This window comes from Myotis lucifugus, unplaced genomic scaffold (assembly GCF_000147115.1).
Source record: "Myotis lucifugus unplaced genomic scaffold, Myoluc2.0 scaffold_0, whole genome shotgun sequence".
Taxonomy (NCBI): Eukaryota; Metazoa; Chordata; class Mammalia; order Chiroptera; family Vespertilionidae; genus Myotis; species Myotis lucifugus.
The window spans coordinates 22,707,482-22,808,783 of record NW_005871048.1 but is presented as its reverse complement, the minus strand read 5'-3'; the positions used below and the strand labels follow the sequence as shown (position 1 = coordinate 22,808,783).

Genomic DNA, 101,302 nt, shown 5'->3' with positions numbered 1-101,302 from the left:
CCCATAAGCTCGGGTTGGCAGGGCTCCTTCGAAAGGCTAAAGACGTTCCTCCGAAACCGAGAGCAATGAAACGCCACGTTCCTATCGGGTTTCTAGGAGTTAAGCACCGAGTTGGAGACGTGAAGGATCTTCTGGACAATAGAAAAAACCCGACCTCGGCACCAACGCGCGATACACTACGGAGCGGATCCAACAATCAATTCATTATCGAAGCACCAACGGCGAGGGCAGCAAGAGGGACAAGTAACCAGCCGTCGTCGTCGTCGCCGCGGCCGCGCGCGCTCCCGCTCCCGCCGCTTATCGGCTCTCAGAAGCCGCCATGACGCCGAGAGAGCGAGAGCGCAACCGTCTCGGTCGTAGCCGTCTCCGCCGCCACTGCCACCGAGGTCGCCGTCGCCTCCGCCTCCCGCGCGACGTAAGCTCCGCGGCTCACTCCCCTTCCTCACTCAGCGCGAGGCAAGCTGGCGGGCGAGCGGGCCCGAGCACGTCGAACCCTCCGAGCGGCGCGCGGGCGGTGGGAGGGGCTACGTTGTGGAGTCGTAGGGCGTAGGAAGCAAGCGATTGGCCCCGAGTCCGGGCGGCGTGCGAGTACGCGCACGCGCGCGGGTGGGAGCGCGCACGCCGACTACGCGGAGGCCGCCGGACTCTGACCACGGCCGTGGGCCGCGGATCTTGGACTGGGCGCCCTCCCCTTAGCGGCCTTGAGTTGAGTTCCGGGAAGTGGGAGCCGCAGGCTCGCTCCGTGCGGGTATGGACGCTATTCGGGACCGTTGCGCCAGGATGTCGAGGCTGAGAGACTGAGAAGGAAAGAGGAAGCGGAGGGGTGGGGAGGTACAGAAGACTATGATGGGGTTTGGGTAGCCGCGAAAGGTTCGCGCTGGGTTAGTCAAGGGTCTGGGTCGAGCGTGGGGTCCGGTCGCCCGGGCCTCGGCCGGGGCTGAGCGCCTGTCGGGAGGCATGGGGCCGGGGCCGCTGCGTCACACCAGGCAGCCTGGGAACGCAACTGGGGCCCCCTCCCGCCGCCCCTGCGCCTAGGCGACCTGCCGCTGGGGCTCCCCCGGGGGCCTAGCGCTCCGCGTGGGCGGGGCCGCACCTGGGATGACGGAGGGAACATAGAGACCGAGTTGTTGACATCCGGTGCCGCTTCTTGATTTCATTTTTGGGGCAGTCGAGCCCGGCTCAGGAAAAAACAAAAAAAGAGGACAACTTTTACAGCCTTTCTAGGTTCCTTCCCTGGAAGGCGGGGTGGAGGGTGCGGTTCAGAATCGCAACAAAAAAAGCAATTTGTAGGACGTTAGTAACTGTCTCAGCTGAAGGTGCTGCAATTTAGTTGACGGTTTCTTTCATAACTGTAACCGCGGGCCTCGGATACAATCCTTTAGGTGAGTCGTAGGGAACTTTGCAAGCATGGCGGTGTCCTGATTCACTCTTAGAAAAAAAAATATTTTTAAATAAAAAATAGTTTACACTTCATTAGTTTTCTGCTCCACATCGATCTTGAATCACTCGGAAGTTAATTTTTGAAACTTTCCAATCCCATTCTTCAGTTATTTGATTTGATGTAAAGGCCCACCTTCCATGAGTTTGAATGTGATGACTGCATTTCCAAAGTAATTCGTTGTGTGGGACATAGTCAACTTTTATAAACAGTTTGGTTCAAAGCCTTCAGAAAGATCTCAAAACCTAACGCCAAATATGTGTTCTGTGTATGGAAGGGTACCTTCATCTTCACCCTTGGGGCGCAGGGAAAGGCAAAAAGGTACACATGGTCTTCTCGAAAAAATGTATGTCTGATCAATAAATAGTGAAACAAAGTGAAACACTACTGTACTTTGTAAAATTATCTGCATTCAGCCTCTTGTTTTATTCCTTCCCCCCTAGTTATCAAATAGCTATAATGCTGGGTTGTGAGGAATAACTCCATCTCTCAAGTAGCTGAGTGCTAATTTTTAATATTATGTTTTTAAAATGTGATAAAGGTGACTTAATGATAGGAACTTTCTGTGCTTCCTACTGATTTCTTTCTTGGATTACTAGAGTGGTAAGTAAAAAAAAAACAAAAGGCCCCCAAAAGCAGTAACCATGGCTGATAACGAATTTTGTAATCAGAAGTATTAATCAGATAAAGTCTCTAAACATAACTTAGTAGTATACTACACTTCTATCATTACTGTATAGGCATAATCTGTATGTTTTCTGAAAGCACATCAAATCTTTTTAAACTGATTTGCCATTTGGATTTGATATGCTGCATATATACATATGTGATGCTTGGAGATTTATATAACTGGCAAAGTCCTAATATACTTATGACTCCACAGAAGTTTATTTTTTTTTCTTTTTAACTTTTTTCTTTTTACTGAATTTATTGGGGTGACACTGGTACAGAATTTTCTGATGACTCTTGACAATGTGGATAAATACAAGGTAAGTGAAAAACTATAACAATTTTTTTCTTAACCGTTTGTTATCTGCACAGTTAAATTCTCAGTTTCACTTTGTTTGAATAAAGTGTCTCAACCTGTTGGTACTGAAAACAATTAAAAAACTGTTGATAATCTCAATGCATCACTTTTAAAAAAAATCCCTGAAAATTAACATCAATCAGGAGGTCTTTATTACTATCTGATTTTCCATTTGATAAATTTTTTATTCTTTAAAAAGATTACTTTTACAGAATCGAGGACAGCATTTTGTGGGTCTTTAATTCTGGGATGCTTTACTAGGACTAGTTACCAGTGAGTAGGTACCTTTAGGTGGAGGTTGATTGAGAACCGCTTATCCATAACTGTGAGACAATAACTCTGCTTTTCTGTTAATGTTAGGATGCCAAGATAGGATTTTAATTCCATAATTATGTTCTTGTGGCCTAGAGATTTTTGCATATGAGAAACACCTAAAACAATCAGTATTAAAATACCCTAGATTAGAATCTCAACCTATGACATCATCCCCCAGGTCCTTGACAAACAGGAAGAGCCTTCCAAATGATACTTTAGGTGATACTTCCAAATGATGCTTTAATTTACCAAGGCCTCTATAAATAGAACCCATAAAATTCCAAATCACCGTATAGTGAAAATTTATTGTACTTTTTTTAAAATTATAAAGTTTATAGCAGCTCTGGTTCTCAGTGTTGGGCAGGGGGCAGGAGTCAGTCATCTAGGAAATGTTTTCCTAACTACACATGCCTGTCACTCCCACTCCTCCCTTCTTCTGATATGCAGAATTCCTAGGTTCTGGGTAGTGTTTGGAAAATTTTCCAGCAACAGCTCATCTACCTTGTTTATGGCCAGTGTACTTGTGGGTTTTTATTAATGAATCACCATTAAGTTAAATTTCAAATGGAAAGTTATTACAGATGATACTGAGAGGCAACTATTTATAAAATCTAATAGGCATTTAAATGGATACAAAGATTCTACTTTCTCTACTTACAAAATTAACTGTGCACACAGACTAAGAAAAAAGTTAAGTAGCTAACCTCAAAATAACAAATTGGTGCATCCATGCTATATTATTCCTTCTTCAGATCCTTTATTTACTGTCCATTTTACTTCATCTATGTTGTCTTCAGCTTTTATTCTTAATCCCCCACTACTTTATTTAGGCCTTATTTTCTCTACATCTTTCCCTCCAGCTCACCCAGTAGACTTCCTTCAGACTTGAAATCTTCTGAAATCACTTCCCTGTTTTGAATTCATGTATTTAATTAAATATAACAGATAGCCCTGACTGGTGTGGATCACTTGGTTGGGCATCATCCTCTGCACCAAAAGGTTTCTGGTCCCATTCCCAGTCAGAGCACATGCCCAGGTTTCAGGCTCAATCCCCCATAGAGGGCATGCAGGAGGCAGCTGATTGGTGTTTCTGTCCCTTTCTCTCTCTTTAAAAATAAATAATAGGGGTTCTTAATGGGATAGGGGGGAGATTTTGCCCCACAGGGAACACTTGACAAAATCTGGATCAATTTTGGTTGTCACAATGAAGGCGGGGGCGGGCGGGGGTGGGCGGGGTGGAGGGTGCTGCTTATATACAGGAGGTGAAGGTCAGGGATACTGCTAAAGATCCTACAATGCACTGGACAATCCCCCACAACAAAGGATTATCTATCCCAAAATGACAGTTGTGCCATTGTTGAGAAATCCTACTATCAAGGTAGGCAAGCTAGGTAGTATTTTTTTTTTAAAATATATTTTATTGATTTTTTACAGAGAGGAAGGGAGAGGGATAGAGAGTTAGAAACATCGATGAGAGAGAAACATCGATCAGCTGCCTCCTGCACACCCCCTACTGGGGATGTGCCCGCAACCCAGGTACATGCCCTTGACTGGAATCGAACCCGGGACCCTTGAGTCCGCCGGCTGACGCTCTATCCACTGAGCCAAACCGGTTCGGCAAGGTAGGTAGTATTTTTTAGTGAAAGATTAATGGGTAGGGGTTTCTGTTTGGCAAGAGTGCTAATGAGTGAGGATCTACTCTACCTGTAAACTACTTAACCTAAACTCAGCCTTGCTTAAAACCAGCAACAAAGGAGCCAATATATTTGCAGAACTAAGAAATGTGACTATCACAATGGACTATATTATTTTCCTTGTTTGTTAATTGTAGTGCAGCTGAAACTTATTGCTGGTAGGGGTGTAGATTGGTTATAGGAGCTTTGGAAAATTAATAGGCAGTATCATCCATTATAGCTGAATTTATGCCTATCTGATAATTCAGCAGTTTCTCTCTTGAGTGTTTATCTAAGAGAAATGAATACAAGTGCCTACTAAGTCTTATATATGAATGTTCATAGCAGTTTGATGCATTATGGCTTTAAACTGGAAAAAGTGAAGTATATTCATACAATGGAACACTACCCAACAATGAAAAAGAATAAACTGCTACACACAATGACATGGGTGACTCTCATAGGCATTGTGTTGAGTGAAATAGACACAAATTTATATTGTATAATCCCATTTATATGAAATTCAAGAATAAAACTAATACATGATGATAGAAGTCAGCATAATAGTTAACCTTTCTGAGCATGGGTATTGACGTAGAAGGGTGTAAGAGAGCCTTAAGAAATGTTGGAAATGTTCTATATCATGATCTGGGTGGCTCCTATATTAGTGTATGCATAAGAAAAAATCGAGCTGAACATTTAAATTTTGTGAACTTTACTGTAAACATGCCTTGCCCCTCCCCTTTTTTTTAATTAAAAATTAGGAGTAAAGGCCAGAAAACCTAATTTTGAACTACTTGGAGTCTATCTCAAGTGCTACTCAGTATGTTTTCAATAAATATGAACAACTCTAATGCATTGTTTAAAGTAGAATGAACAACTAGATACTATCTGTCCTGAGAATTTAAATTGGTATTGAGCAAGTTTATCAGATAGTGATCTGTTCTGAGGTACACGTTTAGCCAGGGCTGCTTTGTCTAGGAGAAGCATGTGGAGAACCAAAGTTATGTTGCAGAACAAAAATCATTTCATATTACTTTGTCACTTGGTATTATAACTCTCTGAGGTTGGTACTGTTATCCCTAATTTACAGGTAAGGAAACTGAGAAGCTTGACAAACGTGAATAAGTGTAAAGTTAAAATAAAATCCAAGCAGTTTTAACTCCAGAGTCTGTGCTGGTGTGTCAAACAGAAATAATAGCTGCCTGGATTACTGACAGATTTCCAGGTCCTGATCTCTGGCCCTTAACATGGTTGAGTCTGCTCTCTATTTTTGAATTGTTTATCATAATTTATTATTATGCTAAAACTAGAGGCCCAATGCACGAAGTTTGTGTAAGAGTAGGCCTTCCTTTTCTCGGCTACCAGCACCAGGACCCAGGCTTCCCTTTGGCCGCTGGCATCCGGGACCCAGGCTTCCCTCGCACACCCACTGTAGCCCGCCGGTTGGTGGCCTGGGCCTCCCTCTTTGGGGCGATCGTGGAGCCCCCCCCCCCCCGCATTGATTTGCCCCACAGGCCGGTGGCTTGGGCCTCCCTCTGTGGGGCAATCATGGGGTGATGGCCGGGCCCCCAACCGATTGCATCGCACCTGCCTTGGCTGGCCTGTCACCAGTGGGTGTCATAGTGTGGTCCCGGATAGTTGTTACGCCATTCTGCCGTTCCGTTGATTTGTATATTATGCTTTTATTACAGTAGGTCTTCGGGTTTCGTCAGAGATCCATTCCTACGGTGCGACGTAACACGATTTTCTCCATAAGTCAGAACCCACCTACATAAGCACCTACGTCACTCACATGGAGCACATACACAGCAGTAATGAAGTGAAACATTAAAAAAAGTTTAAAAGAAAAAGACATGTACTACTATCTAATACTTTAAACAATAAAATAAAATTTAAAATTAAAAAAGTTTAAAAAGAAGATAACAATTCCTGACCTTTACTTGTGGTAAGTAAATAATAAAAAACATAAAGCACATATGTACATATGTCAAAATGATGGAACTTTTTTTTTTAATAAATAAATGGGAGATGGCAATGTAACCACGAAACAACATACGTCAAGTCCGACGTAACCTGAGGACTGCCTGTATATAGGATTACATGTCTTTGTGTAAGCTGACTTAAGTGGATTTCAGCCTATTATAACAGGAAGAACCCTGCTCCAGTTTAACTGAATGGGATTGCAAATAACAAACCTCAGAGGTGGGGTAGCAGGTAATAAAGAACTACTACCCTAAGATGAGAACTTGTTACATTGTGTTTTGCAATAGCGATGTTTTTACTCAGGATTTCCCCAGTAGTGTCTTAGAAATCAGACTTTAGTCACTGAGGTAGGATATTAGAGAACTTGTTAGCTAAATATTAAAAATGTCAAGTGCATTGGTTTACTATATGTCAGTGATGGCGAACCTATGACACATTTCAGAGGTGACACGCGAACTCATTTTTTTGGTTGATTTTTCTTTGTTAAATGGCATTTAAATATAGAAAATAAATATCAAAAATATAAGTCTTTGTTTTACTATGGTTGCAAATATCAAAAAATTTCTGTATGTGACACGGCACCAGAGTTAGGATTTTTCAAAATGCTGGCACGCCGAGCTCAAAAGGTTCGCCATATAGTATATGTGGAGTTTTGAAAAGTACATTAGGAAAGAGGACTTCGTAATAAGGTTCCCAGATGAAAGTAGATTGGAACAAATTTGGCAATTTGTGCCAAATTTATCATATTTAACATGATTGCAATACAATTTGCCTTTGGTTCAATATATAAGAAGTCAAGAAATTACTCAAGACTCATTGAATTACAACAATTAAATTTTTTTTTGCCACCTTGTTTCTAATGACTTTTTACATTGAATACCAGAAAGTGAAATTATAGGTATAGGACTCTCAAGGAGGAGTAAGTGATATAAATGAACTGTCTGTCAGTAGCCACGGGGATTGGAATGCACTGTGTGTCTGGGAATATTACTAAGTGGCAAACTGCAAGCTGCCATGCCCACTTTCTTTATTGTTTGCTTTGAGGCTAAAGCAGAGAACAATGAAGATGGGTAGAGTCCCAGCTGTTGCTAAGAAACAAAGTCCAGAAGAATTGACAACGTAAGGAGAAACCTGACCCACTAGGGTCTTTAGCATTAGCTAAACACACACAAAAAAAAATCTCCCTAAAAGAAAATTGGCAGGCAATCCTCCGTGTAGAGCAGTTGCATACCATAAAACCCCAAAGTAGACTCATACCGCAGGCTATCTCAACTCCTCAAGCACTTCCCGTTTTTGAGTACAAAAAAATCTGCACCAGCCAGAAGAGGTTATGCTTGTCCCAAATGAAGAACTTTAGTGTCCCTTGTCAGGAGTGGCACTGGAGGACTAAAAGAGAATCCAAATTGGGTGCAACCAGATAACTGATTAGGAAGTGGGTCAATTAACTCACGCCTTATAAGATTTCCAGGGCTTTTTATTTACTATCCCACTCCTGCTGTATACAATGTATACTTTAGTTGAGCTAGTTAAGTTTATATTTAGTCCACATTGCAGTATTAATCAAAGTATTTTTTTTAGATGTTCTTTATATGCCTATCAGACTAGGTACATGAAAAACTGTTAAGATGGGTAAGGGTTATTCTCACTTGGAGTTGACAGTCTAGTTTGGTGGAGGGAAGAGAAGAGAGATACAAATTAGGATGTGTTCTGTAAAGGAAAGCTAAGGTAATGTCGAACAGCAGAAAGAAAGCGCAATAAAAGGAAAGGGCAGAAGGGTGGTCACAGAAAGCTTGGAGCTGTAACTAGAAAAATAAAGCAAAGCCTATTGTAGGGGAGAACGGAAAGGAAAACAAGTGCAAAGACCCTAAGTTAAGAAAGGGTTTGTTACATGTGATTAGCTGGAGGCAAGTATAGCTGAAGCATAGTGAGAAGTTGAGCTAGATTAAAAAGACAGTTAAAACTCCTTTGATCCTGAGTTGTGTGCTATGGAAAGCATTTTGGGTTTAACTCCAAACACGAAAGGATGCCATTGAAAGTTTTGACACCGAAGAGTAGCATAATCTGATTTACAGGATTGTTCTAGCTGCTCTGTAGAAAATGGATAGTGGTAGCAAGGGTGAAAGTGACTCTCCACTCTCTAGCTCTCCATTTAGGTATTCTAGTATATAATGGCTATTAGGATTAGAGGAGTAGCTTTGGAGATGTAGAGAAGTTGGAATCAAAATAAATTTGGAATATAAAGGTAACATTTACATTGAGGTCCTCATTTACCACACAGTATCTAAATATGTTAATAAATAACAAGCATATTTGGAAATGAGATAAAAATCAAAGAGCTAGAAATGTTGGAAATGAAGAGATATTTTTTAATAAACATTCAATATAACTTATAAAAACTATGTAATATGTGTAATGTGTGTATAAGCTTTGCTGTGAAAAGATTAGAGAGGTATGTGGTTTAGGTGGAGGGAGTCAAGGATTTTTTTTTTAAAGTAGAAAATATTTATGTTGGTGGACTGGCATGACTAATAAGCAGAGAATGAAAATTTGATGATATATAGTGGACAAATGGTATAACTGAAGAAGCAAAATAGAAGAAGAGAAAATATAGGTGTCAATAGTCAGAATTTTCTGTAATAGGAAGAATGATGCTTTTAATTTTATAGAAAAGAAGGCTGAGAAGGTGAGTACAGATGCAGAAGGGGTTTAATATTTGTTGGAATAAAAATGAAGTAAGTTATCTCTGATGGTTTCTGTATTCACAGTGGCTTACAGAATAATATCACCTGCTGAAAATGGGTAGAGTGAAGGAGTTTGAGATAATGGGAGAAAAATAGGGTATTTTTACCTCAGAGGATGTAAAGATGAACTTCCTAGGGAAGCATAGTAGGATAGTCAGGTGGGCTTGACTGCTCATTTGCAGTCTGTGGTCATGAATTTAAAAAGAAATCAGTCACCTAATTTCATTGTTTCTTAAGTTGCTTGAGTCGTTGCCCAAAGAACAAAATAACTTTGTTCTAGCACATGCATGTCAAACTCAAAGGCTAACACGGGCCAAATAAACAAGGTTTAAGTTTATGTGGGCCGCAAAAAAAAGCTTCAATTTTCATAGAAACGTAGGTTTATTTCGATAGAGATATGCTGAATACAAAGGGCTGAAATAAATGAGTAATTGCTAACATAAAATAATAGAACATTTTAATAAAAAATAATATTTTTTCTTGGACATTAACTTAGCAGACACTGAATAACTGCACAAATTAATAAGCATAATGCAAATAAACCTATTTTTCTTGTTCTCTGAAAGCGAAATATTTCCTGTTGTGCACACCAGGCAAGTCAGTCCAAGACTTATTGACATGGCAATCGGCTGCTAAAATATTTGTTGCTGGTATTAGTGGAAAGAAATGGTGTGCCTGCATGTAAGGTGCATAGGGGAAATTAATGCAACACGATTATAATAATCAGTCATTAGCGAACGTTGTAGTTCGTTAATAGTTATGTATAACAGGATATTGTAAAAAATTAAGTTACCAAATTTTTATTAAAATGTTTCTTACATACTGTTATGTTGGCTGGGCCGCAAAAATACTCATTGTGGGCTCCATGGGCCGCGAGTTTGACATGCTTGTTCTAGCAGGTTTGGGATTTTTGTTGTAATTAAAAATTGGGGTGCTCAATAGGCTGACCAGAGGTCTCTGAGAGGCTGAAAACTTATTTCCAAGCTAAAGTGAGCTGGATGGATAGGAGGTGGTGGACTGAGTAGGATGTTCAAAATTGATATTTTACAGGTAGTACCATTATCAGTCTTACATGGCCTGTTAGTCCAGGGTGTGAAATGAGGTTGAATCTTTGGAGGTAATGAAGTTAATAAAGTTTTTTCCAATTCCATATGTAAGGAGCTTGGAAGTCATCACTCAGTAGTGAGACTAAAAATTCAGTGGGTCTTCTTGGATCTGTAAGAGAGGGGAGGACACAGGACAAACATCTGCCTTCAAGATTGAAGAGAAGAGCCGTAGCTGGGGCTCAGTGGTTAGAGCATCAGTCTGCAAACCCAAGGGTCGTGGGTTCAATTCCCGGTCAAGGGCACATACTGGGTTTAAGACTTGATCCCTGGTCAGGTCGAGGTATGCGGGAGGCAACCAATCCATGTATCTCTCTCACATTGATATTTATCTCTCTCTTTTCCCTCCTCTCTCCCTTCCATTCTCTCTTTAGAAAAAAGGAAAAAAGATTGTAGAGAAAAACATATACAGGGAGTCACGTTTACGTGAATGGAAACCAGCAGAAACCACTGTGTGAGCCAGTCCGGGATAGAAAATCTGAACTGGAAATGAATTGCTGGAGGCTCAGTGCAGAGAACTCTGAGAATTAAAAACTTCAGGAGACCCAGTCAAAGGGTTTACCTCCAGGAGCTCAGCTGGTTCCCACAGTAAATATCTGACCAAAGAATCCCTTCTGCTTCTAGCAGGAGTGGAAATGCAACTATCTGAAATATTTCAGAGCATTCTGCCATAAACAAGACCTGCCATCAGGGCAATTTAGTTAACCAAAGCCTAACCTGCTGGGATATTATCAGATCCTAACTGACCTAGGGGAAGGGAAATAACCCACTCCATCCTGCTCTAGCCATACTGCCCCACCTAAGGGAGCAGAAAAAAACTGAGAGGCACATATAACACCCAGAAGCACAGGTTCACTAAATGGCTGAAACCTAATCATAGGACTAGAATGCTTACCTCTTTCCACACCTCATAGCCACTTCACTAAAGGCCTATATACAGCAGTTCCTTTTACACAGTACAACATACCAAGCTATCAAGAAAAACATGACTAGGCATACCATAAAGCAAAAGAAAAACCCCACAAAAAACAAGAAAATCCCACAATTTGAAGAGACAGCAAGTATCAGAACTAGACATGGCAGGAATGTTGTAATTATCAAGTCAGGAGTTTAAAACAACAATGGTTAATATACCAACAGCTCTAATGGATAAAGTAGGAACCATGTAAGAACAGATGGGTCACGTAAGCAGAGATGGAAATCCTAAGAACAACAACAAAAATGCTAGAGATACAAAAACAAACAAAAAACCACTAACAAAAGAATAAAGAGACTGCTATTAAATGGGTCATCTCCATATATTTTGAAAGTCACTGACAATAACTATGTATAGTCTTGAAAAGGAAAAATATGGTAGTAAACCAGGAGCTAATGTTGGCAATAAATAAGAGAGAGACTAGAAATGAATAGAGGACTGGCCAGTGGTCAAGCTGATGATGGAACTTATGATCTTGGAGACAAGGAGGACATAGACCCCAGATCCTGACCCTAAGATTCATAATATAGGAGCAAAGAAAGTCTTCACTTGAAAAGAATATGGTTAAATCATTATCAGTTAAAAACATCATAGACTCAGTTAATGCTAAGAATATAGGTTCTTAATTTGATGACAAATTTTATTTAACAACTATTTTGAACATCATTGTATCATGCCATCTGTTTTAGGGTTTTTGAGATACTGTAATCAACAACAAAATAATCCCTGCATTTTTTAGAACTTCTGAGGGAGGCCAGAAAATAATCATGTTATATCTGCTAGTGGTAAGTGCTATGTAGAAAAGATATATATACTGAGAGGGATAGAGTGTAATGGGAATGGTATTTTAAACAGAGAGCTTCTCTGATAAGGTAATAGACATGTGAGCCTACAACTGCATAAAGTGAAGAAAAGAGACTTGCAAATATTTGGCAGGGGCAAGGACATTCCTGTAGAAGGAAGAGCAAGGATGAAAGCCTTAAGGCCAGAGTATGCTTATTATGTTTTTGGAACAGCAGGAAATCTAATGGAACTTCAGTAGAATGAGTATTCACCAGTATTTATTTACTTACTTATACTAATTTTTGTATTGAAGTAAAAATGTTCATTTCGTTAGAAGCTTTTCTATCTCATTTCATATTTTAAATTCTCCATAGATCTTGATTTTTAAACCTGAAATTTGAAGTATTTGGATACTTGGAATAAACAGTTATAATAAGGCATAAATGCTTTATTTCTAAGAATTTTGTAATCAATTTGATTTTATGATATATTAATATTATTTGCTATTGTGGATCACCTATTTTTTCCTCTGACTAGTTTAAATTTTAAATAGATATAAGTAAAAGTTAATGTGAAACTGTCTCATAAATATCACTAACAAAACTTCCAGTGGAAATGGTAGATGAGCCTACATGATTCATCTGAAATAATTAGCCAAGACAAATAGACATGTTAGGATGAAAAGGAAAATAAGTGCAAGTACTTTAAGTTTGATGTCCTATGGCTCTTCATCATTAAGTTAACATCTAGTTTTAAATGATGATACATTAATAAATAAAGCTGATTAGACATTTTCAAAACTTTTTAAACTTATGTAAAAAAATACTACATAGGACAGAAAGTGTAGTCTAGTAGAATTGCTACAAGGAAAACAGTAGCAACAGTATTCTGTTTTTTATTCTTTCATTCTGTCCTATTCCCCCATCCCCAAATCCACTCTCAACATACAACCAGAGGGGGGTTTTATCTAAATTTTGTTGTTGTTATTCCTCATCTGAGGATATTTTTCCCATTGATTTTTTGAGAGAGTGGAAGAAGGGGTGTAGAGAAACACATTGACTGGTTGCCTCCTGCACATGCCTCCACCCGGCCCAGGATGGAACCTGCAACCCAGGTACATGGGTTGAACCCATGACCCACTGGTATGAGGGCCAAGGCTCTATCCACTGAGCAGTACCAGCCAGGGACCAGAGGGGTCTTTAAAAACATAAAACAAATCATAATTGCTCTGCTGTTTAACACCCTTTCATGGAAAATTTAACCTCTTTTCCATGGTCTTTTGGGAGCCTGCATAATCCCACTTTAGTCTAGTACGTGGTCGGCAAACTGCGGCTCGCGAGCCACATGCGGCTCTTTGGCCCCTTGAGTGTGGCTCTTCCTAAGCCTTAGGAGTACCCTAATTAAGTTAATAACAATGTACCTACCTATGTAGTTTAAGTTTAAAAAATTTGGTTCTCAAAAGAAATTTCAATCGTTGTACTGTTGATACTTGGCTCTGTTGACTAATGAGTTTGCCGACCACTGGTCTAGCTCTTCAAAGTCTTACCCTCATCTTCTTCCCCCCCTCTCATTGTGTTTCACACTTGGCCTCCTTTCTGTCCTCAAGCTAGCCAAATTCTTTTCCACTTGCAGGCTTTTGCTCTGGTGGTTTCTAGGCCTGGAATGCTTCTCTCAGCTCTTCTCATACAGCTTATTTGTCATCCTTCAGGTCTCAGACCATATGTCACTTCCTCAGAGAGGCCTTCTAAACAACGTTGTCTAAGGAGGCCTTCCTCAGTTACTTTTTCTAGTTTCCTTGTTTATTCTCTTCACAGTTGTGATCATGATTTGCAGTTACCTCATTTCACTTATGTTACTTGTCTATTGTCTTCTCTTACTAGAAATCTATAATAATAAAAGCATAATATGCAAATTGACCTAACGGCCAAACAGCAGAACGACTGTCCGGACCACCTTTCAGATGAAGCCGGGCTGTGAGGGCCGAGGCAGCAGGGACTGCGAAGGCCTACTCTTGCACAAATTTCTTGCATCGGGCCTCTAATAAAAAAAAGCTCCCTCTTAAATCTTTGTTCTCCTCTGGATGTTGGATGTGTCTTTGTGAAACTAGGAACTGTTGCAGCTCATTCGCCCCCACAGGAGAAGCAGTCTAAGGTGGGGGCCATTACGCAAGGGAGAAGAGAACTGAGGGAACGACAGAGAAATGAATCTAGGGCCACTGAATGAAGCTGACCAGGTTCATCATCAGCTCTGGCTTCCAATTGTGGAAATGATTGCATTTCTACCATGTAGTAATCCCAGCTGAGATTGGAATTACTAGAAGTTGAGGTATCCTGACAAAACCCTACTCTTTCTTAACAAAATCAGATATTCTCTAAGCTATTACTATATATTATTTAGAAAAATGAAACTTGCTTGTATAACAGCTTTATTTTATTTTATTTTTAATATATTTTTATTTCAGAGAGGAAGGAAGAGGGGGAGAGACATAGAAACATCAATAATGAGAGAGATTCATTGATCAGCTGCCTCCATACCCCCCATTAAGGGTCGAGCCCACAAACCGGGCATATGCCCTGAGCCGGAATTGAACTGTGACCTCCTGGTTCATAGGTCAACACTCAATTTCAGAGGGAAATAACAAACAGCTTTAATAGCTGAGAAGTGTTTGCCTCTAGGAAATAAGACCAGAGATGGAGAGAAGAGAGATGAGGCACAGGCTATTCTTTTTAATTGTTAGCCTTTCAAAACTATTTGATTTCTTAACAATGTATTTTAATTATTTAGACTTTTCAAAATAACCTAATGAAATTAATTTTAAATCCAGTCCATTTTTTAAATATTTCTTTAATTACTATTTTAATACAAGCAATTAAAAAATTGAAATATTTGATGTTCTAGACGTAGAAAATGGTAGTCAAGGACTGGGGTACACGGAGTAGACATAGAAGGCAAGGCAGGGTCTTACAGGATAAGAAGTTTGGAAGATTTTGTGGATTTTTTTTAAATGCCTAATGGCTAATATTTTTAAATGTATCTAGTTATACTACAGAAGTTTTGAACCAAAAAAATACTGAATGCTGTTTCTTAAAATGAAATGAATATTTTATACATATAGTGTTCATAGTCTGTTTCTGAGTGGTAAGAATAAGTTTTTCCTAGATTGATATTGATAGTATGGTGTGTCTAAGTAATATTATGACCCTATGTTTCACTTGTAGAATACTTCCCTGTTTCAATGTGAAGCAAATTTATTACTCCCTGCCCAGGCAGTGTGGTTCAGTGGTTGAGCATCAACCCATGAACCAGGAGGTCACTGGGTTTCAGGCTCAATCCCCAGTAGGGGATGTGCAGGAGCCAGCCGATTGATAAGTCTCATCTTTGATGTTACTATCTCTTTCTCCCTCTCCCTTCCTCTCTGAAAAAAAAAATATTAAAAATAAAAACATTTAAAACAATTTATTACTCCCCAACATACTTTCATGGTGTCCTCATGTCTATTATGCATAAAATTCCAGATAATATGTTTGATACTCTCCTCTTCTTATTACAGATTTACTTTGCAGGTTTTCTCATCCAGATTTCAAACGTCATCAGATATATATTTTATAGAGTGTTTCAGTATTTTTCACAACCACTTAATTTTTATTCAGGATAAATGATTGGAGACATGTTCAGTAATTTCTTCATTACACAAAAACGCCCAGGTGAGGGGAAAGTGATAGTTGAAATCCAGCCTGTGTCCACTCACTGTGTAGTCTGGAATTTGCTACCAGGAAGAAAGAACACATTTTGTAATTCATATGAAGTTTTTATATGCAGTATTAGAGTATATTAGTGGTAACTAAGGTTCTAGAGGGAAATAAAAACAGAAATAGGAAAGGTTCATAGAATATATAGTTAATTTCAACTAAGATTTTTGGAGCACCCACTGAGGGCTAGGCACTGAGATCACAGAAATGAGGACATCAGTGGGTCCATATGAGTAGGGTGACCATGGGCCTGTTTGCATAGGACTACCCCAGTTTGTATCTGTTTTCCCATTGTCCCATCTGGTTAGTGTTCCCTTTCACTCTCAAATGTGTACCAGGTTGGGCAGTAAATTATGTTGTCACCCCAAAAAGAAGAAAAAAATTAATTCTAGACCAAGTTGCAAAATCACGGGTAAGTGAAAAAGCATGATCTCCTCTGGTTTGGCCTGGCAGGAGGGTTGTTGGGGGGAAATGGCATGAAATGGAAATATGACTGATATGATAGGGTGTCTGAGCTGGTGAAAGGCCTTATACACTACTTTTAAGGAGTTTTTATTTGTAATTAAGGTATTGGGGGATACACATGACGGTTAGCAGAGACACCAAGATGGTGGCGTAGGTAAATGCCAGTACTTGCCGCCTCCCACAACCACATCAAAATTACAACTAAAGTACAGAACAACCATCATTCAGAACTGTGTGAAATTTTGCTGAATGTTAGTACTACAACTAGAAAAGTAAAGAAGAAAGCACATAGAGACTACCAGGAGGGGTGAAAGCGCTGAACAGGCTGGTCCAACACCCATGTGTGGCATGTTTTTTAATCGGGAGGAGTATCTAGGCTGTGGAGACCTCCTGAGAGGAGCAAGGGGTCCCAGCCCCACACCAGACCCCTCAGGCCAGGCTTCCAGAGCTGAGAAGAGAAGCTCCTGTAACTTTGAGCAGTAAAAACCAGCAGAGACTGTGGCTGAGTGACACAGAGGCTGCTAGAGTCCCAGTAGCTCCTCTTAAAGGACCGGCTCCTTAAGGGTAGTTGGTTCAGCTCCTCTTAATTGTTCCCTCTGAGCTCCAGCACTGGGGCAGCGGCTTAGGGGGATCCAGGGACATACTGAGAGGAACTGGGTTGTCTGACACCTCTCAGACAAAAGTGCTCACAGAGGTCATTGTTCCTATCTGAGACCTCCCCCCACCCTTGTCACAGAGGTGTCTGGTAGGCACCATATCTATTTCCATCAGCCTGGTGCATACTGTTCCCTCCACCTTGGTGATTTCCTGAGATTCCACCCCACCCAATTTGCAGTCCCATCCAAGCTGTTTGCAGCAGCTTTTCCATATGAATGGCCTGTCCTGGCTCAGGCTTCACACTTTCCTAAAATCTCTCAAACAAGCAGCAGCTAGTGTCAGCATGCCCCATTCCTCTCAAGAAGAGGCCCCAGACCTGGCACTAGCAGCAATCTCCTTTGTTTCACAGCTTGGCCTCTCCTGGGCACTGCCAAGCCCAACACAAATACCAGCCATCTGCAGATTGCTCTGTATTTCCTGATGGGTGGCCCCAGGCAGGACACAGGCAGTGGTTGACTTTGCACCTCCAGGGGGGTTAGGGTGGGTCCCAGAGCCGGTGCACTCGATGGACCGCTTCAGATCATGCCAAATTACAACCTTTCCATATCCACAAGTGACACTCCCTTACCTGGTGAAAGAAATTGACTTATAGACAAAGAGAGAATCTTAAAAGCAGAAAGAGGAGAGCAATTAGTTATGCCCATAAAACTGTCAGCTGATTTCTCAACAGATACTTTGTAGGCCAAAGGGAGTGGCAAGAAATATTCAAAGTGATGAATAGCAAAGACTTAACAACCAAGATTACTCTACCCAGCAAAACTAGCATTTAGAATTGAAGGTCATATAAAGAGCTTCACAGACAAGAAAAAGCTAAAGGAGTTCAACACTACCAAACCAGTATTACTAGTACATGAAATGTTGAAGGGTATTCTTTAAGAAGAAGAAGCAATAAAAAATATGAACAATAAAATGGCAATAAATACATAGCTATCAACAATTGAATATAAAAATGAAAATAAATGAACAAGGAATATAATGAACAAAATAAACTGATGAATAGCCCTAGCCGGTTTGGCTCAGTGGATAGAGCATTGGCCCATGGACTGAAGGGTCCGGGGTTCAATTCTGGTCAAGGGCACATAACTTGGTTGCAGGCTCGATCCCCGGCCCTGGTCGAGGCATGTGCAGGAAGCAACTAATCAATGTATCTCACATCAATGTTTCTCTCTCTCTGTCCCTCCCATTCCCACTCTATCTAAAAAAACAATGGGAAAAAAATATTCTTGGGTGAGGAGTAACAAACACAAACACACACACACACACACACACACACGCACACACACGCAAACTGATGAAATAAAAATAGAACCAGCGGCATAGAAACATGCACTAGCCTGACAAATCCTCAGCGGGAAGGGGGAGGGGGGAGGCGGCAGGAAGAGATTAACCAAAGAACATATGCATATATGCATTACCTATGGACACCAATAGGGTGATGAAGGTCTAGGGCAGAGCGGGAACTGGGTGGAGGGGGATAATGGGGGAGGGCGGAAGGGGGACATCTGTAATATAACAATAAAGATTTAAAAAAGATGTTAGCATGAAATTAAAATATATATATAGAGATATATATTGATATATTGGGGACCGATGGTGGTTTGGTGTCAAGCAAACGATATGATCAAATCTGTTAAAAAGAGCAAAAGTACATTTCCCCACCTCTCTCACCCCCATATATACATATGGGGCTAGGGAGGAGAGCATCATGTCCTTTGTGAACACACTTATAACTGAGCTCCACTTAATCTTAAATCCACAGTAACCCTTGGAATGAATAGCCTACTCCATTCCATGTGTAAAACACACTGCTGTCATTGGCATGCTGAGTCGCTAAATGCTTACAGGTGGTAAGCTACTCTAGGACAACCTACATTTCTGCTCCTATAATTTGAAATGTATATTTTAAAAATTACGTGTTCTTAAATCTGTTAATGCTATTTGTACTTGTTATTGCCATTATGTAATTGAAAAAAATGTAAACTGATGAACTAAGAAAGCAAACAGTTGTTTCTATGAAAATGTTGTGAAATGCTGAAAAACTGAAAGGCAACTGGCTAAAAATATTCAGATCATGAGGTGTGGGTGAGACAACTATAAAAATGAGAGAGAAAGAAAAATAGCATAAACATCCAGAAGGTTCTGTGCTCAGTTTACCATATACTAGGTAGCTGAAGCCACATTAATATGCTGTGGTAAAGAGACAGGTCAAGTCTGGCATCTGCAATTAGGACTACTATTTGGTTAGGCTTGCAGTAGTCTATGGTCATTCAGGTTTTGCAGAGGGCAGACAGGTACATTAAATGGTGATATGATAGGGACCATGTATTAGGGTTCTCCAAAAATTGAACCAATAGGATATGTATTAAAGAAATTTTATTTATTTATTTAGATTAAAAATGGCAGCAGAGTAAGTTGATGCTGCATGGACATGCTCCCAGGAACAAACTGGTATTACAACTAAAATACAGAAAAAATTCCTGAATAATCAATGGAAAACTCACAGGAGAGAACCCTGATACCTGAGGACTGAAAGTGGAGACCACATAGAGACTGGTAGGAGGAGCGGAGGCAGGAAAGGGCTGGCCAGGCACCCACAGATAGCAACTGAAGTCCCAGAGAGATATCTCAGCTGTGGGGGGTTGCCACTGAGAATACTGGGATATAATCCCCAAGCTGGGCCCCCCAGCAGAGAGCAGTAAAACTGAGGAGGGTACCCACATGACATCTGGCTGTGAAAAGCAGTGGGGGGCTGTTTGCCAGGGAGTAACAGCTGAAAACTCAGGCACCCCCTTAAAGGGACAACACACAAAATTCCCTGTGGAGCCACCCACCTTGTGCTCTGGCAGAGGGAGGATGAAGTGGACTGGAGCTGTGAGAGCAGAAGCCAGGACTGGGGACTTGGGGGATAGATCTCAGAAGGCAGACTCCGCAAGTTTCCTGGGCTGAGTCACTCCCTCACACAAGCCAGGACATCTTTCCCACATAGACATCTGCCTTGCCTGGGGGGAAAACAGTCCATACACCCTATTGGAAAACACCTTGCCCTGAGGCCACTTAAGAGATTAAAAATAACAATTAGCCTCCAGCCAGAAGCTACTGCCCCACCCTGTTGGAAAATAAAAACAACCCTCACCATACCTAAGGACAATTGCCTGGGGGACAATTCAAGTCAGAATCCTATCAGTCTGTAGGCAGAGGCGGTCTCTGGAAGCTTTGAGTCTATGCCTGATCTAATTAGTCAGAAACAGCCTTTAACACTGTCCTGCACTAGAGATGTAGAGAGGTGTAGAGGATCTACCTAATACATAGTCACAAATCCAAAAAGAAAGCCAAAATGAGGAGACAACCCCCAAATGAAAGAACTAGAGAATTCTCCAGAAGAAGAGATAAATGAAGCAGAGATAAGAATTTATTTATTTATTTAAATTTATATTTATTGTTGAAAGTAGTACAACAAATGCTCCTTATTCCCTGCCCCGCATTGACCCCCTCTATTCCACACCCCCCCCCAGGCCTACTGCACTATTGTCTGTGTCCATGGGTTATGCATAAAAGTTTTTTGGTTAATTTCTTCCCACCCTCTCCTCTCCCCGTCTCTCTGAGATTTCTTTGGCTAATTCAGTTATAGAGACTAAGAAGTCTTAAGATCTGTAGTTGGCAAGCTAGAGACCAAGGAGAGCCAATGGTATAGTTCCATCCTAGTCCAAAGACCTGAGAACCAAGAGAGCTGATGGTTTAATTTTCAGTCAAATCTTGAGTCTGAAGCCAGGAGAAAAACGGATGTCTCACCTGGAAGATAGGCAGAGAGGGCAAATTCTCCCTTATTTTTCGTTATATCCATACCTTCAACAGAAGCCCACCCACAATGGGGAGGACAACCTGCTCAGTTTACCATTCAAATGCTAGCCTCATATGGAAACACCCTCTCAGACACACCCAGAATGTTTAAGCAAATATCTGGGCACCCTGTGAATCAGTCGAGTTGGCACATAAAACTAACCATCACAGACCACTACCCAGGCATCCTTGTGATCCTTAAAAGTGTCAATAATCTCCACCATTGCCACCCAAAATATGATATATTGCTTTTGGTTTATTTTGTCTGAAGGGGGCTTGGAATCAGTTACCAAGACTCCTATTTGGACTTCCCCACCACAGCAGCTCCTATTTCATGGGCTAAAACCCAATGTGGGGATTACTCCAACTCCCAAGTATGTCAATCTTAATTGTAACCTTCAGGAACTGAGGAAATGACCCCTAGTTGTTTCCATGAACCCAGTGTAGCCGAGCCAGGATTTGGCCAGGACTACTAGTATGTATGCTCCTATTCTTAACTGGGGAGGCCAAGATGATACTCTGAGTCTCCACATATCAACATCAACTCAGACCCTGTGCCTAATTTTCCCTGAAATGTCTGGATATTCTCCTGTTCTCAGTGCACAGTTAACTCAGAAATTGGCCTGAGTTCCTTATATACTTGTCATAGTGTTGTGGGGTCCTTTCCTCCAGGACCTGGCTACCTCTATAGTCAACAGGTTCTGAGCCTGAAAAATTGACTCAGAACTGGAAATAGGTAAAAGGGATCATGACATTTTTCACTTTAGTGACCACCCTCAGTCTCGTCATCCACTCCTGCTTTCCTTCATTACATACATTAAGCAGTACCCTTACCCATCTATTCTCCCACTAGGGACACTGGATTCCATAAATATCTCCACACTTTCCAGGTTGAGCTCCCTTGGCTGTCACTCTGATTTGCAAGTTATGATCATTGTGACTCCCCAAGCTCTGCATCCTGGATCTGTGCTTCTGGGCTCCATCATTCCCGCTGCTGTTAATAAGCCCAGCTCTGTAATATCTACCTGAGCCCCCCTCAGAGGTGAGCTGTTACTGAACTTCTTAGCGAGCCTGATGTCTCTCTCACCTCAGCATTCCTGATGACCTGGTGCATGGTGTATGTCTGGCTTCTCCTATGGAACGTAATGCTCCCTGTGGGCTTCTGGCATTACAGAATATATGTACTCTAGTCTGTGCAACTCCCTGAACTTTTTTTCTTATTACTGATTTTTAACAGAGAGGAAGGGAGAGGGATAGAGAGTTAGAAACATCAATGAGAGAGAAACATCGATCAGCTGCCTCCTGCACACCTCCCACCAGGGATGTGCCTGCAACCAAGGTACATGCCCTTGACCGGAATCGAACCTGGGACCTTTCAGTCCACAGGCTGATGCTCTATCCACTGAGCCAAACCGGTTAGGGCTCCCTGAACTTTTTAATCCACTATCTGTCATGGCAGTTCAGGTATTTCAGCATCTCAGCATGGGCCATTACTTTCTCTAGGAACCATTCAAAGAGGAAGTTGGCAACATGCTCTAGGATTCAGCTGTTCTTAACCTGTGGGTCGCGACCCCTTTGGGTGTCGAACGACCCTTTCGCAGGGGTCGCCTAAGACCATCCTGCATATCATATTTACATTACAATTCATAACAGTAGCAAAATTACAGTTATGAAGTAGCAACGAAAATAATGTTATGGTTGGGGGTCACAACATGAGGAACTGTATTTAAAGGGCCAGAAGGTAGAGAACCACTGCTCTAGGTGTTAAATCTCGTATCCTAAGAATGCTTCCAGGTCAATAAATTCACCCTTATCCAGTCTTATGGTCAGCTGTCTTGATCAATCACTAGGGAGGGATGCAGAGGGTCTTCCACTCAGCTACTCTTCCATCATCCCAGAAGTTCTGCAGGCTCCTCCAAGAATCCTGGGTCCCTGAGAAATACAGTTGGGAAACTGTTACAGAGAAACAAGGTAAGAATCTGAAAGCTTTGCTCCAACTTTGTGACCTTGAACTGGCCATTAATTCTCTCTGATCTTTGGTTCCTTGATCTGTACAGTGGAGATATAAGATATAGATTATCTCTAAGGTAGCTCTAAAATTCGATGATCTCCAGTTCTACCTGGTGATAAGCCATTCCACATCTGTCCAACCAATACCAGAAATTTAAGTTTATGAGCAAGCCAGGCTATGCCAAAGGGGAAACAATTCTTTTTTTTTAAAAAAATATATTTTATTGATTTTTTACAGAGAGGAAGGGAGAGAGATAGAGAGTTGGAAACATCGATGAGAGAGAAACATTGATCAGCCGCCCCCTGCACATCTCCTACTGGGGATGTGCCCGCAACCAAGGCACACGCCCCTGACCGGAATCAAATCCGGGACCCTTCAGTCCGCAGGCTGACGCTCCATCCACTGAGCCAAACCGGTTTCGGCGGAAACAATTCTTGACTCTGCACTCTGCATTGTTTTGAACTCTGGAAGCGTATGTCATGTACCACACTGGCTAACTTCATTTCTGGTCAAGAATTATCCCAACATGAACTGGTTTATCTGGCATAGAAAGGAATGTTCATGTTGTAATTTGAATATTCTGATTTCTGGTACATGAATATCAAATGGAACAGAAACATGGCACATAGTAAGCACTCAATAAATATTTGTCCCTTGTGATTATGCTAAATACCACTGAATTGTACACTTGTAAAGGGTGAATTTTATGGTATACTAGAGGCCCGATGCATGAAATTCATGCAAGGGGCTCAGCCCTCGCAGCCCTGACTTCGTCTGGAAGGTTGATCGGACGGTTGTCTGGAATGTCGTCTGGATGGTCCTTCTGCTGTTCTGTCTAATTAGCATATTAGCTCTTTGTTATATAGGATGAGTTATTTCTCAATTTTAAAAGAAATTGAATAAATGAACATAGAAGTAAGGAAATTCATGTTGCAATTTTGAAATTCTGATTTATGATGCTCAGAATAAAACAACCAAAAAAAAAAGTAATGGAAATTTAAATCAAATACCTAATAACACCATTAGTTGTCAGGAGACATATTTGGGATACATTCTTGAACTTTGAGATTTTGGCAAATTATATATATATATTTGAAGTTCCCTTGCTACTTTTTCAGAGGAAAAAGAGTGATTAGATACCTCTGCTCCTTCAAGGCATTTAAAAATGTTTTTTATATTTTGTAAGTATAACACTTACATTTAATGACATGAATTCATGGTGCCTAATATGTTGCATATTATTTCCTTGGGTAAGCTTCTTACTGCAGTGATAGCCATGGTCATTCTTGTAAAAATGTACAATGTTTGATCAAACTCACATGAATATAGTATTTTAATGTAGTTCCTCCTTTGTAAGTAAATGAATATAATATTTATTGAGAGGAGAGGTAGGAATCTTAGGTTAGTTTAAAATAAAAATGCTTTGTATTGGGTTTATTTCTTATCTTCACCATATAATTAACAGGAGAGGGCAGTCATAGACTACTTTCAAGAATTCTATAGCTTACATATATTTCAGTGGCAAAGTCTTATAATTCTGCTTTAAAAGCACTTCCTTCAGTAATGTGCTACATGCTATTTGAAATCATTGCTGATGAATCATTTATACCTCTGATGTATCCATTACAGTATGAAGGGTCCTTAGTAAATGTCTAACTCCTCATTTTATAGGTCAAAAAATAAAAACCTAAGGAGCTTATGTGATGTACCCAAGATTACCTAGCCACTTGATGGCAGAGTTCGTTTAATTTTGTCTTTACTGTGCCCCACCACCACCACCACCACACACACCACTACCAAATGAACCGTGTCTTTAATATGTGTCCATGAAATGGAAACTGGTTATGAACTTTGTAGTAGATTCAGAAGAATCTGAAGAAATTCAGGCTTGAATAAGGTCAGGTTTACCCCCTCAGAATTACTTAATAATGATTACTTATTAAAAAAATTATCTGAATTTTTTACAAAGAGGATGACCTAGAAACACATTTTAAAAAAACATAACAATTTTAGGTTTGTTTTGTACTATATGGTATTAAGGTTGGATGATCTCTAAAAATCATTACTTATAGCACATTATCACAACATCTATATGTCTATTAAAATTATCCTTAGCAAGAACTTTGATAGGTGTTTAAATTTGCTGGCAAAAGTTGTATTTGTTATTGTTTAGATCTAAATAACAATGTAGCACCCATGATAACACTGCAATATGAGGAAATTGTAGAGATCAAAAGCGTAGGAGAGACATTTTTACTGACTGTTTCTCTCGGACTCCCTCAACCTTGGATTTCCCATCCAGGTCTATGTTGTTTGTGCCTATGGGATCTGAGTTGGAAAATTGTTCTTACTAGTGGATTCAGCAATAGCAGCAGGTGCAGTCAGTTTACCAACTTATTTCTTATATCACCAGAATACTTCTGTCATCACTAATCAATTTTTATAATGCACTTACTGACAAATCAGAGAATCACCAAACACCACACACACACACACACACACACACACACACACACACAGATGTGAACCTGTGGTGGATGCTATGACATGTAGATTCCAACTCTTAAAGAACTGTGACACTCATGCTACATCTGCCTACAGTGTTGGTTACTAACTGCTCATAACTATACTCTTTTCTGGAAATTGATTTTGACCTAAAGAAGCTACTGCATCACCCTCTCTGTCAATGTGAGGATACAAAGACTTGGCCCCCTTGCTGTAATTCAGAACTTCTCCAGAAAGCTTCAGGGCTCTAATAGGTCCACAAAGGCCTCTATTACAACTTCATTTCCCTCTGTCTAATCCTACCTCTCACAAATCTTGTTCCCAAGAGTAACTACCCCCCCAGCATGCCTCTTACATGTAGATCTCAGAATCTCAGAGTCTGTTTCCCAGGATTCCAACCTGCAACAGTAAGCATATATGTGTACATTAAAATAAGGGAAGAGAAAGAAATAAATTTGAATGAGCTGATTAATTTTGGCTATCACATGTGGCGTAATGATGGGGGAAAGGACAAGAAAACAAGGCCTGTATATCAAATTCATTTTCTTAAGTACCACTGGTCCTATTTTATCTATAGTCCTTTTACTGCATTATCTTCTCCCATTTACCCCTTAATTTTAGATTACCTCATCCTTCCATCCTTCACTCTCTTTTCTTTGTATGATGCCTTTGCATTCAAATTAGGCCTTTGAAATTAATTAGCACTTACACACAAATGGATTCCTAAATCTTTTAACTCTATTCTAACCTCCTTTCTGAGATCTAGATGAGTATTTCCAAAGGCCTTTTTAATTTCTCAATTTGAATTTTCTACAGACACTTCAAAGTCATTGTGCTCAAACTAACTTCTTATAAAGGTAATGAGTCTATGGGGTAACAACTGTTCCCCCATGGAGTCTCCATCTCTTCTTAATACAATCACTGTCTTCCCAGTTCCCCAAAGTAAATTACCTTTTTTTTTTTTTATATTTTATTGATTTTTCACAGAGAGGAAGGGAGATAGAGAGTTAGAAACATCGATTAGAGAGAAACATCGATCAGCTGCCTCCTGCACATCCCCCACTGGGGAGGTGCCCGCAACCCAGGTACATGCCCTTGACCGGAATCGAACCTGGGACCCTTCAGTCCGCAGGCCGATGCTCTATCCACTGAGCCAAACCAGTTTCGGCAAAGTAAATTACCTTAATCATTGTTATTCTTCCTCCATACCATACTAACAAGTAGTCACCAAGTCTTGAAAATTCTTATCAGAAATATGTCTAAAATAAATTTTTTCTCTGCTTTATTCAGGCCCTTGCTTTTTTTTTTTTTTTAAAGATTTATAACCTACCTATATATCTAATTTTATTTCTTTAACCATCCTCCTCTTTTCTCTTTCAACCCTCTACTTCTTAATCAGTCTAACTCACCCTGTGCCACTTACCTGTATGCCTGTAAAAGAAACTACCCAATGGTATTTACAGAAATAGTTCTAGGCTGACTTGTTATACATTCCCTGAGTCCTCATTCCATCTTTTCTACTTCCTAAACTTAGCAATTATGTCTAAGTCTGGCTCTGAAATCTTGAATCTTGGGATTCTGACTTGGCTTTCTCTTTTCTGGGCCTCTGCTGGTAATGTAGTCACCATCATCAGTCACATGCCCAATAGTCTACAGCCCAGGCAGCTAAACACCCAATCACTATGTGGAGATAATGGACTTTTGCTGCTAACTGTTGATTCTAGAAGTGTACTTTTCTTAAAGATACATGCAAAAATACACTTAAAATTTGATTTTAGAGAGAGGAAGTGGGGGGAGAGAAACATCGATTTGTTGTTTCACTTATTTATGCATTTATTGGTTGATTCCTGTAAGTGCCATGACCAGGGATCCAACCCACAACCTTGGGGTATCAGAACGACGCTCAGCTACCTGGCCAGGGCTCAAAAATACACTTTAAATCAGCAATTTTTTTTCAACAAATACTTTTTAAGTGTACATTATACGTTAGATGCTGTTCTGGCTACTAATGATATGACAGTCAACAAAAGTTCTTACACTCTAGAGCAGTGGTTCTCAACCTTCCTAATGCGGCGACCCTTTAATACAGTTCCTCATGTTGTGGTGACCCCCAATTTCATTGTTACAAATTGAACATAATTAAAGTATAGTGATTAATCACAAAACAATATGTAATTATATATGTGTTTTCTGATGGTCTTAGGGGACCCCTGTGAAAGGGTCGTTCGACCCCCAAAGGGGTCTCGACCCACAGGTTGAGAACCGCTGCTCTAGAGCGATAAGTGCATCTGTTAAAGCCCAGAGATGAGGGAGGGGAATGTTGACCACAGTACTTATACATAAACACCTGGCTGAACTAGTGTGTTGAAAAGAAACTGCTTGTCCTGCAAGTGCCAGCATTTCCTCCCAGAGCTGTCCAAGGGATCTGCAAGCCATCACTGTATCCTCTTCTCAAATACATCCTGGGGTCAATAAGAAAAACTGCCTTTCTTGCTTAACTAACTGTAAATTCATATGGAAGCCCAAGATTCATAATTGGCATGATTGATAGGGTGACATTTTACAATATTTTACTGATACAACTTAGTGCTTCTTCGCAGTCTTTTTTCTCCTGGGTTTGAGGCTTATTACACAAAAGGAGCCAAAGGCTATACTGCACAAAAGAAGCTACACCAGAAAAGGGCATTGATGAGCTTTAGACTCAAAAGCTGACTTTCCTGACCTCTCTAAGACGGTAATTGTCTTGCAAAACCTAGGGAGTGAAAAGGTATTCTCAAACTCCTTTAACTTGCATTTAACATATCAAAAGCTAAGCCAACTAGCCAGGCTTTCAAAGCACCAGTAACCACAATAGGAAATATGTGTTATGACCCAGTTCACATGTGTGTGTAATATTCAGTATATAGGTTATAGCTGAAACAAGTCTCACATAAAAAAACCTTACTCTTACTACTTGCAATGGATTTTTATATGCTCTGTCCACTAGAATTTCATTTATTTTTAATGTACTATTTACAACACTGAATTGTGATCAATGTTAAGGAAAACTAGCTTAGGGTTTTTCAAGAGAGGCTTCAATGAAACAGAAAAAGAAGAGAAGTTAAGTCATTTTCTGGAGAGGTTGGGCAGGGCTTGAAGGCAGTGCTTAGGGAGAATTTGAAGGATCAGAGTGTTAAAATTTTTGGTGTTGAGTAGAATGGGTCAGGGGGGAAATGTATTTTTTGGAGAGTGAAATTGTATTAATGTAGGTTACAAAAGTAGAATATATCAAGCCACTGAATTCAGGTCACCAAGACACTGAAAAGTAGATAAGGATGAGGCAAGTGCAGAATGTTTACATTCTTATGACGATAACCATAGGATGAACTAAAACCACAATTGGAGTTTAACCAAAAGAAGGACAGGCTATACACTGTAGAGCAAGCATTCAAACTCAAAGGCTAACATGGGCCAAATAAATAAGGTTTAAGTTTATGTGGGCCACAAAAAAACAAAAGCTTCAATTTTCATAGAAACGTAGGTTTATTTCAATAGAGACATGCTGACTACAAAGGGCTAAAATAAATGAGTAATCATTAACATAAAATAATAGAACATTTTAATAAAAATTAATATTTTTTCTTGAACATTAACTTAGCAGACACTGAATAACTGCACAAATTAATAAGCGTAACGCAAATAAACCTATTTTTCTTTTCTCTGAAAGTGAAATATTTCCTGTTGCACACACCAAACAAGTCAGTACAAGACATAACATGGCTATCGGCTGCTAAAATATTCGCTGCTAGTATTAGTGGAGAGAAATGGTGCGCCTGCGCCTAAGGCACGTAAGGGAAATTAATGCAACACGGATATAGTAACCAGTCATTAGCAAACGTTGAAGTTCGTTATTAATAATTATGTATAACAATATTGTAAAAATTAAGTTATGAAATTTTTATTAAAATGTTTCTTAGCCCTAGCCACTTTGGCTCAGTGGATAGAGCGTTAGCCTGCAGACCGAAGGGTCCCGGGTTCAATTCCGGTCAAGGGTACATGCTCAGGTTTTGGGCTCGATCCCCAGTGGGGGGCATGCAGGAGGCAGCCAATCAATGATTCTCTCTCATCATTGATGTTTCTATCTCTCCCTCTCCCTCTGAAATCAATAAAAAAATATTTTTTAAAAAAAACACACGTTTCTTACATACAATTATATTGGCTGGGCCGTGGGCCGTGAGTTTGACATGCTTGCTGTAGAGGCCCCACTCTTGATGGCCTGGACAATGGATAATGATATTTTAAAGAAAAGAAAATGAAGTAATTCTTAGACAGTGGTAGAGTACCAGGGATCTAGTTAGCATTACTTTGAGGAAAAACTCAGTAGCAATTGTAGGGGTGAGGGAGAAGGAAGTTGTGTAAGAAAGATGAGAACATAAAAATGCTATGCCTAACACTTGGGGGCCTCAGGCCTGTTATAATTAACTGACAAGGTTGTGTTCACTATAGACATTGCCTTGTGAGTGTGTCCTATCCTACAGCTTTGAGCAACAAATGGATTAGGCTGAGGTTTTCCTAGGTTGGATTACATTTAGATTCTTTTCTTTCTTGCTTCCCAAAAGGATAGGGGCTCACCAGAAAAATTGGATAGGTTATAGAAAGTGAAAAGACCTCATTGTCATTATAATCTGATCATAGTGAGTAATATGTGACCCTATCCTTTTGAGCTTTGCTTAGATGCCACCTTTTAGCAGGCCTCTCCTGACTCTGTTTATAACTGTACCCCAACTAATCCTTATTCTTCTATTCTGCTTTATTTTTCTACATAGCATTTATCACAAATGAATAATTGTGTCTGAGTGTGTATGAATGGTATATAAACCCCCATGTTCCAAAACTAAGCTTCAATAATTATCAAGATTTTACCAATCTTATTTAACTTGTACTGCCACTACTTTTATTTTTGGTACATTTTAAAGCAATTTTCAGACATTATGGCATTTCCTTCCATACTGTATATTTTACTTATTTTGTTTAATGTCTTACCTTATTAGAATGGGAGCTGGATGAGGGCAACAATTTCTATCTGCTGTATCCAAGAAACATCCCCAGCACCTTAAAAAAAATCCTGGCACATTCATATATTTTTTTGAATGAATGAATGTAGAATCTAAAAAGTGACATAGTCTCCTGCTAATTAAGCAGAGATATAGGCATGATTTTATTTAGATAACCTGCAGTTTCCCATTGGGGGATTATATGTGAGTTTCTGGCCATGACTGTGCTTGAAGTGTCCAACCTCTCCTAACAGAACAATTTGCACATCTCTCTTGAAGAGTGGGAAAGCAGAATTTAGGTTTGTGTAGCAGCACTTATAGCTTAGATCAGGAGGACCTCAGGAGAGCACTGACTGGGAAGCTGGCCCAAACTATGAGTCCATGATTTGGCCACAGTTAGCAATAACTGAGACAATTAGGCAGAAACAACAAGTGGAGATTATGCATTTTAGTGACTGGTAGTGAGCCAGACATAGCCCTAGTCAAGTCCTAAACTAGACAAAAACACCTTGACCCATGATTCAGAGGAGGAAATACAAACATGAGCTTAATTGTATCCTTATGCTCATGTCGCTTTAGAAATTTCATATGTTCCCTTTTCCAACACAATGCCCTATGCTATATAGCTCCACCCAGTCATCTTCTTTGGATTAGGAAATCCTGTAGAACTTTCTTCATTTACCCCAAACCTTTACCCCCTTTGAAAAATCATCACCGTGGATTTCATGAAATACTTGCATCTCTTCAAAGATCACATCACATCCTTGATAAATGCACTCACCAAAATGGCAGACTTTATTCTCTTCACTGAACCTCCAATTACCCTAGTCATTGTCATATGATTTAGTAAAAAAAGAAAAAATGCCTAATACTGATAACCTACCATTTGAGCCCTTTTTCCTCATGCTTCCAGCAGTCACTGCTCAAAGTACTCCATCTCCATATCCACTTGGCCATCACCCACCACCTTTGTTCTAGAAGATTATTTTCATGCTACATACTTTACAGTCCCAATTTACAGTCCCAAGGCATAATCTACTCCAATTTAAAGTTTCAAAGAGTGTGTTGTCCTACCCATTCAGCTAATCACATCATTCATTGCTATCACAGCTTCCGTCCCTACTTCCCTGTTTCCTGCCCTCCAAGAACAAGTCTCTGTTTGGTTACATGGATGAGCTGCTCAAAAAAACCCTGCAGGATCCCCTCTGCTCTTAGACATTTCATGTTTTAGCTTAGCCAGCACATTCTCCTTCAGATCAGGCATCAGCTTTTTCAGGGCTTTGCCTCTCTTCCGTTGTTAGGTTTGGACTGATCCCACCAGCTTTAATCCAGGAGTGATTGCATGGTTCAGTCAGAAAAATCACATTAGCCTAGCCACAGAGCTTGGGTCATGGATAACTACACAACAGAAGACAATTTCTGAGCTATATGCTAGAACTTTGGGAGCAAAAAAGCTTTCCTTAAACCTAATAATAAAAATCTTGAGCTGCTGGTAGCAATTTTGCTACTGTCTGTGGAGAACCTGTCTGAGATTGAAACTAATGCAGAGGAAAATAGAATTGAGACATGGCTTGACGATATTAGTTGAGCAATTGCTATGTGTTAATTAACCACACAACCATTTTATCCTAAAATAACACCTTAGGGGCAGGGTCTCGACATTTATCATCCCCAATCTAGAGATGAGGTGAGACTAAAGGTTTCACCCAAAGTTTCACAGCTAATGTTGAAGCTGAGATTTGAACCTAGGCAGTCTAGAACCTGTGTTCATTACCACTTTGTTACTGCCTAAATATATGTTTTTGCTAAGAGAGAGAGAGAGAGAGAGAGAGAGAGAGCGAGAAACCGAGACATTATTTGTCTTTGAGTCCTTGGATCTAATCATGCCTGAAATCTTGAACTTCTTGATATTTATTTTTTAGTTAAACAAACAAAGAAATGTCTCTCCCCTCCCTGTCTTTGTCAGAAGCCCATTTGACTCCTAAAACTGGAAAAACTGAGTAATATGCTCTCCAATATGCAAGGAGCACTATAAAGTATATAGAAACCTACAACAAACATCAAGAGAGATGACTGCATGGGAAACATTGGATGGCTTTTCCTACCTTATAGGCCTTTACATTTACACCTATCTGAGAACAATTCAGAAGGTTCTTTAAGATAAGTCATTAAATTAACCAATCCTTTCATATTTCCCCCGTATTTACTCCTGCTCTTTTATGCTATCATTTATATCTTCATGCCGAATCTGGCTAACATATACCCTGCTGTATGTACATCTAGGGTCTAAGCTTTTTTAGATGGGGAATCAGAGGACATAGGGAAAGCAGTGCCCTGGCAGCTGGTGTGCAGCAACCCCGCCTCCCATATCAAGGTTTCCCCTGAATTCATGGCAGCTTTTCCTTAGGTTATTCCAAAGAAACTCAGACTGAGCCCTGTTTGGCAGGGAGATCTGAGTCAGATATACTGACCAGCTAAACTCTGTGCTTTAAGCCATCCCAATATACCTACACACCATGAACACCAGGTACATGACTTGACCCTGCTCACTTGTTCCCTTTCTGTGCCTGCTTTGATCCTGTATGTAACTGATTCCTGATTCTCAGAGACATCTCTTATTTATCATCCTGCTTCTATGGGCAAGGATTTCTTAATGAGTATTACAAAATGAACTGACCATAAAGGAAAATATTGACAAATATTTACGATGGATAATATTAAAATCAAGAATTTCTGTTCATTAAAAGATACCATTAAGAGAGTGAAAAGGAAAGTGATAAATAGGAAAAGACATTTTCAATGCTTATTTTAAAAAAAAGAAACCCTACAAAGAAAGTTAACAATGGAAAAATAGACAAGAAACTTGAATAGGCACATTAAAAATACGATGTTCAATTGATCAACAAATATATGATAAGGCACTCATCAGTAGTGAATAGGGGAATGCAAACAATGTGTTAGCATTACCCAGTAATCAAAATGGTTAAATTAAAATATCAGTACTAAAAGTTGATGTGGATTTAGATACTAAGCGTTGATGTTGCTCTAGAACTCTCGTACATATTTAATAGGAGTATAATTGGTACAACAACTTTGGAAAAAATGATACTATCTCTAAAATAGAACATATACACCCTCTGTGAACAGCAATTTTAGTCTTAGGTATACAACCAACAGAAATGTACATACACATCAAAACTATACTGAAGATTCATAACAGCATTATTTGTTATGACTACAAACTATAAGCAACCCAGATGAAATTAGGATGGATAAATAAAAAGAAACATAATATAGACACATACCTTCAGACATACATACATATAATGGAATACTATTCAGCCTTTACAAAGAAGGAAAATCTGTAATATTAGCCAACATGGATGTACCTCGAGGACATTATGCTAAGTGAAATAGACCAGATACAGAAAGACAATACTGCATGATTCCATGTGCATGAAGTATCTAAAAACAGTCAAATTCATAAAGTCAAAGGCTGGAATGGTGGTACCAGAGGCTGGTTGGAGGGCAAAATGGGTAGTAATTAATCAACAGGCTTAACATTTCAATTAAGTAAGATGAATAAGCTCAAGAGATCTGTTGTACCACATTGTACCTGTAGTCAGCAATAATACAGGGGTGGGCAAAAGTAGATTTACAGTTGTAATACAAATAAATGAATGCAATAATTAATAAAGAATAATACAAGAATAGACTGTTTGAGTACTCACAACTGCAAACCTACTTCTGCCTACCCCATCTATTGAACACTTAAAATTTGTTAAGAGACTAGATTTCAAGCTAATTGTTCTTCTCACAATAAAATAATAATAAAATGTGGATAAGTAATGTTTGGTGTATTCATAAAGTAGAAAACCATTCAGCAATGAAAGTGAACATATCCTATAGTTACATATATAATATGAATGAACACTTCAACTATAATATTGACTGAAAGAAACCAGACATCAAATCTTTCTTAGTAGTGAAAACAGTGATTCTTTGTATTAGTTTAGTTGGAATGCTAGCTATTCTAACAGATAAATTCCAAATTTTAGTGGCTTAACAAATTGAGTTTATTCCTGACTCAACAGTCTCATATCAGTGGCCTTGCTTTGGAGGCCTTCTGAATATTTTTTCAGGGACCCAGACTCTACTTTAGGTTCTCCAAGACCTCTCCAGTCAAATAGCAGATTGAAACCCTTACGTGGGAAGTTTTCATGGGTCAGGCTGCAAGTGGCTCATGTCATTTATGCCCATATCCCTTTGGCTAGAGCTCAGTGTTATCACACATTTCATTGCAACAGAGACTTGGAAATATTGTCTATGTGTGTGCTTAGGAAGAGATATGGGTTTGTGGGCATCTGAACAGTGTCTGCCAATATTTGTAATAGTCAGCAATTTTAAAGAATATGGAAGTATAGCCTCAGTCAAGAAAGAAAATTTTATACACACTAGTGAATTTCTCTTGTTCTCTACTGTTGACTCCTCTCTCTCTCTCTCTCTCTCTCTCTCTCTCTCATACATAAGGATTAATAGTCTTATTTTATTATCCTGGGATTTATTCTACAACTTCAGGATTCAAGAAAGGACAACTCCTTTGGTAAACACCCTCTAGCATAAACCCAATTTTTATGCTAATCCTCACCCAAGGATATTTTTCCATTGTTTTTTTAAAAAATATTTTATTGATTTCAGAGAGGAAGGGAGAGGGAGATAGAAACATCAATGATGAGAATCATTGATTGGCTGCCTCCTGCAAGCCCCCTTCTGAGGAATGAGCCTGCAACCTGGGCATGTGCCCCTTGAGCAGAATCAAACCTGGGACCCTTCAGTTTGCAGGCCAATGCTCTATCCACCGAGCCAAACCAGCTAAGGCTCCATTGTTTTTAGAGAGAGTGGAAGGGAAGGAGGGAGGAGGAAGAGAGAGAGAAAGAAACATTGATGTGAGAGAGACACATTGATTGGTTGCCTCTGCATGTGCCTTGACCAGGTCCAAGGATGGAACCTGCAACCCAGATATGTGCCCTTGACTGGGAATGAACCCACAACTCTTAGGTTTAAGGGTCGACACTCTTACCACCAAGCAACACCGGCCAGGACTAGTATAAACCTAATCCTTATGTATCACTTCATTTTAACGACAGGGAGATATTAAATATTATTGTAACAATCTGCCTTTCTTTGGCATCAAGTCTGCTTATATATGATACCCTCTAACAGTGTTGTATTACTAACCTCTAAAAATGTGATCACATTAAACTATGGGTTGCCCTACAGTTTTTCTATTGTTTCCATTTTTCATGCATACAAGGTAGAATAGTCTCCAGCAAATTGACAAGTGTTTTCCCCCCACAGCAAACAGATATTCATATAGTTTACAAAGTGTTCCCTCAGATAATTCAAGTGCCCACTGGCACTATAGATAGTTATTACAGTATTTTTAACTCTACTGTATTCCCTGCTGTACCTTATATCGTCATGCCCATTTTGTAACTGCCAATAGTACTTCTTACTCCCATCACCATTTTTTACCCCATCCCTCACAATCCCTCCCCTCTGGCCTCCATCAGTTTGTTCTCTATATATGTAAGTCGGTTTCTATTTTGTTTCTTCATTTATTTTGTTCTTTAGATTCCACATATAAGTGAAATAATATGGTATTTGTCTTTTTCTGTCTGGCTTATTTCACTTAGCATAATACCCTTTAGGTCCACCCATGCTGTCGCAAATAGTAAGATTTCATTCTTTTTTAAGGTCAAGTAATATTCCATGGTATATTACTTTTATCCACTTGTGTTGACTCCTCTCTTAAAAATACTTTGTATTTCTCCTTAAAAACCACTGGCTGGTATTAAGGTTAGAATTTCTCCTAAAACAAGTTTCACACAATCCATCTGTTGGACAGTGGTGAGGAGAACCAGTAATGAAGATGTAAGAAGAAAATACCTTCTTCTTTTGCCTGCCACATCCCATTATGCTCACTTTGTTTTACTTTGTCTCATCCAAGATACAGAACTCAGACCTTTCACACAAAAAAATGTACCTGTCCTGATGTTTGAATGAGAAATATAGGCTTTATTTGACTTATTATAGGGGGCAGGAAGGAATGTTTGCATGCAACAGTTCATGTTTTTAAATGTAATAAAATGAGGTATATTTATTGTATTTAACTACAAAATAGGGTGATAAATAAGAGGAACATAAGTAACTTGTAATCCTTCCCTGTAACTCAACCCAACTGATCACTGAATTTCCTTTGTTTTTTTGTTTTGTTGGACGTTTACGTAACATGTAAAATAATCTATAAAACATCAGCTTGAGAAACAGAGCCCTTAGGTAACTCAGGCTCTACATGGGCCTCCACAAAGAAGAAGAGACCTTGGGGCTAAGGCAAATGCCTGTCAGGATGGGATCCTGCAGTGTCTCCTCATTGATGTCAAGGTCTAATAAAAGCCCGCAGGGATGCAACGCTGGGCCAGTTGACAGTGCATGTTCTTGTAAGACATCACTGATTTCCTAACTTCTTCCTCAGCTATCATGCCATCGGTGGCTTCTCTCTCTGGCCCTTCTCTTATGTATATCCATTATCTTGGCTCACTTTTCTCTTCTTCTCAAATATTTCCCAGAAGCTCAAATTTCTCTGCTCCTATTAGGAAGAGTTCTTTTTTCCCTTCATCCTAAGTCTTCATGCCAGCTAATACCCAGACTTCTGCCTTCAACTCTAAGGAAAGTATTTTCACAATACAAAATAGCTGCTTCTCAGTAAAAGGAATTCTCATATTCACTCCTAAGATAATAAAAATCTCTCCATCTTACAATGAATCAATATTTTCAAAAACTAAACTTGAGCTGAGTATGTTTTAGTGTACCATGGAGGACCAAAGGGATGTAATGTCTGGGGCTGAGCAAGGCCTTGAATAAAAGATAAAACTGTTGATCAGAATTAACCTGTTCACCACCACTTAGTTATTGCAGCACAGCTCTTGGACAATTAACATAGAGGGTTGCCCTTCAAAGATGTTAGGGGGTCAGTTCCATGTGCATATATGCATAACCCATGGACACAGACAATAGTGTGGTGAAGGCCTGTAGGGAGGTTTTGGGGTAGAGAGGGTCAAAGGGGGAAAAGGGGGACAACTATAATACTTTCAACAATAAAGATAAATTTTTTAAAAAGCAGTAAAAGAAAAAGATGTTAAGGGGTCAGCAATGGTTTCAACAGTCCCTTAGACTTCTGGGTTTGTATTTTGGATGAATATTTGTGATTTGGCCCAAATGAGTGACCTGAGGGAAATGAGAAGCAACATAACACAGACACTGTGTCTAAATTCAGTCTTTGGTACAAGGATCCTCATGCAGATGGTGCCATATTGGGTGCCCTGGATTTCTTTCAATCCTAGAAGGTATGAAAGTTAATTGCTTGTTTGTAGGGAATAACATTCATGAAGTTGGAGGATGCCCCAGGTAGAGCTACCAGTAATTCCTAGATACCTTGGAAACTAATATTTTCAGACATAGCATCAACTTCCCAGGACAAGAAATTTTATATGTAAACAATGGAAGACAGAATGCATGAATGTTTATGCCTAAACATGGACTCTGTTGAGAGTTGTGGTTTGTTTATGTCAGCATATCTTTAGTTGGTACCATAATTCCATCCCCAGAGTGACCCACAAATAAAGGTGGAAACTAGAATATGTAATCCCTGTTCCCTTATTGCATGTACATATCTGGGAGTAGTTGGATTTTCCCAGAGCATTTGGAAATCCAGATCATGATGGGTTCCCAAGCATTAGATATCATATCTGTTAGGGTATAGGACTATGAGCCCAGATTGGACGTGCCTAAGAACTACTCTAATCAAAGTAGAAACCATTGAGAACATATCACTGGAAGTCTTTATTTGTAGGTCATAGCATACATAGCCTGCCATAAAGAAAAGGCTATATAATGTTAGCTAATGTAGTAGATAAAGCCAGCTTTTAGAGCATACATTCTCCCCTTTCTGACACATGCAAGACCACTCCTTGTCTCTTGCTGTTGAGTAGAGCTGTGTCACTAGATTTGAGGAATGAATGTGAGCAGAGGTGATGAATTTCACTTTCAGGCTGAGGTAGTGAAAAGCCCATTCACAAGTCTTCATCTTTCTCTACTGGTACATGGAGGAGCCTTCAAGTTGAGATGAAAGAACCAACACATGAAAGCAATCTGGATCACTGGAATGTCTGTGGGAAAGCTGTCCTAGAATAACTCCTGAACCTGCAGTGAATTTGGCATAAAAGAAGAAATTAACTTTAATCTCAGATATTTTTTCTTTTTCTTTTTTATAGCAGCATAACCTAGAGTCTAGGTCCTAGAATCTCCTGACTAATACAGTGATTATTGTTGTTCATATTATTTCTAAAGATGTTTTTATTTAAAAAGTGCTGAGTTTAATTTTATTGGAATGCTGTTTTACAATAAGAATTTTATAATTTGGGGCAATCATTGATTTTTCTTTTTTTATACCCACATTCAATCCATTACTAATTCTTTTAGAATCCAGCTTCTAAAGATATCCTAATTCCAAAAACGTTTCACTGTTTTTAAAGCATCTTAATCTTTTAGCTGGATTACTACGATAGCCTCTTCAGTCATGTTCGGCATTCTCCCTACTGCTCAGCCCACCCACTCGGGTATATGCTCAACACAGCAGCTCAGGATCCTTTTATTCTTTATTTTTTTAAAAAAATATGTTTTTATTGATTTCAGAGAGTGGGAGAGGAAGAGAGAGAAATAGAAACATCAGTGATAAGAGAGAGAGAGAGAATGAATGAGAATGAGAGAATGATGGGACCAGTACAGAAGGTCACCAGAGTGGAAAGCCCCGGGTGCCTAGCAATGGGCAAAATGGGAAAACAAGGATCTTGGCCCCCAAAGTAACCTTTAAAAACAAAAATGATGAGAAAGAATCATCCATCAGTTGCCTCCTTCACACCCCTACTAGGGATGGAGATTGCAAGTCAGACATGTGCCCTGACTGGGAATCGAACCAAGACCTCTTGGTTCCTGGGTGGATGCTCAACCACTGAGCTACACCAGCTAGCTGGGCTAGGGATCCTTTTAAAGGGCAAGTTAGATCATGCCACTTCTCTTTTCTAAATTCTCAAAAGCTTCCCATTTCACTTAACATAAAAGTCATAGTTTTTAGCTCTGGCTGGTGTGGCTAGTTGGTTGAGTGTCGTCCTGTGCACTGAAAGGCCACCCATTTGATTCTGGTCAGGACACATGCCCAGGTTGCAGGCTTGATCCCCAGTTGGGGTGCATGTGGGAGGTAGCTGATTGATTTTTCTCACATTGATGTTTCTCTCTCCCTCTCTAAAATCAATAAAAACATTTTTTTAAAGTCATAGTTTTTATGACCGTCTACAAGCCTTTTTAGTGAGACTTTTCTTTGCTATCCTGTTTAAAGTATAGAACTGCCTCTGTGTTCCCTCTTCCTCCCACACTTTCTATCTCCCTTCTGTGCTTTATTTTTAGTTGAAAAGCTTAGTCATTACTTATTAATTTTATTATTGTCTATCTCCCTCTGTTAGAATATAAACCCCATAAGGGTTATCTTGTTTACTGCTGTATCTCCAGCATCTGAACAGTGCCAGGCATATTCAGAATGCTATAAATATTCTTTAAATGAAATAAAGATTTCTATACAGTTAGGGAAAAACAGGTTATTCCCATATTCATTATAAATAAAGAAGGATATGTAGTTATTTGAAAAGTCTATGTCCTTGGTTATTTAAAAAAAAAAAGGACAACTTAAAACATGTGGCAATAGTGCTGATTACGTTCTAGAATTATCATTGCAGAACCTCATAATGTGTTTTATATCCTTTTGGGATCTCCAAGTAGAGAGAGGAGTTTCATTATAATTTTGAGGCATAATTTGTCACATAAAACTGCTCTAATGAGAAGAGTTATAGAATTTTATTTAAGGCTTTAATCAGTCATTCTGCTGAAATGTGAAATATATCACTGTTCCTGGCAATATAAAATTAGGAGAGATAAGGAAGATACTTTCTAAATGGGACATGGGTGAGTTATTACAGGAGTTTACTTGGACTAGTTTTTTTCTGTTTATATTTAGTTAAATATAAGCAGAATTCAAAATTACCCTTAGGCATAAAAATTTTCCCTTAGTCACTTATTATTGTGATTAAAAGTTGTCCTCTTATGCCTAATATAAGAAAGTCAATCTATGACAAAAATAAAACTTTATAAATATTAAATGTAAAAGTTATGTGATAGCATTAATGTAAAAATTCTTCATTTTGGATACTGAATTTAATATTGCTTCTTCTTATCTCCTGGTTTCTAAAATGTATTAGGAGATTAAAAAGATGAATGGGTAATGGTTTTCTTAGCAACACAGTTTTCCTAGTAAAATTAGAGTCTGTTGAAAGTCACCTGGAGATTAGCACACTCATTATGCATTTAAAAATTACAATTAATAGTATAGTTTGGAGTAGAAAAAAGGAAAAGAACTCTGAAGACTGCATCTTTGATAAAATCCTGTGAACTCCAATAATAGTGTGAATTAGTGCTAGAAATCATGGTATAAGTTTCAGTTTATATTAAATAACTTTATTTTCACGAATTCCTACAGAATATCACTAAAATTTTCATTCAGTATAAAAATTGTTTTGTAATATTATTGAGATATTTTATTACATGACAATATTATTAAATTTAAAAAGTCAAATGAAAAAAAAGACCTTCTAAAAATTCTATTTAGTTATTATGCCTGTTTCAAAAGTTATGGTTTATTGGTGTTCTGAAGGCTATCTCATCATCTCATCACTTACCTATTTGTTACACTCACACCACCTATGCACCATTTCCTAGGTACTACAAAATATCCTCTAATAATATGGTGCCATTCTCCCTCACCCCTAGAAACAAAACAATACAATCATATGAATCAACTTACATCAATGCATTTATTTACACATTTCAAAAAACTCATTACAAAGTTCAAAAAACTCAATAGTAGCAATCTTACTCCATATGACTTGGACCCAAATATGATTCAGGACACTAAAAATTCAATTTAGATTAGGAAATTATTTTTTTAAAATGATACAAACATATGCTAAACATTTTATCTTGACTTAAAACATATGCATATTCATACATTCATGAATTTTTCTTAAATACAATTTAGCTGATGTCTTCTTTCTGGCATGAAAAATATTCAAAGTAGCATGATGGAATACACAAATTGCATCATTTCTGATTTATAGTTTCTTTTTCTTTAAAGTGAAATTGGCCTTAATGACAATTATAAAGCAATTTGAGTGCAAACTCAACTTTTATTTTATTTAAAATTTTTTAAAAATGTATTTGTATTGATTTCAGAGAGAGGAAGGGAGAGACAGAAAGAGAGAAACATCAATGATGAAAGAAAATCATCAATTGTCTGCCTCCCGCATGCTCCTCACTGGGGACCAGGCATGTGCCCTGACCAGAACCCTGACCTCCTGGTTCATGGGTCAATACTCAACCACCGAGCCACACCAGCTTGGCTCTTTCAATTTTTAAAACTTTCCCCCAAATTTTTACAGATACCTTGAACACTCTAATTTGACAGAAACATTTTCAAAATGACTCATTTTTATTGAGCCTTTACAAGGTATTAAATTTAGCTTTCATAGATGTAACTTTTTCTTTTTTTATTCATATTTTTGGCTTTAAATTTGACATAGTTTGGCATTTATTTATGATATAATACAATGGAAAATATTGTATTCAATTTAAGAATACTTTATAAGTTGACAAAATTAATATTTTATTAAATTAAATAATTATACTGATAAGCACAACTGACTGAAATAGGTTGGGGAATTCAGTTAAAAGCTTACAACCATCTGGGAAAGTAGAATATTAGCAGACACTAGAAAGAGACCAGAGAGAATGAGGAGTTAAGTAAATATTCATTAAGAGAGCCACCATTATGACTGAATTTATGAAAAGTATTTAATGGAATACTATTGAAATTTTATATATCACACTGTTGTCCATAATTAATACTTCTGAATATCTGAAACTCAGGGCAACTAATTTTTCCAGAGTTACATTAGTACATTCCATTAATATTAAGTGAAATTATTCTAGTTCTTGGTAGATGAAGGTCAACACTATGATTTCCAATTTTGTATTTTGCTTAGGCAACTTTGCTTTACTTTCTGCATCTATACTGTTCTCTAATCCCCATCTGTCATCCTAGTCATTTTCACATTCTAGTCTGGGCTTTTGATGGCTTATGGATGGTAAGAAGGGGTTAGGAAGAACTACCTCAAGCAAAAGTATATCACAAGCAAAAAAAAAAAATGTATTTCCTGAAGACCAAGAATAAGCAAGCTCAAATAATCTCTTTGATTTCTTTCCCCATGAGATCTTTTTTTAAAAAGCAGGGTTAAGAAATTCAAGAGAAAAAAGATCAGAAGAAACCACATTGCCATTTAGAAGGAACCCTGGAGCCAACTGTCACTTATCCATAAAGAAAGCAAATTTCTTAGAGAAAAACCGAGTGAAGAAAAGCCAGGTGTAATAGCACATGTATTCATGGACATTTTATTTATACTACAAGCTTATTTATTTATTTATATATTTATTTATTTATTGACTCACCCAAGAATGTGTTTATTGATGAGAAGGAGGGGAGGGGGGAGAGAAAGGTGAGAGAGAAACATGGATCAGCTGCCTCTCATACATGTCCCCACTGGGATTCAACGTGAAACCTAGGTATGTGCCCTGACCAGGAATCAAACCTGCAACCTTTTTGGTGTATGGCAGTGGTTCTCAACCTTGGCTGCACATTAGAATCACCTGGGAATCTTTTTAAAATCCTGATTTCTGGGCCTCATCCTCCGGAAATTCTGTTTCTTTGTTACTAATGTTGTGGCCCCACTCCATAACAAAGAAACAGAATTTCCGAAGGATGAGACCCAGAAATCAGGATTTGAAAAAGATTCCCAGGTGATTCTAATGTGCAGCCAAGGTTGAGAACCACTGGTGTATGGGATGACACTCTTAACCACCTGAGCTACCTGGCCAAGGCTCACATGGTTTATCACCAATCCCTAGGACTTCCTCCCCTTTGGCAATCATCAGCTTGTTCTCCATATCTATGGGACTGTTTCTGCTGTGTTTTGCTTACTCATTTGTTTTGTTTTTCAGATTCCACATACAAGTGAAATCTTTCTCTGTCAAATTCTCTGCTCTCCACAGGCATTTGGGCCTGCTACTTCCTCTTGCTGTCTGCAATAGGCAAGGCAGTCTTCTTCTCCTTTCCTTATGTTAAAGTATGTTCAGCTCTATAGTGCCCAACAAGTTTCACCATACTGTAATACAATGATAAAACCTAACATTCATATAGCTCTTATGTGCCAGACATAATTACATGTTTTCTACATGTATCAGATCACTTAATCTTCACAATAAACTCATGGGTAGGTACAATTATTTTTCCTATTTTAAAGAAAAGGCGAAAGGCTAAGAGACTTCCCAAAGTAGAGATAGTATTAGAACTCAGATGATCTAGCTTCAAAATCCATCTCTTAACCACTATGGTACACAGCGAGTCCTTAACGACTGCAGTAATTATGTCTGTTATTTTCTGTATGCACCGTATACATTCTAATAATACAAACCTCTTCCTAATATCAAGCCACTCCCTTGTTCCTACAGAGAAGTCAAAGCTCTAATATAGGATCCAGTGTCTCAGGAACCCTTGATGCCTCCCTCCTGCTTGCCTGCACCGTGCGCATTTTCTTTTTAATCTGTGCATTCTTACGTACAGGTGACTAATTCAGGGGTTTCACTGCAGCCCGAAGCTTCTCCTCTCGCTGTATCCTGGGCCATCTTCCACTAAATCTGAGGTAAAGGTTTTAGCATTTCCAAAGTTCTGTTAATCCAATCCCAAAACTCTCATTGGATACACTTAGCCCAAGTTCCAGATGCTCAACAGAAGCATGAGATATCCCAGCCGCTACTCCCACCCCCAAAATTTAGACCAATATATGTCATGATCTAGATTAGCACTGTCCAATGGAAAAATAATGCTAGCCATATATGTCATTGTGAATAATTTTCTCATAGTTTTATTAGAAAACTATAAAGAAGTAGATGAGTTAATTTTAGTAATATATTTATTTTAACCAATGTGTTAAAAATAAGATATTTTCAACATGTAATTAATATAAAAATTGAGCTGTTACATTATCTTTTGTACTAACTTTTTGAAACTGAATAGATATTTTACAGCTAAGGAAGCTTTCAATTTAGACTAGCCAAATTTCCAGTGGTCAAAAGCCATATACAGATTTACAAGCCATAAGCCAAAAGAGCAGAGGTAATTTTTCTTATAGGGAGTAGACAGAAGAATAAAATGAAATAAAATAACAAATAAAGGCTATTTGATTTCAACCCCACCAAGACACAAATAAATTACTATTGATTGTTTGCACCTCCGTGACACAGGCTTTCCTGAGATCCTCCTTTTTTTTCTTTTCTTTTTCTGAATTATTTCCATTGTCCCCTAATGTTCCTACTATTTTGGCCCCACAATCCTGAATTGAGGGTGGCCCGTGCTCGCTAACATAGACCCCACTCTGTGAGCCGTTTTAATCCCAGCAGAGCCCCAGCTTTGCTTGTACCATGGCTCTAAGTTCTTCCTCCCACTGTACACACAGGGGCTCGTTAAGAAGTCTGTTATCTTTGCCCTGTCTCATTCCCCAAATCTTACATGTTGTCAGCATGGAAATCACATAGCCTTGGTTGAACTGTTCCTTCTTAGAGTGATGTCAACATATTTTTCTGCCACCTATTTTCCTGCTCTAGCAGGAATTTGCTATTTTCCCCAGAGTTACATCTTGCTTTTGCCGGCTTAGGCCCACTCTCTGTAGGCGGCAGGCAGACATCCCTCTCGTAGTCCAGAAACCCTTGCTCCTTACTGCCCTCCTGCTTGCTGCTCCTTAACGCTCCGCTCACTGCTCCTTAGCACTGCAGTGGAGGTGGGAGAGGCTCCCGCCACCGCTGTTGCACTCGCCAGCTGTGAGCCCAGCTTCTGGCTAAGTGGCGCTCCCCCTGTGGGAGTGCACTGACCACCAGGGGTCAGCTCCTGCATTGAGCGTCTGCCCCCTGGTGGTCAGTGTGCATCATAGTGACTGGTTGTTCTGGTCATTCCGCCATAATGGTCGCTTAGGATTTTATTATATAGATATTTCTCATAATGGTATGAGAACATATTCATTACAATATTTGAAATGCCAGTTTAAAAAATGAAATTCTTAGGCTCCTTCCAAACCTATCGTATTACAATATTATACATATAATATATTTCAAACTAATATTTAAGAATCTCTGGCTTGATAATTATAGTTCCACTGAAGATAACTATTGATATAACCACCTTGGAAGCAATTCTCAAATACACTTTAGTGTATATATCAGTTACCTGGGTGTTTAAGAATACATATCACATCAGGTCTAGGAAAAGGCCAAGAGATTTACAATTTGTTGTTGTTGTTCTCAGGCTGAAAAGGGATCCAAGAGATTTTCATTTTTAATAAACATTCCATAACTATAATCACACTTTGAGGGGTCAGGATAGTTATAGAACAGGGTTTCTTAACCGAATACTCCCAAGGAACCCATGGATAAAATCTAGAGAGTTCATGAACTTGGCTGGGGGGATAATAGGTCTTCATTTTTCAATTAAACCTTAGCATTTAAAAAATTATAAATATAGTCAACAAGCCACAAAAATAAGAGCAGTTCCTCTAACCTTATTACCAACAGAACACAGATATTTTCATATCACCTTAGAGTTGTCACAAATATCTTGAAATGTTGTTTCCAACCATCACTTCTTTGAAATTATGGTAGTATTAGACTGCCGTTAATAAAGAAGCACACATATTACTATAAATTTAAATGTAAAATACTGAGGCATTAGAGAGGTGTATTACTTAATTCTATGAAGAAAATAAAGCACGAATACTTACACATCAAAAAAGATTTTTGTCCCAGCCCCCACTTCTCATTCTTTACTAACTTTTCACTCTTCAGTACTTCTTCTCATGAACTTCACATCTCTGGTTTGTTTACTGCTCCTCACTGGTTGAATGGCTGTTTTCTGTCAAGGATGACAGCTTTTAATCACAGGTCTCCAGCTCATTATGAACATCAATTAATGCCTGACACCTCTTAATGAGGTAGGTAAAAACTATTATCATTTTATAGATGGGAAAATCAGGCCTAGACTAGTTTGGTAACTTGCTTTTAGGCCACCCAAGAAACTGGCTAATTTCCAGAATTTAATGCTTATTCTCTTCATGTGCAAATGCATTTAAAAAAATGTGTTATGTACCAATCTGTTGCAAACAATCCATTTTGCATAATATTTAATTAACATAGATGTGGAAAGAATCTTTAAGGTAGAAACATTTGATGGTATCAATATTTACACTACTTCAATACCAATAATTTGTTTGTGGGGTTGTTCTCTGAAAAATAATAGTTGTCCTGATTGGAGAGAAAAACACCATGCCAAAATAAGCTATTAGAATACACTATCAATTTTGAAATAATTCGTTTCTTGTTTTATTTAAAAACTTTACCCAGTAAGAGTCAGAGAGGAACAAAATAAATATGAGTCATCAAAATGCATCAACTTAACTTTTGCTCTTAAAATACCACATATACACAGTAAGAGCTTTTGTCTTTTTGTTGTCACTTTGTTTCTTATTAATTCACTAGAGGCCTGGTGCACAAAATTCGTGCATGGGTAGGGTCCCTAGACATGGCTGGCGATCAGAGCCGATTGGGGCCTTCCAGCTGCTGGCTGGGGCCTCCCTTCCCTGGCTGCGGGCTGCCAGCTGCCAGCCGGGGCCTTCCTTTGTCCCGTGCCGCCTCCTGGTGGTCAGTGCATGTCATAGCGAATGATCGAACTTCCAGTCTCCTGGTGGAACTCCTGAGGGGAAATTTTGCATATTAGGCTTTTATCCTATCTAATAAAGAGGAAATATGCTAATTGACCCTCATGCTGTCGCAAAGATGGCGGTGCCCGCAGCCAATAAAGAGGGAATATGCTAATTGACTGCCCCGCCCTCAAAGATGATGGCACCCACAGCCAATAAGGAGGGAATATGCTAATTAACTGCCATACCCTCAAAGATGGCAATGCCCACAGCCACAAGATGGCTGGCAGGGGAGGGAAGTTGTGAGCAATCAGGCCAGCAGGGGAGGGCAGTTAGGGGTGACTGGGTCAGCATAGGAGGGCAATTGGGGGCGACTGGGCTGGTAGGGGAGCAGTTAGATGTCAATCAGGCTGGCAGGGGAGTGGTTAGGGGGTGATCAGGCTAGCAGGCAGAAGTGGTTAGGGCAATCAGGCAGGCAGGCAAGCGGTTGGGAGGGGGATGTCCGACTGCCAGATTGTGAGGGGGAGGTCCGACTGCCTGTGGGATTGGCCTAAATCGGCAATCAGACATTCCCCGAGGGGTCCCAGATTGGAGAGGGTGCAGGCTGGGCTGAGGGATACCACCACCACCACCCCCCACAGTGCACGAATTTTGTGCACCGAGCCTCTAGTATATGTAGATGACCAAAGGTGTTTGTGTGTCTGATCTTAAGCTAACTTTTTTGCTGCTTGACTACTCCATCTGGCTTGAGAGGGTAGTGTGAAAAATTTAAAAATCTTTGTGAGTTGTCTTTTTAAATGGTATTGATTTTTATCTATTGCTTTGCTAAATTTCTACTGGCCTGGCGAGGAAGAGAAACAGAAGGAACACATGAGCAAAAATGAAGGGCACTAGTAAATAAACAAACAAACAAATTAATTAATAAATAATTGAGGGAGAAGGGATATCTTCTCCTTATAGAAAAATTCCAATTAATATATCTAGGGGAAATTCCATTCTGAATGGAATTTGATTGAAATTGCATTCCAATCAAACTTTTTTAAAATGAAGGGGTGATTTGCAGCAATTAAAAAAAAATAACTCTCCATTGGTGATGGGGGAAAAAAAAGATTTTGATGGCTTTGAAACATCTGTATGATATATTTTTTTAATCCAATCCAATAACTCTTTGCCTGGGCACATACAGTTCAGAACTCTACCTCTTTTAAATGCATAGAAGATCATAACCTTTTTCTATATGAAATACTCTACTTTTTCCTCATATGACATAGGCACTTAAAGAAATATTTGTATAAAATGGGAATAATGATTGCTTTCCTACCCATCCTGCTTTTCCCTGCTGAATTACAGGGTTGTCATAAAGTATAAAGAAAGAAAAAAACTGAGAAGTATTTTCTAAGTGATAACCATTGTACAGGTATAAAGTGTTCATCTTTTTTAATTTTTAAAAATGTATTTATTGATTTTAAAGAGAGAGGGGGAAGAGAGAGAGAGAGAGAGAGAGAGAGAGAGAGAGAGAGATTGCTACAACTCTGCCAATAGGATGTATTGTAATCTTCCTCTTTGCCTTCCTGAAAGTGACCTGGGGCCATTTATCTATGTGCTGGAAAGAGGAAAACATCTAGTTTTGTTTTTTGTTTTTCTAATTACTAGGACAGGCTTGGAGTTGGCTATTTCCTATTTGGTTTGATTCCTTCTAGTAGTGGGCCCAGTAGGGCCACACATACAGCCCTATTGTAATTCTCTTTGCACCTGAATCTATGGTTCCCAAGAACACATTTGCAAACCAGGAGACTCTGCACACTGGTTCCCTGGCCTCGTGGAAGGAGGGTTTATATGATAGAAAGGGCCAAGTGGAAAGCACTGGAATTGACCTGTTAAACCCAAATATTAAGTCACAAACAATACTGCCTCCCTCCCTGAGGAGGTCTGTGAAGATTAAAACTTTTCACCATGAAAGTTTTGAGAGATACAAAAGTGTCGGCTTGGCCTGGTAGTATAGTCTCCTTCCTGGTGCCAACAGCACCATCTCTGACAACTGGTATGCAGCTATTGCTCTGGAAATTGCTTCATTGTCTCTGTATCAACCAAGAAGCAAGTTGCTTTCATATTTCCAAATAAGGTCATATTCTGAGGTACTGAGGATTAGGACTTTGACATACCTTTAAGGGGGGACACAATTGAACTCATGACAACAGCTTTACGGAACAGTGATTTGGGGGTAACACACTAAGTTTAGAGAGAGTTTCTATGGCATGAATACTAGGCTGAGGAAATTACTTTTTTTTTTTTTGTTATGAAGAGGCACTGAAAATGCTCAAGAAGTGGGACCAAACGCAGGCATCTCCCTCACTTCTCTCTCACAGCCACCTGAAATGTCAGGAAAACTTTATGTACCTTTTGGTTTTATTTGTTTGTTTGGTAATGAAACTATAACATCACTTTAAAACAGATAGGATACGAGGAATACATGGAAGGTAGAAAGCAGGTGTCTGATGGACAGAGGGAGAAAGGAGGAAGCAGCAGCCTAGGGTGGCGGAGGGAAGCTCTGTTGTTCCTAGAAGTGCTCTGGAGAAGCTCTGGGCTGAATCCGTGCAAAACAAAACAAATGGGACATGGATAAATCTGCAATGATTTATGTATAAAAGGTGCCAAAATTTCTATGAACTAGAAAGTCTATTCAAAATGTACACTCTTGATACTGTCCAGTGACTGTAATGGTGATGATTCATCACATAAAACCTATAATGAGTTTGATTTTCACAGACTACATGTTGGGTAATTGTCCTTGATATATGATGACATCATTCTCATTTAAAAACAACTTAACTTCTGGAAAACTTCACTCTAAAAATTATTTCTCTGTAGCCATTTTTTATTAAATCAGTGCAAAATCTCTCATCAAAATATTAAATGCCTTGTTAAAGACTATTGCTGCAAATCTAACCATTATATTCTCAAAGTATGAATTCTGGATGCAAGTATACACTTGAGAGGGTACGGTACAGAGCAGAGCTTTCATAGAGAATTAACTGTTCTCCCACATGAGATGCAAATAATCAGGACTCCAACTTCTACACTTGTCTCTGAAGCAGTCACAATAAATTGACTCTTGAAAGTCAGCTAGTCTTTGCTGGGTAGCTCCATTGGTTAGCAGTGGTTCTCAACCTTCCTAATGCCACGACCCTTTAATACAGTCCTCATGTTGTGGTGACCCCCAACCATAAAATTATTTTCATTGCTACTTCATAACTGTAATTTTGCTACTGTTATGAATCGTAATGTAAATATCTGATATGCTATATGTGTTTTCCGATGGTCGCGACTCACAGGTTGAGAACCGCTGGGTTAGAGCATCGTCCCCATATGCCAAGGTTCTAGGTTCAATCCCCATTAGGGCACATGTAAGAATCAACCAATCAATGCCTAAATAAGTGGAACAACAAATTAATGTCTCTCTCTCTCCCTCCCTCTCTTAAATCAGTCAATCAGTTATATATATATTTAAAGTCAACTAATCTTATAACTAAAACTAGTTTAAGTGGAATATTGAATAAATTTTTAGGTGTTGGAAAAAATACCTTCTTTTCTTTTGGCATCAAAATTTCCAGATTATTTATTAGAAATGTCACAGAATTTTGGGGAAAATGGTCAATGTACAAAATATTCGATTGTAGTCAATTGCTGAGATCTAATGAAAGTAGGAAACTGCTGTATATGTTTTTTTTTGCCATTATTTCCCTGTACTAACTTTATTACAAGAAAGGAAGATGTATTTAGACACATATTTACTTGGCAGTCTGTTAGTAGTGGAAAATCAGTGTAATGATTTGCTCTGACTCATATCTACTTTCCAGTTTTTTTATTAAATATATTTTTGTCAGAGAGGAAGGAAGAGCAAGAGAGAGAGATCAAACCATCAGTGATGAGAGAGAATCATTAATCTGCTGCCTCCTGCATGCCCTACACTGGGGATTGAGCCTACAACGGGGGCATGTGCCTTGACCAAGAATTGCACTGTGACCTCCTGGTTCATAGGTTGATGCTCAACCACTGAGCCATGCCAGCCGGGCTACTTTCAAGTTTTAATTGAACCTGAATCTAACTGTCCTCCCCTCCCTTACCCATCTTTCCCTTCAGCTTGAGGATAGTCAATGTAACTATTTTTTACTCCAAACAGATCATTTCAAATACATGAAGAAATTAGACTAAATGACAGGTCAGCACTACAGAAATTAATACATGGTATAAAGGCAAGGTGGTGGGGCTCAGGTGCAGGCAGGCCAGATGTATTTCTCCAAATTGTTTTGTAGAAAAAGGGCCCAGTGGACATCAGAGGATTCCTGATAGCCAGGTTCACCTATGGCAATTCCAATATTCCCTAGATGGGCCTAGTTGATCCAAAACCTGTTCTGTTATGTGATTCCAATCTAAAGAAGATCTCACCTCCTTTTAAATTGCAGACTTTCCTCTCTAAGCAGCAGAGTAAGTTATTAAAATCAAAGCCAAAGAGATGTTTTCTTCCACTGTGAATTAAAAAAGGAAGAACAGGCAGCTCCTGTCCCCAATCAAGAGAGGAGTAGCTAGTGGTGTTTCTAAAGGACTAAGTTAGAACATCTCTTCCTGCTTCTGCTTTGGCAGGAGAAAAGTAATCTGAATCATGGCCAAAGTTCCCTGTGCCCAGGATTGCCATGAAGGGAATGCTACACCTTTAGACAGACATCACAGCTAGAGGATTTCAGAAGGCAGACTGGCATCCTTCTCCAAATTATCAGGGCAGCATTAGCCACCCCAGGAATCACTTCCTCTCCTGCCTCCCCATCATTACCAATATCTGCTGATTTTACTTCCCTTGTGAGTGTGGGCATGACTCCAAATTTAATTTTATTTAAGAAGATAAAGAAATGTGATGCTTTCTGCACCTGGATATGTAGGAGACATTTGCCAGGGCCATGGTTGTTGTAAAATTAAATTCACGTCCAGAGCTGTCCCCAAGATTTTCAAAGTTACTCTTGTATGTTTGTGCCAGAAGCATAAAGCTATCCAATGCTGGCTTACGTTTGTGAAAATAACCTGATAGTAGAATTCTAGGGGGGATGGGTGATCATTCAGAAGAGTCTAAAAATTGTTGTTCATGAACTGTTAACATACCTTTCTTCTATATTCACCTAGTTTTCTTTCTCTCTCTCTTTTTTATTTAATTTTAAATTCTTTATTGTTGAAAGCATTACATATGACTCCTTTTTCCCCCATTGACCTCTCCCGGGCCGCTCCCACCTTCCAGCACATGCCCTTACGCCCCCTTCTCTCTGTGTCCATTGGTTACGCTTATTCTGTCTCTTTTATTTACTTACTAGAGGCCCAGTGCACAACATTTGTGCACTGGGAGGGCGGGGGGTTGGGGGTGGGGGAGTCCCACAGCCTGGCCTGCGCCCCCTAAGCCGGCAGTCAGACATCCCCTGAGGGGTCCTTAGTGATGCTGCAGAGGTGGGAGAGGCTCCCACCACCGCCACTGTGCTTGCCCGCCATGAGCCCGCCAGCGTGGTGAGCACAGTGGTGGTGGCAGGAGCCTCTCCTGCCTCCGAGGCAGTGCTAAGGAGCAGCAAGCCTGGCTTCTGGCTGAGGTGCACTGACCACCAGGGGGCAGCTCCTGCGTTGAGCGTCTGCCCCTGGTGGTCAGTGTGAGCCATAGCAACTGGTCATTCCACCATTTGGTTGATTTGCATATTAGGGTTTTATTATATAGGATTTTCTTGCTCCATTTGTTTTCTTTTGTATTATTAATTTCCCTCTAGACCACATATATTTTTTTTTAATATGTTTTCATTAATTTCAGAGAGAGAGGAAGGGAGAGGGAGAGAGATAGAAACATCAATGAGAGAGAATCATTGTTCAGCTGCTTCCTGCACACTCCTCACTGGGGATCGAGCCTGCAATTCAGGCATGTGCCCTGACCAGGAATCAAGCTGGCAACCTCTTGGTCCATGGGACAATGTTCAACCAACTGAGCCACACTGGCTGGGCCAGACCGTATGTTTTATGTAATAATTATATGTTATATATAATACACGTGGATGTATTATATGTATTTAAAGATAATCTGGGAAAACAGAAACAAAAACACACACCTGAAAACAAGGTTTATCTATGTGATGGGGATCTGAGCTTTTTAAAGCACTTGCCTCTACCCTCCTGTGCCAGGAATTAGCACAGTGCCTTTCTCACAGTAGTCACTCTACAAACATTCTTAAGTGACTAGATGTTCTCCTCAGGTTTCACTTTTCTAACTCCATTTTCTTGTATTCTTGTTTTCCCTTTACCACAGCTCCAAACTAGTCTTTCTATCCCCCTCGCTCCCCCATCTCTGGTTCTCATCCATCTGCTCTCTTCCTGCTATCATCCAAGGTAAGAACATGAATGCTCCATTTGGGGTCTAAGCCAAACTGTGGCCTCAGCTTTGCCATCTTACAGAAAGACATGAGTTTACTTTCTGACTGCCACTTACATGTGGTGTAAGCCTTTCCCACCTCCTGAACCTCAATTTTCCTTCTGAAAAATAGAGATAAGAATGCCTACTTGGCAGAATTATTGTGAGACTTAAAAAAGGTCATATACCGAAAGTGTTGCCCTAGCCAGTTTGGCTCTGTGGATAGAACATCGGCCTGAGGACTGAAGGGTCCAGGGTTTGATTCCAGTCAAGGGCACATGCCTGGGTTGCAGGTTCCATCCTTGGACCTGGTCGGGGTGCATGCAGGAGGCAACCAATTGATGTGTCTCTTTCACACATATGTTTCTCTCTCTGTGTCTCTCCCCCTCTCCAAAAATCAATGGAAAAATATCCTCAGATGAGGATTAACAAAACAAAACAAAAAAGGTTATTTTCAGATTCTTCCATCTCAATAGAGTGTAAAAATAATAGTGCAAAAATTTTTTAATTTTATCAAAAAGTGAAAACTTTAGGCCAAAGCATGAAGTGCAAAAAGAATACATTATCTAAAAGAATTTGTCATAGGGGAGAGGAGCGGTTGGCGAGCCTCAGAAACAGGAAGTGATAGTTCTGGGGAGTCCCATCAGTCCATCTGGCTTACCTGGCAAAGGCATACAAAGCTGTGGCACCGTGGAACTATTTAAATTGAATATCGTTAATTAAGGCCTGCACCCCAAGGGAGGAAAAACAATATGGGCTTCAAGCGGCTGTAAGTTAACAAAGCTGCCTCTTGAGGATTTCTGAAACTCTCTGAGGATTTCAGAATCTGTCTGGAGGATGGAACCTGAGGGTTCCAGATTTTGAGAAACCTTTCTTGCTGCCTCCCCTGCCTGCCAGCTGCTATCATTTTCATTATAGGTAAAGTCTTAAAGTGCACATCAAAGGCAGACCTGAGAGGGATAGGCTATCAAAGGCAGACCTGAGAGGGATAGCCTATTCCAGGAGGGCCAGGGAGGGCCTGAACTAACTGAGTGGAGGTAGATCTTACTCATATAGATTGCTTTGATGAAAAAAGCAGAAGAAAAGGAAGAATTTATTTGTATCAAAAAGTGACTTATTTTTTAGCATAAATTGGCAGCCAAAGCCAAAGAGCTAAAACTGTTATAACAAGTTCCATCTTGGTAAATTTTCAAAAACAAAAGGCCCACAATATCCATCTTAATTCACTGTGCCCTGCAAATGATTCTTGGTTCATATATTACAGAATTGGAGCATGTTTCTAACAAAGCCATCCAAATTTATGGTTTTAGAGTACATAATTTTCTTCCAAAGTCATTAGAATACTTTTCACACCTTGCCTAATATAAGTCTTTGTACCACTTTTTAAAAAATCAGTAGTATTATGATTTCAGTTTTCCAGGTGTGAAATGAGAGATTGGACTATTGAAGCCTAGGGTCTGGATTGTTCTAGCTTCCAGAATCCAATGAGCATCTTGTAGAGAGGAAGACCTCAAAGCGCAGAGAGAGGAAACACCGTGCCTAAATTGCCAGGAAAGTGCTGACAGAGCAAGGATTTTTACCAGCATTTCCTGGCTCAAAAACAAGTTCTGACTTTGGTCTTCAATGGCAGTAAAACAGGGATCAGAAACTGTTGCTGTTTGTTCAAAAGCAGAAGCTGGAACCATTTCAAAGAAAGAGAGAGCAAAATTGAAACTGAGACTCTGTTTCTACCGATGTGTAGCGCCAGTGGAGTGTATCCGCCACAGCTTCTACTACCCTTGTGGCAAGTGAAATGATTAACCGCAGAGGTGTCTTTCACTTAGGTCCTAAATTAGGACGCATTTTGCTGTTTTGGGTACCTCAAATAGTCTTTAGTGGCTTTATGAAGAATCTTGCTCCTTTCCACAGCGTGTGTATTCATTGGTATCACTTCTGAGAGCTTTAGTCTGGCTCGGTAATTAGACTAATTTGTACCATTCATCAAAATGCTCTATGAAATAACCCAAAGCCAAGTACAAAGAAGAGAACTGCATGGTATGCAGATTTGTGCTTCTTCTTTATTTTAAACAATTCCATAACCTTCATGGAATTCAGGATCTGATTTAAGAGAATTAATTAGTGCAGCCATCCCTCTTAAAAAACAAACTTTGACCAACAGGCCCCATTCATTCTTCATGACCATGACGGGCAACCCAGTATCTATAATAATAAAAGGGTAATATGCAAATTGACTGGTTGGCCGAATAGCAGAATGACCGTCTGGACACCCTTCCAGATGACCTTCCGGACAACCTTCCGGACGAAGCCAGGGCTGTCAGGGCCAAGGCAGCCGGGGCTGTGAGGGCCTAATGCATCGGGCCTCTAGTGTTAATATAATTTAAACAATTGTAAGATAGTCACAGAAAAGAAAAGTGGAGGGAATTCTCATGTCATCATGGGTGTTAGGAAGGGTAATGTGGGGGAGGTGTCCTAGAGGAGGCAAGGAATTGCCAAGAAACTAACTAAGCATATGAGGTAATTTCATACCTTCCTCAGTCACTCTCATTGCCTAAAAGGTCCTTTTCATATTTCTAAGTGATATCATTTATCAAGGCTCAGTTCAAATATTACTTCCTGTCAGAAACTCTTTTATCTGTCCCAAACCTCAGATTGACTGGTTTCTTACTTGTGTTTCTGTGGATGCTTCTCAACACATCACATTATGTAGATTTTTATTTTTTTAGTTTTATATCAGGATAGACTCCAAGTTCCTTGAGATATGAAGCATTTATCCTTACAATTTTGCAATATGCACACTGTCTAGTATATAATAGATAATAAAAGCTTGTTGAAGGGAACCAATCTGGGATAGAAAGTTGGTGACTGAAATTGACCTAAAATCCTCCCTCTTCCAATTTATCCTGCACATTCTTCCATCTCTATGGATGTGTCTGTCACAGTTTAGATGATGCATGATCAGACACCTCATCTATTAAGCTGTCTTTCAAATGTCAGATTCTCATATCTAACAATGTTACACAATTGTATGTTATTTTAAACTTTTCAAACCTCTTTTGCATGTATTACCTCATTTAGTTCTTAGGACAATTCTACAAGGTTCCAGATGAGATAACTGGAACTTAACAAGCATCAATTACTTGGTTGAGAACTCAGGTCTTTTGTACCCTCAGTGTAATTCTATCTGACTCAGAGCTTAATTATTTTTTTTAAAGCTTAATTATTTTTAAAATTTTTATTTTGAAATAGTTTTAAACTTATGGAAAAGTTGTAAGAATAGTGCACTAGTGTACTTCACCCAGATTAAGCATTGTTACCATTTTGCCACATTTGATTTATGTTTCTCTATCATCTATCTATCTATCTATCTATCTATCTATCTATCTATCATCACTTTCTGGCCATTGAAAGTAAGGTAGATATTTACTTTCTCCCTAAATATATCAGTTTATATTTCTTAAGAACAAGAATATTCACTTACCCATACCATAGTAAAATGATCAAAATCAGGAAATTTAACATTGATATGTACTTTAATCAACAGACACTGAAAGTTTACATATTTTTCTGTTCACATCTTTTATGATTCTTCTGGTTCAGGATTAAATAGGATCACACATTGCATTTAATTTTTATACCTTTTTTTTCTCTTTTAATGTGGAAGTGCCCCTCACTCTTTTTATTTCATAATATTGATATTTTTAAGAGTTCAGAGCATTTATTTTATAGAATTTAACTTAATTTATGTTTGCCTGATGTTCCCTCACGATTAGATCCAGGTTATTATTGATTTGGGCAGAATACTACATTACGAGCAATGTTTCCTTCTCAGTGTAGCACACCTGTAGGCACATGATGTCAGCTTGACCCATCATTGGTTAAGCCTGCCAGGTTTCTTTTCTTTATGAAGTTACTATTTTTTCATTTTTTAGTTATGCCCAGAGCTCTTTAATTTTTAAATCTCTAGTAGGGTTGTTGTATAGGCAACTGGTGTGACCCAACTCATAGAGGCTTGGGCCTTGCTCTCCTAACCTGCACTGGGAGTCTGTGGATTTCCACCCCATTGTTCCTCAGCTCAGCAGAGTGGAAGCCTGTGGCAAGTAACAGGCCTGCTCACACATTGTATGAGAGAAGATTAATGCTTGTGGGGCAACTCTTGACCAATCAAGGACAGACCGAAGGAAGCACGTGCTACCCTTTTCTATTCCTTGAGTAAGTAATTCTGAGGCTTACTGTACACGGCTGTTTAGAGGATTCCAATGGGTCATATCCAACTTGAGAACATCTCATGTACTGCTTTCTTTTCTTCCCTGTTATTCTTCTCAGCCCCTTCACCCCTGAGCCCTAGGATCATTTCCCAAAACAGTCCCTTCCATATAAGTCCTTGTCTCATGTTCTCTTTCTGAAGGGACACAGGCTAAAATGGTTATGCCCACAGATTGCTGGAGTTAGTGTATCGGGGAGGTGACATATCAGAATACTGCAATAGAAAATAGTGATGCTTCTTTCTTAGGTGTTGATCTGACCAGACCTTCTTTCTTATCCACAAAACAAAAATATACCTTCTTCTACATTAATGCCACTCTTCCAAGACTCTGACTATGCCACTGGGGGCACTTCTCTCCAGTCCCACATTTCTTTCTTTCACTTGCCCTACCAGTGCAGTGCCTTCTAAACTGTAATCCCCGAGGGCATTGCAAGAGAATGAAAGAGTCTTAGTGAATATGATTGCTCTGTTCAACTGAACACTACTTGTCCTCTTCCTTCTCACCATCCTGTCCTTTAACTTCACTTTTTCATTCCACTAATTATTTTCATTTTGTCCTGTTCATTTACTTCTGATGGGCAACTTATTATCCTTGTGGAAAGAAAATAAAACAGAGAAAAGATGAGATTAATATTTATTCCTGTTTAATGGGAGAATAGAACAGAACAGAACAGAATATTCCATGTTTGTGCATCTGTGTTTCCTAGAAGAAAATAGCACCTGATTAAGCACCTTGTAATAATTTGGGGTGCTGATAAAATCCAGGAAGACCCTTAGACCCCTTGACAGGTCACTGGAATGAAAAGTTTTGAGAATTGGAGAATTCCCTGTCTTGGACATTAGGAGACTGACAGTTGCTTCCAATTAAACTCTATGAAATGGGTAAAATTTTAAAACTTGCATAACCAATGTCCTCTTCTTTAAATTAAAGGATAACATGACTACCACACAATTGAAGAAAAGTCTGAGATAATGATATAATAGGATTTTAACATGTTTTCAGGTGACACAAAAATATTCCTCAATACAGTATAACCAATTTTTTCTTCTTTGCCCCTATATCATGCAGGTATGTGGCTTACTTTTGCTTTATTTACACTGGTTGTATTATATTATATTCTGCCACAGTTTCTTTAAGCTATTATAGCTGGATTGTAGACCTGGAGCAAACTTTTGCCCTTGAGTTACTGACAGGCATTGTAATTTAATTAAGTTGACATTTTGAGCATAAATTCTCAGAGCTGGAAGAGAACACAGAGAACCTTTCATCCAACCTTGTGCCCAGTGTGGAAAGTCTCTCCACAGATACCTAACAAGGGGCTTTTCCTGTCTAATGATTTCAACCACTGGGTGCCAGTTGTGAGTACACAAGTATTTTGTTACAAAGTCATGAGTCTACATTTTCTTGCTTTTCTCACACTACAGCAGAAAGTGCACGATGACAGTCATAAAGCAAGATGAAACTATGAACCATGTAACGAAGCCTGTGGTTTGAGTTGTCATAGAGGGGAATTTGCAGGAATCCAGCCACACTTTCTCCTTGCAGAGATAAGGCACATTGTGAGGGACTGTGCCAAAGGTAGGAGAGTAAGCAATCCATGGCACACAGTATCCAAGTGAGCTAACCACTAAGATACTTTCAAAGTAAAACTGAACAGAAAGTCATTCTAAGAGGTGTGAGGTGGTATCTCGTAGTTTTGTTTTGCATTTCCCTAATAGCTAGTGATGTGGAGCATCATTTCATATATCTGTTAGCCATTTGTATGTCTTCTTGGGGGAAGTGTCTATTCAGATCCTCTGCCCGTTTTTTTTAAACTGAAACTCATAGACACAGACAACAGCGTGGTTACCAGAGGGAAGGGGGGCTGGAGGGTAGTAAAGGGTGAAGGAGATAACATATATGGTAACAGAGGATAATTTGACTTTGGGTGGCGGGCACACAATGCAATATACATATCGTATCATAGAAATGTACACTGGAAACCTACGTGATATTATTAACTAATGTCACACCAATACATTACATTTAAAAAAAACTGAACAGAATGTCATATCAGACAGTGACACTTCCTTTCTGGTAATTACTGCCCTTATAACTTTAATACATGGCTGCTATAGAATAAAAGGTAGGTGGCAATTTATACAATAGATCATTGCTTCATAGTCAGCAGTAAAGGAGGGCGGCACGAAGAAACATAATATTTTTAAACCTGTGAGATAAAATAGTAAGGGTATTAATAGACTAAGACTAAAAGCAATGTCTTAATTATGGTCCTTTAGAGATAATTTCTACTGCCACTGAAGGACTAGAAAGAAAGGTTACAGTTAGGTTGGTAATAAAGGGTGTCCCAAAATTCACGCAAGATTTGAATTTTGTGTGAGCATTAACAACAACAACAACAACAACAACAACAAATAAAAGCCTAATTTTACTTGGTTTATTGAATCAGATTCTAATATCTGTTGCCCTTTGATGTCAATCCCTTCAATTTGATAAGCATTACCAAGTACCAATTATGGCCCAGGAGCAGGGACAATGAAGACCAATGAAGACCACGGCTTTGCGTATGTGCCAGCAAAGCCGTGGAGGCCATTTACCCGATGTGCTATTCCATACATAACCCTATACTAGATACTTTATGAATCAATAAAAAATTTATAATTTTTAATTATAAACCTGTGTTTTCTATCAAAATTACTTCTTGCGTGAATTTTGGGACACCCTTTATAAGGAATAGTAATTGTTGAGATAAGATCAAAGAATTTCCCCAAATCTTGGTTGCTCAGAGTACCAGAAGTCAGCTATTTTCTATTGGAAGCAATAGGTAATAGGCAGCTCATAAAAATGAAAAAAAGTACTTCTTAATAAGTCCATTACATAATATACTAGACTAAAACTAAACTGTATCATTTCATAGAATCTCAGTAGATCTTAATGTTCAACCAACAGGGTGATATTCTTTCTGTTATAGCCCCACCAACTGGTCATCTAACCTGTGGGTGAAAGTCACAGAAAAACAGATTAGAAATTCTAAGGAAGAATGCTAGGCAGAAGACAGATGAACTCATATCCTCCATCTATAGCGAGATTCAGATTCAGGCTTCATGTTTAAGCAAGACATCTGCTGCTCTCCACCATTTGTTTCTGGTAACGTTCCTGCCCTTACTTAAACTATGCTTGCTCTTTGACCTCATGACCCCATGTGCTTTTGAGTCCTTCATTTTCTCCTAATCAATCATCCCCTTCTGTCTTCCCGCTTTCTCCTTTCCAGCCCCAGTCACTGATGTACACCACTTAAGTCATGCTTTCATTATTACTTTCAACTCTAATATAGCCATTCTGTTTCTTTAGTGTTGGAACTGAGCACCTGAGAGTTTCTGGAGAAAAATCACACAGCGGTGACAATTGATGATGTCACTGCATAGCAATGCTTCCTAAGATTATGATTCATATGTGTCTGATAAACTGACAGTGGCTATTGTAAATCTTCCCTCTCCTCTCAAATCCCCTTCCTGACATCAACACCACTTGCTTAGACCCAGCAGATGATGGTTCTACCATTCTATTGAGAACTGCATCAGCGAGGGCATGATGCGAGAACTGCATCTCCTTTTCTCTTAGAAGCTTATTGGTATCTGTACCTCCCCTTCCTGATGGAAGAGGTGCCCAACCAAAGCTCATTTCATGCCCTCCAGCCTACTCGATGAGTTCATTTGTTCTATCATCTCCCCTCTCTTTTACCTCAGAAAACAGAGAAAAATGGTTTATCTCATCAAACTATGAAAACAATAAGCAGGACTACAGTATTGTTATGGGATTTTCAACGATAAGTAAAAGAAATCAGCTCAGATTCTTTCAGGAAAAAAAATGGAATTCACTGGAAAGATACCGGTGTAACTCATAGCTTTGAAGAGAAGGCAGCAAGTGCTTTACATTTATTAATTTCCTTTAAATATTTCTGAAAATGTAGTAACTAGAATTTATTCTGTGGGGAGTAAAAAACTTAATAAAATGGGAATAATTGCTCTTAGTTCTGGAGAGGAAAGCTCAAGGACAGGGTCTTATCAAAACACCACCGTTCACTGGTGGAAGCAACATGAATGGCATATACATTGACCTGGCGGAATTATGTCAACCTTTCTTCAGCTGACTTTATTAACCCTAACTTTGCAGATGGTCATTCACTTGTAAATTTGACACATAAGCTCTGTGGACATAAGAAATGTCTAAGCCTTGTAGAGAATTTTTATGAGTTTATTTGAGCCAAACTGATGACATATGCCAGGGAGCAAGATCTCAACAATGCTCCAGAGAATAATAGTTTTGAAACTTCTTTTATTATGCATTTGAAATTAAGGTGGGAATGTAAGGAAGATTACATGAAGGTGAGAGGAAACAAGGCCAGGATTGGAATACAGGATAGTTAACAAGATTATGGCTTATGTCAAAGAATGGGCAGGCTTTACTTATGGCAAAGATAAACTCTTTACTAAAGAAGTATATGCCTGGGATGTGACTACCCACCATGACGTACCCAGTTAGGAATTTATGATCAGATCATCCTGTAAGATTTTCATAGAACCTCTTTTTCATCCGTAGCTCACCTATAAGAAATATTAATAAATGTAACTGGAATAGTGAGCCTTAAAAAATATGTCACCATATTTAGAAATTCCAGGTGCACTTGAAATACACTAAAACATAAAGTTAATATCTAAAAGTACATACAAATTTAGTTAAATGTGTTTTCTTATTACATTAGAATTTTTTTCCCCATTGTGTTTTAGATGTCATTATTTTAAGTAAGGGCTCCAGATAAAGTTAAACTATATACTCCACAAATATTTGATATTTGACAATTTATAAGACGTAGGAATGTTACATAAAATGAGGCAAAAATTGTTTTTAAAGACCATTTAATTAGGTTCAAATTAAAATAACATAAAATATATGTTGCTTAGTTGTATAAACTACGTCATGCACAAAAGATTAATAGTAGAAAATATAGTAAGCCACAATGCTCTAACAAATAATGACTAGGAAATCTTAAAACAGTTCATCATTTAACCAGAAAGGTTTGAATCTGACCTTTGATTTTTAAATATATGTTGCTTACTCTGCAAGAGTGTCAAGTCCTGAATGATCTAATAGTAAGCAGCTTCTTTCTCTTTCCATGCTTCCACAACGCCGGGAGTTATTTTGACAAGATTCAGTACCAGGAATGCTCTTTCTTTTTTTTTCCCCAGCCCACACCCCAGGAATGCTTTTTTTGAACAACAACAAAAAAGAAACCTGAAAATATTTGTCTTGGCCTATTTTAGAATTAGCATATAAATTGTGAGCATTAATTAGTGATCAATTAATTAGATGGAACCTGAAGTCCTATAAAACATCTTTACCCCTCAAGCTAGGTATGAGGTAAGACATTACAATGTGAGAAGTAAAGCAAGCTTCAGACTGAATTTTGAATCCTAGCAAGCATTTTTAGCATGCAAATACCAACACATCATACCACCTGTCTATATTTTCAGTGAAGTCCAGCTCCCTTTTTTGGGGTCCCCTGAAACACAACTTGCATGGAAGGTTTACTCAAGACAGATGCAATAATATTATCACAACAGAATTCAGGACCAGTTCACCTGCAAGATATTTCTAGCCAATCCATTGGACATTGGACACCAGTCATTTCACTGATGCAAAATAACTGCAAGCATTCATTATGTCAGTTAATAATACTTTGGTGAATGGGGATAAAGATAGATGAAGCTAAGAGCAGCTACTGTTAAAGGGTTTTTAAATAGTCTTCCAAATACTAACTAACTTTCCCTGATATATGTGTTCTGATTTTAGTTTTTAGGTTGAAGCTAATATATACATGTATCACACAGCCCATGGTAGTGTATTTTAAGTTAAGTAAATACAACATTCCATCCTAATATTTCAACATGTTTCTTTAAAAACAGAAATAACTTGTATGGCCAAAAATGACATTGTCACACTTAACAAAATGTATAATTTATTTCTGTTACATAATACCCAGTCTATATTTAATTTTCTCTTACTGTTTCTTTGAAACAGTAATTAATTAAGAGCCATTCCAAACACATCTTGTTAATTCCTTGCGTTTCTTTCATTCTTCCACAGTACCTTTTGTGATGACATTCTGACTTGCTGAAGTCCTCCCAGTTGTTTTTTAGAATCCTACATAATAAAAGCCTAGGTGGCTTCACACCCTTGCGTGACGTCGTCACAAGATGGCCGCCACAAGATGGCCATGCCCGTGGCTCTTCGTGGTGCAGAGGAGGCCATTCCTGTTGGAGGAGGCGGGTCCCGGCAGGGGAGGGCAGTTGTGGGCGATCAGGCTGGCAGGGGAGGGCAGTTGTGGGTGATCAGGCTGGCAGGGAGGGCAGTTGTGGGCAATCAGGGTGGCAGGGGAGGGCAGTTGGGGGTGAGATCAGGCCAGCAGGGAAGGGCAGTTATGGGTGATCAGGCCGGCAGGGGAGCAGTTAGGCGTCGATCAGGCTGGCAGGGGAGTGGTTAGGGGGTGATCAGGCTGGCAGGCAGAAGCGGTTAGGGGCAATCAGGCAGGCAGGCAGGCGAGCGATTAGGAGCCAGTGGTCCTGGACTGTGAGAAGGATGTTCGACTGCCGATCCCTGTGGGATCGGGCCTAAACTGGCAGTCAGACATCCCCTGAGGGCTCCCAGATTGGAGAGGGTACAGGCCGGGTTGAAGGACACCCCTCCCCTGCACGAATTTCATGCACCGGAGCCTCTAGTGTCTTATAATGTTTGATCCCTTTCTTATGGTGGTGTTTTACTTGTTCCTTTATCCCCAGTAATCTCTGAATCTAGAAGTCAAATCTAAAGCCTTTATAAAATTCAAATGAAACGTTTTTATTGAAGTTAAAATCATAGATGATGTTCAATAGTCTCAACTGCATCATACTGGTAGTTGCAAATGTCAGTCAGTTCCTATTAAATTTGGCCATAGGATCAAGGGGTTCAAAAGTCTGTTTTTTTCCCATTAACAATAATGTTTCTCAGTTTATGACCAAAATTTTTTGGCTAGACTATGTGAATTTCAAGGTTACCATTAGCCATTTGCCTAATCCTTCCAACACCAATTGATAAAACTTGGCTGAATTAATAATCTCATTAGAGTTGCAAAATAGTTATACAGCATTTATAATTATATCATTTATTCCACAGTTATTAACTGGCTTTTTTCTGCCAAGTAGACTCTTCAACTAGAGCTGTTTAATTACTCTAGATGACAGTTCCTTCTGAGAAGGTGGAATAAATGCCAACCCTTTCCTTTGCCTCTAAAATTTGGAGGTAATTTACTGAGCAGATATCTGTCTCCAGAACTCTAATTAACCCTGCACAACGTGGTTGCTTTCTAATACATATTATTTTTTAAAAAATAATAATTCCCATTGTGCCTGTACCAAAATGGCTACTTGGAAAAATTATTATGGTGTATCGCATTTCTTGTTTGTCTCGTTGCTATGTAAAATTCCCCTGGTACTGAAAAAGTAGTAATCACTGCTCTTACTCTCTTCATTATATTTCCCTGTAAGGTGTAGTTGATTCACATACTGTAACCTTTTCCTACTAGGATACTCCCATGGTGTTCCACAATTTCTGTTGTATTTTGATTATCTCATTTATAACATTTACTTGGTGCTGAATTGATTCTTATAAATTGGTCATGTTCCAATGCTGATATCCTGTTACTTCTTATTCTACCATCACTATTACCCTCCTTGGATATCTAAACAGAACTGTCTTGTAGGTGGTCTCAGAAACAATTTATATGGCCAATATTTGTTAAAGGGTAAATACTAAAGGTCTAGCACAGCAGGCAGGAAATTATCTCTTGAACATTTAGTTAGTTTAAGACTGACTTAAATTTGACAAGATGTGGATTTGTCATTATGGGATCCCACCAGTTTTTCTTCTGGTGTTGTGCTAGAAGCTAAAATAGTTTGATATACTGGTTAGGCCAATGTAACACATGAGATAGAATGTGGTTTGAAAGTTAAGGGCCATATGAAAGAAAATTACTTTGCTTTCCATGTTGAAGAGGTTTAAATATAAATTTTAGACAATATAAACCCGCCATGAGACCAGGGGCCAGTGCTGAGTCCCCAGAATGAAGCCTCACATGTAATAAAAACCAAACAAATGTTTGTTGAATTAATTTTAACTCATTTCTATGGGAACTAAAGACTAAAGCAATACAGATGAGAGTTAAAAAATTATCTTGTTAACAAAAAGAAAAATAAAAGAAAAATGATCTTGTTGAGATCTCTCTCTTAACTGAGATGCTATGTGCTCTTTTATAGGACAGAGCGTTAAAGGTCATTTGCCTTTCTTGAAGGTGTTTATAACACTAAAAGGTGTTTCTTACCTTCCAACATCAGTTTCTTACTGATATTATTACTAAAAATTAATAATAAAATAAAGGTACTACTTGAAGAAAACATTCTGATATCTCTCGGGTTCTGCTTCCCCTATTTCAATATCTAAATGCTCAGAAACTCAAGTCTTCCTAATCACCTAGACATACTTAACCATGTGTTTTCATTAAAACTTAGAGACCGATGTATTAATCAGAATGACAATGAAAATATATCTGCCAAAAGGACAGACCATGATCAACTAGTCAACATGGGTTATCTCTTCTCTTTTCACCATCAGAATCTGCAGAATGGTCTTCCTGAGCAGGAAATTAGGTGATTTAATGACTTGTACCATCGTAGCTGGTACCAGGTATTTCAGTTTCATTATGGTCATTTAACTGCCAAATCAACACAAAGTTCTATGTTTGTCAGACCTCTCTGCCCTCTGGAGAGTGTTAGAAACCCAGCACTAAAATTACTCTTTCATACATAGCAACCAGACTATTTCACTATTTCACTATTGCTTATATACTAGAGGCCGTTGCAGGAAGATTCCTGCAAGAATAGGGCTTCCTCGGGCCTATTCCTGCAAGAATAGGGCTTCCTGCGGCGGAGCGAAGCAGAGAAGGGAGCGAAGCCCACCGAGGCAGGCTTCACTCCCTTCTCTGCTGCCTCGGCTCCGCTCCCATCTCCGCTGCTTAGCTCCCTTCTGCAGCACTTGGCTTCCTTCTATGCTGTCTTCAGTCTTCGCTCCGTGCCTGCATATGCAAATTAACCTCCATCTTTGTTGGGTTAATTTGCATACTCATCCTGATTGCCTGGTGGGCATAGCGGAGTGACACCAATTTGCATGTTTCTCTTTTATTAGTGTAGATTCTTTAAAAAAAATAGTTAATGTTCATATCATCTCTGAGCTTTTACCTTGGTCTATTTATTTAAATTTTAGTTCGCTACCAAAAGGCATTTGATCTTATTCTTTATTTTTTTCTTCTGATATACTAGTATATAATGAATATATGTTTTATGAGGGATGCTGTTTTACTCAACATTTTATTTTGAAATTTGTCAAAATTACAATAAAATTGAAAAGAGTAATACAATGAGTTCTTGTGTATCTCTTATTTAGATTTACCAATTGTTAATAGTTTGCCAAACTAATTTTATGTCTTTTCTCTTTCTCAATTTCTCTCTCTCCTCTTAAATTTTATGGATCATAAAATTGTTTCAATGTAAATAAATCATTAGCACTATTATTGCTTTGATGTCAACTTGTCGCAAATTTGACCTGAGAGAGCCCCTTCAGATCAGATACTTTATATTTTTGACATGATCATATTTATCCATTATGTTTTAATTCCTCTTGATTTCAAGTTGTTAAACTTCAGGTTTGCTACTATTTTGCTATCTTCTACAGATATGAATGTTTAGTAACTTAAAATAATTACTTGGGCACTTGCTGGAGTGGCTCAGTTAGTTAAGCATCATCCCATGCACCAAAAGGTCACCAGTTGGATTCCTGGTCAGGGCACATGCCTCAACAGGAGGCAACCATCAATGTATCTCTCTCACTCTCTCCCTCTCCCTTTCTCTCACTCTAAAATCAATACAAACATATTTAAAAAATAAAATAACATGATTATTTGGTCTGTTTAATGTCATTAGGGCAAAGATTTAAACATACAGTATATATAATTTGATTTGATATTCTTCTATTTCATGATAAATTGTGTTTTTAAGAAAAATACTTTCTGTTAAGTTCAAAGGCTAATACTGGAGATGGAAATATGGACCTTAAATTGACATTTGCTTCTTGGTGTAACTTTATAACATTCTACTCAATACCTCTTTTTTAGTGTTCACTGTCTTATATTATTTCTTATGTATTTTAAAATTACATCATATGAAATTTTAAAAAAAATATATATATTTTTTATTGATTTTTTACAGAGAGGAAGGGAGAGGGATAGAGAGTTGGAAACATCAATGAGAGAAACATCGATCAGCCGCCTCCTGCACACCCCCTACTGGGCATGTGCCCGCAACCAAGGTACATGCCCTTGACCAGAATCGAACCTGGGACCCTTCAGTCCGCAGGTCGATGCTCCATCCACTGAGCCAAACCGGTTAGGGCTATCATATGAAATTTAATATACTTTCAGAATTCGGAATCCAGCTAGAGATAAAAAAAAAAACAACAACAACCAAAATATTACAGAGACTTTCAGATGAACAATCCAGTAATGCTCAGAAATGTTAAATTACAGGACTTCCTTAAAGACATACGTTAAAATGGCATATGTGCAAGAATACGTTAAAGTGCATACAATATTCAATTCTTGTCATTTCTTAATAAAATGGGTTGATATGTCTCACTCCTTAAGGAAACTATTACTTTTTTATAGTTCTTTCAAAATATTTTCTGGAACTGGGTTATACTCATAAAATAGAGATTTTAAAGTCTCCCATCCCATAAAATATTCTTTGTTTCATAAAGCAAAATTTAGCTTAAATGTGCACTGTTACTCTGAAGGTAGAGGTATAATGTCTTAAGCTAATTCAGGCAATCACTTGCTCTAAAATTGCCCTTGGGGGGAAAGAAGTGTTATTTCTAGCCCCAGCTCTTTCAATATCCGAATCTATTGTTACCTTAGGCCAGTGGTCGGCAAACTCATTAGTCAACAGAGCCAAATATCAACAGTACAATAATTGAAATTTCTTTTGAGAGCCAAATTTTTTAAACTTAAACTATATAGGTAGGTACATGGTTATTAACTTAATTAGGGTACTCCTAAGGCTTAGGAAGAGCCACACTCAAGGGGCCAAAGAGCCACATGAGGCTCTCAAGCCGCAGTTTGCCGACCACGGCCTTAGGCAAATTATTTGACCTCCTTGGGTTTACTTTCTTCCTATGAAAAAATAAGAGAACTTAGCGAGATGATTTCTAAAATCACCTCTAATTTTAAATTTCTGTGAATCTTTGGTAACATCTAACATTTATTAACTGAAGAGAGTACTAAGAGAAGTCCTTCCTTTCATCTGCAAACGCGCCAGCAACAATCTTTTGCTAGAAATGGAGGTAAGAGCCAGAAGCTGGACTGTAAGATGGATATACTGCACTTCTGTTAGCTCTTTCCTTATTTACCCTTTCTTATATACACTTTGCAAACACAAAGTATTGCCTATGTACAGCATTGCTGTGCTGAATAGGACATACTCTGGTACAAATGTAAGGAAGAGGATAGATGGGAGATCAGGCAATCGTTCTTTTTCCCTTCCAAATTTTAAAAATGCATCTATGCTAGTTTACACCACTCTGCAGCAGGGGAGCAATAGTAGGACAAATATGTTCATTTGAGAGACATTGCTGGCTCTGCATCTCTCAGTATCATCTCAGCAAACCTGTCTCTCTACCCTCAAGTTTTACCGCAGCCAATTACTTTCTGAGACATTGTATAGGGTTCAATACATTAATGACAGCAGGCTATCTCCTTGGAGCAGAGGCTCATCTGCCTGCAAATAAATTACCGGAGAAAATGTATTCAATTCAAAGGAGCCATATTTCCTACAAACTTTCTGGAAAATATTCCTCAAAATATTCTAACTTAGACATCCACTTACTGCTGGCTTAATGATCAAAAGGATTTAGCGAGCACAAAGCATTCTGAAGCTGAAGTGATTGAAAAGCCTGTTCTGCCATATCCCTTGTTCTTGAATGTGTTCACTCACTTGCTGAATTTATAGAACCAATTTGGGAAAAGAACAATGTTCTTGTCTCCCCTAAGAAATTCCTCAAATTCCTCACAGTGACAATCAAAAGGAAATCTGGGTTGCTCTTTGTGAGACATTTCTTACACACTCAGCAGTAAAAGTTTTGATCGTTCAGGTTTTAGCAAAATTCCCTTATTTATTCTACCTTTAAAAGCATAGTTTGCTTGTTTACATATATATTTTTACCCTTAAAAGCATAGTTTAGAATGCTGCTGCAGATTTAAAAAGAACAACAACAGAAACAATTAGCCACAGGTAGAGTGCTTGCGGCATGAACTTTATAATCAGACAGATCTGGATTCAAACGCTTGCTCAGGCATTCGCTAGCTCTATGATTTGGAGTGTTATCCTTAGGGAATCTGAATCTCAGTTTTTCATCTGTAAAACGAGACCCAGTGTTTAGTATTATGTGTTCTAAATGAGATGATACATGCAATATACTGAGCACAGTCCTTGGAACATATGAAATGCCCAGTACATACTAGCTATTATTCACTGGTTCCTAACTTTTTAACTGTATCTCCAAAAGTTGAGAAATATTTTTTAAAATGTGACCAAATATTAGGGCTCCTTTTCCTCCATTGCTTTTCGGGTAGCACACCACTGCCCCCTCCTGCACAGGAGGGTGAAGGGAGACACCGTGGCGCTGTCTTCCTTAAATTCATTTCAGAGTCTCCTCCTCAATGACTCTAACTTTCATCCGGAGTAGGCCACAGGCTGTGAAGGTTGTGAGATCCTGTTGGCTTTGTACCGGGGAAGCCCTTTAGAATGCAGGATATTCCTCAGTTTTTCTTAGCCATCGTCAAAATTAGGAGTCAACACAAAGCATCCTATTTCAGATCCTGCCCTAAGTGGTAAGGTCATGCTTAGTGCTATAATAAGGGCTGAATGATGTGGCAAATTAAATTCCAACATACCTAGAACTGCATCTGTTTCTTTGTTTACATGAACTCAGATGTAAATAAGTGATTTCACTGGACAAAATTTCATTATTTTTTATCCTAGAACCGCTTGTTATATAAGAAGAGAGAAATAAACTTGAAAAGGATTCCCATGATATTATGACCTTAACCTTTACATCATTCCTGTTAAATATAACTTCACAGCAGCTACTGGTCTCCTTTCTAAAAATCAAATATTTCATGTTGCTAGCCATTATTAGTAGTTTGAATCAAATGTGATCATACCTCAGTCATGGTCAGAATAACCTAACCAAAGTGTGGTCATTTTTAATTTTAGTCCTATGAGTTTCAAATATAATTCTGGAAGAATCTTGGGAGGTCATTCATCTCGGCTCAGTGCCGTCCAGTAGAACGTTAGGCAAAGATGGACATGTTTGTGCTGCACTGTCTAACACAGGTGGCTACTGAGCACTTGAAATGTGACAAGTAAGACTGAGGAATATGATTAAGTATAATTTTAAATTATATTTAATTTGAATTAATATAAATTAATATAAATTTAAATAGCTACATGTGACTAGTGGCTACTATTTTGGACAACTCAGTTCTATCTTTACACAGTTGTGGTTAAGTCTAAACTACTAATTAAACAACTTTTTTTCTTTTGTAAGACTGATTTTTTTTCCCCCATGAAAAATAGAAATAGAATGATTGAGTAACATGGCAATAACTATAGATTCTTCTGCCTTGGATTCCCTTCTTTATTGAGAAGAATAATTGAAAGAAGAAACTTACCACTGTCTTTTCATTAAACATCTTAAGTGATGACATTTAGTATTATCAACACAATGCTCGTTTAGGGATCTTCCTTGACATGAATTTGTCTAGAGATGTAAAATTCACACCATGTTATCTGTTTTTTGTTTTCAGAAAGACTCCCTCAATATCATGATGTCACAGCATGGGGGAAGAAGGAGGGGGGTTATGCTCAGTTCACACAACACAACAGTTCCTATGAACTCATTGCTTCTGGCAGGCACTGTGTTATGTGTGAAGGATTCAGAGAGGAATAAAATAAAGCTGTCCTGTGTCCTGTCTTGGATATATTTGGAACACTCCTGTCTGTGTTTTGGCAGGAGATTGGAGGAAGGGAGAAGGGTGAGGCTGGCCATGAAAGGTCATAGCTCCTTAACTGCTCTTTCCATCTGGGTGTCAGCAGCCCATTTTCTTCTAAGTCTTTCTGGCTATGCTAGCAGTACAGTCCCAGTGACTCACACGTTCCCTTAGGCTTGTCTGCATCCTGCCATATCTTCAAAACCCATCCCTTTTAAAATAAATCCCCCTCCTGTGTTATCTGGTGATGTTCCCTAATGCTGACTGGGACCCAAAGTGATACACTTCCTCCTTCCCCCTGGGCTGTTTCTGGTGGTGTCTGTCCTTTCTGTTTGGGTTGGGTGGAACATCGCAAAAGGTGCACTGGGAATAGCAGCCCTGAGGCCTCTCTTCTGCTTGAATACTGGTCAATGCACGGGTGCCATACCCTAGCCTCCAGCCCACCAAATGCCCAGCATGCAGGGGGCCTCAGCCCCATTGCAGATGACGACTCTGTGTTGAGCTATGGGTTTGAATTGAGGCAGCACCCCTTGGGGAATCATTCCATTATGGTATGCATACCATAAGAAACATTTAAATTCTTCAATAATGTGATGATGAATTCTGTTAATGGGTATAACTTTACTTATTGACCACCCGTAGAAAGATTTCATTCATAGAGTGGGGTGCTCGATTAATGATTTTGTGATTGACAAAGTTTGGATTTATTCTTAAGTTATGATGCATTATAAATACATAATGCATTTATATTAGTTAATTATATAAGAGGTCAAAATATTAACATCATTTAATATATTATGTCTCAGATCACAATTATATTTTAACTGCGATTTACAAATCTTCACTTAGTAGATTATCATGAGAAAACAATTTTATTCTCTCAGATAATATCATTGTGGTGGCTACCTCTTTTATTCTAAATGATTTTTTGAATATCTATTATGTGCCAGACACTGTGGTAGGTACTGGGATTAAAGTAGTAAATGAGTAGACACTGTCTGCATTTGGGGAGCTTATATTTTATTGGATAAGATGTATACCAAAGGAATAATTTAGAAATAATTTACATATTACAACCGTTGCACAGTAATATTTTCCCCTTACCCCTCCTCATTCTGCACCCCACTCCCCATTCTACCTGGAGCCTGACTCATATTGAAACTGAGCAAACAGGGTTTTTGGAAATTTGACTCAAGGAGAAGACAAATATTCTTTAATATAATAAAATGCAGGAGCTATCTAAGAGGTGTTAATCTTGGGAGTATGAAGAAGCTAATGGCTTTCTGTTGAGAATCTGAAAAACTGGCCTTAGTGAATGTTTTTCCTTGCTTTTATTTTCTGCCCACAGCAATGAAAATCTCCAGAACATTTGGCAACAGAACATGCAAGAGCTGAACTAGGCGATACCCAATGACAGACTATAGGGTTTGGTTGAAGGGGTGAGAGTGAGGAGAAAAGCGATATAAAGAGAATCATAGAAGCTGTGAGAGGAAGGAGATAGAGAAGGGACCTTGGTAGAGACACATCCATTCTGCCTACGTCTAGGTTGGCCACGTGGGAATGCCCTGAATATCCAGAACACGGGAGGAGCCAGGTAGGGGACCAGCTTTCCAGAGAGTTCTCAATGGTTTTAGCCCCCAGGGATTCACATCCTTATGCAGTGTCCTCCCACATTGGAAAGGCCTGACCTGTGTACCCAATAGGATTCTGTAGAGATGATTGTGTCTGGTCAGTCTGGGTCCTAAAAGGTATGTGGCCTCGTTCTCATGGATCACTCGATCTGGGAGAAGCCAGCTGCCATGCTGTGAGGACACTAAGCAGCTCTATGGGGAGGTCCATAATCCAGGACCCACAGCCGCCTCCAGTAGCTCGGTGAGGAAGCAGTCTTGGAGGTGGATCTTCTAGCCCCAATCAGGCCTTCAGATGACTCAAGCCTGAGCTGATATCTTGACTGCAATCTCGTGAAACTGAACAAGAACCAGCTGAGCTTCTCCTGAACTCCTGACCCCAAGAAACTGTGAGTCATAAAGCTGTGCTGTTGTAAGTCGCTGTGGGTTGGGGTAATTATTTGTGTGGCCATAGATAACTAAAATACCGAGAGCTGCATTAAATGGAGTCTACTCCAAGTCTCCACTGCCTTGTGGATTCTGAGTTGAACATGGTGCTTGGCTCGCCCTCCTTGAGGCACACCCACTTCCTTCCCAGTGAATTTTCTTTCTCTGAAATTCCAAGGGTCCCCACAAGACTTGCAATCAGGGGAGCAATGGGCAGCGGCAGTTCGTCCCAGGCTAACCCCCTGAACCTGCCTCCACGCCCTCTTTTCTCTGACTTCCCAGTGAGCTGACAGCAGCCCCGCCTTGTCTCTTTCCTGTTGCTTCTTCTATCCTAAGCCCTTTCTTGTCTCACTGACCCAGCTTTAATAAACATACTCTCCAAAACAAACAAACAAGCAAACAAACCCTAAAAAACCCTCCAAAAATACAAAAAAACAACAACCCCACAACCCATGCTGCTCTAATCTGAGCTCTTTGTTCTTTTGAATCTTGTGTGTATGTTTGATTGGCTACAAAAACTCCACAGAACAAAAAACAAAACTTTAGGACTAAGTACTATACCAGCCCACCTTTCCATAATAAAGGGTGTGGTGTTCAGGTTACAGCTCTTAGTGCTGAAAGGAGAAATGCAGGGTACAATAAAAGAATATAAGTTGTTAATAGTTACTGGTTACAGGTGTGAGAGACTGATAATCTGAATTAAACTGTGCTGTGCGCACCTGTCCTAAGAATCATCAGCTTGATATTTTCCTGCTGAAAGTATCTGGGCTTTTTATTCCTCAGTACAATTAACCTTTTCTTTTTTCTTTTTAAAGACACTTATTTAAACCAATTCCTACTTTAATTTGGATCATAGTCTTGTCTTTCCCTTTAAAAAACAACTTTGCTGCTGTCTCTTCTGGTAACAGAATATTCTAAAAACACTTCCTTTGTATTCTACATCTTAGAGCCACTTCAAAACCCAAATCCTTAAAATTGGCATTGCTTATCAAATTAGCAATGATTTATACCACCACAGACACCTCGTTAATGCTCTCTGAGGCTTAATGTAACAGTTTTGCCATTGCATAAAAGGATATGTACCGATGATTCTAATAATTGAAACACCAATTGGAGTTTTCTTTTAACTGGAGAAAAGCTTTTTGAAATTAATTCATTAACAAAAGCCCCACTGTATTCAGCTAGGCAATTTCAAATGGAATGATACCACTATCTCCCTTGCTCAGATGTTGCTATTTACATATTTTACATCCTGAACCACTATGGAGATTTCAGTACTATTTAAGCATTAACATAAAACAAACATGTGAACCAGATGCACCTGTCTACTGCTTTCATACATAGATCTGACTCCTTCCTGTCTTTAACTTTGCCATCTAACTCAAAAGTCTTCACTAGTTCCACGGAGATTACATAAGGAAAGTCAGCTTCTGGCGCCCTCTGGTGGACACGTACTCCTGGTGTTAGTCTTATTGGCAGCTCAGTGTGGTGAGAGAAATCTGAAAGGATGAATCATTTTTTCATTTACTAGTATTTATGCAACATGATTTGAATTTATGAAACAGTGTGACTCACTTCTTGCTCAGTTATAGGACTGAGGAACTGAGATTAATGTTGATTAAAGCAAACATGAGATATTATAAAGAACCATTATTAAAGCAATTAAATTCCCCTTAAACTTATTAGGTGGGATCATTTGTTCTTACGTGTATTGATAATAATTGCCAAAATACCAATTCCTTTGCTCCCTTCCTTCTTGATTTAAGAACGGACTAAAGGGGAGCCTTCCATTCAGCATCTTTCCTCTGAGGTTCAGGGTCAGGAGTCACCACTGTTGGGAAGCGTGTCCCTGGAAGATGGGTCATCAGACACAATCCCTAACTCATCCCATTGCCGTACCTTCCCACACAGGATATCTCTGGGGCTCCACTGACATGTTAATTTTCTTTCCCAAGGTCAGGAAAAAGTAACTGAGCAATGATTGAGCGCTTACCATGAGCTGGAGTAAGTAGGAGGGTAGCACAGTGCTTGTATAAACCATGCGTAGGTCACACAAAACTAGGAATTAAATTAGGCTCACAACTTGTGCCCTGTTTCTCTGATTCTGCTTGAACTTGCCTCGGTAGGACCTCCAGCTGCCTCCAGATATCCCCATCCCAATATTTCTGGGAGTTCCCATCAATTTCCATAAGCGCTCACCCTCAGTTCTCTTAGCCACCAAGCAGTCACACACCTGAGGCGAGTGTGCGAGTGTAGCTGCTGCTGACCTTGGCCGCGAGGGTGCTGCCCCTGAGATGCCCAGGCCAGCTGAGCTGCTGGGGCTTTGCTCGCTAGGGGCGGGAAGCGTCCTGGACGCTGCTGCTGGGGTGCGGAGCTCTAGTTATGCCAAAGCTTTCCCCGCTTTGATTTCAAAAATCTGTACTGACTTCATCCCCAAATGAGGAAAATTCCTACCGTCTGTTTTACCATCTTTCAGAGGTTCCAAAGCTGTACCCGTTTGGGTGCCCACTGTTTCTCAGACCTTTGGGCGAAGCAGCTCTCCTACATTCTTGTTAATGGCTTCTCCCCTCAGGCTCTGGCACAGGTTCCTGGAGGGAGGGAAGGTGCAGACTAAGGGAGTTGGAGGAGTGGGAGGGAGAGTGGAGGGCGTGAACGGTTCCTGGGAGGAAAAGTGGAAGTCATAGAATACTCCTCTCACTCTTTACCCAGGATATTTTTATTAAAAGAAACCAGGAGTTTCACTTCTTTTTCTTTCTTCTCCACGTCCCCCCCCCCCCCCCCCCAAAAAAAAAGACAACAACAAAAAAACACCCAGATTCCTCGTGGCTCTGATTCATCTATTAGCCAGAAGTGCTCAGACATGTTTGAGACCAGGAAGAACGCAGCTGAGGCTCTGGTGGGGCTCTCTCCATATTGCCTAGGGGTGATGGATGTGATACTGGATGGCGGTGGGCAGGGTAAGGGAAAGGAACCTCTTTAAACGGAAAATGCTGGCAGTCCTCATGCTTCTAAAACAGTTTAGCAGTTGTTCTTGGGGGAGACTACATCTCATGGAAACTATGTTCTAAAAGTTGACCGTATCATGAGAGCATAATACTAAAACTTAAGTGCTCTTGCAGTATTTTGTTTTAAAAAGTACTTCCACCTTGTAATGTGTTCAGCAAACATTATGTAGAATTATTGTAAAGCTCATTGTTTACAAATGTTGAGGTTAGAAGAGACTGAATGGTCAAAGGCCTATATAATTAAGTAGACAAAGGCCTACTCTACTGGGAGATTAGCCAGAAATCTGCATAAAGACTTTTTTTGTTTCTTGGAATGTTCTAGGTAATTATATTAGAATCTCCCAGCACCTCCTCTCTTCTCTGCCTCTAGCATTTTATGGTGCAATAATACACTCCTAGTTCCTCTTGATATTCAGCCTGATAGTCTTGAAGACTGTATGCTAAGTGGACAGCCTGCCTAGTTTTGAATTCAGGTGCCTTCACTTTCTAGTCAAATCTCACTGACAAGTAACCTTAGTCCTCTCAGCCTCAATTTCCTGATATATAGAATGGGATAAATAATACTGGTAGTACCCACCTCATAGGTGGCAAGACTTCATTGAGATTATTAATAGAAGCTAAGGCAGTGCAGGGCATGTAGTAAAGGCACAATAAACTTTTGTTCTTACTAAAACAAAATAAAAAATTTCTCACTTAACGTAAGTTCTTGTATGCCAATCATTCTTCAGTAAAGCTGTTCGCATAAGTGAAAGAAGAAACGTTTCAGTGGTTCTCAACCTTCCTAATGCTGCGACCCTTTAATACAGTTCCTCATGTTGTGGTGACCCCCAACCATAAAATTATTTTCGTTGCTACTTCATAACTGTAATTTTGCTACTGTTATGAATCGTAATGTAAATATCTGATATGCAGGATGTATTTTCATTGTTGGCGACCCACAGGTTGAGAACCGCTGGAAAATTGTTTTCCTAAAATAAAATGCTAAGCTTGACTCCTGAAAAATCTGACGTTTTACAAAGGAAGATAAAGTTCTGGGAAAGGCAGACAGGAGGGCTATGCTTCCTGCCGCACTTGGTGGAGGCACTGTCCGGGGACAACATGAACTGAGGTCATAAGTTGTCCTTTGCTATGAATTTGATTCTCCAGTTTACTCTGTTTTATCTCAACCTTGCATAGTCCAGACACATGTGGCTCATCTGAATTGAGATGTGATGTCAGTATAAAATACACACTAGAGTCTACAGTTAATAATACCGTACTGAATATTTGCAAGTTGTTAAGAGAGTAGATCTTAAAAGTACTCATCACACACAAAAAAAGTTTGTGAACACGAGTGGCGACATGTTCAGGAGACTTAGGTGGTGATCATTTGGCTATATATGCAAATATTGAATCAGTATGTTGTACACCCAAAGCTAATGTATGTCAATTATACCTTACTTGAGAAAAATACACACCAGATTTTGAAAATTTAATATAAAAAAGGATGTAAAATAGTTTTATATTTTAAAATATTGATTATATTTTATGTAGTGAAATAATAATGTTTGGATACATTTTTTAAAAAAATTCAGATTTTGTATGAATTCGAATTCATTTTCACTACATTTAAAAATATTTTTATTGATTTCAGAGAGGAAGGGAGAGGGAGAGAGACAGAAACATCAATGATGAGAGAGAATCATTGATTGGATGCCTCCTGCATGCCCCCTACTGGGGATTGAGCCAGCAACTGGGGCATGTGCCCTGACCAGAAATTAAGCTGTGACCTCCTGGTTCATAGGTCAATGCTCAACCACTGAGCTACACAGGCCAGGCTGTTTTGGATACTTTATAAAGGAAATATGAAAATTAATTTTACCGTTTTCTTTTTACTTTTTAAAATGTGGCTGCTGGAAAATTTAGAATTTTATGTTTAGTTTGAGTGCTATTTCTATAGGACAGTGCTATGATCCAGGTATATTTACCAGTATGCCTTTTCTTGGTGACTTAGGGAAACAAAGAAAGAACCTTACTTCTGGAAGAAATTATACAGTCAGGTTACCTTTTAAATGTCAGACTATTCCTATTATATTTGTAGTGTTTTTATATCCATTACTCAAAAGAGTGAACTCTGGCCTCAGACATTATGGCTTAAAATCCAGATGCCATCACTGAATATCTGTATGATCTTGAACAAGTGTCTGAATCTGTCTAAATCTTAGTTCTTTTTCCTTGAACTATAGGCATAATATTACTATGTAGGTCTATAAACTCAGATGTGCAAGAAATACACATTTATTTTTCCATAACTGAAATTAATTTCTGTTGTGAACACTCAATTCATCTATTGGTGGAAACAGTCTCAGTCCTTTCAGGGCTCCCCTCCCCCTTCCCCCCATGTATACAAGGTGTTCCCTTTCCTCTGTGTAGTGCTATGATAAGGGAGGAAGGACACGTCCTGGGTGTCATGGTGCATCCCTGCTGGCATCAGCTGGGACATCCTCTCTCCTGTCTGCGGTTTAGTCATCAAGGCTGCCCTTTCTTCCTCATCCCAACTGCAAAGCCTCTTCAGGTACCCTTGGTCTCTCTTCCATGTTATACCCACTTAGGGTTTATGGAAAATGGCCATCCAGGTACAAAACCTACCTCACAGGTGCATTAAGAGGAATAAATAAGATGATCCATGTAAAATGCTTAGCACATGCCTGATACAAATTAAGTACCTAATACAGGTAAGTATTATTGTTAATGTTGTTGATGCTCTTCTTGTTCTCAGCCAGTGCACTTAGAGTTTCCAGAGATCCAGTTGCCAGAAAATGGTGGGTGAGGTTACTCTTTTCTTTTGCTTCTTTTAAAGTAGCTGTGAGTGAGGAGAGAAACTGAGCACCCTGGGGGGAAACAAAACAAAACATTGGTCTCAATTACCCTTTTGTTCTGATCAAAAGAGCAGCAGTTAGGGTTTGTTCTGGGAGGACCCATCCAGGCATGTGGGTGGTGGGGTGAAGACTGTGCGTCTTCTGATGTTGGAGGGTGCCATATAATGATAGGAAAAACAGTGTCATAGTGTTTAGTAAGCATCTCTGATAAGCCAGTAATAGTGTGGAGGATGCAAAAGAAGGGAAACTCATAGTCCAAGCATCTGAAGAACTTACAATTGGATAAACAAAAAATCCATGCTGCATTTCTAGAACAAGGTATGATGGTGGGTTGGCTGACTCTGCATTGTCTCCTGTGGTGGCAAGCCTTTGGTAGGATATAAAGCTCAGGGTCAAAACTTTGGATAAAGAAATTCAATTTGTTTATATACTTTGTTGATGTAAGAAACATCCAAGTCTGTAGAGAATTTCTATGAAAATTTATTTGAGTGTGGCCAGTGTGGCTCAGTGGTTGAGCACTGACCCATGAGCCAGGTCACCAGTTTGATTCCCCATTTGGGCACATACCCAGGTTGCAGGCTGGATCCCCAGTCGGGGGTGTCTGGGAGGCAGCCAATCAATGCTTCTCTCTCATTGATGTTTCTATTTCTCTCTCCCTCTCCCTTCTTCTCACTCTAAAATCAACAAAAACATATTTAAAAAAATAAAATGTAGTGACAGCTAATACCCATTAGAAGATAAAACGAATATTTTTTTTAAAAGCAGGATTTCTTTTTTTTAATTTTTTAATTTTTTATTTTATTGACTTTTTACAGAGAGGAAGGTAGAGGAATAGAGAATTAGACACATCGATGAGAGAGAAACATTGACCAGCTGCCTCCTGCACACTCCCTACTGGGGGTGTACCCACAACCAAGGTACATGCCCTTGACCGGAATCGAACCTGGGACCTTTCAGTCGGCAGGCCGATGCTCTATCCACTGAGCCAAACTGGTTAGGGTTATTTTTTCAATTGTTATTAGTATTCATTTATTAATACATTCATTTTGTACTCGGGTGGGTATTAGCTGACACTAAAATTTTACTTTAAATTCTTTAGCATGAAAAATTTTACCTACTAATTATATGAAGATTGGAAAAGACTTACAATATTAGGATTTTTCATAGTTAAAATATCTTAGATCAGCATGTGAGAAACCAGTGTCTTTTAAGATGATGGTTTGGGAAACCACTGTGATGAATTTTGAATGCCTTATTATCTTCATGCTGCTTTTCTATGCACTCACATTTGTTAAGGGGTTAAGATTTGATCAGATCTTTGAACGAGGTATTAGATTTGGATTGGAATAAAGAAAGAGGACATATAAGTTGGAGAGTGAAAGAAATATAGGAGAAAGATGTACAGACAGACTTTGACCAGAATGCAGAGGGGAATCAAGTTAAAGACTGCTGGGAGAGCATGTTTGCAGGCCAGATTTGATAGGCAATATGTATTATGGTAAATTGCACAGTGGCATGAAGAACATGATATTTGTTGAAGAAAACATGAACTAAAAGGTTCATAATCCATTAAAATATATATGTTTTTTGAAAAAGAAAAAAGCCTGGCCGGTGTTGCTCAGTGGTTGAGCTTTAACCTATGAACCAGGAGGTCAGGATTTGATTCCTGGTCAGGGCACATGCCAAGGGTGTGGGCTTGATCCCCGGTAGGGGGTGTGAAGGAGGCAGCTGATCAATGATTCTCTTTCATTGATGTTTCTATCTCTCTTTCCCTCTCCCTTCCTCTCTAAAATCAAAAATATATTTTCAAAATGTTTTTTTAAAAAGGCTCATAATTATCTTTTTTTTGACTGTCTTAAATTGTTTATTAGGTAAGAATTTCACAAACATCTGTATATATAAAAGCCTAAGTGACTGTTACAACCTCGACTGGTCGCTATGACAACACACCAGAGTGCAGACGCTCAACATAGGAGCTGCCCCCTGGTGGTCATTGCACTCCCACAGCCAACCTCCCATGGTCCCTCCCCCTGGCTGGCCAGCCGGCCCTGATTGTTCTGGGTGAGGTGGCCCCCGGCCCCGATTGCCAGCCAGGCCGAGGGACCCTACCCATGCACGAATTCGTGTACAGGCCTCTAGTTACTTATAATAGCGGTAACGGTGGAGCTGGAAAGTGTTCACCTTCTTCACGCTGCACTGCGAGAACCACCAATAGTATGGCAGAACTTGTGGCCCTTTTTAAGGTCACGGCCCTTGTCACCTGCAGATGTCAGCCCTTGCTTGTGGACTGGTTTGGTGATCCATTGGGTGCCAGGATTCCATCTCATAGCTTTAGGGAATGGATCAGTGAGGCTAACCTCAGATAATTTGTATGTGGAATCTTCACCAGCCCAGTAAGAATTCAGGACTCTCAGAGCAATGATGTTCAGTGTGCTCCCAGGCAACAGACGGAAGGCTTTGAGCAAACTTTAGCTGTTTAACACTATGATGGACAGGTTTGCACGTAACCTTAGGAACTGGGCGTTTGCAGCCACCACGGCAAACACAGATCTGATATGTGACATAACCGTGCTTGGCCTTGTATCCCAGCCTGCGAGGGTGGTGGTGGGGTGAGGGGCGGTGAGGGGCAGGGGGCCTTTGGAGCACAGAGAGCTCCTTCCTCCACAGCTCCTGGATGTACTTGTAAGCACCATTCTGGCTTACCTGATGGCTGTGGCCAGGCTAAAAGATAAGTCTCTTAACAAAAATATTGGAATTTGGAGTGGTAATTTCTTTCTTTCTTTCTTTCTTTATTTTTTTATTTTATTAAATCTTTATTGTTCAGATTATTACATTTGTTCCTCTTTTTTCCCCCCATAACTCCCCTCCTTCCAGCTCCCACCCCACCCTCCGCCCTCACTCCCCACCCACTGTCCTCATCCATTGGTGCACGATTTTTGTCCAGTCTCTTCCCGCATCTCCCACACCCCTTTTCCCCCCAAGAATAGTCAGTCCATTCCCTTTCTATGTCCCTGATTCTATTATAATCACCAGTTCATTCTGTACATCAGGTTATTTATTCACTTGATTCTTAGATTCATTTGTTGATAGATGCATATTTGTTGTTCATAATTTGTATCTTTACCTTTTTCTTCTTCTTCCTCTTCTTAAAGGATACCTTTCAGCATTTCATATAATACTGGTTTGGTGGTGATGAACTCCTTTAGCTTTTCCTTATCTGTGAAGCTCTTTATCTGACCTTCAATTCTGAATGATAGCTTTGCTGGATAAAGTAATCTTGGTTGTAGGTTCTTGCTATTCATCACTTTGAATATTTCTTGCCACTCCCTTCTGGCCTACAAAGTTTCTGTTGAGAAATCAGCTGACAGTCGTATGGGTATTCCCTTGTAGGTAACTGAGTTTCTCTCTCTTGCTGCTTTTAAGATTCTCTCTTTGTCTTTTGCTCTTGGCATTTTAATTATGATGTGTCTTGGTGTGGTCCTCTTTGGATTCCTTTTGTTTGGGGTTCTCTGCGCTTCCTGGACCTGTAAGTCTATTTCTTTCACCAGGTGGGGGAAGTTCTCTGTCATTATTTCTTCAAATAGGTTTTCAATATCTTGCTCTCTCTCATCTTCTAGTACCCCTATAATTCTGATGTTGGTACGTTTGAAGCTGTCCCAGAGGCTCCTTACACTATCTTCGTATTTTTGGGTTCTTTTTTCATTTTGCTTTTCCGGTTGGGTGTTTCTCGCTTCTTCGCATTTCAAATCTTTGACTTGATTCTTGCGCTCCTCTGGTCTGCTGTTGGGAGTCTGTATAATATTCTTTATTTCAGTCAGTGTATGCTTACTTTCTAGATGGTCCTTTATCACACCATCGAGGGTCTCATTAGATTTCCTGTACATCTCATCCAGTTTATCGACAGACTCTAGAAGCCTCTTGAGAGACCTCAAAAGTGTGGTTCTGAACTCAATATCCTCCCTTGATAGTTTTGTCCTGTTTCTTTGTCTCCGCATTTTTTACGCTTTCTTGGTACACCCCCTAGTGGTCTTTGTGCGCAGTCTTGTTGTAGTTAAGCCTTGATTGTTATAGTTAATACTAGAGGGATTTGACCTCCAGGCCGACTGGCTGTGATAATCAGCTGTGTTTGCAGTGGAAGAACTTGTGTCCTCTAGGGAGGTGCTAATCTAGCCTTTGCCTGAGGCTATCCGGCAAATGCCTCTGTGCAGGGCTTGGGCGGGGCGGGTCCCACGGGATCAACAGGGCGGAGGAGGGAGCAGTTATGGCTGCTCTCAGTCCGTCCCCAGGGGCTCTGCCTCTCTGTCCCAGAAACAGCTGCAAACCTCGGAGGGACCGTAGCCAGACAGTCCTGCTTCTCCCGTTTGAGTCTGGGTCCCTAGAGACTCGCCCGGATCTGGAGCTCAGAGTCTGAGGTTCCCTCCGGATTGAAACAGACAACCGGGCCCTCAGCCACCAGCCCGCGCAGCGCGCACTCCGCACCTTAGTATTTTACTTCAGCACTGCGCCTCCTCTGATTCTTGGTTCCTCCTAGTTGTAGAACTTCCATTCAGCCAGTCTTCCTGTGGTTCTGGATGATGTCCGTTCCGTCTTTTAGTTGTATTTTTGAAGTTGGAGTGGTAATTTCTACTTAGCAATTGGATGTTGCTAAGATGCTATGTCATCTAATAAAATGTATTCAAAGATTTTTCTACCCCATAGCTCCATTTCAAAATGTTGAAGTTTTGGGTTGAAAAGGGGTGCTTATTTATTTATTTATTTATTTATTAAATATATTTTTATTGATTTTTTACAGAGAGGAAGGGAGAGGGATAGAGAGTTAGAAACATCGATGAGAGAGAAACATTGATCAGCTGCCTCCTGCACACCCCCCACCGGGATGTGCCTGCAACCAAGGTACATGTCCTTGACCGGAATCGAACCCGGGACCCTCCAGTCCGCAGTCTGACGCTCCATCCACTGAGCCAAACCTGTCAGGGCAAGGGGTGCTTTTTAAAAAAGGGGTGCTTAGCTGGTTTGGCTCAGTGAATAGAGCTTCAGCCTGTGGACTGAAGGGTCTCAGGTTTGATTCCGGTCAAGAGCACATGCCTGGGTTGCAGGCTCGATCCCCAGTAGGGGGCATGCAGAAGGCAGCTGACCAGTGATTCTCTCTCATCATTGATGTTTCTATCTCTCTCTCCCTCTCCCTTCCTCTCTAAAATCAATAAAATATATTTTAAAAAATAAATAAATATAAAAGGGGTCTTAGTTTGTGTTTAACTTCTGTTAGCACTTGTTAAAAGTTACTTTCCAAGCAGTTCTTTGAAACATTGTTTAGAGAGTCAGCTACTCTGAACTACGATGGGAACTATAAAACTGTCTGATTTTAAATCCCCTTTGCCTCTCAAAGCTCTCTTTTTTTAGGTGAGAATTTAATAGATAGGCCAAAGGTAGCCTATTCCACTAACACATCTACTGCGGAGCAACTAAATTTTCTTTTTTCAATATTTCCTCTCCCATCTTCTCTAAATCTTATTTAATAACATTAAATTGAGTTATAGAATATTAGAACTGTAAGGGATCTTGGTTCACATGGTTGTGAACTCTTTGTATTTCTGCAGTTCTCTAAGCGAATGGGGGAAAGACAAGTCAAAGTAGTTCATTGTGTCTGGGAGGTCCTGGGGGCTGGGCCCACCTCATGACCTGGCCCAAATCCCAACGTTCTTCCTACGCTCTGTACCTACAGACAAACTCTCTTGTGCTCTTTATCTGGTCCCCTCTGTTAAGTTTGATACTCAGCTGTGTAGAATCCATCCTCCCACAAATGAAGAGAACATGGCATATATTTTTTCATGTCGTGACTTCAGTGCATGTAGCGATGCTCCTTCCCACCGTCACTGTGTGCTGAGTGTGGTGGTTAACTGGATGTGTCCACTCGGCTGGACCACTGCACCCAGATATTTGATCTAACACTAGTCTGCGGCTGTGAAGGTATTTTTGATGAGGTTACCATTTAAGTCAGTAGACTTTGCGTAAAGCAGATTACCCTAGACCAGCGGTTCTCAACCTGTGGGTCTCGACCCCTTTGGGGGTCGAACGACCCTTTCACAGGGGTCGCCTAAGACCATCGGAAAACACATATATAATTACATATTGTTTTTGTGATTAATCACTATGCTTTAATTATGTTCAATTTGTAACAATGAAAATACACCCTGCATATCAGATATTTACATTACGATTCATAACAGTAGCAAAATTACAGTTATTATTCATAAGATAATTTTGTGGTTGGGGGTCACCACAACATGAGGAACTGTATTAAAGGGTCGCAGCATTAGGAAGGTTGAGAACCACTGCCCAAACTGTGGGGTGGGTCTCACCCATCACAGCTGAAGGAAAAAGCCTGCCTTCCCTGGGCTGGGGAAGAGAGTTGCCCGCAATCTGCCTTCAGACTCAAGCTGCAGCACCAACCCTTCCCTGGGTCGCCAGCCTGCAGGCCTCGGTTGGCTTAAAAACAAAACCCTGCAGATTTCCTGCTTGCCAGCCTCCACAGTGCTGTGAGGCAATTCCTTAAAATAAATCTCCGCCTCCCCCATCCGACTGGTTCTGTTTCTCCGGAGAAGACTAATACAATCAGTCAGTCAGGATTAATGGTCTACCTCTGGCCAAAATTTATCTATAATCCTATGTGCTAGAGTTTAAAGTGAAAGTAAGAGACTAGAGTCACATTTTATAGATGAATGAATCAGTCTTCATGAGCAAAGAGAAGAAAAATGGAAATACCTAACATGATTTTATTATTGTCCAATGGCTAACGCCTCAACTAGAAGAGGATTTTGCTATATCAGAGATTAGTTACCATTGGGAGAAAATCCACGTTTGCTTATACAGCTTGGGGAATGTTCTTTAATGGAATACAAAAGTACTATTTCCAAATTGGAATCACAGTAATTTACAAAAGTTTAAAGCTGACAAATACCATAAATATCACAAAATCTGCAAAGAAAAACATATATTTTTATTCATTAATTGCCTTACATATCTGTGTACATTATGCCCCCCCCCCAATAGTTTTTTGGTGTGTATTTTTTTCCTTTTCCTTTTCTTTTTTGGTGTGTATTTTAAAAAAAATTTAAGATATTTTTATTGATTTCAGAGAGAAAGGGAGAGAGAGAGATAGAAACATCAATGATGAGAGAGAATCATTGATTGGCTGCCTCCTGCATGCCTCACACCGGGGATCAAACCCACAACCCCGGCATGTGCCCTTGACTGGAATCGAACCCAGGACCCTTCAGTCTGCAGGCTGATGTTCTATCCACTGAGCCAAAAAGGGGGCTGGTGTGTATTTTTGATTATACTTCAGAATAAAAAGACAATTTAGTCCATAAATTTCAAATTGTGTATTTCCTAACTATCAACAAACTTCCAAACCAGATACTATAAGATGCATTCATTCATTGGAGATAGGACCTTGCCCTGCACCTTCCTGTCACCACCATGAATGAGCTCGCAGTGTTTATTGGAAGATGTATTTCTGAAGCCTCTCCTGCACTGCGACGACTGGCAGTAACTTAGCTATACGGTGATGCGGCTGTAAACCATACACATATATCCCACCAAACCCTGACTACATGCGTCCCTGACTTCCCTACCAGAGTCAAGAATGCCACAGCCACTCAAATGCCACCCAACACGAGGAGGCATGTGATGGAGGGGAATTCAGAGAGGAAAGAGACAAAGGTCCTAAGACAGCAGTCCTCAACCTGTGGGTCGCGACCCCTTTGGGGGTCGAACGACCCTTTTACAGGGGTCGCCCTAAGACCATCAGAAAACACATATATAATTACATATTGTTTTTGTGATTAATCACTGTGCTTTAATTATGTTCAATTTGTAACAATGAAAATACATCCTGCATATCAGATATTTACATTACGATTCATAACAGTAGCAAAATTACAGTTATGAAGTAGCAACAAAAATAATTTTATGGTTGGGGGTCACCACAACATGAGGAACTGTATTAAAGGGTCATGGCATTAGGAAGGTTGAGAACCACTGTCCTAAGATAAGATAAAATATCCTTGTTTTGTAAATTTTACAAAAACATATGATGTGAAATTTGTCTTTGAAGTGCCCTGGGTAAAGGAGAGGCACTAAAGCTTAAGCCTCTGGCTCCCACAGTCCCATGACATTCTTCTCTTTTCTCACTTCTACATAACTTTTCAAAGAATCTCTTTTTAATGTAAATTTATTATTATATCTTTATGCTACTGGGATTGATGTGTGAACTTTCTCATAATTATCTCTAAGTATTTACACTGTGAGTGTGGGAATTACACATAAATGGAAAATGAAATATCTTTAAATCATAAATTTGCAATGAATATTTTAGAGCAGTGTAACTAAATCTTGCTTATAATTTTGGTAGACATAAAACAGTAGCTTTGTTTGTTTGTTTGTTTATAGCTTTTTCTTTTTCACCCCAGAAGGGCAGAGGAAAGGAACAAGAAAAAAGTGAAACAGGCCAGCATTGATCACGGGAGGGTGACTTCAGAAGCAAAATTTGTACTGGAGTCATTCATAGAACTTATTTCAAAATGAAATTATCATTGGCTTTCAAATGGAAATTTCAGGGAGAAGATGTTAATAAAAATGTAATGGTTATAATGGCAACCCTAATGACGATGGCACTATGTGTGTGTTGTTAGATGAGTAACTGTCAATCTGTGACACTTTTTTTTTCAGTCCATAAAGAGGTAGACTGAAATGGGATAATAATTTATTCACGTTTCCCTAGCTCATTAAAATGACTTTGCCATTATTTCTAATTCTCATCATATGATAAGGCCATGCACATATGGTGCAGAGAATCAGACTGTCAGGAACTTTAGTCAGTTCCAATTCTGCTTTCATTATTCACAGGACTAGAGACTCTCTCTATAAAATCAGTTATTTGGCATCTTCTCATTGATTCTGAAAGAGGTTTATACATGAAAATGCACAAGAATCTGTGGCAGACTCCGCATTGGTGGTGGCCCCCCATAAGGTGCCTCTCAATACTAACTGTATAGCCCCTTCCACAAGGACTCTGGGCTTGGCCATGTGACCGGCTGTGGTCAACGGATATTAGCAAGGCTTGTTGAGGGCTTGCACATTCAAGCTGTCTTCTTAGAAAACTCAATCTTAAAACCCCAATACCACAGTGTAAGGAAGTCCGGGCAATATTGCTAGTGAAAGAGGCCAGGTGAAATGTCCCTGGAGGGTAAAGGGCCCTGGGTACAGGAGAGGCCAGAGCTCCATGGCCAAGTTTCCAGTTGAATGTAGCCATAGGAGAGACCTCAACCGACACTACATAGAATAGGGACACCCAATTAACCCACAGAATTGTAAAAAATAGTACATTATTGTGGTTTTAAGCCAATGAGGTTATTGGAAATGATTTAATGAGAATTATAGAAACTTATTAAGTTGAATGCCCCTAAAAATGGCATTCAGCACTTTACATGTACTGCATCATCCATCAGCTGTCTCCTGCATGCCCCCTACTGGGGATTGAGCCCACATCCTGGGCATGTGCCCTGACTGGGAATCCAACCTGTGACCTCTTGGGATGTTCAACCAACTGAACCTCACTGGCCAGGGCTGAGCCTCAGTTTTCTTATGTAGAAGATGGGGATTTGAATATGTCTTCCATGGTTGTTGAGAATGTAACCTGGGCAGTGATGTGTTGGAACTAGCTTGTATCTACTTCTGATGGTGGCCATTTCTTCCAAAATTCGTATTCAGGAACATCACATTGGTAGTTTAAAATCAGCCTTGGTGGGAGTATTAACACCATAAAAATGGTAGACTTCCAGCCTGTGGTCTGACAAAATCTGATTTGTTGATTGACGCCCATCCAGGGAGCACACTTGGAGACACTGCGGTGTCACCCTGAACAAGGGGGAGGAGAGAACTATAACCGTTGGGTTATTTTGGATGATTCTGAGGAGAGCACAGGGGAAGGGGAGACCCATTCTGGGTTGGTTTCTGACATGATTAAAAGTGGAAATTAACTAGGGGTCTAATTAGTTAAGCCGTGAGGTAGAAGGTTTAGCAATTGGGCATCTAAGTGGAAAGAGCAAAGGGCATGTCCTCGGTAAGAAAGTAGTGATCACTCTCATAAAGAAGGTTGTTACCACATTTTACAGCCACATAACCTTGGGAGAAGCAATTGGTCTTGTTAACTCTGTGATTGGCTTTATGTGTTTGTCCTTCCACAGAGTGGCCTTTGTCTTCCAGTCCAAGTTGATTTTTACTCTTACCGTCCCACACAATGTTTCAGAAATCAGCATACACTACAAATCAGGGCTTTTTATTTTTCTTGGCAACCCAGTTGTTAAACATTTACCAGCACATCACTACTTGTTTGTTCTGATATTTCTGTCCTGCAGCAGAGACTTAAGACTCAGTGAACAGTCATATCGCATACATATAACTAATAAAAGTCAATGTCCTCCTCAGATATCTCTTAGAATCACCAGAGAATGCTTATGTTTCACAAATCCAGCCTTAAGTATCTACCTTTGGGATACTTTCCCATTTCAGGGTTTTTCTGAGCATGTTTGAGAAGAATTCTTGTCATAACTGCCTGACTAAAAAAATCCTCAACATAACATTTCTTCTCAAAAAGTAAGTCTTTTATCCAGGAAAAATAATTCTATTTTTTACCTTAGTCTGTAAAATTTTCTCAAAAATTAAAAAAAAATCAAAAAATCAATCTTTTCTAATTCAGCAAGTTGGCACAGTGACTATATATATGAAAATGAGAATGGTTGAGTTATGCTCATTTGCCCAGAACTTCTCTAACTGTACAAAGTGAGTACATGTTTATCTACCTGTTTAGGTAATATTGATGGGGAAATGACCATGTGTTTACCCACTCAATGCATTTGTTCAAAGATGCAAATGCAATTGTTAGACAAAATGCAAACATCCACCAGAGAACTTTTCAATCATGATGTTTCAAAATGCAAAATTATTTGTGATCTTTTCCCCTCAAATATATATTTTGGAAAAAAATAAGTTTTCTCTATAATGGATAGAAATTAAGGTAAAGAAAAACTATGACTCAAAATGGAATACACACAATACTTTGGAGTTAAAGGCAACTTTGAGATTATCTTAACATTTTTAGATTACAGACCTGCTGGACAATCTGAAGCCCTGGTGTGTGCACACATACATACCCTGGTCATAGAATTTCAGTGTTCTTTGATTTCTTCAAGTCCATTAATATGTTCCAATTTAGGAAAAATCCAGATTTTTCTGGATCCAGTCTGTTCATTTTCCTTCATTTTACTCAGAAGGTTATCAAGTCAGGTGACATATTGAAGCAGTGGTAAGTCTATGATTACAAGTAACACTCTTGCCTTAGTAGGCTGCTGTCCTTATGTCTTCTCTCATCTCCTGTTTCTTCCCTACTTCCAACATGAGATAGTTAACCTAGAAGGTTCCAAGACTTGTGACAGGAAACAGGTTTGAAAAGGCCATACAGTATTATAGTTCAAAGCACAGGCTTTGGAGTTGGGACAGCCTTGGGTCAGGCCTGCCTTTGCTTCAGACTTTAGTTACTGTACAACCTTTCTAAGTTTCAATTTCATCATTGTTATATGAAGAAAGTACAGAAATTGAAGAATTGTGGTAATGATGAAATGAAAACAATACACACAAAGAACTTAGTGCATGTGTCCCCAAAATTGGGGAGATGGACAGACAGACACATGGAATCAGAACTTACTGGAGCAGAATCCCAAGAATGGAAACCTCTGTGGGAACCAGTATGGGTTAAGAACACCTGAGCTGTAATTGCTGAAACTAGTTCAGTGTGGACAAGCCTGAGAGTTAGGACCTCCAGGGGAGCGTAGTCTGAGTGGGATTTATCTCTAGGAGCTCTACCAGGTTCTCACAGTGAAGTTTGGAGAAAAATACCATTTGAACCATTTTGAAATACACCAGAGCATTCTGTTCTTAACAAAGCCTGCTGCATAACTTCAATGTTCTGAAGGGTCTAAGAAGAGTTTTCAATTTTCAGTTCAGTTTTTTACTTGTTATCATGGAAGTTTTTATATATGCTGGACTAAAAACTGGAAGGAAGCCCTGTACAAGTTTCTCATGGATATATTTTTATTTCTCTTGGGTAAATACCTAGAAGTGAAGATTTTTAGTGTTTCCTTTTGTTGGCAATGAAGAATTATAACTATATGTAAGTACTGTATTTCAAGTTTTTCTTGTAGTTTACCAAGTAAATATGAATATATATTTGGGCAATGGTTCTTTAAAAACTACATTATCATAACATATGATTATTTTGCTGTCATCTTTGAGATGTGCTGCTAGATGTTTAATATTGTAGGGAGAAGATTTCACCAAAGAAACTTTACTGATGGTTTTTCTTTTTTTTAAATGCTTTATCAGGAAGCCCATTGTCTGTCCTTGGGTGATAGGCTAGTCATTAGTGAGGGTTGAAAGGTATTCCTTTCCTACTGGTCCCTCCATGTCTATGCTTCCAACAAGGGTAGAAAAGTGTTGGAGTCCTAACATCTGGGCATCGACTGTGGAGTATCCAGGAACAGAGACTGGACCTATCTGGCTGATGGCCAGGTCAGGGTACCTCATGACATGGGTATAAGTGTAGCATCTTGCCTAACTCCCACATGGGACATTCCTGGGACCCTGGTAAAGCTCTAGGGAATAACTGAAATCTGATAGGGGTAGGGAAGTGTCGAAACACCCATGATTTAGGGATAGATTGGAGCCTATTATTGCATCCCAAGCTGGTGACAAAGGGGAGTGATGCCCGTTACATAATTAGTAATTATAAATAAAACAAGTGTAGCAAATTATTTATACTAGAAAAGTTAACCTTAAATTAATATTATTCAAGTTATCCTTTTAAATATCACTTTTACTTGTTTTTGTTCTACTATTTTTATGAGAAGAAGAGGTATAGAACTGAGTGTCTTTGGGGGGTGATTTTGAATATTAATTAATGAGAATGTTGATATTTTGCAATTTTTAGATCATAAAATAATCCAAAATTTTAAAATGAGCAAAAATAAGTATATTCTGGATCATCTGGTTGAACATTTTTAACTGAGAAGATTGATGTGCAATCAGATGATCCAGAATATACTTATTTCTGTGGAGTGTGCATTTATGTTTATGACTTACATTTTACCCAGTAAAGGCCAAATGATAGATACCACGATGCACTGTAGATTGATAGTAGTCGTTTAAGATGATCCTTGTGAGGGATCGAGAGCCAGAGGATCCAGTTAAACTGTCTTGACTCCCAACTGGAAATGGTGAGATAATGCTGTTGTTTTAAGGTTATTTGTTACACTTCAATAGATAACTAATATTCACCACTTAAGTTTTTCTTCTGTATCACTCTCAACAAATATTATGAAACTTGAGGATATGTTTTACTTTTTTTTAGTCAAGCAAGCACAGTCTAGTGTAGCTTAAATATAGCAGCACTGCCAGTGTCACTGTAAGCTTTCTATGGATGATTTCATGTCAGGTGAAATTCTTGCCTGTTATGAACTTTGAAGAAAATCCCAGAGATCTGATCATTAAGGTTTAAGTGGAGTTGATGAGATTAATTATTATAGTTATATCAATAACAATTATGCTGTGTGTTAGCTTTGAACTGAAGCACTGGTGCCTTTATTCTGAACATTTGAAATAAATGGAAATTTATTTGGTTTGGCAGTTTAGATTAGTTGGGTATAGTTTATTATTGTCTATGGAAGATTGGGTTTATAATGATAAAACAATTAGCCATTTGACATATGACTGCCTGTTCTGTTTCTGCTTATTCTAAAAGAACTAGAAAAGCTCATTTTTTTTTTAGCAACAAAATTTTTTTTTTCTGTTTTCAGTCCAAAGGCAACATAAACCCACAGCATAAAGCCTTAGGAAAAGGAGAATTGGATATAAATGAGTTCCATGTTGATTGTGTTTATTCCACTGATATTATATGAATACCTTTGAAAGTAAAGACAATGATAATGAATCTGATGGTACAATGATAATGAATCTGATGATAATGAATCTGAAATTTAAAGAAATTTCATTATAATTTTCTAGTAATTGGATCATGAAAGTGCATACAGTGCAATCAATTTTCCCTTAAAGCATTGATTATTTAATTTTGAAAAATTTTAAGCATTTCTTTGGCCAATTAACTATGATTTTTATAAATAGTTTATTCTGAACCTCTCTTTAAAGAAGTCTCTGCAGCATTATTAGTTGAACTATCTGGTTTAATATTGACCTTGAATAGATTATCAACCCATGGGGTAGTCTACATGTAAATAAACTTAGGAGAAGTCTTGTAGACATGGGAGGAGAAACAGAGAATGATTTCTGGAATTTATGTGGTAAGTTTTTTTTAAATTAAAAGCATTTTTTCTATCTAATCTTTTGTGAAACAGATATTAATACATAACTGGGTTATTGTTATAACTGATTAATATAAGAACTAGAACTAAACTGCTGACATAACCCAGCCTACTGATGACCATGCCCATAATGGCAATTGTCACATTTTTTTTCATGCTATTAGAGTCTTTCCAATAGCTTTGTTGAACTTCATTATCACATTTCAAATTTGTACCCATTACAAAAAAATAAAGAAAATATTATTCTATTAATATTTATATCTTATTTGAGACTGAGTGATATGGATATTTTCATTGCAATGTGATGGAAACTCAAGGAACATTAAGACATATAAATAAGACAATGTTACATAGTTTTTAAACTTCCTATTATGTGTAATGCCCAAATAATAGTAATTACCTATATTGCTTCTGTGACCAAAGACAGGACACTCTACTTTAGGAGGTGAGTCCTAAAATAGTGTTTTTGGTGCTGAGGGAGATGACTGGTTTGTGTGTGTGTGAGCTTTTGTCTAGTGTCCACAGCTTCCAGCTGAAACTCTTCAAAGAATTCCTGGGCTGCCAGTTCAGTGAGTAAAGGGGTGTCCTTTTCATTTGTTACTCTCTCACCCAAGGCAGTGGTTTTAGGTCCAAGCGAAATTGAACTGAAATCTGAACTCATGATCTAGTCGGATCTGAATATATAAATTATGGAGCCATGTAACATATTTCATAGGGCGAGCCAGCAGAATCTGTAAACAAAAGGTTTTTCAAGCAAAGGACTGGCACATGTTATTGTGGTAGTTGGCCTCCAAGACAGTCCTGCATGACCCTTACCTCCTAGAATCCATGTTCTTGTGTAGTCTCCTCCCACAGACCACAGGGCTGATCTTTGTGACCAATAGAATTCAGTGGAAATGATGGTGTGTGACTTTGAAGTCAAGGTCATAAAATGCATTGAAGCTTCTGTTTGGCCTTCTGGAGCTCTCACTGTGGGGAAAGCCAACTGTAAGGACCCACAGGCAGCTCTAACAAGAGGCCCACATAGGGGACAACTGAAGTCTCCTGCAACAGCCAGCACCAATGTACCAGATAACTGGGTGACCCACCTTGCAAGTAGTACCTGCCGTCCTAATTCCTGCAGCAGCAGTCAACACTGCCTGTGCTCTCATGAGAGACGCTGAGATAGAGCTACCAGTCCAGCTGCTCTGAAATTCCTGATCCACAGAAACCATGAAAGGTAGCTTCTCTTGCTCTGTCATTAAATGCTTACCATGGTTATTTATTCCCCCTCAATATGCTGGTGAAGATATCGGACCTGAAAAGGGGACCTTTGCTGTACCTAGCTTAGAGTAGGTACTCAGGATATTCATTGAATAAGTGAATGAATACATAAATGGAAGGAGTTAAAAATATAATGCAGGAATTTAGCTAAGATTTTAGAAGTAAATTAGCATCCTGATGACCAGACAAATATTTTTATACTGTTAAAACATTTAGCTTCATGGCATAGGACAGTGGTCGGCAATCTCATTAGTCAACAGAGCCAAATATCAACAGTACAACGATTGAAATTTCTTTTGAGAGCCAAACTTTTTAAACTTAAACTATATAGGTAGGTACATTGTTATTAACTGAATTAGGGTACTCCTAGGGCTTAGGAAGAGCCACACTCAAGGGCCAAAGAGCCGCATGTGGCTCGTGAGCCGCAGTTTGCCGACCACGGGCATAGGAGATACATGGAATCTGTTGAACAATAGGACATAACTCTAATCTCCCACCATATGGTAGAGATGTTTGTTTCCACAGCAATATTATGAGAAGAAAATAAGAAATAAAAGTCATTTGATCTTTGGCAGAGATAGTGTAATGGTTAATGTAATATGTTAACCTATCTAGGCCAGAGTATATGGTATATTTAATGAAATGCTAATCTAGGTGTTGCTGGGAAGATATTTTATAGATGTGGTTCACATCTATAATCAGTTGACTTTAAGTAATGTGAGTGGGCCTCATCCAACTAATGAATGGTCTTAAGAGCAAAAACTGATGTTTCTGAAGAATTTCTGCCTCAAGTCTGTAGTGTCAACTTCTGTCTGAGTTTCCAGCCTGCTGGAGTGCAGATTTCAGATATACCAGCATCCCGTCCCCCACCTCGCCCCCAATCATGTAAGCCAGTCTCTTAAAATAAATCTCTCTTCTCCCACCCCTCCACTGTCCCACACACATTCTACTGTTTTTGTTTGTTTGTTTGTTTTCCTTCTGGAGAGCCCTATCTGATACAGGTAGTTGCTGCTCAGTGGGTATGGATGTGCTCCAGCCTTCCTTAGTTTGATGCCAAGTGATCAGATTGGACAATGGGCTGTGGGCAGCAATGACCCAGGTCATATTTATTTCAAGCCGCTGAGGAGCCAGGATGCCTTCTGCTGCTTTCCCTGCCCAGATTGGTAGGACCTTGAAACTATGTGCCAAAATAATATACCTATGCCATAAAAGAGGCAGCCCAACTAGTATTGGACTACGATGTGAACAAAATTAAATCTTTGTTGTGTTAAATAATGGAGATGCCAAACATTATTTTACCCACTTATCCTATCTTGAATAGCACTATCTAAGTGGAAAGAAAATCAGGTCATGGGCATGTTAATCAGAGGTCTCTGGTTATACGTGAATGGAAAGGAAGAGAATTGAATAGCTTATATAATTAAATGGTTTAAGAGTAGATCTTCAGATTTAGTCATAGCTAAATCCAAAAAAACAACAATAAACCTATCATCAGAATTTGGGTAGTACTCTTAGCCTAACATGTACTTTTATTTTTCTAAAACCAACAAAATCTAGGGGATGATTCTGATTCACCTGCCTAGATCATGTTCCTGGCTCTGAACCATCCACTAAGGCTGGGTCATGGATTAAACTCATTGACCAAATTATTATTATTATTTAAAACATTTTTTAAAAATATATTTTTATTGATTTCAGAGAAGAAGAGAGAGGGAGAGATAGAAACATCAATGATGAGAGAGAATCATTGATCAGCTGCCTCCTGCACACCCCCTACCGGTGATTGAACCTGCTACCCGGGCATGTGCCCTTGACCAGAATTGAACCTGAGAACCTTCAGTCCATAGGTCAACACTCTATCCACTGAGCCAAAATGGGCAGGGCTTGCCCAAATTATTCATATGCCTATTCTTAGGGTTGAGGTGGTTGAAGGACTGATAAGATCAGCCCTACTCATATCACAGCAACTGAAAATTGGTTCGGGGAGATTCTCCAAAGGAAAATTGGGTTGCTGTGACCAGAAGTGGGAAGGAGGTCAGGCAGTCACACAATAGATTTCCATTGCAGGGGAGTAGAAGTTTATACGCCTTGTGTGTCAGGAGAAAGGAAGTTGGGTTGCATATATAGAAACACAAATGTATTCTTGAAACATGCTTTTTAAAACTGGAGTGTTGTGAATGAGTGATAAGTTAGCTAGCTGTTGCAGTGTGACAATTCATTTTAATCAAAGAAAAAAGAGACAATTTGTCACATCTAGACCATGTATATCAATAATACCATCTACCAATGTACAGAAGATGTCACATCTGGTTGAAAGCAATTGAAGTGATATTACTATATCTCTCAAGAAATAAAAGCCAAGAGCAGGTTATTCCATATTGAAATCATACCCACAATTACACATTATTTAGGTAATAATGAAGTATTTAGAACTTATTCAGAGAGCAATTAAGAAGCTGTTTAGTCACATTCTAATCTATTTTATGTATTGTGAATAAAACTAGTCAAATAAGAAAAGGAATTCAAATGAGGAAGCTCCTGTTTCTCAGTTATATTGTAGTATTTATATGAAATGAGTAGCTAAATGAATTATGGCAATTATTGCTTATAAAGCACATATAATAGGTGTGTATGTCCATTATTAACCTAGTTTTGTGATATACATATCACAATTGGTAAAAATAAATAAAATTGAGTACAATTATATATGTAAAGCACACTGAATAGTTGCTAAAGATTTGAAAATTTTATGAAAAAATTCTCTCATTTAAGAGGTTTTGGGGACAGTCTAAACAGCAATTGGGATTGATTGGATGCCATGAAGAGGCAAAATATATTCCACTTACCTCTTCTCACTTCCTTTTTCCTTTACTTTTTATCTTTTATCTTTTTCTTTACCTTTTTTTTAAAGCAAAAATATTGAGTAGAAATATAGAAAGCGAGAGCCTAGCAAAAGATTTGGAGAACAATGAAATTTGGTACAGGTTACTTTTCTGTCAGGTTTCAGGATTATGTTCCTGAATTTTAATGGGCATGACAAAACTGGAATTTGTAGGATCTCATAGACATTTGGAAATTAACAGAAATTTGGAAAATATTGTAATATATACAAAATATAGACATTTAACATTAAAAATATAAGTAAAAGTTTAAAAGGCACCTGTTTTCAAAACAAACCACAAGTTAAAGCTGTAAAAAACCTGCACCAATAGATAATTCTCTTCCTGAATCACTTTCTTCAAGAAACTTAATATGATTTTTTTAATAAGTCTTTATTGTTCAGATTATTACAGTTGTTCCTCTTTTTTCTCCCCATAGCTCCCCTCCACCCAGTTCCCACCCCACCCCATGCCCTTACCCCGCCCCCCCATAGGTCCTTGTCCATAGGTGTCCTCACATTGGCAGTGGTTGGTTTTGTTGCTTTTGGGCCTGGAGCTGAAGTACAACTGAGGCTAGATGTTATCTCTAGGGGGGAAAGGTCAGGGGCTCCAAACTGCAAGACCAGTGATAAGCTAGGGGAGGAAAAGTCACCTTGGAGCTAGATCCCACCCTAGAATTGTCCTTTGCTAGACATCTGGGGCTTTCCACCCTAGTGACCTTCTGTACCTGGCCCATCACCCTTGCTCTGCTCATGTCTGTCTAACTGCCTACAACATCATGTTTGGCCAAATATCTGGACACCTGGAAACTCTTTCCTGAAAGAGTGGAACTGGAGACAAATGAATTTTTACTCTTTGGGTCTAGGTTTTTCAAATGTCATGTAGGCTATAGTTTTATTTATTTATTTATTTATTTATTTATTGTATTTACGCGTGCGCGCGCATGTGCGCACGAGTACACACACACGCACACACACACACACACACACGTTTTTTTTTTTTTGTTTCCCTGAAAGGATTTTAGTAGACTATCCAGATTCACTAGCATTGCAATTATAAATGTTATTTCAGAGTGTTAATTATCAGATAACTAATACTCATTTAATAAAAGCATAATTAATTCTACTTCAGAAGATTACTTTACCTAAATTTGTTTTGTAATTCCTAGAGGGCAGCCTACTCAAAGCCTAAAAACAAGAATGCGTTAATCGTATGTTTTCAAGTTATTTACTTTAAAGTCTCATGTGCATCTAATTTATGTTACTTAATGTATGTCAGGCATCCACACACAGGCACACTTATATACACATTTAAACTGTGATGTGAATTTTAAAGTAAAATTCCCCTGTAGGACTTTTCATGGATCATTTCCCTTTTCCCATTTTTTTGGAATGGTGTTTGAAAACTAAATTTAGATGTTTGGTAAACATTTCTAAGATTTTTGGCTTTTTCTTCCTATATTTTCTAATGTGAAAGATAAGCAGCTGAGAGAAAACAGAACCAAATTTGGTTGGCCCTGATACTGAAACCACACAACCAATGGGTTCGGGCTGCCTGTCACTACTTGAGCCAATTAAGCAAAGACAGGGTTGAATCATATATGAGTGTTTATTTCAAAAAATGCCGGCAGTCTGGGAGAGCAGCAGGTCATTTATGAAAATCTGCTCTACCCCTTCCCATAAGCCAGCTGCTTATATTGGGTAGAAGGACAAAGATTACGTGGGGAAGTGGGCAAAAAGAATTACAGGCATGGGGAAGTAGGCAAAAGGAATAAGAATGTGTGAAATGGTTATGGGTTACAGGCAATTCGGGCTGGGTTAATTAATCTCCATTGTTAAAGGCTGTTAATCTTTTCATGATAGTAGGCAGTTATCGGATAAGGAGCGATAGGGATAAGCAGGGATGAGGAGAATGGACTGCATTTCCAGGTTAACTCCCATGTCCTGGGCTGCGGTGTACATCTCTCAGCCAGGTTAGAATATGCTTTCTCTAGTCAGAACAGAACAATTAGATTAATAGTATGATTATATTTCTTATAACTATAGCTAACAATCACAGTTAACAGAACATGATTAATATTTCTGCCCCTAACTATACAGATTACAACTATTTATATCCCACAGCTACCAAACTGGCTTTAAAAAAAAACTTTAGCCACAATCTAAATTTTATCATATCAGCAAACCTTATAAATTCTGAAATCAAAATTAATTATACCAAGAGTTAAATATAGTTTAGTGGGCATATGAATTTATAAAATCATGAAATCACAGGGAATCCTCACTTTTTTGAATTCATTTCTGGAAAATGCATTATAAAAACATTGCATTTTCCCACAGGAACCTAAAATTGCAATTGTATTCCTGCTCAGTTACCAGCAAATGTCAATCCTAGCAATCCTATATAATAAAAGCCTAATATGCTAAGTGTCCAGTCATCTGGTCAGCCATTCAACCAATCAAAGTGTAATATGCTAATGATAAGCTATCGCTGCTCAACTGCTTGCTATGACGTGCACTGACCACCAGGGGGAAGACACTCTGACCAGTAGGTTAGATTGCTGCTGGGGTCCAGCTGATCAGGACTGAGCGAGATAGGCCAGACTTGCCCTGGAGCCCTCCCATGGTCCCTCCCTGGCTGGCCAACCTCACATGTCCCTCCCGAATCCTGA

General features: G+C 39.2%; 1 long non-coding RNA gene across 1 annotated transcript; it reads left to right on the top strand.

The window, feature by feature from the left end:
- The first annotated feature begins 19,409 nt into the window (after positions 1 to 19,409).
- Positions 19,410 to 74,396, top strand: LOC111824922. Its single transcript, XR_002828009.1, has 3 exons — positions 19,410 to 19,466; positions 22,601 to 22,721; positions 73,489 to 74,396. It is a non-coding gene; the product is annotated as an uncharacterized LOC111824922 (long non-coding RNA).
- Positions 74,397 to 101,302: the final 26,906 nt, after the last annotated feature.